The sequence below is a fragment of the Convolutriloba macropyga genome, chromosome 7 (assembly GCF_964194025.1).
Source record: "Convolutriloba macropyga chromosome 7, txConMacr16.3, whole genome shotgun sequence".
NCBI lineage: Eukaryota > Metazoa > Xenacoelomorpha > Acoela > Convolutidae > Convolutriloba > Convolutriloba macropyga.
Window position 1 is genome coordinate 38,912,903 of NC_134474.1, and position 144,179 is coordinate 39,057,081.

Below are 144,179 nucleotides of genomic sequence, written 5' to 3' on the forward strand. Positions count from 1 at the left end.
ATAAGTCTATTATGTAAATGTTTAAATGAAGTAAGATTTTGTCCCTACGGGTCCACAGAAACGTAATGTCCATTTTTCGACAAATAAGTGTCCAATGTGTCTCAATTGACTGAGAAGTTGATATATTCATTATAATGAATTTGTTGTGAGATAGATTAAAAGGGAAGTTGTCAGATGCGAAGACACCCACGAACTTGTGTTTTAAAGGTTGACAACCTTGAACGAAGTTGTTTATTTGGTTTTCATCCATCAGTTTGTAAGAATAAGATTTTTTGAAACTCTTCGGGCAGAATCGATAAAAATTGTGCTCGATTATTCACCAATTATAAAAATTTTAATATTACTGGGCAAATCGGCTGAAAACTTAAGTACAATTGATATTGAACAATTAGTAATTTCAGGGTGAATAAAGTCATGAGACGCCTGCTGAGTGCTGGTGAGATTAAACACCATAAAAAATGGTAAGGGTATTCAGACAAACTTATTCCATGTCCATTGTCAATATAGGCTAAATCTGACATTGTGTTGAAGTACAGGCGTTTTACGTCATTTGTATTTATGGGGCCGTCAGCAATGGGGAGTGCATTTTGGTAAATACAAATTTGCTCCAAGTTAGTTTACGATAGTGAAAAAGATTGAGTTGTTTGCTTCCTAAGAAAGCTTCATTTGTGTTAAGACAAATGACAAGACGTCGAATATGCTCCCTGCTAAATAAATCTTCCTGTTTCAAACTTTGTAAACCAGTGGAAGCCAGGAAAATTTGAGTTATAATTTCCAAGCAAGGATAGGACGCTGGACTTGATAGTGAAGTTTTTCAATGGCAAAAACGTTCACAGACTTCGTCGTTCAATGTCATTTTTCTCACATACAAAATATCTTCTATAATTTTTAATTGGTATCATTTTCCAGCAGCGTCGGAAATAAAAACAAAATCATCTGCTGATCGTCGAAGGAAAAATCGCAGAGTGACTCCACTCAAAAGATGTCGAGCACATGTAAAAAATTTACTGCCACTTTTCCATAAAAAGTACATTTAGCAGGTTGTCTAACCAAAGCTTTTCGTCTGTTAACTTCAGCTGTTGCTATTGCTCCAGGGTTATCCTCGTATGAATTATCCTGGCAAGCCAACAAAGTAGCCTTTGTATCTTTGTTGTGAGAAAACTCGGTTTTAATGAAACCTTTGTGGGCATTATTTCCATTTGCATTTGAAATTTTCAATCCAATGGCCGATACTGTACAGTCAGAAAAGAGTGAATGTATAACTTTATTGCAGAAGTAAGGAGCGCCTATTTTAGTTTTTTCTGCTGCAGGTCCAGCATCAGAATTCAAATCAGCTTCAAAAACCTGAACCATCTGGCATTTGATTTCTAGGAAATTTTTTTGCAGATCAATAATATTATTTCTGTCACCAGCAACCTCAAAAAACAGCTGAAAAAACACAAAATCAGCAATTACAAACTGACTGGTTATCAACTGAAACTCTAAAGACACTTGAAACAATTTGTATGGTCTACATTCTGGTGCTTTTTGACAAAGAATAGATATTTTTGTGAGTGGATATGGGAAATTAGATATTGACAATGATGTTGTTTTGTTGTTTGTGTACGCTTAGTTTTTGAAGAAAAAAAGTTTTGTAAGGAAAAATTTATTCATCAAATTATGTCAGTAGTGTTAGAGCATCATATCAAGCGCAAAGCGAATTAAATCAACATCACTCATCTTTAAAATTTCTTTTCCACCATTAAATGCAAAATAAGCCACACATTATTGAGTTGGTTTTTGAATTGACTGGTTTCTCAGTAATTCATACACAGTTCGAATAATAACAGCAGATGAAATAAGTGTATTATGTAAATGTATATATAAAGTTAGATTTTGTCCCTACGGGTCCACAGAAACGTAAAGTCCATTTTTCGACAAATAAGTGTCCAATGTGTTCCAATTGACTGAGAAGTTGATATATTCATTATAATGAAGTTGTGAGATAGATTAGCAGGGAAGTTGTCAGATGCGATGACACCCACGAACTTGTATTTTAAAGGCTGACAACCTTGAACGAGGTTGTTTATTTGGTTTTCATCCATCAGTTTGTAAGAATAAGATTTTTTGAAACTCTTCGGGCAGAATCGATAAAAATTGTGCTTGATTTTTCACCACTTATAAAAATTTTAATATTACTGGGCAAATCGGCTGAAAACTTAAGTTCAATTGATATTGAACAATTAGTAATTTCAGGGTGAATAAAGTCATGAGACGCCTGCTGAGTGCTGGAGAATTAAACACCATAAAAAATGGTAAGGGTATTCAGACAAACTTATTCCATGTCCATTGTCAATATAGGCTAAATCTGACATTGTGTTGAAGTACAGGCGTTTTACGTCAGTTGTATTTATGGGGCCGTCAGCAATGGGGAGTGCATTTTGGTAAATACAAATTTGCTCCAAGTTAAATTTACGATAGTGAAAAAGATTGATTTGTTTGCTTCCTAAGAAAGCTTCATTTGTGTTAAGACAAATGACAAGACGTCAAATATGCTCCCTGCTAAATAAATCTTCCTGTTTCAAACTTTGTAAACCAGTGGAAGCCAGGAAAGTTTGAGTTATAATTTCCAAGCAAGGATAGGACGCTGGACTTGATAGTGAAGTTTTTCAATGGCAAAAACGTTCACAGACTTCGTCGTTCAATGTCATTTTTCTCACATACAAAATATCTTCTATAATTTTTAATTGGTATCATTTTCCAGCAGCGTCGGAAATAAAAACAAAATCATCTGCTGATCGTCGAAGGAAAAATCGCAGAGTGACTCCACTCAAAAGATGTCGAGCACATGTAAAAATTTTACTGCCACTTTTCCATAAAAAGTACATTTAGCAGGTTGTCTAACCAAAGCTTTTCGTCTGTTAACTTCAGCTGTTGCTATTGCTCCAGGGTTATCCTCGTATGAATTATCCTGGCAAGCCAACAAAGTAGCCTTTGTATCTTTGTTGTGAGAAAACTCGGTTTTAATGAAACCTTTGTGGTCATTATTTCCATTTGCATTTGAAATTTTCAATCCAATGGCCGATACTGTACAGTCAGAAAAGAGTGAATGTATAACTTTATTGCAGAAGTAAGGAGCGCCTATTTTAGTTTTTTCTGCTGCAGGTCCAGCATCATAATTCAAATCAGCTTCAAAAACCTGAACCATCTGGCATTTGATTTCTAGGAAATTTTTTTTGCAGATCAATAATATTATTTCTGTCACCAGCAACCTCAAACTCAAGCATGGGTCCGTTAGGACTGTAAACTGTGCCTAATTTTTGACAAAGGCTACCAACAAAAGTTACAAGGAGCGCTGGTTTTTCAAAAAAAGCAAGAACTATGTGCTGCCTCTGTTGGTAACATTACCGATCATCTTTAACTTTAGCAAAGAAGTCAGACCGACTTCTTTTTGGCTGTGTATTTTGAAATGATTGCCTTTTCTCGCTTTTGAACCCGAACATTTAGATGCTCTCCGATTCATTAGTTTTTGTCTCATTCGAAGTGCCAATGAGCCTCCTGTTTGTTTCTTGACTGTATTTGATATCGTGTTTTTCAGAGCTTGCTTTGGCAATTTTTCTTACTGGCAACGTCCACTAACTCTGGTAAGCTCTGTAACAGAAGTTCTTCTTTGACACATTTTGCCGCTGGTAGAATAAACTTTCTTGCAAGAGGTAGAGCGATTTTTCCAATAACACTTGCTAAAGCTCCAAAGCCACTACCTCTTTGCCTATAGTGTCCCGAGAAAAAAGGCGGGTTGGTTCAAGCTCGCAGACGCTAACGTTTTTCAACCATTGTTTTGAATCAATGACTCGTAATAAAGGTGCTTTTGAATCGCCAACGTATTGATACTCAATAATATTTGCATAAATGAATATCAAATGTTTTCCGGCGCAAAGATCAGCTGGAAAGTCACCCATAAAAGCCTTGGAATCATCTTTTTGGACCAGTTTGTTTAGAAATTGTTTCCATTTTGTACACAATGTGTGTTCCTCGTCCACCAGGGACGCCCTTGAAGCCAATAATTTCTGAAATTTCATCGCTTGCAAACGTAATTATTCCCTCGTATTTTCCCAAGACAATATCTAATTTACCGGAATTTTTAACTTCTCTAAACAAAAATTTTGCTAAACCAACACCTCTTTTAATGGTAGCTAGCAACTGTGGCACAGTATCAAAAGTTCTTGGCATGACACCTAATCGTTCATCGTTTTATGGACGTGATAGGACATTGGCTCCAGAGCTATTCCGTTGGTGATCTTCTAAACAACTTAAACTGTAGGACGTTAGAACACCGTTTGTGATGTGTTCTATTTTAGTTGGAAAAATAATTTCACCTAAGACTACTCTCCAGTCTCCCGAAAGTTGTATTTCATCATTGAAGAAAATCCAGAATGAAGCCAATGTGTTTTGATAGAAGATCTCCACCGAAGCGAAGATTACATGTACCGTAAATTCATCTTCAAAACGTCTACTCAACATTTTGCAGAGGAGATTCTCTCGTACTAATTGCAGCTCGTGTTGATAGAATTTACACTGAATAACTTCCTTATTGGTATTGATAAGAAAACACGTTGAAGGGTTCAATTTGGGGATAGATGAAATTTTAAAAATCTTGTAAAAGACTTTCCCTTTCCAAAACCCTTTCCAAATGTCTCGTCTTTTTCCAGTATTCATACAAGATCACCAACAAAATTTTAGTTTTTGAGAATATGTTGTATTCGCAATCAACAATACAAGCCGCGGGACGTCTTTTTTAGGACTTTGTTTGGAGCCAGTTTGATTGTTCGATTAGCTCTAGAATTGATAGTTTCAACAAATAAATCAAACTCATCTAGATATAAATAGGTCCACTTTTCTTCTAAGTATTTGTATATTATATTCTTGAGGTATCATATTTTTCGTTCAGCAAAAGCAGACTTTTTCCCACTGAATGTACTGGATAAATGAATTCCGCGTTTATTGCAGAGGGCTTTGAAAGCACCGAGGAACTCCGTGCCATCATCAACCCAAACTTTTTAGGTTGCTTTTGTTTGATTTAGGTTGCATTTTTTGAAAGCCTCTGCGATTTCGGTTGCATATTTTGTTTTAAGTGGTTAAACCCTGAGACATCTTGACAGACAGTCATCTGCAACAAGAAGGTACTTTACACCAGGGTTGTACTTTGCAAGTTTATCAACAAATGCTAGATCCACGGACCAGATCTCATTTAGGTCGTAAACAATTACTTTAAGCCTTGGGAATCTGAGGCGACGTGAGCAACATTTGGTGAGGATGGTTTCGTTTTCAAATACATTTTCACTTTTTTCATTGATAATTTACTCAATTTTTGTATTCTTTTTGCGTTTAAAAATGACGCAGGTCATTTTAAATAGAGTTTGTCAAGTTTTTTCAGATCATCTATAGGAAGCTCAGTGTTTTCTAATCGTGTCTTCGTCTGTCTTCTTTTTGCTCTCATCCACTTTGGGTTTTGCATTTTTTCTGTTGTCTTCCTCTTGGTTGTTTTTGTTGTTGCTGCTGTTTTTAGTTTTCAAGGCGGTTGTTCTTCTTCGCTTTAAAGCGCAACTCAACGAGAACTTTTTTGCATGAGTATTGTAAACCAAATTGGCTGCCATATCAAGTTCACTAAATATTTTGGACTACTTTTGCATATCAATTTTTTTAGTAGGTTGCTGTAATTGTACAAAAATTGGTCACCTTCACTCCTTGAGGTTCATTTTCAATATGGAGAACATTGTTCTCTTCACTAATAGAAACAGTATATCAGAATCAAATAGTTTTTTCAGAATCAGATAATTGCAGCTGTTTTTTAATTTCTTCCATTATCTTTAGTTCTAGCGTTCTTGAGTCAAATGCTGCATCTTTCCGTTTTTCACTACGGGCTCAATTCCACTGTCATCACTAACAAATGGTTCTGATTTTACGTCATCGGGATCACTAGTTCCATCGCCGGTACTCTTTGTTCTCGTGATCAGTCTATCAGTGCTTGTGTCAGCGTCTTGTAATATTTTTCCACTGCTTTGCTCAAAATTTGGATTAGATCTTTGTAGGAGTGATAACTGAGTGACTTTTTGTTGATATTTTGGATTAACTAAAATTTATTCTTTGATTGGATTTTTTGAAATGATCTTTCGCTTGGGGAAAAAACAAATTCTTCTGCATGCATTATTTGACTTTTAAGTAAAGATAGCACCAGAACCCTAATGACTTGAGAAATTCTGATTTTCTCCCCAAAATATATCGCTTTTTCTTCAGACTTGTTTCCTTCGATAAAAACTGCTGAAATGAATCCTCCTGGTTTTTAAGTAACTGCTTGTTGACTTGAACATTGCCATTGATTATCTTGAGCAAACACCCACACAGAAAAATGGTAACACTATTTGGTGCTTCTTTGAGGATCTTTCTAAAATTACTCTCAGACAGCTCGAGCATTTTCTTTAGCACACAAAACTCTTTCTCTCTCGTCTGTCAAATTAATTATAATCGCTTTGGAGGAAGGTAGATAACAGATTGTTGGACCTGGTTGTACAATATTTGATCAATAACGCAAGGAGTCTGAACTTTTTGGATCCAAGCAGATGAGTAGGTGTCCAAAGGTAAATTTTGCTCCTAGTTCATAGCTTTCTTTTAAAAAATTTGTGTTGTTTAACCGTTTGCCAATATAGGTGATCTGCTGTATGTCTCCAGGTGATTTGAACAAAATGATGTGGGTTATGTTCAGATCAATTGTTCTTGAACATTTACTCTGTTGGATTAAGTTATGCTGAACATAAATGACGCTAATATTTCTACGACGTCCAGAAGTTGCAAGTTTAGAAAAATCTTAATTATTCAAAATTTCCTCACAAGAATTGTTAAAAACAAGCAGACAGTTTTCCAGCTGTGAACTGAATTCAAATCCAGAAAACTTTGTGAAAAACAAGTTCAAGTTACGCTCCTTAGAGCTAAATTTTGGTTGCTCATTTTGATAGAATTACAAAATGGATTTAAATTTTGGGTAAAGTATTTCTCAATAATATTTGGAATATGAGCTCATTTTCACCGCAGCATGACAGCCCACAAACAGCCATAAATAGTCTATCGCTTGTTGAAATTATATTGTTCTTAGCCTCGGATTAGAAAGCGCGTAGTCAACTGTGCATGAAAGCAATGAAAATCAAAATGTTGACTCTTCACAATCAAGATGAAAAAACACAAGTTTGATCAATGAAAGAACGATTAAAAACAATAAAATTACATTTTGAGTAAAATAGACAACATCCGATCGTGGTATTCTAGAATTACAAAAATTCCAGGACCGTCGCTCATGATTCTCTTCATCAAAAACTAAGCCATTCAAACCTACTAAACCAGCGGAATCTATCTCATGTTCATGACTGATTTGAACATAAACTTTTACCAAAAATGAATGAAAACTTCAATTCTTGTGTTAGCTCATTATTTTGTTAGCAACGCTCTCAACCATAAAAAAATTTATGTAGTTTATCTGAAGTCTTTGTCTTCCTTCTTGTAAGTCACATTGTAGTTCGCTTTCATACCATAATCATTTGCATAGTAGACATTTGACTCCACGTTTCCTTTGCTGACTATCTGTTTGATTTCATCAGGCAGACTTTTGTCGTCCAGCGTTACTTGAAACTGTGCTGGCGACTGGTGAATAGGTAAAGGGGTTATCTTCAGTCTTTTCATTTCACTCTTGTAAAAACATGGTACATTTGAGAATATTCGACCAGTAAAAAATATTTCCTCAGCATCTCAACCTCGGTTATGTTGCAAATAATTTGCTGCTTCCTCAGAATGGATTGCCCTCGTGATTCTATTTTCTCTTCTTTGATCAATGATAAAGTGAGCTGATTGTCAATCGTTATGCACCTGCATACTATCACACTCGGCGATAAGTTCACTTGAAGAACTGAAGTAGCTACCTACACTCGAAGGCTCATTTTTGGGCAGTGTTAGCCAACAGAAATACAAGTGCGCATTTCTTTTAGCACAATGTTTCTTTTGTTTCTCGGGTAAATTGAACGAGTGCAAAGCAAAAGTAAAATGTTTAATCGGAAGAGAAATTTCTTCAACTTTGAGGCATAAAATAGCGTCCAAATCTACTACTTCCTTCTGCAATAGGGTTTGCAGTGATTCCGATTTCTTTTCCTTTTGCGTAGAATTTTCCGGATAGGAAACTAAGTTTAATTGCGATAAAGATTTGGGATAGAAACCAGTAGGGATAACTGCCAGTGCCCCAAGATAAACGGTGTGAGAGCCTACTAACCCACTGATGAGATTTCATATCAGTACCGGAAAGTGAATTGTATGGCACTGGTGGTAGGAGAACGATTGTGTAAGAACAATTATTTGAATAAATCGATAAATCTTTAATTATGAAACCGATCTTTTTGTGACGAAAACCTTCGAAATCTAAGACAACAACTTCGCAATACAACATTCCAGCAAATTAAACGAATTCCTTTCAAACGTTTTCACAAACAAGCAAAACGTTAGACCAGTCAGATGATCAATATAAGCGTTTGTGATTGGACAAGGCAAAACAAATTAATATCCAGGGCCTTTCTGACTGTTCTGCGATATTCCCTGAAGCGTCAAAAAGTATTGCATGAAATTTTAGGAATTTATAAGACTTAATGTAAGTGTCTAACGAAGAATTGTCTTTACCTATTAAGACACCATATGGTCTTAGCTTGGGAACTGTTTCCAAGTTAACGTCTGGGTCCAAAAAGGCATGTTGCCAAAAAATATATATAAACCGTTCACTATTCCGGATGGTCACTTTTTATTTGTTCATAAGTTTCATGAGTGCTCTTCAAATCTACGGTCGCAGTGGTATTCATGCTGATTCTCAAATGGAAAAAAAATCAATGAACAAAACTAGCTTTTTATGTATGAAAAATGCAAGTCAACAAAATGACTATTTTCAAGGAAATTTTTCTATATTTTATGACCTTATCTGAAAAAATTTTCAAGTCAACGATAAATTACTTCTGAGTGCTCTTTTATAGCGCAAAATCCATTTCAGACCATTTTAAGACTTCAAAAACTTTTTGAAAATTTTTCGCGAAAATATTTGAAAATGTTTGAAATTGTTGACTGGAACATTGTCATTGATTTTCTTGAGCAAATACCCACACAGAAAAATGATAAAAACTATTTGGTGCTTCTTTGAGGATCTTTCTAAAATTACTCTCAGACAGCTCGAGCATTTGCTTTAGCACACAAAATTTTCTCTCATCTGTCAAATTATTTATAACCCATTTGGAGGAGGGTAGATAACAAATTGTTGGACCTGGTTGTACAATATTTGAACAATAACGCAAGGAGTCTAAAGTTTTTGGATCCAAGTCGATGAGTAGGTGTCCAAAGGTAAATTTCGCTGCTAGTTCATAGCTTTCTTTTAAAAAACTTGAGTTCTTTAACCGTTTGCCAATATAGGTGATCTGCTGTATGTCTCTAGGTGATTTGAACAAAATGATGTGGGTTATGTTCAGATCAATTGTTCTTGAACATTTACTCTGTTGGATTAAGTTATGCTGAACGTAAATGACGCTAATATTTCTATGACGTCCAGAAGTTGCAAGTTTAGAAAATTCTTAATTATTGAAAATTTCCTCAAAAGAATCGTTAAAAACAAGCAGACAGTTTTCCAGCTGTGAAGTGAATTCAAATCCAGAAAACTTTGTGAAAAACATGTTCAAGTTACGCTCTTTAGAGCTAAAATTTGGTTGCTCATGTTGATAGAATTACAAAATGGATTCAAATTTTGGGTAAAAAGTATTTCTCAGTAATAATTGGAATATGAAATCAGTTTTACCGCAGCATGACGGCCCACAAACAGCCATAAATAGTCTATCGCTTGTTTAAATTATCTTGTTCTTAGCCTCGGATTAGAAAGCGCGTAGTCAACTGTGCATGAAAGCAATGAAAATCAAAATGTTGACTCTTCACAATCAAGATGAAAAAACACAAGTTTGATCAACGAAAGAACGCTTAAAAACAATAAAATTGCATTTTGAGTAAAATAGACAACATGCGATAGTGGTATTAAAGAATTACAAAAATTCCAGGACCGTCGCTCATGATTTTCTTCATCAAAAACTAAGTCATTCAAACCTACTAAACCAGCGGAATCTATCTCATCTTCATGACTGATTTGAACATAAACTTCTACCAAATATGAATGAAAACTTCAATTCTTGTGTTAGCTCATTATTTTGTTAGCAACGCTCTCAACCACAAAAAAAATTTATGTAGTTTATCTAGAGTCTTGGTCTTCCTTCTTGTAAGTCACATTGTAGTTCGCTTTCATACCATAATCATTTGCATAGTAGACAGTTGACTCCACGTTTCCTTTGCTGACTATCTGTTTGATTTCATCAGGCAGACTTTTGTCGTCCAGCGTTACTTGAACCTGTGCTGGCGACTGGTGAATAGGTAAAGGGGTTAATTTCAGTCTTTTCATTTTACTCTTGTAAAGACATGGTACATTTGAAAATATTCGACCAGTGAAAGATATTTCCTCGGCATCTCAACCTCGGTTATGTTGCAAATAATTTCCTGTTTCCTCAGAATGGATTGCCCTCGTGATTCTTTTTTCTCTTCTTTGATCAATGATAAAGTGAGCTGATTGTCAATCATTATGCACCTGCATACTGTCAAACTTGGCGACAAATTCACTTGAAGAACTGAAGTAGCTACCTACACTCGAAGGCTCATTGGTATGCAGTGTTAGCCAATAGAAATACAAGTGTGCATTTCTTTTAGCACAATGTTTTTTCTTTTGTTTCTCGGGTAAATTGAACGAGTGCAAAGCAAAAGTAAAATGTTTAATCGGATGAGAAATTTCTTCATCTTTGGGGCATAAAATAGCGTCCAAATCTTCCTTCTACTACTTCCTTCTGCAATAGGGTTTGCAGTGATTCCGATTTTTCTTTTCCTTTTGCGTAGAAGTTTCCGGATAGAAAGTTTAATTGCGATAAAAATTTGGGATAGAAACCAGTAGGGATAACTGCCAGTGCTCCAAGATAAACCGCGTGAGAACCTACTAACCCACTGATGAGATTTCCTCTCAGTAGAGGAAAGTGAATCGTATGGCACTGGTGGTAGGAGTAAGATTGTGTAAGAATAATTATTTGAATAAATCGATATCTTTAATTATGAAACCGATCTTTTTGTGACGAAAACCTTCGAAATCTAAGACAACAAATTCGCAATACAACATTCCAGCAAATTAAAGGAATTCCTTTCAAACGTTTTCACAAACAAGCAAAACGTTAGACCAGTCAGATGATCAATATAAGCGTTTGTGATTGGACAAGGCAAAACATATTAATATCCGGGGCCTTTCTGACTGTTCTGCGATATTCCCTGAAGCGTCAAAAAGTATTGCATGAAATTTTAGGAATTTATAAGACTTAACGTAAGTGTCTAACGAAGAATTGTCTTTACCTATTAAGACACCATATTGTCTTAGCTTGGGAACTGTTTCCAAGTTAACGTCTGGGTCCAAAAAGGCATGTTGCCAAAAAAATATATAAAAACCGTTCACTATATTCCGGATGGTCACTTTTTATTTGTTCATAAATTTCATGAGTGCTCTTCAAATCTACGGTCGCAATGGTAGTCATGCTGATTCTCAAATGGAAAAAAAATCAATGAACAAAACTTGCTTTTTATGTATGAAAAATGCAAGTCAACAAAATGACTATTTTCAGGGAAATTTTTCTATATTTTATGACCTTATCTGAGAAAATTTTCAAGTCAACGAAAAATTACTTCTAAGTGCTCTTTTATAGCGCAAAATCCATTTCAGACCATTTTAAGACTTCAAAAACTTTTTGAAATTTTTTCGCGAAAATATTTGAAAATGTTTGAAATTTTTTCCAAGTTTGAGGCCTTATAGGAAAATTTTTAGTTCTATAGAAAATGAGTTTTTGCCGTTGAACAAATGAGTAGCTGCTCTGGGTTGCCTTCACGCCAGCGACGCGTAGCTGCTATATGACTGGAGGGAGGGGGTCCCGGACAACCCCCTCCCCACCCACTGCAACGAACTTTACCACCGAAAAATTGATTTTCTCTCAGTAAAATCAAGTTTGTTTAAGTTTCACCAGTCAACGTAACATATGAAACGTCTCTCAGACTGCTGAAACTTAAACAAAAAACTTGATCTCACTGAGAGAGAATCAGTTTTTCGGTGGTAAAGTTCTTTGCAGGGAGGGGGGGTTCGGACCCCCCCCCCCCCTCCAGTTATATGGCAGATAAGCATACTACTGCCCCAGCTATCGCTGTGCGGCTATTAATAAGAGCAAGCAGTGTGATGTGGGGATTAAGGCAGTTAAAAGGCCTTTAGTGTGCTAATGCGACCCTGATAACGATCTGAGCCCACCGTTAACAATTCACGCAGTTTAGAGAAATTCAAAAATTTCCTATGTTTGAATACTACCCTGTTCTCACTTCAGCGATACACTTACTCTAACTCTTGGCAGCAATAATCTTCCGCTGCATCCCAAGTGATTGCCTAATACGTCCCTGGACTCCAGTTTATCTTTAATTCTCATACTATGAAAAAAAAACTGTTCTTTTAGCTGCTCTCTTAATGCTGGCATTCTAAGCACTTAATCTACTACTTTCTTGCCTGCATTTATCGACAATTTTGAATTACTTACTTGTATAAACTATTGCCATTTTTTCTTGCTATCCGAGGTTGAAATTTGAATTGTTTCTTTTGATGACATTCAAAATTGCAAAATTTGTCGTGCATTTATATATTCATTTAAAACTAAGTATTTCGCTACAAATATTCCATACAAAAATAACGACAAAGGGGCCGATCACTTCAAATTTCTTAATCACATACCTTAACATCGGAACTGTTTTTTTATCATGTAAGGATACAGTTTTCATTTGGCATTCAATCCAGAGAAAGTACTTTGCAATAACATTCTGTGTCCTTTCGTAATCTATCTACATTTTCACACAGGATCGACCTCTTTAAATTTCGCACAGCTTTGGTGCCGCAAATGATATTTTAGTTTAAGCTAAATTCGTTGCATAATTGGTAACAGCAGCAGGGTTTTCAGGTGCATGAGCACAGTGTCGCAATTGCCAGTATTGATTGGTACGAGTGGGATGTAGCGGTGGTCATCCACGGAAGTTGCTCTCTAGAGTCCAGTAGCATGCGGATCTGTCGGCACTCGTGGAGACAAAGGTCAAGTCTGATGGATTCCATCTGCACTGGATCACTTTGTCATCATGTTTGCCAACTATAGCACTTTGGGGAGTAGGTCCTGCAAACAATTCAATCTCACTTACTTGGCCATAGGCGTTACCAATTTGTTCGATTAAACAATGAATGAAAGCCAAAAGTACCTGATTGGCTCAACAAAGCTACCTCTGGCTAATGTTACCATCTGAGGTTCGGCTATGAAGTGTGCTGCGAAGTCAAAGCGGTCTCATTATTAATCAATTCCAACTTAATTTGAATAGTGAAGCAGTGATACAGAACAGTGAACTAGAGCAGTGTTATTACGAAAAATTATGAAAATTTACAGCGCCTTTTTCATCTATCAACCATTCAAAAGCTCTGCTCTAAAGCTTCATTTTTTTCAGATTTAATACTTTCAAAGTGTCCGGTTTTCTTATGGAAACTTGATAGGTACATGCCATTGTGATCGTGTACAAACCTCCGCAATATGTGACAGCCAATTTGGAGTCATATGAGCCAGTGAGCAGATAATTTGGATTGGATGGTGCAAAGCGGACAGCTCTGACATCACTCGAGTGGCAGTCCAGAGTAGCCAAGTGTGGAAATTGGGCTCTGCGTATGTCAAGGAGCACCACTTTGGCATCTTCCGTCCCAAAAGCAAGAAGAGTGCCGGATCCATTGACAGAAACTGCACAAGCAGGAGAGGCAGCCACTGTAAAAGTAATGTGAACAAATAAACACCTTATAAACATATGACGAATTGCTCTAACAACTTGCGAGAGTTGGCTTCGGCAGTCGCAGGTTTAAGCCTAGTGAGTCTATTTCACTGGAGGCAACGGATGAAAAATGGTGTGATAGAAAAAGAGAGAGGTAGAGAGAGGGGGAGGAGTGTTGTAGGGTGTTCAAGCACAAGCTTGATATAGCTTGATTTCCTTATTTTATTTTGATTGATTGATAACTTCTGATTTATTTTGATCTGTATAATTTGCGGGTTTTATGTTTTTACCTACTTTTGCAACCTAGCAATTCATTGTAATCTGGAAATCTATTGTGAATAAGTAGTAAACATTGGTGGGTCGAATTGCGAAAGGCCACAATGGAAAAGACGGACGAGCACGATCCTTTGAAGTGAAGACATCAACTGGAGTACTGAACAGACCCGCAGTCAAGTTAGCTAAAGTTTTGCACAATGATTGAATCAATTATGCACTACAGTTTAAATTTCGAACAAAATAGTAGTTTTTAAATTTCCATAATCAACATTTCCATGTCCAAAGCGTATCAAATGTTCAATTCTACACGAATTCAAACAATCGAGCACATGAAGAAGTCAACAACGTGCGGTGAAACTGCAAAACGAAAAAAGAATTTTAATTTTCCTAAATCATTAAATTCCCTAAAACTGAGCGAATGTAAGCTCAAAGTGTTTCTTGGCCCTCAACGATAACGTTCATCGTCAGGTTTTCACTATTTTTTTTCCTATTCGTCTGTTTCACAAGCTACAGTCTCCGGAATCCAACCCACATAGTTTCGTCGACTGCCTTCGCACAAACAGAGTTTACAGTTTATGCAGCCAACAATTTTCGGTAAAACTTCAACTTTCACAGCCCCCAAGAAGCCTAATAACTACTTTCACACATCCTTGTCATTCAACAACACAGTATTCTAATTACAGAGCATCAATTGAAAACTTCGATGCAAAGGTATGATCACCACTTGTCACCTGTATAGTCGGTGTATATGTCGCCCCGGAGGAGTGTACAACAATTTTATATACACACACAAACACAATCAGGAAGCCACAATTATGACAACAGATGATCTTTATAGCATCGACATTACAAGACAATCTTGAAATTAAGGATCAGCAATAGAAGAATATAGTAAACTTGATTGTCGATATCTCAAATTGTAAAATACAACAAGAGTATTCAGTTTTACCCTCATTCACGCGGCCCGGAGTGTTCAAGCACAAGCCTGATATAGCTTGATTTCCTTATTTTATTTTGATTGATTGATGACTTCTGATTTATTTTGATCTATAAAATTTGCGGGTTTTATGTTTTTACCCACTTTTTCAACCTAGCAATTCATTGTAATCTGGAAATCTCTTGTGAATAAGTAGTAAACATTGGTGGGTCGAATTGCGAAAAGCCACAATGGAAAAGACGGACGAGCACGATCCTTTGAAGTGAAGACATCAACTGGAGTAGTAGTAAACATAGGGTGGTGGTGATGGTGGGGGGGGGGGGGGGGGAGTTGAGGAGTAAATGTGGTTAAACACTGAGTTCATGTGTCCCGAGCAGTTTCGATGACTCGTATATTTAGAGACGATTAATGCTCTACACAAATTTGTCACCAACAACCAAATGCTTTGACTTAAACGTTTTATGCGCTCGCAAGGCGAAGTCAAATGGTCAAACAAAAATGCATTAAAAGACTAACAAGACGAAAATAATAGCTACAAACTTTGTTTGATAGCAATTAACAATTGCATAACTCAGGTTTAAAATCATCAGGGGAGTTGACGGCTCTATAATTTTCATATCACAAAAGTTTGAATTAAAAATCTTTTTTCCTGACTATGAACAAATATTTGCATTTTTTAGTTTAAAAAACTACGAAAAATTGATGCAGACCGACAAATTTGGCCATTTTTTGGAATGAGAGAAATTTAGATACGCAAAAAAACATGTAGAAGTCAAGAATGAAAAGGTCACTCGAAAAGTCAACGCATCTGATGAAAAATAGATCAAGCAAAAAATGGCATACGACCGACAGGACCCAAATAATTGCCAAAAAACTTTGTTTGAGAGCAATTAATGAATTTCATTTAGCAATTAATGAGTATCACCGTATTGACAACATCAAAAAAGAGGTGGTCCAAAACACGAGTCTCCCTTCAAAACACGAATATCAGTCTCCTCAAGCGTTCCTCAGCAGCTTTGCTGAACCACACACTTTAAGCATTATAAAGCTATAAAAGAAATGCTCAGCAACTGTATGCCATGGGACTCCGTGGATTAATTCTCGGAGGATTAAGGATCCAACCAGGTCATCCCGTTTCAATCGGCGAAAATCAAATCACTCAAGCGACTGAAAGAAAAATTAAAAAACAGAAAAGCAAAAATTGAGCACACAAATACGCACAAACACACGCACACACAAACACACACAGAGAGACAGGTTTACGACAATTACTTCAAACTTCGTTCAAGAACAAATGGATAAATTTCTTTACTGTGAAACAGCATTATTAAACCAATGGCAGGCCCATTTCCGAGTTTCCCATCAACAAAAAGTTTTAAGTCAAATCTAGCAGATTGTCAGGAGGTAGCACCAATCATTTCGTAGACTAGCAGTATCTGAACAAAACCGATACAACCTGAACTGCCGGACAACAGACGCCAAATAGACCGCTGAGACATCATTGTTAAGAAAATCACTAGGGCAAAGAAAAAAACTACAGTTGAAAATATGATTTAATTATACTTATTTTCACATTAAATTTCAAAGTGTTGACCCCCAATAAACATAGCTTTATATTTATCGAGCTTGGGTGCCTTCGATCCAATTGAGAATTAACTCTCAATTAAGAGTTAATAATTGAGCGCAGAATTCATTTTATTGAGTTCGATAAGTCTTGTGTGATTAAAAGTTTAGCTCAAAAATTGACCTAAAAAAACTATAAAGAAAGCAGTAACAAAGAGATCACGCACACAAACTCAGTTGCAGAATGGTAGTGAAGCAACGGAAAAGTTTTTACTTTTTCTTGAAGCGTGATAAAGTGGTCGTAACAAAAATAAAGACGCCCGATTAAACGAAAAACGAAGATGACACCAATAGTAGCCTTGCTATCGCTTTGCTATTAATCAAAAGTAAATATTAAAGATTACCTTATGACTTAAAAAATTTCCCTAATTATGAAGTCCTGAGCCGAATTAGAAGTAATCGCGAGAATAAATTTGTGCAAATTGTTTTCCAATAGCAGTGTGATACCTCATGTGTTCATATAACATTTTGAGCAAGGAACTCAATCCAATACACGTGAAAAAGATTTCACCCCCACACCTGACAAAAAATGATTGAAACAAAAAAAAAATCCGGACTTGAAGTGAGCCTGGACAAATGAGTTGTCAAAGTGAGCCTGGACAAATGAGTTGTCAATATTTTCACAAGTCCCGAAATACAATTCAAAGCAATTTCTTTGAAAACAAACAAAAACTAGCATTCGGAAATTTTTTCAGATAATTTGTAGTCCACGGGACAAAAATCAAAATATAGCTGGCATATTGCCAGAAAATAGCCGCAATAGCTTTGTAGATGTGCATTGTTAAAAAGATTTGATGTTATACTTTGATTCAGAATCTGTATAAATTATTCCCGCTTCTATTAGCTGTTCTCAAATAGCCTTCATTAGAGTGACACACAATCACTTGACCGTATCTCTTTGATTTAGATTCATAAAAGTCAATTTCAGAGCGAGGAAGTCATTTTTGAGAGTGAGGTAAGTCACCTCTGACCAAAAACTTAATCACGCGAATGAACAAAAAAAAAACTCGCTCCACTAACAGCTGAAATTGCATGAACAAATTAACAAAAAGAATATTTGAAGTGGTCTTGATGTCATATGGTCTTAACAGAAATCTTGACGACGCAATAAAAAAACACAAGAGAAGGCCAATAATAGCGCCAGCTATCGCTATGCGGCTATTGAAAACAATCAAAACAAACGTAAAATTTTGTGGAAAAAAGCAGGAATAAGAAATTAAACATAATCGACTAACATCGGGAGAATTAATCTTCAAACGCCCATTGGCTCGTTAGTAGCCAGAATTGCGTTCAGTTCAAAGTTATGGCGGTTTCAAATCGCAAGTTGGAGAAGGGTGAACGAGGGGGGGGGGGGGGGGTAGTGTTTCGGTGAATAACAACGGGTTCGGTGAATCGCATACTTAGAGACTAGTCAGATGCAGGGCTCTAAGAGCGCTGTTCAGCCACTTAATTCCCTCTCGGCTTTACCTGTTTATCTCATTTTTGAGGACGAAAAGTTAATCGCGCCAGACGAAAGACGACAGGGCTAATATAATTACTGCAAACATCGTTTGAGAGCAATTAGTATTTTCTCCCCGAAATTTTAGCTAAGGTTTAAATTGTAAAAGTTTTCAGGCTACCTAGAAAAAAATATCAAAAACTATTCACTAGTGACGTGTAGTTTTTAGTGTGATAATTTAAGATTCAAGCCTTCTTTTAATAACAGTTAAGCCTTCTTCTAACAGTAAGTCCAGTTTCATTAAGATTGCTGATATTAAGTCAACCGTCCAGACTTGATTTGCATTCAAGCTACAACAGTGGTTTTCGAAATAAAATTGCAGACCAAACTGAAATGCTACCGAATTCAAAATTAATTAATTTCAATAAGTCGAACCCGCCAGTGTCCTAAAATAAGGTTGTAGTTAATTTGGCTTTTGCTTGGACGTGATTGGCAGAAGATATGAAAGTTGGTTATCTGTAGGGTATTGATGTTAACTGTCGTTGGAGTATTGTGGAAACTAATAACATGTTGAACTAACATGATAGAGAGGGAATGTCGGTGTTGATGACGTGTGTGCACTTGCCACTCCGGATATCCCATAGACGCACTGTCTTGTCCTGCGATCCACTGCACAAATTGTGTGTACCATAGGAAAACAGGCTCAGAATTGGACCTACGTAATAAAACAGCTCAATTTAGTTGAAGTCCTATAGAGGTTTTGCGTTAAAACCCAAGCTGAAAACTTCTCACGGCTAGAGAATAACAACAGACGACAGCTCTTAGCTTCCAAAATTTCGTAGTCCAGTTACAAATTTGGATTCAAAATTTTGTGCACCAAAAATAAACACATTTCGTGAACACTCCCTTTATCATTTCATATCGGAGCAGATAGAAGCAGCACTAAATTTGTAGAGAATACCTTCAATCAATCTTAACGTGACAAGAATTCTGACTCCTGGCATTAAAGTTTAAAAACGTTAGCTTTCAACGTTCCTTTCTGGCTTAATAGTTCCAGCAGTGTTTTAAACATAGCAGACAAATTGCCGAGAAATAGCCGCGGTCGACCCCACTACCCGACTTTCCAATTAAAACATACCCGGCAGATTGCCGGAAAATAGCCGCCGTTGATTCCAATAAGCATGACTGGGATTGAAATAACAGAAGATATTGAAAAAAAAAAGATTTTCGTACAAAAACATTTTTTTAAGTCCGATTTATTTTGATGGCATTTCGTAGTTGAACATACTTTTGTTTCTTAGAGAGAGGCTACAGGGGCTACTATCAATAACAATCAGCATTAGAGAGAGGTAACTAATACTTATAGGACCGACGTTCAAATAGCGGGCATCTAAAATTGGGCTTTATGGGTTTATCCCGTTTCTATTTCTGACTTCAATTTTTTATACTGACTGTTCATTTTGAATTGCTTTGCTGAGTAACTGATGTTCAAAATCACTTTTAGCAGAATGAGAGAAGAGAGAAACTAGCCTAGAGAAGTCAAAAAGATTTCACGCAAAATGTTGAAAAGGCGGCAAAATGAGGTAAAGCGAAACATTTTTTTATTCGACGAAGTAAAAAAAAAAAGGAGCGCTATAATAGCCGGCTGAGAAGATGAGGGCGGCTATTAAAAATTAGCAAACAAAATTGAAGACAGCAGCCTATCCCCCCAGAAGTGTTCTACTTTGTACAGCAGTTTCATTAGATTCCATAAACATGTTGAATTCACCCTTGAATTGGAAGACTATAAGCGTAATACTAAAAATCAGTAGCAGTAAACTATAAGCAAATTTGAGTTCTTAATGAACGGAGAAATTGCCAACACCCCTAATTTAATTCCAAGTGTTAAAAACTGTCCTAAATTGGCCCAGCGTTTCATTAGATTTGATAAACATGGTGAGTTAACCCTCTAAATGGGAGGACTATGAGCGGAATACTAGAAACAATCAGCAGTATACCCTAAGGAACTTAGCTTTCAATGCCTATCAGGTCTTAGTACTCAGGCTTTATTGGTTTATCTTATTTCTATTGATTTCACCTATTGGCCTTCAACGAATTCGCATAAATGAGTTGGATGAATTCTAAATTCCATTCCGGTGAAACAGAGTGAGGAATGTCAGAAACCAAGCGTGAAAGTGGCGACTTAATTGGAACGAAAAAAGGTAAAGCGATCAAAAAACAGAGGGACAAGTACTCAATTACAATCCACAGAAATGAATAATCTAATGACATGGAATTGATAATCAACATCTTGCTGAAAACAGCAAACTGTGACAGTCAACAAGACAATATCCTATATGCTTAAAACAAAAAAATCTTGAAAACAATTACAAATCTTCTTTTCCAGAAACTATAGTTTTAAAGACAATCAATAACAAAAAATTCAAATGAACTTTGACAATATGTGCACTAAGAATGATTACACAACGCAAAAAACTTGAGGAAATCAATAAAAGACGATGCAAAAAGAGACAAAAACAGATAAATTTGGCGAATATCAATCATTTTGAAAATCAGTGGAATCAAGTAATAAAACACAAGAACTACATGCTAAAATCACGAATCAAGAACTAAAACTTTAGAAGTCATAAAACAACTATCAGCATTTCCACTCGGTAAAAAAGGACAAACAAAAAAAGGCAAGATTCGAAAATTCCTAAATAAAAACCTGAGTCATTAAAAAACAATAGCTAAAAGCTGACGCCGATAAACTGACGAAAAACAGGCCATGTTAAAACGTCATCGAGAACTGATATTTTTAGACGAAACGACAAGGCCGCGAGATCTCATGTCATTAATTATATTGATGTATTCCTCATTATCAACTTGTGACACTAGTCAGTAATGAAACTAATTTATTAGGCAACCTAAATTGATTGGTTAAAATGGGTCAAAAATTTGGCTGCTATTTTTTGAACACAATTTGTGTCAAAGTCATGAAATCATATTAATTTGATTAAATCTGTAACAACCCATGAGACCTGTCACAACTACGATCCAGTGAAGAGACGACAAAAAGAACAAATACACGCTATATTAAAATTGATAATTTTGGAACAGACATTGACGAAATCATGAAAAACACTACTAAGAATTTCAATGAATTAGATTCATTTATGCTTCATTAGGAATCGATGAAAACTGTTATTTTTGCGAAAAAGTTAAAATAAAAAGTACTACAAAACTTGACCAGACACAAAAATCGGTAATATTGTTTGACAATATATTGAGACAAAGCAGTTCAAACCTTCAGATATGAATTAAAACCATTGCTTCTATTACGCCCATCAATGTTCTAAGGAGACCATTAATTTTAAAAAAAACTAACAAACAGAACAAAAGAAATACAAAAACGGGCAAAACTAAAAAAAATCACCGGTGTTCGAACACAGACAGTGTCCAAAAGTCATAAAAATCATTAATTGCACTTTGATGACTTCACAAAAAACTATGACCTTTTTAAACTGTTAGTTAGGAAAGTATGTCTCCAAAATAGTTTCGACGAATTGAAATTTAGAGTCCAGCAAGCCGAATGGCTCAAGAGCCCTTAATGTCCTCCGGGTGTTACCTGTTTCTATCCCGTTTTGCGGTCGAAAAGTCAACAGGGTCAGACGAAAAATCGGTCAAGTAAAAAAATTGAATAAAAAAGACCACAGGACTTAAAACACAGCCGGCAAATTGTTGGAAAATAGCCGCCGTTGATGCGCCTGGAACACATCGGGATTGGCATAGAAAAGAAAAAAAGACAAAATTGAGAACTGTTTCCTAAGTTTTAGAAAGTGTTCCAATTCGGCTTGTATCAGTTATACTCTAAAACTTTACTCAATTGATCTTCTAAACCGAAGGCGATTAAGCTTAATACTCATGTCAGCAAGCAATGTCAGCTTTCGACATTGACCGTATTCACTACACCGCATAATTCAATGCGTGAAAGAAAAAAATTCATTCAGTTGAAACAGTGAGTGATGTAAGTCACAAGTCAAACGTGAAAATCGTTACTTATTTAGAACAAAAAACGTGACCGTAAGGTAAAGCAAAACAAATAGCCGGAAGCCTCCGGAACCGACAGGAAGCAGTCCTTCACTAAGGACCTAGCCATCCCCTCACTAAATGAAATGAGCCTATCAAATAACTCAGGAAGTTAAAAACATGCGTGAAGCCAAAACTGATAGCTGGGAAAAAATCTGATAAAAACTCTTCAAAAGTTGCGATTCCAAACAAATATTGACAGAAAATGTTGTAAAACATAGAGACATTATTCGATAAATGACTACCATCTGATAAAAAAACAGCCACGGCAGAACATAGAGAGAAAACCCAGGAAAAGAAAAAAGAACAAAATGTTATAAAATTGCTTTAAAAAAGTTTAGAAGCTACCTCCCGACAATTATTCCATGAACCTTTAATCCATTCTGCTGGTCGATCGATGAACAAGACAAAGCCAAACCGAAAAACGCTAATCAATAATCAAAAAGGTGAACAACAAAAACCCCGATAGAAAACAAAAATTACTTCAGTAAAAAAGTACATGTATAACCTTGAAGTGCTGACTTTGAATATATTAAAAATACAGCATAATACCTATATAATAGCTCTATATTAAATAGTGAACAAGGAAAGCTATTGCGAAAACTTCAATTCAGAAAATACGAAAAATAAACGAAAACGGAGCAAAATTTTATTAAATTTAACCTTTTTTAACAAAAAGAACTCAAGCTAAGTTCAACTAAAAAACTCCACGGATGTCATGAAAAAAAACGAAATTTCCAAAAATCGCTGAAAACGGCCAACGAGGTAAAATTGGAAAAACATATGTGCTTCAAAAGCTCAAAAAAGGATTCCAAAGGCACAATTTCCAGCTATGCTTGAACAAAACCACTCTAACTTCTTTCTCTACTTGATTTTTCAGAAGATTGATCTAAGCAAATCTTTCACGTACAGCATTTCACTTCTTCTAAAACACATCCTCTAAAAATAGAAGTCCCCGATTTAAAAACATAGCCGAACAATTGTCGAAGATTAAAACTAGTCCATCAAATAATTCGTACATAATAACACCACTCATGAGAAGCTATGAGAACATAAGAAACTATTAAAAACAACTTAAAAATCTAGAAAAAACTAACATATTTTTTAATATTACTTAGGTACACAAAGCCAAGGATAGGTTCCTTTGAGCTACGAAGAGTATAGAAAAGCTAGAAAAGCTCGAACAACAAAGAAAAAATGAAAGACTGCAAAAACTAAAATAGTTAAAAATTTCTCTATTTTTGTCATATTTCACAACGAACGATTGTTTGCTACCGACGAAAGTGTAATCACTTGGTATCTAAGCACTCCTGAAGTAATAGGCTTTGAAATCTCACTTAAAGCAGTCAAACAAAACAGTAGGCAAAAATCGCCTAAAAATTAGCAAAGGAGAATTAGCATAAAAAATTAACAACCAAAAACCTTCAAACGTCGATCAAAACGAACCACAAATTAATAAAATTTCATAAGCGAATTTTATCCGAAAAAAATGGAAAAAAAAACTTTTAAAGCCGCGTGTGAACAAAAAAAATCGCTCGTTTAGAAAACTTTTTTCACACCTCAATTTCTCCCTCTCTCCAAAACAGTGGAACAGTGGTGCTCTCCAGAACAAACAACGACTCTCTTTTCGCTCCGTTCTTCAATTTTGCTTAGCAACCTAACGACTCCAAATTTTTTCACGCGTTTCATTTCCTGCTTTGAAATTCAATCCAATAAAATTGATTAAAAAAGGACTTCTTCAACACTTCTCTTCGAGTCGTAAAAATAGATCACCATTACTCCTCTTCGAGTTGTAAAAAGGAGGGCGTCCAAATAATAGCCGTTGAGAGGCTGACGGCGGCTATTAATAATTGTTTGAATTAAAAATGACGACATTCGAGAATTGGATCTTTTCCGTTTGAAAAGATCCCGAGATTTCATGGTCGCATGCCAGCTCTTACTACCACAGTCATATAAGTGACTCCACATTATTTAAATGCTCACCCGAATGTCCAGCAAAAGCGTGCATGGCTTTGGCTTGTTGACAGTCCGTCACGTAAATATTGCAGTCTCCCGCTCCCCCCGACACCAGCAGGGGCGATCCAAGTATGATTCCACTAGCTGACGAAGTAAATACCACATCACGAACAGTCCCGTCATGCATCGCGAGCTCAATTTCAGCACAGCCTCCTAAATAGGCAGATTGTCACATGACTAAATTCACAAAAGAGTTCAAAATTAAGGGTAGAGACCAATCGCAAAAGCTGGTCATTGATAAAATGAGTAAAAACAAAGCCGACTGGATTTCAAATAATAGCTGCGAAATACAATGTTTACACCTGATGGTAATCAACGAGATCATGGACAAGAAAGAGGAACTTATATTTCAGAGCACATTAGGAAGTGAACTCCAATAGTGAATTTTGAGAGTTCAGTATTATGGTTCTTCGAGTATCAAATGGAGTATTTGTATTCTCGTTTAGTATACAAATGAGCGCGCAAAGTAGTTTAATAGCGAGTTGAGTCATATTTGGCACATTTGATCAAAAACGCACAAACAGATCTCATTCACACAAGTTTCAAGCAGAGAGGAAGTAACAAAAGCAAACGGCTGTAGTTTTGAAATTTGATCAAATAATAACAAGAGAAAAACATAGACAGAAAGTTGTCGGAAAGTAGCGGCCATTAATACGCTTGACGCAAATCGGAGTTGAAACAGAAAAAAAGAAGAGTTTTTTTAGTTAGATTCATGTGAGGTGCTATTTAAAATTCCTTGATCTAGTTGGTTTTTCAAATGCCTTTTAAACTAAGCTTGAATATGAATTTACGATTTTATAGGCCAAGGTTTTCCTCCGGAGCAGGGCCGACAATCTAAAACTCACTCTCGAAAGGTTGAAAAGAATGCATAAGAAAAACTGACTTAATTTCAGAGTAGTAATTCGTTCCTCTAAATCTGGTTTTACATTTTGATAAACATATTTTAGCAAATATACAAGAAATTCCAACTAAGGCATTGTTTAAAGAGGTTGTTATATAGATCATGATCAAAGCTACATCAACTTGTATCCGGTTTCTTCTGGTTTGGTTATTGGTTTTATGCAAGTAACAAATATTTATGATGGTAACAAACTTCCTGGTCCAAATATGGTAGTTTAGGCAAATATATATATGATGATGACAAACTTCTCGGTCCAAATATGGTAATAAATATGGTAATATAAGAGTTTCATATATGGAAAGATATAGACTTAAAAGAAAATTATAGCACTAGATATGAATATAAATATATAACGGACTGTTTAGGGACGTTACACTGCCCTCCTTTGGATAAAATTTATGTATATAAATTTAAACGAGATTAATAGGTTTTTTTTCAGTTTTCCTTGGATTTTCTTGTTTTCCTATCTATTGTAAGGAGCCACCCTTAAGTTGTTTTTGAAGTGTTGGTTGGAATTTGTGTTGTTGTCGCATTGGTATGTGGAGGTTGTTGTTGCTGAAGATTCGGGGTAGAGCCATAAATTGAATGTTGGTTATCGTTAGGATTATCATTGGTGTTGAGGGAAAACTGTGATTGAGATAGGATGATCGCTTTTTGGTCTGTGGTGTCTTTTTGCTTCTCTTGTTCGATCAGTAGGAGTGGATGAGAGTAAACCAAAGATTCAACTTTGGTTAATCGCCGGTCTATGTTGGGAATTGTTTCTTCGTCCGTTGTAGATTCATTTATGAACGTCATTTTGTTCTTTAGCTTGTGGTCCATTGATTGTACCAGTGGGAATTGATCCTTAGCTACTGACACAACTTGTTTGATAGGAATTTTGCTCTCAGGGGATTTGAGAAATTTCGGTGTCAGATTCCGTATAAATTGAAATTTATGATAGAGGTACATAACTAGAATGTGGAGGAGGAGATTTCCGATAAAGACAAAGACGGTTAGTGATAGTGAAACTTTTATCGGAACATATGAGTCAAGTTTCTCAATAAGCGTTGGTTTTAGCAGTTGCATTTTGTGGACAATTGGTTCGGCGATTTTGTCGTAGTCTTCTTGTCGAAGGTTGTCGACAGACATCATTGTTAACTCGAGCTTCATTTGTTGGAAGAGGGCTATATTTGCGTCAGCTTTTGATTTATAGTAAGGTAATTGATCTAAATCTGGCACAGTCGAGATTAACTTCTGAAGTGGATCATCTAGTTTCACATCGATTTGAACTGCTGGTATTGTTGAACAACTGGACAAGTCGGAACGTATTTTGATATGCTTGCTTATAAGTTGTTCTCCGCATTGGAGAGTTATAAGGCATATCTTACATCCATCTTTATTCTCTTTTGCTGTGCTTTCTGTTCCACTGATTATATGTTGTCTCCACTTAAAATGTCTTGCGCTTGTAATTAGCCAAATTCCAAATCCGAGATTGGTTGCCTTTTCTGGGATCGGGAGAAGGATTTTTCTTTGTTCGCATACGGCTAATGCAACTATTGGGTCTTGGTAGTAGAGTGTTGCGAGACACGAGGACTGTGACAAATGGGTTTCCATTGTTTCGTGGCATATTCGGTACGTTGATGATCCAATGCAATTGTCTAGTTGTGTCTGTGTGAGTGTTGTAGTTTCCATTGAATCCTGTGAAATTGCTAGGTATGAGCCTTCGATGACCCATTCTAAAGCTTCAGAGGGATCCGGTTGTGGCATTGGGACTAGATGTGCACTGTAGACTGTAAATGTTGTTGTTCGTGACGCTAATGGGATTGCTAAAGTTAGGAGAAGTCCTTGTTTTACTGTTGAGATTTCGATGAGTAATCTCGCATCGTAATAGGACATCAGGTCTTTCATCGGTATCGCTAACGATAGTTTATCAGTTGAATATTTTTGCGCGTCATGTACTGAATCGAGAACTGCAATTAATGATTCGCGAGGTACTAGAGACATTGGGAGTCTTTTATCTAACAAAATTGGAATTGAGTTGAGTAAATTTATGCTATAGGCGTATAAAGCTGAACGGTAACTTTTGACGTCTGCATACAAAATATTCAACAAAGAAGCGGCTGTGTCAAAGTTAAAATTGAGTTGTTGGTTCGAGAACAGCATTTGAGTACAATCTCGTAAAACATGAAAGTTGTTTTGAAAGATTTCAAATTGCTGCTGAACGATTTTCCAGTTTTTGTTTTGATTTTCTTGCATTTCCTTTTGAATTTTCGCTATTTCAGCTATTTCGTTGGAAATTAAAAAGAATTTTTCATTGCTCGATTGTTCAATTTCTAAGACGTAGTCAGTGAGCTGATTTGCGTATTCGCTAAGTTTTTCTATATTTTCTGCGTTTTTCCGTCCTGTATTTTGACAATTTCCAAAAACTCCAAGGAAACCGCATTCACTTGATCCTCCCATAATTATTCCGCTGGCTCCGAACAATGCTATTCCAGCTACTGCAGCTGCTGCTACTACTGGTGCACCTCGTTTCTCGCGGTTGTTGATTTCGGTCGATTGTTGTTGCGATTTTTGGTTCCGTTTTTCGTCGTTTTCATCGTTCGAAAGGAATTTTGCTGTTATGTTTCGCATATGTTCGACTTCTTGTTGTGCTGCATTTGTTTCATTCTGAATTTTGGCCAGCATCCAATTTAGATTGAACGGTTTATGTGAAGAATTGAAAGGTTGAGAAAAATCTAGCGGGCATTCGGCTGATGGCTGGCTCCACATTTCGGCCAATTTAGCTAGCATATCCTCTACTTGAGTCTTCATTGTAAAGTTATACTTCGGAAAAGGAATGAGAAATTGTACATTGACGAATTTTTCGGCAAGCAGGATTTTGGATTCTTTGTGAAATAAGATTCCTTTATTCAAAGCATCATATTCTGTTGTCTCGAAAAGGGAGGTAAACGAGTAAAGAAGAAATAAGCTGTTTAGTCGAGGCGAAAGAATCATACTGATTTAATAAGATGACCTGAACTCCAAGTTTGAAATAACGAAAGTGAAGATTTAAAAGTTGTTTTGGAATTTTGTTAACTTGGTAAATATATAAATATATATATATTTGTCATTCGCCAATTTTGGTATAAGATTCTTGTTGACTATCAATTTTGTGATGTCGAATACCGTTTTGAAGCTTGTGAAGTAGGTGTCCCAATATGGAGGCTGTGTAATGTTAATTGTCCTTTTCGTCGTTTTAGAAAGTTCAAACTCCAAATGGCAGAAAAACTCAACTCGGTCTGATATTATTCGAGTTTTTCAGGTCCAAATGTGTTTCAGCGTTGCTTTCGCAAGGGCAGTGATAATGTGTTGCCCAAATGGTTCTACTGTTGTCGGGACAAACGTTTGGTCAGCACAACGTTCCCGGCTTTGCGGTGTTGAGAATGAGTTGGATATCTCAACCTCAGAAGAGGTGTCAGATTCGGATGGGGACATCATAATGATGTTACCGATTTTGTTCCTGTTCGTTTTGTTGTGCATGTGGGTTGCTTTGTACAATCGAAGTGTACGACAAAATCGATAATTGTCAATGTCGAAGGGAAATCAAGGATTTTATATTTGCAGTTCAGTTTAGATTAGGAGATTCAATTTTTGAAGTTCAGGTCACGTCTCAGTTTTGAATCCGTTTTTCGAGTCTTTAGAAGATCGTAGACTTTCGTAGATGTCAAAAGCGCGTATACAAGTCAGTCAATTCAGTTGAGACAATTGAATTGTCTAGCAGAGACAAGGTTATTTATAATGTGATGTAGATTTTAGAGTTGCTTGTTGATGATAAGTTATTGTTTCGTTTAAGAGGCTAATTTAACACGTGCTTCTGCTCTGTTTTGCTTTCTTCATGTTTACTTAGAACAATTGAGACGACCGTTAAGCTGCATGATGTCTCAAAATGGAGTTATTCATTTCTGTTTGTCTTGTGTTCTTTTAGTGCATGTGTAGTTATATTTCAGCATGTGTGTTTTTCGCTTGATTTATGTCTTCAGCATGAACTTTTTCAGAGCGATAATGAGTTCTAAAGACTATAGTTTGTATCGACCTGCTGACATCCTGGAAATGGCACGTAAAAAGGAGCTGGAAAAATTGGGGTTTGCGCCGTTACCCCAACTAAATGAGTGGGTGTTCAATCAGGAGTTTCCAAGGGAAAGCTTCTTTCTGCGCGGAGCAGCCGCAAATGTTGTGTACCGGTGGAGCCCAAAAGCCATGGAGTTGTACAACGATGGCGATTGCGTGATTGAAGATTTGGTAACGAAGCTGAAATGTGCCGGACTGATGACGAACAATGGAGACGATTTTGGATTTCCAGGATCTCGAACGTTGTCATTCTCATTTGCTGAGGATTCGAAAGACATTGTGTTTCCTGAGCATCCGAACCTTAAGATCACTAGCCGTGGTAGCATTGCAAAGCTGGGAGAATGGGTGACTGTGGGCCACATCGAGTGGGGAGGTGGCGAGTCAATTGCTAAGGTCATTGGAGGGTCCCAGATGTGGATAATTTGTAACAAGATCGAAGCAGGGGTGGAGCTGTTTAAACAAGATAAATGGACGAAACTGCGTGACTTCATCCTTGATGGGGTCATTAGTGATGCGGCTTGTTCGAGTGGTACAAAACGAAAATCCAAAGTCCGGTACTTCTACCACCTCGCTGAACCTGAGGACGTAATCGTGCAGCCAAGTTGTGCAGTTCATGCGGTGTTGACAGAGGCGAAACGTAATAGAAAGAACGAGCTGGTATGGTCGATAGTGTCAGGTTACGAGGCGATTGGAACGATATTTGATGCAGATCGAGGGAGGCATGTGATCAACAGATTGTGTTATGGATTCAACAAAGGATTGGCGGCGAAGGAAATTCGACTTCATGGATTGGATTATTTTTTAAGACTTCTCCTCGTTCGCGATTACCGAAGATCAGTCAAAGAGTGTCAGTCCGTGTTCCCAGTGACCGTCAAGGAGGCCGACATAACAACACATGTCAAAACTTTCGTAACATATGGTTACGATTTAGCAAATAGTCTAGAAGCACCTAAGAGGCCCTTGTCGAAGAAGGAGAAGATACAAGCGAAACTTGGGAAAAGCGATGAGGTGTACAGTACCGTTTTACGTGATGTGTCGGAAGACGAGCTTCAAGTGTGGCCCAAGGAAGTTACCGAGTTCTTCAATCAGTTTGCCAGACGAAAGGCCGAGTTTAGTTGACAAGTAAGTTGAACTCATATTTTCGTGTTTTCATTCAAAAAAGTTCTCTTTGATTGAAAAATGACAGACATTAACCATACTGTGAACAGCATGAATTGTTTATGTAAGGCTTATGTACGCATGCTGTAGAACGTTTAGAGGCCAATAAATGCAAGTGTATCGGTTGCCTGACTTAGTTAAAGAAGCATGTTCATTTTGGCCTTTTTTGTTCAATATCGCCTTTTTTGTTTGAAAAGTCATATCGTCGGAATGAAACCGATATTGGAAATCCATTCTATACAAGTTGTTACTAACAATCATATCGACGATTTGAACCAATTTTTGAGTCGCTCCGATGCCCCGTTCATAAAAAGGTGGTTTTTAAAGATTTTCGTGTTTTCGGTGCTTGAAAATTTTTGAGCTTCTCGTTAATTTTTCTGGGTCTTGCCATCTCGCTAGGGTTGGTTTCAATGCTTCAAAAGTATCACCATAGGTCATCATCAAACATGGTGGAGCTAATTTTTGACAGTCGGTTCGTTAAGTTCGACTTTTGGTGGCAAATATGCCAAAATTTGGCTATTTTTCGAGGTCGATTTTTCGTGACTTCGGGTAGTCAGATCTCGGGCACTTCGCGTATTAGGCTTGTTCTGAGCATCCTAAGATTCAGTTCTGGGTACAAAGACTTGGTGTGCCTAGTTAAACGTCGACAGTTTTTGGTTTGGAGGTTCCAATCACGGAGGCGCGGATCGGTGCCGTCAAAACTCGGAATTTTCAGCATTTTTCGACCTTTTGTGTCATTATCTTCGAAACTATGCATTTTTGAGTAGGGACGAGATTAGTTCATTTTGAAGCACGGTTTGTGGGGACTGTATTGGCCAATTTTTAGACAAATCGGGTCAATGAGTGCGGGACACTTGCTTTTTGCGCAAAGCGAGAGCTGAATTCTGGAATCGTTCTAAAACTTTAGTCCGCTCCGACGGTGACTTGTAGGTATTTTGGGGCTTTCTAGGGGTCAAATTGTCGTTGTAGGGAATGTGAGCAAAGCTTTCAGTAATTGTAAAGGTGGATTTTCATGTTCAGTGGTCCGAAAATCTCATAAAGTTGACGCAAAATGCTTGATTTTTCGAGTTGATTATTGGAGAACTCTAATTTTGGCAAACTTATCGTTCGTATGCCGCATGCTTGGACTGCCTCTCTCAGAGTTGTTAGGGCTTTGTTGATAGCGTAATACGATGGGTGATCGTTTTCCTGCTCCTTGGTTACTATATTGAAAATTAACGATTTGTATAGGAATCGAAATAAGGGATAACTGTTCCCACTGGGAATTTTGGCTGGTTTTTTCCGATTTCTCGCATAGAGGGGTACATTTGAGCAATCATTTTTGCTAGACCTTTACTCATTAGCATATCGGAGGACACGCAGTTCACTATCGAGTTGTACGAATGAAGAATATTCCCTCGAAGTTTGATAAATTGAGCTGTGATTCGTAGTAGCAAAGAATTTAAACTTCCAGGTTTTCCGCTGTTTCTCTGTTTTGTTTGGCTTCTTGTGTTTCGAGCTGGGGGTTCTGGGGTTGATTGTTGATAGCGTTGAATGCTAGCTCGTACTTGGTCAAGTTTTGTTTCTCGTGATGATGTTGGGTCTCTTCTTAATCTCTGTGCTGCTTCAGTAAAAATTTGTCGCTTTTCTGCTCTCGTTAAGATTGATGGCTGAGATGGTGATTCAGGCAATGGTGGGTCTTTGAACATATCGGTCAATCGAGCAGGTGGATGCCAAGTTTCGTAGGTACGTATTTTTCGGGTGTGCGAAAAATTTATTTTCTTTTGACGGCGTTCACTTGGGCCAGGTTCGCTTTCAGGCTGTAATTCTTTTTGTGACTGTGATTGGTGCGCTTCGGCGGGTTCTGGGGGGCTAGGTGGGAGATTAAATTGTTGTGGTGCGTTTAAATCGACTGGACTGTTTTGTTCACTAGAACTCGGAGTGTTGTGGGGCGAGTTTTGAGGTGAAGGGTAATTTATCGGTGGAGGAAGAATTCCTGGTCTTGGAGGGATTATTGGTGCTGGTGGTGGTGCATGGACAGCTGGGGGTGCTGCAATTGGCACAGGGGCTGCTACTGGGACTACTGAGAGTTTTATCATGGCAGGTGGCTTTTGATTTTGTGCTAAGAACGCTGCTCTTTGATTATCTTCAATCAAGTTTGGGATGTAGTCATCGAACAATTCTGGTTCATTTCGTGTTGTTCGTCGTGATGGATCGGCTTCGAAGTTTTCTGGGTTAACGTTCTCCAAATCTTCGGGTGGGTTTTCCAATTTTAGTGGACGTAGGCGTATTCTGTGAACGCACTGAGTATAATTTGTTCCGACTCTACGAATGATATAGTTTGAATTTGTAAGGACTTGTTCTACTCTGTAAAGAGGTAGCCAGGTTTGAACTGATTTCTGGGTGAAGTCCCTTTGTGTTGTCAATCTAGGATTAAGAAGTAGACAATGTGTGTGTTTTCTGAGTGGTTGAGCTGCTGACTTTTGATCGTAATAATTCCTATATCGTTGATAAGAATCCAGGAGTTTTTGTTTGTTTTCTCCAAACTTTTGTAACAAAGCGTCCTGTAGTGCTAGTACGTAATCAGAGTTGACTTCACAGGCTTCCATTCCTTTTCGGGAAAATCGGAGGTCAAGTGGTTTTACGGGTTCACGTCCGTGAAACAGAGTTGTTGGACAACAATTAATTGAAGAGTGGTATGACGTGTTGTGGATGAAAGTTGCTAAAGGAACATATTTGTGCCAATCGTTCCACTGTTCACTGGTGTTAAGCTTCAGAATTCTTTTCAGTGGATCATGCGAGCGTTCTACTACACCGATTGTTTGTGGGTGTTTTAACGTTGCATGTTTTAACTTGACTTCTAAAAGTCTCGCAAGTTCGGCCATGAGTGACGATGTGAAAGTTGTTCCTAAGTCGCTAAGAAGTGTTTTTGGAAGGTAGCTGTGTTGAAAGAAAATTTTGACGAGCTCTCTGGCTACTGTATCTGCACTTCCATTTGTAAGTGGCACTGCGAATAGGTACTTTGTAAACACATCAATTCCACTTAGAACATATTTGAAAATGGGTCCATTTTGTTGCACAAGATCAATTTGCATCATTTCTCCTGGATAAGACTGCAGCGAAGAAACTGGCTGAAGTGGTGGTCTAAGTTGCTTATTTGGATAGCGTTTTAGTTGTAGGCACGTCATGCAATTTTTGATAAAATCGATGAAATGTTCAGTAAATCCTGGGTAGTAGAAACGTTTTCGAAATTCTTGGATTGTGCGAAGTATTCCCAGATGTCCGGCGGTTGGTGAATTATGTAGCCTGTAGATTACTTCTTTCCAAAGGTGCTTTGGAAGGCAAATTTGTTGGTGGAGGATTTTTCCAGTATCATCGTAGAACAGTCTATACAAAACATTGTTTTCTAGTTTCAATCTGTCGAATTGTTTTGCGTATTTCTTCAATCGAGTTGAGGCATACTTCAAATCGCTTGGTAATCCGCTGTTTTTCCATTCAATGACTTGGGAAATATCTTCGTCGCGCGATTGCTCTCTTGTAAGATCCAAACTATCTTGTTTCTGGAGCAAATCACTCAGAACATCTTCTGAACTCGGTAATTGGACTTGGTTAACTTCTGCTCTTGACAGCTTCCAAAGTTCGTTTATATCGTTCTGATTCCTCTGTTTGCGTTCCAAATAGGTTTCGTAGAGACCCAAGGCTTCTAATTTCGAAATCATATATGTATTGTCGGTCTCAGAAGGTAAATCTTCACTTAAAGCGTTGATGTTTGTAATCATTACATCGGGAGATTTTGCTTCGCTTTCAACTTGAATCTCTTTAACTGGTATTTGATTAACGTGCTTAAGAGTTAAACTTGCTGACTTTTCCGTTTGTACTCTTGACAAAAAATCGGCTGCATAATTAGCTTTTCCAGGTATATGTGCAATTACTATGTTAAATGACAGAACTCGATCCAAAAAGTTCCAAATTGAAGGCGGAATTGTTTTTGATTGAAAGAAGTGTGTGAGACTGATATTATCCGTCAGAACTAAAACTGGCTGTGTTGAACTCCAAATGTAATGCGAAAATTCGTCTAATGCATAGTACAGTCCGAGGAATTCTTTGTAATATGTTGAAAATTTCAATTGTGCGGTGTTAAACAACTGAGATCCAAATGCAACTGGCGCGTAAATTTTCTTCTCTTTGTTCTTGTTTCCTTTTACGTAGTCTTCAACCATGAGCACAAATCCGGCTCCATAATAACTTGCATCACATAAAAGTACGTACTGAAGATCTGGTTTTGGTAACCTTAGCGTCATCTCAGTGGCATCGAGTAAGTCTTTCTTCAAAGTATCTAGAGCTTTAATTTGGTCTTGTGTTGTTTCAATTCGACTCCTTTTCTGAGTAATTGGTAAAACGGGAGTAATTTTTCGTTCAAATTTGGGATGAAGTTTCTGAAAAATTGAACAAAACCGATCAGTCTCTTCACTTGTTTCGTTGTCCTCGGCATTGAAATTTTCTTCAGAAATTTTTCTATTTTTTCCGATTTTGGTGAAATTCCTTCTTTTGTGATTGTGTTGCCCAAAAATTTGATTGAACTGGCTGCAATTTCGCATTTTTCTGGTGAGAGCTTGAGTCCAGATTTTCTCACACAGTCAAATATCTTTCTCAAGGATGGAATTAGATCCGAGAAATCTGCTACTGCACTACCAATGTCGTCCATGAATTGAGTACATAATCCGGCTGCTAGACATGGATCAAGGTAGTGGCGGACAAACGCACTGAAGCCGGTTACTGATTTACTGAGTCCTTGAGCCAAACATTTGTAGGCGTATGTTCTTGAGGCGAAATTGAAAGCTAAAAGTTGGACTGAAGTCTCATCTGCCATTTGAACGCAATGGTACGCTTGCGAACAATCCAGCTTTGTAAAGAGCGTTTTTCCTGCAAAATGACTCGTAGCGTCTGTCATATTAGAGATTGGAAAGTTTGCATTTTGATAATCAGTCTTCAAAAGATGATTAACTCGTCGTAAGTCAATCAGAATTCTCAGTTTTCCAGATTCTTTTCTATGGGCAAAAAGTGGACTGCTGTACTTAGATTGCGATAAGGTGGTAATTAGACCGTAGTAGTGCATCAAGGCTAGTTCGACATGAAGCTCATCACGCAGATGGATTGGTGTAGGCGGACCTTGGACATATACTGGTAGCTCGTGTTCTGGTGTCAATTTAATTTTTAGTTCTGTGTTGTATCCGACGTCAAAACGGTGCTTAGCAAATATGTCACTATATTCAACCAAAAGTTTTTCGCATTCGTCGCGTTCTGCTAAAGAAAGGGGTGAATTTTCCCAGGTGAATTTTTTCAAGAAAAAAGCTCGATCTTCCTCGTTTGTCTTCGGATCAGCTTTTTCGAGTTTTTGGAATTTCAGGATTTGGTCGTAAATCTCCTGCTGCAATGGTGGTAGATTGCTTGGATTCTCGCAAGTTTCGGGTGTTGGGAACCACAGATTTTTGTATTCCGGCTCTGGACGGGTATTTTGACCGAAATTTGACTCCGATTCAGTTTGAATTAACTGATTGATTTCTCCAAAAAAGTCTTCCTTGTTTCTTGATTTTGCCAAAGGGATAAGTTGGGGGTCTATTTGTGTAAGTTTTTCTGCCTGCTCGGTAGACAAGGTTGAGAATTTTCCAACCTCTGTCTGACCATTTACGGTGATTGGGTGTTCCGTGATATTAAGGGCAGAGATGTACAAAATGTTGTCTTTGTCAATTGTACTAAGGGAAGAGGTTAGGGCAATTTCGGTATCTTTTTCCAAAATTTCATTGGGAATGACTACTCCACTTTGGTTGGCACAGTCAGGGGCATCCTTATGAAGCGAGCACTCCAAAAGTACCTGTTCGTAGGGTTGAATTGTCTGTTTTTTATTTGTGTAGATCGAGATTTTCTTATGTCGAAAAGTTCGTCGTTTTTCGTCTACTGGCTTTATTTCATTAATTTGGACTGTTAGGTCAGGAAACTGGATCGTTCCTCGCTTTGGGCTAATCGAAATGTCATGTTTGATAAAGAAGGGGTTTCCCAAAATAACTGGGTTTGTTGAGTTTAGGACTAAAAAACTTTCTGTAAATTTCCTGTGGGCAAGTTGAAAGGTGATTTTGGCTTGTTTGTCAATTTTAACTAGCTGTCCACTAGCCATCTTGACTAAATTGAAGTTGGGTGTTTCGTATTCAATTGGCTCTGGGGAGATTTGACAAATTTCCTCGAAGAATTTTTTATTTATGACATTTGAGCATGCTCCAGTGTCGATGAGTGCTCGGCGTGTAAATTTGTTGTTAAATTTAACTTTGACATAAGACAAAGCGGTTTGTTTTGGCTCTTTGGAAATCGAATTGAGTTGGAAGATATTTTTTTGCTGCGTTTTTGGCTCTGAGGGTGTTTTACGACTTTGGGTACTCAAGGGTGGCTTATTTAGTTTTTTGGAAAGCGGGTGAAAGGAAATTACGCTCCTCTGTTATTTGGGCGTCCTCTTTGTTGGGAGCATTGACTTGATTTGTGGTTTGGATATCCACAAGTGTAACAAAAAGTTCAACTAGCTCGGGTAACAGGCATATATGGTCCTCTTGGCATTCTAGGTTGGTATCCTCCTCTTGGGTAGAATGGTTGAGGGCTTGGATTTGTAAATCGTGGTCTCATATTTGGATTTCCTCGGTTCGCGTAGAATCGGCCTCGTGTGTTTTCCGAAAAGCTTCGAAATTTTCGGTACTCGTTGAAATTTGCAGGGTTGTGGAATGCTGATGCAAATTTCGCTGGGTTTTGGGCGATTTGGTGGTAGTCGGGAGTTGCTGGGACTTGGGCTCTTTGGTACCCATAGCTGGATGTCTGAGGTTCTTTTGCTGCCTCAGTTACAGTTATCTTGTTGTCGAGTTGCTCAATCTTCTTCTCAAGAGCGTCCTGGTTCTGATTAATTTTGCTGAGCGCATTGATAAGGTTATCCTGTACTGTATCACTTATTTCATTAAAGCCATCCTCAGGATAATCTTCCTTCCGGCACATATCCCTTATTGTCATTTGTCTTCGGGCAAGTGTGCAAAGATCCTCCACTGGCGTTGCTGGTAATTGTTCCATTAGTTTGGACCTTAGCCAGCCAGGCATTGCCTTTATAAAGATCCTCTTTACTTGCTCGTTTTTGTTAGCCTCGGCTGCTTGGAGGCGAGCGGCGCGGGCTGCGGTTTCTCCGTCAAACCTAGTTTGTTCCGCCGCGTCTCTGGCTCCTCCATCTCCTGGGAGTGCTAAGGGTGCAACTGCTGGCAAGACTGGTGTTGGGTATGCCCGCTGCGCTTTTGTTTGCAAATTAACTAAGAAATTCTCAGGCGTGTCCTTCTTTGGATCGAATCTGAGTTGTTCTAATTTTAGAACATGGACCTCCTGGAGGTCATGGTTGCAAAAGTGGTCTCGTAACGCTGTCAGGCTGAGGTCTACGTCTGCGCGTGTTAGGGCCGGAAGCGTTTGGAAGTATCTAAGAGCGGCATCTCTTAGATATAACTGAAGGAAGTTGGCTTGTTGGCCTGCGGCGATTCCGGCAACTCCGATAAAACCGCGAAAAAGTTGTTCGAATTGTCGAAAGCTCTCTTTCTCGGAGCCACTGTACGGCTCGACCGTTATTTGAGCGTTGGCAGCCATGTTAAAATATGCTTAAAACAATCTAAAGAGAACAACCTACTAGTTTGTTTTTAGTTTCCTCTTGGTGTGTCACTTCTCGGGAGTGTGGCAGTGTGTCAGTTTGATTCGTTTAAATCCAATTTGCTCAATAACTATATCGAATTTCACAATTCGATTCTATACAATCTTTAAGTAAGACAATAAGCTGGCCGTGTGCCAATTTTCACAGTAATCGGACCGGTGTTTTTAAAAAAGGTGGTTTTTAAAGTGTGACCCTAATAACCACTCTAACTGGCTAATAGGTTTCGCTATTCAATAACTTTGTTCAGCACTGTCCACTCAAAACCGAAGTACAACTGCTGTATACTTATAGCAGAGGATATAAAGAGCGAGAGGGTAAATAGCAATTATGCTGGAAAGGATAATAATGACCAGATAAAGAAAATCACGACTTTCGAGGAAATTGTCTATTCTCTGACAGATATTGAGAGACATTTTCAATTTTTGTATAAATAAAGTAATTATAAATCAGTAAGGTAAGTCAATGCTTAAAATTGAAGAGATTTAGAGAAAGGGAAATATAGAAACAAAGTAATTAAAGGTAAGAGGTTAAAGTGGCTTACGAGAAAAACATTTAGATGCACGGGTAAATAGTTACGTCGGCCTGATTACCGATTCGAATTGGCGCGTGTTGGTAACACAAATTAACGAAGTTATTGAAGTCATATCTGTTGTTGGCACTAATCAATGAATTATCAAAACTTACATGTACAATGGCGACGTTACCATTTAGAAAAACGCCTTGAAGGTAAATTTCGGTATCGTTTTTATGAACAAAAAATTTCTTCACCTCTATGGACGTTTCTTTGCAGGACGAATCAAAAAATGATACTAGTCTCGTGGTCATAGGCAATCTAGTGTATACCTCTGTGTTAAGGAGTTTCTGAAAAATCTTATAATAGATCTGCATGCTGAAGAAGTAAATAGTAAAATAATTAAGAAAGTGAATAAAGTAAAGAAAGACAAATAGAATTTTACCCGTGGAGTACAAAAACAACGTTGCCTGTTAGACTAATATATGCGTTGTGTTCGATTTCGAATTGTTCATGAAAATAATCGGTTGGTCCTGAATACTGGACAATTACTAGAATTCTTGAATTGTCGTGTAATCTACCAAAAACAAATAGCGTAAATAAAATATCAAAAATAAATAAGTTCAGGGCCTATTGACGTCCCGTAGTGGTTTGGATTTCCGAAAACAACAATATCCGGCTCATTTGGGAGAGTGTAGAAGAGTACTGAGTCCTGGCAGTAGTTATAAATTGCATCGTAGTGAGTTGGGTTGTACGTAGGGGAAGTCATAGTTAATTAGAGGCATAGTGAAGAAAAATATAAAGTTAAGAATAAAATTGAAGATAAGTGAAAATTGTAGGAATTGAGTGAGTGATTGTCTCCACTCCTGTCACCATGTGAGGTGCTATTTAAAATTCCTTGATCTAGTTGGTTTTTCAAATGCCTTTTAAACTAAGCTTGAATATGAATTTACGATTTTATAGGCCAAGGTTTTCCTCCGGAGCAGGGCCGACAATCTAAAACTCACTCTCGAAAGGTTGAAAAGAATGCATAAGAAAAACTGACTTAATTTCAGAGTAGTAATTCGTTCCTCTAAATCTGGTTTTACATTTTGATAAACATATTTTAGCAAATATACAAGAAATTCCAACTAAGGCATTGTTTAAAGAGGTTGTTATATAGATCATGATCAAAGCTACATCAACTTGTATCCGGTTTCTTCTGGTTTGGTTGTTGGTTTTATGCAAGTAACAAATATTTATGATGGTAACAAACTTCCTGGTCCAAATATGGTAGTTTAGGCAAATATATATATGATGATGACAAACTTCTCGGTCCAAATATGGTAATAAATATGGTAATATAAGAGTTTCATATATGGAAAGATATAGACTTAAAAGAAAATTATAGCACTAGATATGAATATAAATAAATAACGGACTGTTTAGGGACGTTACAATTCACAAATTACACTTAAATCAGCTTCTAAACTAAATGCAATAGAGCTTAACACTAATGCCCCCTAGAAATCGATCTAATGAAAATTGATAACCTAATGCACTATGCCATAATAACCGGGTTTTATCGATTTAGCAGGTTTCTTTTGATTTTGCTCTTTTAACATTGACCGTATTCACTAGATTGCGTAATTCAAGTAGTAAGGAGAAATTAAAATCCGTTCAGTTGAAACAGTGACTACGGTAAGTCAGGAGTCAAATATGATAATTGTTACATCTGTAAAATGAAAAATGTAAACGGAAGGAAAAGCGAAAAAAAATACCAGGACAAAACCTAAAACAATTGAAATAATTTTCATTGCCAAAACCAAAAACTAGACCCTGAAATGAATTGGGCACGACTTCGAAAACCATTTACTAAGAAATTTCGATGAAATAAAACATTAAAAAAAAGAAGTCAAATTGCCGCATATGAATAAAAATTAGCCCTCAAAAACAAAATTTATTCAAATACCGTTTTAATCTCCCCTTCAGCATTGAGTTAAAAAACTTACGGCGAAAAATCAATCGCTCTTGGGCTCAATTTCCTGTTTTTGCCCGACCAAAATCCCCACTCCATTTTGCAAAAATGTGTTAACAGATCATTAGAAAAAAGCCCCCCAGTACAATGCAAATTCTTTTAATTGTAAAAACAGAGCACGACAAGTCCTGAACTACAATAGAAAGCATTGAACTAACTTACGACCTGACAATTAACAGCAACATCAAACAAAGGCAGTCAACAAAGCCCTTGACCCACCGTATATTCACAAAAATGAACAAAAACAACAAAAACAAATAGAAGTATTTGTTTTCCAAGAGTCATCTTTATAATTCCAGGCATCAATGACAAGAAATCAAAAAATAGCAGACAAAAGAAAATGAAACAAAATCAGAATTTTTTTGAAACTCAGTGAGGTCAAAGTAAGAGAACCTCATAAGTACACACCAAAAGTCTCAAAATGTTAGCCGAAAGTTGGAGCCACAAAATTAGTCAAAATTGCGCCGCACTAGAAGGCCAATAAGAACTGGTATATTATAGACTAAGCGATAAGAACACGAGAAAACAAAAAGTGTGCAAAAAATCACTGATGAGAACTCCATCGACTAATTAGATTTACTTATTTACTACTAGCAAGTTATGAAAACTGTCGTTAATGACAGTAAATGATAAGACAACAAAAAAACCCAACTTTCGCATAAACTGAAAAACTCGCGAACAGTTTCTGCTAACAATTAGTGTAAACACCACCAAAACATTACTTTTGGAATCAAAAAATTAATCCAATTAACTGAATCAACCACTGAGGAATGTCATAAATAAGATTAAGCCGTAAGAGCGTAATAACAAATACTAATAAAACTAAAAGAGTGAAAACAAAGAGCTAATAAGTCCTCAAAAGCAATAGCTACAAAAAGAAACATATAATTGATTGATTTACGCATCCCTAGCAACAGTTGATACCTGTTATTAACGAGATTGAGAGATACAACAACAAATTGAACAACAAAAACTCGCAAAACCAAAAAATCAATAAATTTCTTTAAAATGAAAAACCTCAAACTCATAAAAAGCAATAGCTTTGAAATGAAACAATTAAGTCAATTAAAAAGATCATATTAGCAGACCAGGACCACTGTCCTTAATGAGATTAAACGACCAGACGACAAATACTCGTAAAACTCGAAAACTGATCAAAATTTTTTAAAACAAATTGGGTCAAATTCATGAAAACCACTAGCCATGACCCCTAACCATTGATAAGATTTATTTTCGCCTCATTAGTCATCAATGAGACTTGTCATTATTAATGCTAAGTGATAAGACAACAGAAAATTAACTAAAAGCAAAAATTGGAAATTCTACGACAAAAAAAATAGCGTGAAGTAATAAAAAGCATTAGCTGATGAATTGAGCTCAAGCAATTGCATATAGGATCAACGAGAACACACACGTATCATACTAATGGCACTTAGGAGAAAAAACTGAAAACAAATCAAATTGCCGCAGGGGAAAAAATGATTTCAAAACCCAAAATTGGTTCAAATACCAATTTCACTCCACTTTAAAGGTAATTTGACTAAATAAACAAAAAAAAGTGAGAAATATGAGCCAGTTTTGCACGTGAAACGCATTACTCGGCTCCAATAAACACTATTATCATCTACAGCGGGTCACATAGTGATGGAATATAAACTACAAAAACTTCTCTATCTCAGAAAAGATTAGCTCACACAGAAACTTCACTTACTTTTACATTTAGTTAAAAACAACGCTTGAACACATATTACTTCCAGTAAAAAACTCAAGAAAACCAATTCACCTCCTCGAGTCCTAAAGACAATGAAAAGGCCAATAGTAGCTCGCGATCACAGCCATTGTAAAAAAAAACTTCGAGACAAGAGACAATTGATGAATGATGAATTGTATAACAAATATTGTATTTTTGCTTCTGTCAGAAAATATCTTCAAAATTCATGCACCTCTTTTTTGAGGATTTAGACAACATATCGAACATCATACTCAATCAATTGATATGCTTTTGGCAAATAATTAGACATCTGAACAAGCTCAAAATAATGTCTGTAATAACACTAAATTCCAATTTTTGAAGTTGAAAGCTCCATCTTAGGGAGATGTTTGACATCCGCCAATCAAATCTGAGATCATGGCGATAAATTGCTCGAGCACAAGAACTTAATATGTGCAATTTATCTATTTGAACTAATGAAGAAAAGATTAGGTGAGGGCATGATGAGGCATTGTGATTTTTTACAGCCGAACTCAAATACAATTTTACAGCCGGACTCAAAATCAATCAGTCGAATTATTTATTCATTATATCATTTTAACTCCATCACTGAGCACCAAAGAAAAGCGGGGTAGTATTGATATTAGTAAATAGTTTTTAAAGTAGTTTCCACTGTCCCTCTTATGTAACAGTGCCATTAATCCATATTTCCAGCCATTTTGACGAACTTGAGTGCTTAAAAAAATGCCGAGTTCGAAATACAAGCCAGCGTGAACTGCGGTACTTCATCAAATGTGGTTTTAGTAACAGCAACGACTTCAATCAAATTTGAATTACCGTTATCTAACAAGCGATATCAGCAAAAATTTCGGCGTTGTGTTGTCTTGAGGATTATATAATGTAGCTCGTAATTAGACTTATTGGTGTATATAGAGTGCAAAAACTTGATAAACAGATCGGCAGCCTCAAACCATATGCGTTATCCATTTCAGTTAGCAACTCAACATCTACCAATATAATTAAAGGTTTTCGCACTTTTAAAATAAGCTTACCTCTCAACTGTTGAGTGATAGGATCAACTGGAATGATTTTGATCATCTTGTCATTTGATCCGGTAGCAATCAAGTCACCACTGAGACTCCAGTCGACACAATAGATGGAACCCTTGTGCACGTCTTTTTTAGCCCATAGTGGCTTCATGGGTGGCTTGGCTGAATTCTGTTTCTCAGGGTAGTTAGAGTTGAAATTGATGAAGGTGGAATTATTGGGTGAAGGGAAGACACGAAGAACTTTAGTATTGGCACCCACTGCATAACCCACTCCATTGGGGTGAAAGGCCACACTTCGAACTGCTTGCACATCACTTAACACGACGCTTTTAGTGAAGACTAGATTGTCAAGGGTATTACTGCTAGGGTCCATTACATTCTAAAGCAGATAAAGTATTGAATATAGTTTAGAAATGGTAAAAATTCCCTTTCTAATAGTAATAATAATAGCGGTTCCTGCGTTATCGCAGCGGAACAGCATTAGGCCTACAGTATCCCGTTCTCAGCTGTCCTTTTTGCGTTTCTAAATATTGTTGAGATGATAGTGAATATCGGAGATTAATATTTATGTAGTCACGAACGCTACTACTTATAGCTAATATCTCCGTTTGAAAAATTTGCCCACAGTTGTGACCCCAAATTTTCTTGATGATTTGCAGTCTATAGTTTAATGATCGAACAATATGTACATAATATTTTTTAATCCTTGAGAATCATAGCAAGATGCGGCCATTAGGCCGTTCGCAATTTAACATTATTTTTCTATATGTTTGAAAACAACGTGCCTGATTTGTGAACTCTGCGCTGAGCCTTCTCTGAGAGTTGGTTCCACTGTTAGCCACGGATGACTGTGACCTCTGAGGTTCTGTGTTAGACTGTCTCAAAGAGGGCACATTCGAACTCATCCCTGGGACCAATGGTGGCGCCACACTAGGATGTTTCGGCGTACTGATTTGCAAATTGTGACCCGGAAAGAGACTTTGATTCTTCGATGGCGTCACTTGATTTGCCACATCATCAAGTTGTCGTAAGCTATCACGATTACTGCTAGCACTCGATTTTCTACTTCTTGCTCGACCATCAACATCGCGTCTCAGTGAATCTTCAGCTATAGAGTTTCTATCTGCGTTTAAATTCAGACGTTCGAAAGAGCAATCAATCTGTGGATTTTGAGACTGATTGTGGTAGTCGCTTAGGTCCTCTTTTGGCATTGATGAAATAGCAGCGCTGGCTCTGACTTGGAAACTGGACTGACCATTTCTTAACCCACTCTGATAATCGTGAGACTGTCTGTTTCGCGGAGTCTCAAAATTTCCATCTCCAGGCGCTTCTACAAACGCCTGCGCGTGACCAGGAACACCCATCTAAAATAATTCGTATTATGGGTTGCATTAAAAACTTTTGCACAATTCTTCTCTTAGTCGCTTAAAGCAATCAACAAGGTTTAGCAGCATCGTGGTTTAGTTCAATGCCGCTGTTAGTCATCCATCTTTTTAAATTCTGCATACCAAAAATTTGCAAAGATATAGGTTATCTTCCATAAACAGAAATTGATTTCCCTCAGCATGAAGGATAACACCTGAACCGGGATAATTGATTTCCTCAATCTGCAATAGTAATTTCTAACTTCTTCATTTCCCTCCTCAATGGTCGAATGCATTGGCTTGTAGCTGAAATGTGCGTATGACTTTGACACATCCCTACCAGCTGCTCCACTCATTTGAGGTGGCATCAGGTAGGGATTGGCAGACGTTGATGGTGGCATCTGACCAGATCCCGACCGATAGTCCACAGCTCCCATGTTTCCAACATCTAATGACATTGAAAGCTTGTCTGCTGTTTTAGGTCTGGCAGAGGCAAACCTGAAAAAGGACACAAAGTATGACGAAATTATGACACAATTTTGTCGCATTCAGCAATCAACCTTAAAATTGATCAAAGATTGCCTTTCAGCTACAGCTTAATGAAAAATTGGTATAAATTTGTATGCATTTAATTGAACTTGAGATATTTTTTTTTATAAAATATGACCCAGGCGTTAAGAAATTCTAGTTTATATGACAATATTACGTTCTCCTAAAGGCCGCATCGATTAAGGCAAAAAATTAAATTGAAGCAAAAACTCAAAAGCGTAACAGAAAGAATGATAAGACAGAGGTAGATTTCATTATATTGGCGCTGGTTTCCGTTTGGCCACTCCTCGTTAATAAAAACAGAATCGCAGCTATGAGAGATCTATTTACTTACATGGCATTATTAGGGCTTTTATTAGTACCGACATGGTTAATGTTTGTTATAACTGGCGCACAAGGCGAGGATGCGTATTCCTCACCACTCGGGCCAACCGCCGTTGCGACCGAGTCAGTCGATCTACTAGAACCGGGCGATGGCAGACTGAAAGAGGAACACGTCAGGGAGATCAGTTATCACTTACAGAAATATGAGCAAACGTAAAAATTTATCTTAATTTTACTTAAAACAGCTCCCAAAACCAAGTACGTTTAAATCAATTCCTCTGCTAACTTTAGAGAAATTAAAGCATAAATAATAGCTCAATCCAGAAGAAAATATTCGGAAAGTTTAAGCAAAATGACGAAACAGACCACAGAGAACTGTAATATCCTACTGCAATCAAAATGTAAGCATACCCGGCAGATTGCCGGAAAATAGCCGCCGTTGATTCCAATAAGCATGAATGGGATTAAAAGAATAGAAGATATTGAAAAAAAAAAATTTTGTACAAAAACATTTTTTAAGTGCGATTTATTTTGATGGCATTTCGTAGTTGAACATAACGTACTTCTGTTTCTTAGAGAGAGGCTACAGGGGCTACTATCAAAACCAATAAGCATTAGAGATGGTAGCTAAGACTTATAGGAAAGACGTTCAAATAGCGGGCATCTAAAATTGGGCTGTATGGGTTTATCCCGTTTCTACTTCTGACTTCAATTTTTTATACTCACTCTGTTCATTTTGAATTGCTTTGCTGAGCAACTGATGTTCAAAATCACTTTTAGCAGAATGAGAGAAAAGAGAAACTAGCCTAGAGAAGTCAAAAAGATTTCACGCAAAATGTTGAAAAGGCGGCAAAATGAGGTAAAGCGAAACATTTTTTTATTCGACGAAGTAAAAAAACATAGCAGGACAAGTCCTGACGTACAATTCAAAGAATTTTCATTGACTAAACAGAAAAACTAGACCTAGAATGGACTATGAGTGAATTAAGAACCATTTTTTAAAAAAAATCAGATAAAAAATAAGAAAAAACAGAAAATCAATGTCAAAATGCCGCATATGAACCAAAAAACCACCAGCGAGAAACAAAAAACTAGGTCTAGAATGAGCTGTGAATGGATTGGGAAAACAAATTAGAAAAAAATCCGATCCAAAAATTTGAAAAAACAGAAAATATCAGAGTGAAATTGCCGCATGTGAACAAAAAAACCACTAGCGAGAAACCGAATTTTTGTTCAAACACCGTTTTCTCACTCTACTTTAAAATTAGAGAGATAAAATTCACGCCGCAATACCACTTGCTTTTTCGCTCCATTTCCTGTTTCGGCGTGACCAAAATCACTACTCCAATTTGACTTCAAAAATCATGAAACTGTGTGAACAGATCTTTAAGAAAAAGACAGCGCCCCAATACAATTCAAATTCTTTGAAATGTAAAAAAATAGGAGCGCTATAATAGCCGGCTGAGAAGATGAGGGCGGCTATTAAAAACATTTAACTGACCTCGATTTCGATTGAAACGAGCATCAACGAATAGTTTTTAAGAAAACAGATAACAAAAATGATGAAAATATGAGTTATTTTGGTTGCATTTGTTGGGGCTGAAATTATGAATTACAATTCAAAGACTTTATGTTGACAGAAACTGAAATTACGAGTAATGGACGTTAGAAACCAATTAGAAAATCGATTAAAAACTCCAAACAAAATTTAGGGAAAAACGTCAGGAATAAAATAACTGGTGTTATCACTTCCACATTACATTGCAAAAAGCACATTTGCTCGAATATACATATTCGGCAAATCGCTGCTTTACGCATGTATTTTACGCATATGTATTAAGATCAGTAACGTAAGCGAGCGCGAAAAATTGCGATCCAATCAAATTTTGGTATATAGGTCGCTAGTTTTCGCATTTTACAGTGTCCCAATACCAGCGACAAGTCTAATTGATTCTAATCCTCCGATCTCGTCACTCTTTTCCCCACGTTTGATGTCGATGGCTACCACTCTTTATAATTTTTTTTTCAGAAAAGAGTGTGGGATTTTCATGAAATTATAAGTCGGATTAATGAATAACCAAAACGTGACCACTGAGATGACAGTGCTGTTGTCGCTAGAATTTGTTGCCGAAATCAGCAAGAAGAATCGGCAATTTGGCGGGTGTTTTTGCATTTTCGTGGATATTATTCGCTAAAATTACGTAAAACCAACTATACGCAAAACGTGACTTCACATTGGCATCAAAAATATTTAAAGATTGTGAGCACATCTCAAAAAAGTATTACCCCGTAACACCAAATTCTTTAATTGTATGAAGCATTCCCCACTAACGTGAGACGAATTGCTCGAAAAAGGCTGGCGCAGGCTTCGCTTTGGCATTCGCTATCTTTTTCGTCCGGAGCTTACCGTCAGTAGTGAGGTGAAGAGGGCAAGAATGTGGTGTGGGCAAAAACTGGGGAAAGCGGAGGGCACAGATGTGGAGTACTCGAGAACTTCTCAGTGAATTAATGCTATCGTGATTCACCAGTTCATCCCGTTTCTCAAGACAAAATCAAGAAAGTCTAGTGGACAGACAAAAAAAACTATCGACGAAAAAGCTGTAGTTCAGAAAACCGCTTAAAGAAGATCAGGAGGATTGGTATATTTCGTTTGAGAGCCATCTAAAACATCAGGAAAAGTCTAGGTCGACGAGCAAAGTAATTTTAACATACCTGAACTCGTACGCATACCAAAATATGCAAAAAATGCTGATGTCTTAAGTCGCTGTCAAAGAAGAACCTAACGACAAGCTGTGCAGAAGGTGTTACTCTTTAAATTTTAGTGGTCTTCAGCTGCATTTAAATAGCCCATCAAAAATAAGTAAAAATTATTTTGACAGTGAGGTCAGTCATCAGCGCGCTTAAGATCTCCAGCTAATGAAAAATGCCAAAAATGAGAACTAAAATATTCACGCCAGATAAATTTAACTCAATTGAAACAAAAGACATTTACGACTGAACAAAAACGGTTTTGAGGTTTATGGTTGTCAAAATTAGGGGTTGAGACAATTTGTGACTAAATATAACAAACTAAGACAATCAAATTGAAAAGAAAAATCAAACAAAACCCTTTGAGATGTTATCGAATTTCCTGTCAAAATAAACTCGAGTAAATCCGGTCGGTTTTCTGATGGCCACATTTTTGGCGCAATCTTTTCGTGAATTTTAAAAATTTTGCTCGGAAGTAAATCACCAGGACAGAAGAATTATTAAATATTGGGTATTTTATCTACAAAACATTGAGGTCTACAAAGGTTTTTCTTACATAGACAGCAAAGTGAATTATGCTCAGAGTCAAATTGAGTTTTAAAGCTTTAAATCTACTCTACACTTGAAAGTCCATGTTTCGAAACTGATCCACAGAACCTAAAACAGGGATTTGGCAATTTGGTTCGAATATGTCACCTAATATCTGAAAACAAATTGTGACAAAGCAGCATTCTTGTTGCAAATATCAGATTTGCTTAACTTCGTTTCACGGCTTTCATTCAACGTATATGAAAGTTAGGAGCTCTACGTTGATTGGAACATTCAACAACTCAGTATTGTGATGCATTAAATTGCATAGCAAATATGTACCATAGCAGATATACGAACCATCTAAAATGGAAAAGTTCACAACAAACATCTAGACATCAAAAGTCTGCATGCAACTAAGAATGCATGTATCAAAAATAAGGCAGAAAATCTGTCCAAATGATTACATGTGAACGGTTCTGCCCTTTTCTAACCTTTAAATTCGTTAAATTCTCCCACAAGACAATGTTTCTACAGCAGGGCTACACACCAACTTACAAAGACAGCTCCCTGGATTGATATTGATTTGTGATTCAAATGGTAGCAAAAATGACTACCAAATTTAACCTCAAAACTGGATGTCTGTTCTCTTCTCCGCAGAATTACGTACAAGAAAAACTATCCAAATTTCAACAAAAATCGTACCTTGTTATTGGACTGGGAAAACTCTTGGTGAAACCTGGCGTTAACTGGGCAGGTGTAGGCGTGAGCAGTATTTGTTCAAACCAGCTTGCAGAGGGTGGCTTGACTATTTTGCCAACGTTAACAGTGAGGTCTCTCTGTTCGAAGGGTGCACTGAATACCGGGTGTGGTACGCATTCATCCAGCCATGAGATCAAACTGGGGTCTCCTTCCGCATTAAGGCTGCTGCGTAGCACATTCACACCTAAATGAGAAACACTCGTATTTCCGTAGATCAAACACAAAAAATGGCTGCACAAAGAGCTCAAGCATGGCAGTCCATGAATGCTCATTAACATAATAATAATAATAATAATTGTGGTTTCTGCGTAATCGCAGTGGAACAGCATTAGGCCTACAGTAGCCTGTTTTCAGCAGCCCTTTTTCTTATTATTCCCCACATTTCAGACTGTTCTTTTTATGAGCAGCATTGCTCTTTTTTTGGTGACTTGAGCCACTTTTTTTGCGTCTGAAACTTTCACGTGGTACCATCATTGTAGCCAACATTGGTCAGGCTATGGTCAACCTGAAGCCATGGCTAAGTAAGAGCTCATCCTTACACAGACAGCTTCACGGAGGCAGGGGATTGAACTCTCAATCATTGGAGAGTGAACCACACACCTTACCTCTCGGCTATCACGCCACTAGCATTAACATCTGTGAATTGGCAAAAATCGGATAGCTATATCCTGAAAAATGAACAAAGCGCTAATTGATCACAATGCACACACAATTTTGTTGCCTAAACTTTGTGGCTTGAATTACTAAACCATTACAGCTCTGAAGGTAACAGAACGTTAGTACGTTAAGCAGGTACGCAAAACTGAAGATGAAATTCTATAAAATGAACAAGCAAGGACTAATTAGAGTTTTCTCATTGTAGCGAAAAAAATTGTCACTTTAACCACAAAACAGAATCATTAGCCTCGTATAAAAAAAGCTACTCCACACACTACAATAAAACTTCTGTGGTGAAAATATTAACCACAGTTGAAAACAGCTGGCAGATTGCCAGAATATAACCTCGATAGCTTTGTAGATCTACAGTCACAAAAAGATGAACAGACCGAAATGGATATTACTTATGGATATTAGACAAAACAAAGACAACAGAAATTTGGCAAACCATTTTTTTTCTCGAAAAATAGGGACGTGGAAGTTTAAAAAAAATAAGAACACAATTTGACATACAATACAAATTTGGAAATTAAAAAAACAGCAGTTCCTTTTGCGTGAAAAAGGAACAAAAGAACAACAAAAAGGTAAGATTCGACATTCACCAAAAACTTCAAAATAAATACCATAAAACAAATGGTACTTAAGTCAATAAAGGTGATAGCTAAAGCAGAATCCAATGACAAAAGAATGAAAAATCAAGAAAAGCAACCAAAAATCAAACACAGGCGAGATTAAAAAACACTGGATTTTATTCAAAGAAATTGTTCAGAGTTTATGAAAATCTCTGCTATTAACTCAGGATAATAATTTGATTAACTTCTGCACCATTGGCAATCAATGACTTTTGCCATTAATGAGCGAAATATCAGACAATTAAATGAATAATTAAAAGCACTGTCTGTAAACTTAAACAAAAACTTCGATTGATTTAATCGGAGACGTCTTAACAAGTAGACGTACCAAAATGTAGAAATTTCAACGAATGTGATTGGTTGAGAAATTTAAAACAGTACTTTTAAGCGTTCAATTAGCCTAAATTGGACATAGCCTTATGCTAGATTATAATTTTTTACCGCATCTGGCCATGCCTCACGGGCCATGGCCATGCCTCAGCGGCCCGTGGGACTTGATATGAACCTATCACAACAGAACGTGAGACCAGTTTTCCCCCAAAAAGTATAATTTTGCTTATTCGGCTTATCGCAACTTCTGAGCAATTTTACGTTAACGCGCATATCCTATTTTAAAACATGGAGAATTTGTTGAGCTATCAGCCAATTTCTCGACTGCGATCGGCCAGCAAAAAATTTTCTATATTTTGGTACGTCTGCCATTTTCCCTAGCGCCGATTTAATCCTTATTAGCAACCGATTAGAACTGACAGTATTGAGAGTAAAAGATTTAAAAAAATAAAATAAAAACATGAAAAATTTGCTAACAGTTTCTTAGAGTCATAGTCACGAAAAACAGTAACTGTGAACTCATACCTGAAATTAGATTCATTTAATTAGATAAATATCCAAACTGTCACAATGGAGACTAAGCGCTAGGACAAAAAACTACAAAAGTGCGAAAAAATCCTTGATACTTTTTGAAAACAACTTCTGGCAAAATAGTAAAAACCTTTAGATATCAACTGAAAATATTGCATAGCCTTTATTAGGCCTCAAAGATGCCTCAGAGAATGAAACCAGTCACTAGTGAGACCAACAAAATTCACGGATTTTAGTTTGACAAAGTGTCCAGGTCATATAAACCATTTATTGCCTTTTAACAAATTTTTTAAAAAAAATAACCATAGATTATTGGATTATTAGGTGACATTTTGAAACTATTAGTTAGGAATATCAGAAAAAACAGCAAAAAGTCAAATCACAGCATAAGAAAAAAGGGGTTTCCAAAAATCCATTGTTTGTTAAGATGCCTAAAATCCATTGTAATTTGCAAAAAAAAACTTATCCAGGCCACCGCACAAAACTGGACTACGATCACAGCAAACAATGCCTACGCTCACAAATAGTAATCCACAAACAGTATGAATGAACAAAACAAATTGCTTTAAAGCGAGCGTGAACAGCAGATCGTAACAGGAATTTTACCAAAAATATCGAGGCAGTCAATAACTTGCTTAACAATCGCTGCTAATGATAAAACTCAATAGAGGATAACCTGTATGGAAACCGAAAGTATCTCCTAACTATAATTTACATTAACGTTCAAAAACTGAATTACGCAGCCGACTGACGTCGCAAGAATTGCTCAATAAAATTTGTGGCTCTGGCTTTTTTTGGTGCAGCTACCTTAAGATAAGAGGGGAGGGAGTGGGGCTTTACACCTAAAAAGCGGAATTCAGTGGTGTTGCCCGCTGAGCGTGCCCATTTTCAAGGAAAAAAGAAACGCAAACTCGATGGTAAGATTAAACATACCCGGCAGATTGCCGGAAAATAGCCGCCGTTGATTCCAATAAGCATGATTGGGATTGAAATAGACATTGAAAAAAAAAGATTTTTGTACAAAAACAATTTGTCCGATTTCTTTTGCTGGCATTTCGTAGTTGAAGGTATTTCTGTTTCTTAGAGAGAGGCTTAAGGTGCTACTATCAATACCACTAGAGATGGTAACTAAGACTTATAGGAACAACGTTCAAATAGCGGGCATCTAAAATTGGGCTTTATGGGTTTATCCCGTTTCTATTTCTGACTTCAATTTTTTATACTGACTGTTCATTTTGAATTGCTTTGCTGAGTAACTGATGTTCAAAATCACTTTTAGCAGAATGAGAGAAGAGAGAAACTAGCCTAGAGAAGTCAAAAAGATTTCACGCAAAATGTTGAAAAGGCGGCAAAATGAGGTAAAGCGAAACATTTTTTTATTCGACGAAGTAAAAAAAAAGGAGCGCTATAATAGCCGGCTGAGAAGATGAGGGCGGCTATTAAAAATTAGCAAACAAAATTGAAGACAGCAGCCTATCCCCCCAGAAGTGTTCTACTTTGTACAGCAGTTTCATTAGATTCCATAAACATGTTGAATTCACCCTTGAATTGGAAGACTATAAGCGTAATACTAAAAATCAGTAGCAGTAAACTTCAAAATCACTTTTAGCAGAATGAGAGAAGAGAGAAAATAGCCTAGAGAAGTCAAAAAGATTTCACGCAAAATGTTGAAAAAGCGGCAAAATGAGGTAAAGCGAAACATTCTTTGTTCGACGAAGTAAAAAAACATAGCAGGACAAGTCCTGACGTACAATTCAAAGAATTTTCATTGACTAAACAGAAAACTAGACCTAGAACGGACTATGAATTGGGAAAACCATTTAGAAAAAAATCCTATCCAAAAAAGTGAAAAAACAGTAAAAATCGAAGTGAAATTGCCGCATGTGAACAAAAAAACCACTAGCGAGAAAGCGAATTTTTGTTCAAACACCATTTTCTCACTCTACTTTAAATTTAGAGCAAAAAAATTCACGCCGCAAAACCACTCGCTTTTTCGCTCCACTTCCTGTATCGGCGTGACCAAAATCACTACTCCAATTTGACTTCAAAAATCATGAAAATGTGTGAACAGATCTTTAAAAAAAGACAGTGCCCCAATACAATTCAAATTCTTTGAATTGTAAAAAAATAGGAGCGCTATAATAGCCGGCTGAGAAGATGAGGGCGGCTATTTAAAAAAAGAGATAGACAAACAATCGACAAAACAAAAGTTCTATCGATTGACCAACAGGTCTAAAAAGACCAACAGGTCTAAAAATTCTGTTCTCCAAACTCTGTTCCAAACTAACACTCAGCACATGGGCTCCCAGAAAACGCTGAACCCAATGAAACCCTTAGGCGCAGCCTTATGAACTTCACAGAATCAGACCATTTGAAGAGGCCATCTGGACTTTTTACAGATCTACCAACCTGCCAACACGTCAGCAGGTCGTACGACAGGCGACTGTTTCTCAGGCGTCCCTTCAGAATCTCTACTCTGTTTGAGTTGGTCCACTGGTGACGAAATGGCTTTGCTCTGGCAGAAGTCCAAGCAGCATTCGTACAATAGGCCATGCACTACTATTTGCATGAGCCGATCTCTAGAAGCCGTGAAGTCGTCTACTGACAAGTTCGAATCCGCTGGCAGAATTTTTTCAACCACTGGACGAATCTGCAAAAAATTGACGACTAGAAATTCATAGTTGATAACAACAAGCATTAAAGAAGACCAAAAAGTGTTCATTATATTGAAATTTCTCAAATTCTAATTAAGAATTGTTGGTCAACTTCATATATCGCTCAAAATGCTTACCTTGCGTAAATAAGATTCTAAGAAATATGAACAAAAATTCGAAAATAATAAGTGGTGTTATTTCACCTTTCTCACACGACAAATTTTAGATGATCATCTGTGAAGCACGACCGACAAAATATAACAGTTGCAATCAATTGAATAAAATCAATTTATGAATTACAGTTATTCTGAATTCAATTGATGTTCCATCAATGAAATAATCGATGGCTTTCTCTTTTATTGTGAAAACTTCCGGTAGTCCCCACGCTCAGATATTGTGGGTTATTATTGCCACGACCCCTCAGACACCGGGTAGGGAACTATATGCTCAACCGGTTTTTCTTGTTCAGTCAATTTTTGACCGATCGATATAATTGACATAGAAAGCCATGAGTGATATCATTAGTGAGCCCGACGAGTGAACATATCTTGGAGGATTTCTGAAATCCGGCTTTTTCGCGGAGTTATTGAGATTTAAAGTTTCGTGAAAATGATTTCCAATGTTTTTGACTTTTCCGTAATTTTTCTTTTTTGCAGTAATTGTGATAAATCTTGCTTAATATATATCAAAAAGGTTAGATATGCAATAAGTGTTGTTCTTTTGACCTTTAGGAAAATGAGAGGGTTGCTGAAATGTTTGGTCCCACTTTTTCTAAAAATAAGGCCAAATTTTAGAAAATTCTGCCTTTGCAAAGAAAAATGGCAGCAAATCATTCTTAAGTCAATTTTGGCCAACCTTGCGGTTAACCTTCGGTTATTTGTTTAAATATGTTTTTGTCTGCTTGGATTTTAGTGTGCAATTGGGATACTACTGTTCAGGTCATATATATTTTATATTTTCCTATCGAATGTTTTTCAGACATCTCCTGATATGGTTTCAAGATTTCACTTTATATGTGCCTGTTTTAATGGTGCACGGATGCTATTGTTGGATTGCAATAATGGGAAACTAATGTTTTTTCACTTTTACAACAAGGCTAAAACTTTTTATAAAATTGTGCATTTGGAGTTTAGCAAATATTTATTGTCATTTATGGTCTTGCCACTTAATCTCAAAACTGGCAGGTCCCATTGATGTTCTACTTGGGCGCAAATTAATCTTTACAAGCTTTCAAATATCAGCTCATTGTTTTTATGGCTTTCACTGTTTCCAAATTGTAGAGACTTTTCAAAAATTTTGCCCCTAAATTTGTTATTTATGTTGTCTTATCACTGAGATTCTTAAATGACAGGCCCATTGACCTTTTCTAGTAGCAATGGACGAACTTTTCAATTGACAATTAATACTTTCTATTTCTATGTTCTAAAGATTTTACGTTTTAAAATAGTTTTTAAATTTCTGGTCATTATTGGTCACTTTTTTGTAGACTTGAAACATAGTCTCATCAATGGCAGTTCCTGTAACTTAGTCTCATTAATGACAGTTCCCATCTGCTTTCAATTGAGATATAAACTACTCTGTTCATCAGTTTTCGTCGAGTTCTGTTCAATTATTGCTATTCATTTGTTTCGTTGTTGTTGTAGCTGTCGCACAGAGCTGCAATTGGCAGGTAATTTTAGCGGAACACAGGCCGTTTTCAACTGGTACCCTATTTGACCCTAGTTGCATTTTTATCATAATAATAAGAGATATATTAGTTAGTTTCACGTAGCTGTTAGTAGTAGTGTTTCACGTAGCTGTTTGCGACGCTTAATGGCTCAGTGGAAACACGAGACGATGTTGGATGGTCTCCAAAATCAACTGGAAGATGCGTGGAAATATTTTATTAAAAGGTTACTTATTTTATTACATTGGCGACGATAATTTTCAACATTGATATCTGCCAAATGTCCTTCTAATTTTTTTTCGTTGCTTTGTGTCTCAATGGTTCTCAACAAACTTGATGTAAGCCTAGTTAAACCCTCAGCATGAAATTATTATACAAGAAATTGATTATCTTAAAACAATTTTCGAAGGTGAGTAGATTATTTTGTTTCTTTCGCGTATGTAGGTTCAAATGTCTACCAAAAGCTTTTTATTCGGTCTAAAGGGTGAGCAACAAAAAATTATATTTTATGGGATAAAAAGATTGTAAAGCGAAATAAAGAGTAGTTTAATGCTATAAATTTTTTCAAACAAAAATGAGAAGTCAACGGACAGCTAATGGTCTTTAACTGCTAAGCTATATGTTTCCACAATACTAAATTTGAGCGTTGTATACATTTGTTTATCTTTTTGCCCTATAACTTGGTCCCATAGTCTCGTTAAAGAAATGTGCGAGTAATTTTCCAGTAAACCTTAAACCTATTTAATGTTTCCTATTGATAGCTTTTGGTTTTTATGACTTGTCATTATGTATTTTTGAGTCTTGCCCTTATTTGCTTATCTTTTTACTGTTTTCTCACTTAATCTCAATAAGAACACGTTCCAATGGTTTTTCAAAAAAGACAAATAAACCTATTTAAGGTTTACACTTGATAGCTTTTCGTTTCTATGACTTAATCACTGTGTATCACTCATAAATATTAATAAATTTAAGTGCTGTTTTTGTTTTCTCATGCTATAATTTCAATAATGACAAGCCTATTGACTCTGTAAAAATTCGTAAACAACCTTTTTTGATTATTTCCAATCATATCTAAAGCTGCTAGCGGTTTTGACACCACTTGATTTCAAGAATGTCAGTGATTCATTGGTTTTTGGTTCTAATTGCCACTATTTATTTTTTAAAAAAAATCAATGATTATGTAAAAAGGGGGAAAATCTCTTTTTGTCTGAGGTCTTCAAGGCCTTCAATTAAGGTAAAATTGAAATTTCTGTTGGCTCAAACTCATTTCTGTTTTTCTCTTAGTCTCGGTATGTCTCATCGACCTTTTAGTTAATGTATAATAAAAAGCTATTTGGTGTCTAAATAACAATAGTCTGAACGCTCATGGACCACGTTTTTGGATATAATGACTCAGGCATCAATAGCTCTCGAAACAATGGGAAAAGAGCATTTTTAAGATCTTTTTATGTTTATCTTTGTGTGTTTTGTTGTAACTATTGTTGACTATCAAAGACTACTGCTCTAATGATCAAATGAGGCTGATAGCGAAGCCTTTGGTTTGTCAAGTGACTGTTTTGATTACTTCTACCGATCATCAGCTGAATTTTTCTGCTGGCAAAATCAAGTATCTCTATCTGTTTTTTTAAGATGGTATTGTATTACAGTTTATTACATTTTTTGAACCAAACATTCGAATTTGTTATCTTTGTCCATTTTAGTTTTTAAATAACAAGGAGGCGCGGTAATATGCGATCGGAGCTAAGGTTCCGACCCCGCTCATCCACAATTTTGGCATAATTGTCTACCAAATGAGGAACAGATAGAAAAACCCAAAAATTCACGAATTTCTCAAAAAAAGTATGAACGAAAAGGTAACCTTCAAAGCAAATAACTTAGTTGAATACAAAATAATACAATAGGCAGATGAGCAATGCTAATATTAAAAAGCAAGTAAAGACGAACAGCAAAATCAAACAACAACATTAATTAAATCAAAATTTTAATGTCCGTTTTAAAAAAAGAAAAAAAATTAAGAACAAAGTCAACATAGCTTCAGATAACACTGAAACTAAACAAAACAATTTGTTATTCACCAGAAAAGATATGGGATCAGTCCATAAGAAGGCTTGGTAACAATTAGACAAAAAGAACAAAAACAAACAAGTTAATAAATTCGCTTATTTCTTTTAAAAACAATTAATTTCAAATTACTGAAAACTACTAGAAGTCAACTAACATATCCCATAGACTTACGATTTCAAATGTTTCTATAGAAGGGCATTAAGACCTGTACTTAATCAATTTTTTATGCGGTTAAAAGAACAACAAAAAAATAACAAAACTTGCCAGAAAACGCTGTCGAAGCCTAAAGACATATTTTGGCGCTCAAAAATGTACAATGGCGCCTTCATCGAATATCAATTATGTAATATGTGACCTCTAATTAATGAGACAAGGTAACAAGTAGACAAAAAGGAAAAAAGGGCAATATTAAGTAATACTTTTTTCCGAACAAAATTACTTCCAAAGTCATGGAAGCCATTAATTACAGTACGAAATATTTCAATAGGTTCGTTTGTTCAAAGGAAGACCTTTAGACCTGCAATTATCCAAAATAAGTCTCAAATCTACAAAAACAACGTCAAATATGACAAAAATCAAAAATTATTTCACTTTTTTATGAAAAAGCCGTGTCGAAGCCAGTAAAGTCATAACGAATTCTTTAAAAAATGAGATTTTGCGACACCAATTCATTATGGCACCTTCAACCAAAACCATGACTGTCATATTTGACCTGTAATTAACTAGACTGGGTAACAAATAGACAAAAAAGCACAAAAATTTGAATTTAAAAAAGTTTTTGTTTTTGAAAACAATTGTTTTCTAAGTCATGAAAGCCAGCATGTCTCTACTAAAATTAAAACATAGGCTCATTTTTTCCTTTATGAAAAGCCACTGAAACATTTCATTATACAGGAAATTTCAACCGACTAAAACCACAAAGTAAAAATACAGTTAAAGACGAAATTAAAAAATTCAGTTAAATTCTTCAAGAAAGTAGTGTCAAAGCCGTTAAAACCATAATCGTTTCCTTTAAATTTTTAATATGTTTAATTGTGTCTTAATTTTAACGCCAATAATGTGATATGTGAACGGTCAATAATTTGATAATATGACAAAAGTAGAAATTGTGAAAAAAGGAAATATCTAAAAATAAGAAAAAATGTGAAATCTAGCAGTATCAAAGCCAGAAAACTATAACTTGAGACTATAAACCGCAATAGATATTAAAAATTCAATCTACAAAGAGAAAAAGCATTCTTTCTTTGCTGACACTTAGCTACAAGTGGTTCAAATTAAGAAAACAAGCGAGGCAAATTTCAAGAAAGCTTTTTTTAAAAACGCTTAATATTTTTAAAAGTCACAACGACCATAAGCTTATAATTTTTAAACATCAACCAGATGCATCAATTTGGAGCTGCATAGGAAGCCAAACGGATCTATCATTGTTGAGCTTTGATTAGAAATGTTCTAAAAGATAGAATTTTTTTCTAAAAAGACCGACTGATTACAATCCGAACTCTTTCTGGATTGTAACAGTTCAAGACTGATCAGAAACTAGCCCTGCTGATACTGTTCGTCCATTAGTGACACTTAATTTTTTATTGCTATAGATATAGATAATTTGTCAGTTAAAAAAACCAAAATGCTGCGTTTTTGATAAACAAAGAGTAAAGTTAGCAAAAAACGGCAAAAATAGGCCCCTGTTAAGTCTAAAAAGAATGTGTTAGTGTTGTTTGGGTGTGTACTTCCGGCAAATTCAATCAAAGTGGACTGAAGAAGCTTTAGTGCTGATTTTGATGAAAAAGGCTAAATTTCGAAATATTTAGCCAGAATTTTTGACAAAAAATATAAATGATAACAGTCGACAATATTTTTATTGTCTTGAAAAGTAAAATAAAGAACACTATTCTTCAAAATTGACAAAAATTCCGGAAAATGTGAATAAAAACAACAGAATTCACTTTTCTCAGAAATTCAAACCCGGATAACCCTGTAAAAAACGAAAATAAAAAAATCTTTTTAATTCCATATTCTACGCTGGGCGAGCTTTCTAATGATACCAGTCTCAACTCTCTATGATGAATATATCGATCGGCCAAAATTGTCTGAACAAAAAAACCCATTTGAGTATATAGTCCCCCCCCCTCAAGAGGGGTCGGAACAATAACGTCATTAAAATCAATGGCATTAAAATCAATAGTATACAAGTCTGTCTTTATTTTAGAATCCATCAAGTTTCATATTACAAAGCAGGAACTACTCTTTAATAATTTGAAAGATCCCTGTCTCTTCTTCATTTGGTACACAATTAAGCTAAGAATTAGGATGAACGGGGTCGGAACATTATGTGCCAACGCACAATACCGAGCCTCCTTGTTGCTAATTAACAATATATCACATAATGGAAGCAGCAGCCCATTTTTGAAACAACCTCGGCGCAATGATGTTTAAAAATATGAATAGCCTCTAGCCCCGAAGCAGAATAAAAACAATTTTTGTTTATGATTACCTTCAGAGTGATGAATCTGAAAAAAAATAATCTCCATTTAATGGATATTTTACAAGTTTAGTCAAAATTTTCAATTCAAAATTAGCGACGTTAATAACATCTTTATAGAACAATCTAACATCAAAGCAGCAACCAAAACTATAATACAAGCAAAAGTACGTAAGGAAATCACTAACCATTTCAAAGCACTGCAATCTGGCTGAGCTGGGGTTCCAGCTTTTGAAATCCGGATGATCGGATAATTTCTGGACCGTGAGCAACAAACACAAGGAATTGTACTCCTCCCTCGATGGGCATATCCGTTCCATGCTGTGCAAACATGCAACCACCTCGTCAATGTTGAATTCCTCCAGTATCGAGGCAGTTCCAGTCGAACCTCCTCCAGCTCCGCCTCCGACACCGAGAAGGTCCTTTTCGTTTTTCATGCAAAGCATCTCCAGATACTTCTCTCTCAAGATGACAAATCGGCAAAAATTGTAGCGCTCTTGACTGGCTGTCTCAAGCGGCTAAAATTGAAATTGCACTATACACCAGTTCAGAAGGGGTAAGGATTGCAGGGGTAAGGAGTTTTTTTTACAGTTATCAGAAAACCAAATAGTAGGGGGACGAATTTCATTCTGAATGAAAATATTCCACGAAAAGTTTTTTGGGACCAAAAATAGGGGTTACATCGTACTCTTCTAGGAGGAAAAGGAGGACAGTAACAATTTTTGCAAGTTCTGCCCCCAAAAATTAGTTATATTGCATTTTTTGCAGGCGGGAGCTAGCTAATCACACGAGGAGCTGATTCAAAATATTCCGCGCACCATATATTCAAATTTCAACCCTCTTTTCCAAAAACCTTTGAAAAATGTATACTTTTGCAAAAACAACAACCCTAAAGCCAGTATAGGATGACAACTTTTTAACCGAGTCATACGTAGACTATTGGAAAAGAGGTAAGAAAAAAGGCTCCCTCTATTGGCCAGTGAAAAAGAAAACAATCAAATTAAGCAAAACTTATAATTCCTGTTGTCTTTTTCAAACCAAATGGTTTTCTTATTTTCTACGCATACCTATGCGTAATGTTCAGTTCACTGTTCGACCCTAGGTTATCGCCGTTTTCGAGTTGAATATTGCAACGAATAATTTTAAAACGTTGGATGCAAATCTCCATTTTAAAAATGTTTCACAAAAACTTAACAGAATCGTCTAGTGGCTAACAGAAATTCAGTTACTCAGACAGTTTTCAGTACCTCTTTACGGCTAAAAAACAAAAAGATCAAACTTTTATAGCTGACAAAACCTTTCAGCTGACGGTTCTGGATAAATTCAGCTATGTTGTGTTCAGATTAACCATATTAAAAAAACCGCCGACAAGCCAGCGGTTTTCAGAAAATTAAAATATGGCGGTGTATAACGAAGAACGAATTTTCATTAAAGCTCCCGCTATTAAATCTTCAATTCAATGTTTCTCAGTCAAACTGACGTCCAACAGCTCTCATATTAAAATAAAATGAATTTCTATCCTCAATAGGTGAGCAGTGCTTCACTAAGATAGAACCAAATTAGCTCTTTTCCGGTCTAAATTATCGACGATTATCGTCAAATTAGCACGATCAGGCTGTACAGCCTGTTTATGTATCACAGCAGAGCCTTTCAACTACGACAGTTGTCTCTAAATCAAGAGAAATGATAGACATCCCCACGGAAAATATGAGTTCTGAATGTGATCAGTAAAAAGAAACTGAAAATGGGTCAGAACTCTGGCAGTCTACCTCAAAAAAATTGGTCGGACTCCTTAAGGTTTTGAAAAACTAAAACTAAAAAAAACGAATTGAGGCTATATTGAGAAAAATAGTGTTGCGAACTTTCCAAGTTACCATTTGGTTGTCTACTGATCGTACTAAGGTCTTAACAGAAAAAACTTTGCTCAGAAATGCGCAAGTTCGGCCGCAAAAGAAACAAAAACGTTGGACGAATTACTCTCGAACATCTGTATGGTGCCTCCACTATATTGCCGCTTTTATTAGGGGGAAATAGCGGGACACCAACAATAGCTGAACGAATTTGAAATATGTCAGTAGAGCTTAGATAAGGCACTAGGACAATTTGAATTTGAAAAAAGGAAAACAATTTTGGCGCGCTCTGCATTTGTCTAAAAATAAGAAACTGCCACTGTTCGAAATTGTGAATGAGCGAGCAATTTAGATCACAAAAATCACGAACTTCAGCGTGACAAAAATTCACTCGAGAAGTCAACATGGTCAATCAAAGATGTAAAATACAAATAAATATCAGGTCACATTTCAAGCCCATTGAAAGCTGCGAATTTGCCTTAGTTACTTGCATTTTGAGCAATTTTATAACATTCAAAAACCCATTTCCTCGCCCGCTAATGAGGCAATGAGAGGACTAAGTAAGCACGTAAAAAGCACACCTGTATAAACTGAAGTACATCTTCCCACTGACCATCTAGAATCAAGTGTCTCAAAAAGAGAACATCGTCTGAAAATAGTCCATTCACCAAGCCGCTCTCCCTCTCCAATGCGCGCATCGAAATATGGAATCCTCTCATATTTAGAAATTCGAGCATTATTTTGACAACCTCCGCTTCTTTCAAATTGAGAATAGTTCGATCCTGTGGATCTGTAGTGTCGCCCAAAGCAGCTGATATTTGTTTTTCGGGCATTTTGACTGATGATAAGCGTTTGTTCAATCCCTGACTTGTCGTAAAGCAAACTTATAATTCCGATAGTGTCTGAGTGGTTTTGACGGGTTTATAACGTTAATAATCAACCATTTTAGCACCAAATTCTACTGCTTTTGTAACCGATTGTGCATTAAACTATCTAAAATTAGAATGCTTTCCTAATCGAAGCAGCTGAAAGGTTTTTTCACCTTCCTCTTCAGAAGCAAGCACTTTATTGAAATGTCAAATATAAACAAATGATTCCATCTTCATTGATGGATGCACTTGGTAAAAACGCACATTTCGTGTTTAATAACTAAATTATTAGCAAGAACAAAGGAATCAACAAAATGAGTCATTTCATTGCACTAAAGGACTATGTATATACTTTATCATATTTAACATTACTCTTGTCTTCATGCATTATGGATCGAAGAGCCTTTGCTAGCAACATTTTGGAGTGTAGAACATTCGGACACATTCCATTAGGAAGATCGAATACAGAAACATGACCCAAATCAGAGCTAAGTTTCTATACAAATTGAGTTGAGAGCTATTTCAAAGCTTCGTCAAAACAATAAATCTAAACGTTTAAGAGCTTTAATGCGGCAGCTGCCTCATAAGTTTAAGGGGCCGTAGTTTTTTCTCACAAGTTTTTCAAAGATATCGCCTACACTGGAACCCATAGCAATGTTGACATCGTAAGAAAGCGACTGATACATATCTTTAGGTCTCTCCTCTGCAACTTCAAAATGTCCAATAAAATTCATCCTCACTTTTCTGTTGAGCACCATTTTCTTGAAAATATTCTTAGCACTAACTGGCCATTGATGTTCTACATGGCGTACTTGCTTAGAAGAATTGCTTGCTTGTGTTTTATCCTGTAAGCAACACTGAATAGCCGCAGCTGGTAAGTTGGAAAACTTTTGAGGCATGACATAGCAACAATCCAATGCTACAAAAGAGGTGTTTCCCCAATCCAGGAAATACACTTCGACCTGAAACATTGCGAGCAGAATCAAAAATGATCAGAATCATAGAACAGTTAAATTTCAACCAACAATTCTTCAAAAACTATTAAACCTTGTTCGGATCATTTTGCGTGAACGGTTCATAAGTAATCACCTCCAAATAGTTTAACAATATACGAAATAAATTCATTACAAAAAATTCTCTGCGCAACTAACTAAACTCAAATGCCAAAAGTTCTGAACGCTGGAACGCAAATATAACACGACGATCTAATAGCATTTGTGACATACCGTGGAGTCTGAAGCAAGTTGCCGTCTCGTCCACGCCCGGAAGAAATTTTGATACTCATGATAATAGACAATCGCTGGACCTCCTATCATGCTTCTTTCCAAACGTGATAGAGCCTTATCCTTTATCATCATCTCATTCGTCACGTTGACCTCTAACTCAGTCAGTTGATTTCTAAGATCTTGGATCTGGACATAAAATCTATCAGGACCATCAACATGTGTGACGGCAACCTGACACTCATTGGGACAGCTTACTCGGTACACAGGAGGAGGCTTTGCACATGTAGTTCTGTGATAATGATGTTCAGATGCTGAGGTCAATCCAGAGAAGACCCCTGAAGATCCAGCACTTTCTTCCGCTTCTAAATAGCAAATAAGACAACTCGTTGAAACCTGTACGTGTCACAGAAATTTCCAACAAAGTCATGGCCATCTTTGTACATGATTTGAACAAAGAGAATTTAATGAGAGATCGCACTATTTTCCAACGGTCAAATAATTCAATTTTCTAACTTTTAGAAATTTGTTTGACCTAGACTAGCCTCCTCAGTTGTTAAATACTGAAATACGTCACAAGAAAGAATAAATGCCCTTGCTCCGTGAAAAAAAACTGATGACAGTTGGAAAATGGATCGATAGCAAAACATTCTTATTATTTAAAAAATCAAAAAGAATTAACTTGTTCAAATTTTCAGAATTTCATTTCCTTTTTCTTGAATTCTCTAGCAAGAATTCAAACGACAAGTTGTTTTGGCGCGTTCAGCATGCAGAGATTGTTTGTTGGCGACAAAATAAGCAAATTTGAAAGGCTATTCAATAAAGAAGACTGTTTTCAAGTGTCGCAAACGGATCTTATTACAATGACTGCTAAACATCTTAAGTCATAGTGCAAAAATGGCGAGGAGACAATAATAACTAAGTAGATTTGTTAGTGAATTCATTTTCACATCTTCACTAAACAAAGCCGGCATATTGTTGGATACGAGCCGAGAAGTAGACTGCTGAGACCCTTTGCACTATTGACTTTCACTTACAGATTCTATCTTCAAAAATTGAAGTTCCAGTGTTTAGAAATAATTTCCAGCAAATTTTTGTGGCACGTTAAGTAACTTATGATCAAAAAACGAATCAAGCTTTTGTCCTGAAAACTGAATAAAACAGTGAGAAATGACTTTACGCACACAAATTTAGTTGCAAAGCGATAGACGTCATCAAAAATGAAATCAAATGTTTGCTGTAGCTGTGATGCATACTAGGGACCAGAGAGACTGGGCTTGCCTGATCCCACAGCGAAAAGCCGGTTATCGCAGTCTGTGTACAGAGTGAATGGATCCTGGCGCGGTTGCCGTAGTTCTGTCGCGTAGATGCGCCCACACTTGAGAACCATTTGATATCGCCACTCACTATACTATACAAACTATTTGCTTCCTTAAATTGATCAATTTGAAAAAAAACGGAGAATTTCTTTTAAAAAATTCTCCTAATAAACGAAAGTGAAAGACATTAAATACAGAAATACGTTAAGTTTTAAGCACAACAGAAAATAAATGCCCGTTCTCAGTCACAAAAACTGATGACAGTTCGCAAATGCACTTGTAGTTCTTGTTATTAAAACACAATCAAAGAGAATTAAAATTAATTCGAGATCTGAAGTGATCGTGACGTCATATCACAATTTGTGAGTAACAAAAATCACTACATCCTACTAAAAAAGAGAAAAGGCCAATAATAGCCTCACCCATCGCTCTGCGGCTACTAAACAATTAGCAGAAAAATAAAAAGAATAGAAAATAGGCTAAAAAATGAATATAGCATGCAGATTGCCAGAAAATAGCCGCCGTTAACGTGCTTGACGCACACTGGGATTGAAACACAAAAAGAAGAGATAAAGTACCGATTTTTTTTCAGTGTCAAAAAGTTTTCTAATTTGGTGTGCAGTTTCAATTGGATTCAAAAACCATACTTAATTCAGCTTCTAAACTGAAATCAAATAAGCTTAATACCAATGTCAGCTAGCAAACACTCTAATGAACTTTGATAACCTAATTCTCAATGACTTAATGACCGGGCGTTATCGGTTTACATTCACATTGCCTAATTAAATGCGTGCAAGAATTTAAGTTGAAACAGTGAATGAAGTAAGTCAGAAGTCAAACGTGAAAATCGTGACTTATGTAAAACGAAAAACGTGATCAAAAGGTAAAGCAAATTGAAAAAAGGAGAGCGCCTAAATAATAGCCGTTGACGACGGCGGCTGTTAATAACTTGAGTCACTCTTTGGCAAAAACGATTGAAAAACGGACCAAAAGGTCTAGCTACACCCAAAAAAAAACACTGTAGACAAAATAGAAGCAACAGACAGAAAACTAAAAACATAAGACCAGTTTTCCTCAAATTTAAAATTGATACCAATTCATTAAAAATTAATGTCACCAAACCCATTATAAATACTAGCCAGAATTCCGTAAAACGTAAAAATCAGAAAACCAAAATAGGTGAAATAACCTATATTTCTATATATTAAATAATGTCTAACTACAAAATTGCATCTAGTAGTTCCCTTACTTTCTTTCAACAGATGCGAGATAAAGATTGCTTGCTTAGTAAAACTTTTTTCGCGCCTACTTTTCTTGCTCTCAGAATAATATATGAACAAAAACCGCTCTTTGTCTCTCCACTTTTGACTTCTGTCCAGCGAATTGACTTAAACACTTGTTTTCACGTGCGGAATAGACCTTTACATCCTGCTTCAGCAACATTTGACCAATTAAAAACCAAATATCCCCATTACTCCTCTCCGAGTTTAAAATTACGATGAGATCAATAAGAGCCTCGCTATCGCTTCGCAGCTATTCAAAGCAGGTTATAGAAAACACTTGAATGAAAATTAAATTCACTTTATACTAGCATCAACAACAGTTTACCTGTTGGCGAATGTAGAATATGCTTTTTCTTCCTTCTGGAACAAACTATTGGATGCCCCTGAGCTGATTTTGATTGTACCTCAGTAGGCAAACTCTTTACAGCTGTTCCGAAAGAAGCTCCACTTGAGGGCGGACTTTCGGATGAAGCTAATAAGTTCAGGAAATCGAGACTTTCCTGCATGTCTAAGTCTGCCAGAGACGGGAGACTATCAATTCCCTGAGGCATCGCGGGGTTCACTTTACTTAAATCGGAGTCAAAAATGTCTCGCTCGTAGAATTCCTGACAGTGAAGGGGGAGCTCAGATAAAAAGTTATTCATTCGAGTCAGCTTGTTATCTAACTCCTGGGACAGTTCTCGCACTGCTTCGAAATCTGTTAGAGATTGTAACTTATCGTTGTCGTCAAGACACACTTGAAGAAAACCTGAACAAATACTATCGATATCTTCGAGTGTCTTTATCTTTAATGTCTCCAAGGCGGACAATTTTGAGGTAGCATCACTCTTCATTTTCGACACAATAGCGTTTTTCCGTTCAGCGGCTGTCATATTTCAACTTTCTCAGAGATGCAACTAAACCGAACATGAAAACCTAAAGCATACGCTCAATGAGTTTAATTATTTCAACAGCTCCCCAGACAATTATAAGGTCAAAATTTTCATCAGATTGCGTAATTTGAAGTATATCTGTAAATGAAAGTGTATGTGACCCATCAAATTTCACCGACGTTTGTAGAGTATTTTTTGCAACTCTAAAAGCCCAAGAAACGAAGTGCAGCGAAGCGCTAATGGTTCTTTTCTGGTCTTTTCTGTCATCAAAGCTTTTCGTCATATCAAAAGTTAAAAAACAAAAAAAAGTTGTGAAAGACACCCAATTTCCCTCACCTTGTTGAAATTTCCCGCCTAGTCGCTTTTTACAAAACATCAAAACCAACGGTCAGGATACAAATATTTTGACGATATTTTGAAAACATGGTTCTATGAGCTAAAGAATAGAGAGCATCGCACTTGTATAGCAAAATACAAATTTGGCAAGTTTACACCCCCAACCCCCGAAAAGTTGGTTCTCGTGTTGAAAAATAGCGACAAAACCGACCCAAGAAGAGTAGCTTTGCGAAGGTTTTTGTCGATTTCGTCGGTTTTTTATATACGAACTGCCGATTATTGTCGATTTCGTCGGTATTTTATAAAAGTCTTTATTTGAAGTATTCTACTTAAGTTTCAAATATTGTCATTTTCGTCGTTTCATTGTTTTTTGACATTTGCTTATGTAATTTATGAAGGAAGGATCTCGACTATTGTCGTTTTCGTCGGTTACACGGGCATTTGTCGTGTTAACTTACGCTTTTAAACTGACAGAAACAGACGATTCTTACATTTCAAAATTGACAAAAACCGATGCTTCTTGTGTTTGAAATCACGAAAAATGAAGAATTAAACATAAGGGCTTTGATCGGTTTTGGCCGACGAAAACCGACGATTGATTGTTTAATTCTACCAAAACTCTCAACACGGGTTCCCTGAAAAACGCAATTTCGTTCTCAAACTATTAGAAACTTAGAAGCTTGACAATTTGTCGAAAAAATGAATGCTAAGGCCAGGCAAGAAAACAATGTCCTGATCAAGCCAGAGACCAGTCGATCAGAACAGTTGTTCAAATCTTTCATTTCAAATACTCACTCCACTCAGATCTGAGGGTAACCATATTGGTTACCGCGTGTCCTGTCTCCAAGAAACATTTTGCAGAAAATAACACCCCAAAAAATCTTCAAGCTGAGTTGATCGCTTGAAAACCACAAACTTTTCAGCACTGGAAAACAGCCATTACATTGGCATTAACAAAACAAGTTTTTAACGATCTTCACCAATTAGTCAAATTCGCAAGCAGAACGCAAAATGCAGAAAAATATGGAATCTCTGGGTTTTAAATTATTCGAAGGCAGGCTTTTGGCCTTGGATTTAAGCCTTCCTATCAAATTCACCAAACATAACTCATTCTAATTATTCATTTAAAAACAATTTAAAAATACATTTATTATCTCCAAAACTTTTTCAACAAATTCCGAAAACTTTGAAATAGTTTAAAAATGCAATTTGTATTGAAAAGTCGCTAAAATAGCAAATTTTACTTCGAAGTCTTTATTTCATGACATTTATTTTTATATCTTCAAAACCAATTCTTTGTCTCTAAAAAGTAGTCAAAAATCATCCTCAAGCCACGAAAAAAGTTTTGTTTTCCCCAAAATATCGAAAATTCAAAAGACAAACTTTCAAAAAACTCAAAAACAGCAAAAATTACCTTAGTAGTATAAGTAAATGACAAGTAGCATACCACGGGGGGGGGGGGGGGGGGGGTCACGCACTGTAAAAAAACGACCCCCTCATTTTTGGCCGAAAATTCAAAATTTCGAAAATTTTTAGAATCGATCCCCATTCAAAGGGAGGGTAAAAATATTCATATTTATACCACGGGGGGGTCACGCACGGTAAAAAAACGACACCCTCTAAATCTTTACATTTCGCCACTAAATTTCTTCAGAAAAGCCCTTGGGCGCGATGAGACAATAAGTAAATGACTAGTAGCATACCACGGGGGGGTCACGCACGGTAAAAAAACGACCCCCTCCAAATCTTTACATTTCGCCACTAAATTTCTTCAGAAAAGCCCTTGGGCGCGATGGGACAATATATGAAGACAAAATCAGAACATGAGCTTGGAAAAATTGTCTAGCAAGATCATTTTTCAAATTACAGTTCCAGAAAACAGACGTTAGGTAAAAATCGATAAAACTGTTTCAATGAGTACCCGAGTTACGAGAGACGAAATTGATGGGGGTATTACAAACTTGGTTTTTGATGATGGAAACCGAGAGAGACCTCCATGGCGTTGCTGTTCCAATACCGTAGTCCCTCGATAAGAGATTATATTTTTCGTTTAAGTGAGTAATATAGTGCTCATGATTAGTCTCTGTTTTGCCATGCTATTCTTGATATCGGAGAGTTGCGAAGAGAAATCAATTTGGATTGCACTGCTTTCGAGTCTAGTTGGTTATATCTTACCAAATCCTAAATTATGAATAAAGTCATTCTCACAAACGATAGGATCTTCATGGCGGTTGTAGGTCCAAGTGGTTCTCGGAAAACTGACCTCATATTCAACATGCTGCAAGGTAGGTCCTTCTACCCAGCATTTCTCAAATTTATTACTTCTACAAAAATTTCCAGGACATATTTACAGCTATGCAACAAAAAATACCGCACATTGAGTTCATCAAGTATTCCGGATTGGATATAACGAAAAAGCTTTCGGACTGTCTGCTCGTTTATGATGACTCATGCGAGGAAATCTTTAACGATAAGGAGTTTGTAAAAATAGCAACGTCAGGAAGACACAGAAAACTTCATGTGATCTACGTCAAACACAACTTATTCCAACAGAGTAAATGGTCGAGGACAATTGATCTAAACACAACTCATATAGTTTTATTCAAATCATTGCGTGACATTCAGCAAAAAGAATACCTCGGAAAACAGTTAAACTGTCTCCAATTACTCAAGGACGCATACAAATTAGCAACAGCTCAACCCTATGGACATTTAATCATTGACCTGGATCCTAAAACAAGTCAAGGCTTACGATTTTCTTCTCAACTCATTGGTCCCGAACCATCAATATTCTATATTCCTTCGGAGGAAGCTGTTATTACACCAATTACGAATGAAAAAGAGACATTTGCTTATGCTGAAGCGTTGGTGCGTTAACAGCAACCCCAAATCGAAAAGCAAGAGAATTTTTCTAGCCCAAGATATTGAAATCGTTTGGTTCCTAAGCGATTGTGTAATGAACGTGCTCTCTGGTGTTGTCCCATTCAACAAGAAAGAACTATAACAATTTGAACCTCAACTACGACAACTTTCTGAAAAATATTTTAGTGCGCTAGAAAGAAGTAAATTATTCCAGACAACGAGAGGGCATTCTCTGATTCAACTAATTGCCAGACCTTGTCTAGAGTATCTACAGAAAAATGCCAACTGAGGAATTTGTGCTCATTCCTCGCAACATCTTTACAACTGAACAACCCCAAGTTTCGCAAATATTAAACAATCCACTAACAAAAAACAAGTCGAAACAACTATCCCTTCTACAGAGAACTTCAAAACAAGAGCCACCAGAAGCGGTCATACAGCAGAACACAGAGCAACAGACAGATGACGTCATGGTTTCGGATGAAGAAGAAAAGCAACAAAGCATCCCAGACGACACTAAACGAAAAGAGTTTGATGAAATTAGTCAGAGTGTGATCGATGATATAGATTTTCTCGAAAAAGACAAATTTGGAAAAGCAAAAATAATTTTGAAGAAAATCAACGGATCACGCAACATTTCAATGGACGTTGAAGGTAAAATCCTAATTAATGGAAGGAACACCGACATTCCAGCATCAACTTTCCTCTACGCATTACAACAAACATCATCAAAACTTTTGCCTGACGATTATCAAGTATTGAATTATTTGAACCTTGCACCACATCTCACTTGTAATACTTACGCAAAGAAGTTCATTAAAATTCCGAAAGAGCAAAAACTACGTCAGTTTCCAGATGGAGCAGCCAGTGAACAGAAACCTGCTATCGAGAGAGCAGAAAAACAGAGACTGCTAGCTTTGATGAGGAAGGCTTCGCAGACGCAGAAGAAGAAATTAAAGATCCAACAGGCTGGAAAACTCTATTCAGCGGAAATCAAAACACTAAATAAAGTTTACACGAAAGGAAAAGCAGCATTTAGAAGTGTTGCTAACATAAAAGAGGAAAGCGGCTTTTGCCACAAAAAAATTGAAAAATTCCTTCAATCGAAGAACTCATACACTAAATGTCGTCAATTCCGGAAAAGTTTTCCACGATTGAAGGTAGTTGCTTACAGAATAAACGAAATCTGGTCCATGGATGTAGCCTATATGGACAAAATAGCCAAGCACAACAATGGGGTCAAATACCTATTGATTGCAGTTGACGTTTTATCACGCTATTTACGTGTTCAACCACTCAGAACGATGTATTCATAGGATTGCGTTGAAGCCTTCAAACAAATGATAAAGACGAAACAACCAGAGAAAGTGTGGACAGACAAAGGCACCGAATTCAAGGGCGAGTTCAAAACATTCTGTGAAAACAAGAAGATTCATTTGTATACAACCGAAAACGAAACCAAATCTGCGTTTGCGGAAAGAAATATTCGCTCACTTAAAAACATTATAGACAGATACTTGGAAGAAAAATGGACTTGGAACTATACAAAGGAGCTTCCCAATTTCGTAAATATCATTAACAGTCGTGTTAACCGCGTTGCAAAGTTAGCCCCAAATAAAGTATTCAAAAAACATGAAAAATTTTTAATTTCGATTGCTTTGAACAACAATAAATATAAACCACGATTTGAAGAGGGGGACCTGGTACGAATAGCGAAACCAGACGATACCTTCAGAAAAGGTTATACTCAGAATTATACAGACGAAATTTTCATAGTACTAAGATTGGCTACAACAAGTCCACCTACCTACAATCTGATTGACGCAAACAACGTTAAAATCCTTGGGAAGTTTTACGAACCGGAATTAGTACAAGTTGATGCGTTAAACACTGAAGAGGAGCAATGATTTCTAACAGCAATGAGTTTACAACTGACTTGTTATCAAATGCATCAATGGACGTTTTTAATGGAAATACTATGGCATCATTTCGGAACCAATTATCACAACCGATACACTTACAGGGAGAATGGCAAGTAGCATTGACATCTCTATCTTTTCCATCAAACATCAATAACGTAAACTCTGGAGAAATAGTTGTATACAAGAATTCAATGACCAATCCAAATGAGTCGAGTAATCGATCAGGACAACTCAGAAAAATTCGGACTGGTATTTACAACAGCTGGGAAGATCTAGTCTCGGAGATTGTTCGCATTGCAAAACTAAAACAGTTCGATCGAAAGTTTGACATAACGCAAAAGCTTGTGTTAACATTTGGGGAAAATGAGGGATTGTCGTTTCAAGACGATGAAATTCCCAGCATTCTTGGTTTCAAGGGGACCCCGGACCCTGCACACAATGGTTTTGTTCACATTGGTTACAAGACAAACTTCGAAAATGGGACCCCGAGCACTCCTAACAGACATTTTGGTATTTTCCCTGTTGATATAACATGTTGGTCACAGCTTTTTTTGTGTACCTTGATATTATTGAGAATCAACATGTGGGTGACTCACGTGCACCCATTCTCAAAAGCATTGAATCGGAGAGACGTCTGAGAAACGGTAGCCTCAACACAGTAGCACCTATTCACCATAGAACTTATACAAACTTGGACTACAAGCGTTTACTTTGAAACAATATCCAGAGCATCAAAGTTGAGCTGAGAAGTGAAACTGGGAAACTGATCCCTTTCACTGGAATTGGTAAAGTTGTTATAAGTCTCAAATTCCAGAGAACAAGCTAACTGATGGAAGCTTATTATAATAATCAAGCATCCAATTCAATGCCCCCTTTCTCAGGACATTATAGACAAAGAGGAAGTGGATTCGGCGCATTAGCTGCTGGCATTGGACGTGTTGCATTACCCCTAGCCCGACGACTTATTTGGCCAGCAGCAAAAACAATTGGAAGAGAATTGCTAGTGCAAGGTGCACCAGAGTTATTAGAATTTGCAACAAAAAAGAAATCAGCGAAGCAAGCTCTGAAAAGTAGTTGCAAAAACAGCGAGAAAACAAATCGGAGGAGCACTTCAACGAGGACGAAAAGCAATCTATCGAAGAAGGTCGAAGAAAGCATACAAAAAGCAGTCTCCACCAAAGAAAAAGATCATTTCGCGAAAAACGAAGCCACAAAGGAGTCGATCAGATTTCTTCTCAAAAGTAAAAAATGCGTACTAACATTGTTATTCCCACAGAGGCAACACATAGCTCATTAGACTTGTTCGAGAAACCTCCCCTTCTTGTACCATTTGATCAATCGTTCGAGCAAAAAACAGGACCTTTGTACTCGCCCACTGGATCTTCGTTAGAGTTTGAAATAGTCGGTGAGAAATAACTTCATCGACCTACAGAAAATTTATCTGGAAATCAAATTTCGAGTTGTTCGAAATAATTGAAACGATTTACGCTTCACCACGGGAGATGCCAACAACAGTGACACGCCACATCTAGCCAATAATGTCTTACATTCCCTTTTCGCCGATTGCATAGTGTCAGCAAACGGCATCAAAATTTCTTCCGCCAATGGGCACTACGCACACAAAAGTTTCATAGAAACAGAATTTTCTCATGGATCGGATGCGAAAAAAACCTGGCTGAAATGTCAAGGATATGATTATGAAGCAGACCCAACAGGCGTCCCAGCCGCTACAATCACAGCTCGACAAGAAACTGAGAAGATCTGCTCAACTCACTATGTATGGAAAAATAGCTAACGATTTCTTTTCATGCGAGAAGCATCTAACGAGTGGAGTAACGCTGCGAATTTCTTTCCGACGATCACAGGCTGACTTTGCGATTGTGAGTGAAGACGGGGCTAAACACTATAAAAGCAAAATCGATGAAGCAAATTTGTTCGTGCGAAAAATGACAGTCTCCGATATCGTCCTTGGTGCAATCGAGAAAACACTTCTCAAGACACCTGCAATGTACCGATATAATGAAGTTATTTCGAAATCTTTTCTAGCAACAGCTGGGCAACAGAGCTGGAAGCAGGAGGATATTTTCACAAAAGAACCTATTCGTAGACTAATAGTCACCATGTGCCGCAGCGATGCGTTCATCGGTACTAATATGCTCAATCCATTTTCATACCAGAAGTTTGATTTGAATGAGATAATAATTTACCGAAATGGGTTCGCCACAGTTGGTACACCAATATCAACAACTGATAATAAACGACTATACTACAACTCGATGGCTGCACTAGCTTATGTAGAAAATGGTCACGGGATATCTCTATCTGATTTTCCTAACCATTACATTATGGTGTTTGATCTCACCAGCACTCAAGAAGCCACGCATGATTTTATTCATCCCGAGCTAACAAACTCTTCATTATCTGTGGAACTCAAGTTCGGTGCAGCGTTGCCCCGCAACATTGAAATTTTATTTCTCGGGGAGAAATGTTTAACAGTTTATATCGATTCTTCGAGAAACGTTTCCAAAAACGATCTTCCTATAATCTAATGGATGAAGATAAAATATTCAAATTGATTCTACAATCCGCTCATTTGATGTTTAAATTCAACGGGGTTTATGCAGCTGACAATTTCCCCTTGCACATGCCAACCAACTCATTTGCTATCGTTAACGCTTCACCAGCCTCTTCACCTGGATCTCATTGGATTGTGCTTGCAAAGAGATATGCCTACCCAATAACATACTTTGCCGACCCGCTGGCATTACCTCTCTATTAATATAAACACATATCAGACCGATTTCGACAAAGCACTAATGATAGCATTATAGTGGACCTCATGGAAGACAGACGTGACTCAAATAAACCCCTACAAAGTGCAGACTCTCAAATGTGTGGACTTTATTGCATTTATATAGCTCATTGTGTTCTCAATGATAACTTTCCATTCATTCTCGATATCAATGAAATTCAGCTGTTGTCTTTTATAAAACATATGAAGTAAACAATTATACACGCTTTCTTTTTTAGTTAGGTTTATGACTCACTAACCAAAGATTCACCTTCATAAAGAACTAAATTCCCCCTCCCCTGGAAAAACAAACTAAATCTTTAAACTAAAACAAACGTTGATGGCTTGTAAACAAATTCAGTTCTTCAGACTTGGATTGATGGCTTGTAAACAAATTCTTGTCTGGACCCGAGTGCACTATGTAAAAAAAAAATAACGCTACCAGGTTGAATTGCGTCACTGTAACGCGATGGCCCCTCGACAAAAACAAACAAAAAAGAGACAGCTTGCTTGCATCCGATTGGCCAATCAAATTGTTGAAAGCGGGGTTCCCCGGACTGAAAAATTACTCATTGCTTTTTGCCTTACACTTTGCGTTCAGTTGATTCAAACTTGATACATTTTTGTCACTTCTAAACTTTTTAATTAATCGTTCCTTTCACCGTTACTCTCTTACAGCAACAATCAATTTTGTGGGATGGGGCAAGCCAAGTAAGAAATTTGTCATAAACTACTGGCAAATAGAAGAAGCGTTCGTCGACATCGGAAAGAAGTGCATAAGATCTATCCTCAAGCAAACTCATTCGAGTGCACTGAATGTGGCTTCACCACGAGAAGCCTGTATGAGCTAACAGCACACATGACTGTGCAGCATGAGTCGACCAGTCCACGATACTGCATATACTGTCAAAAATGTTTTCCACGTGACGCTGATTATCTTGAGCACATGAACAATTTCCACGGTCTACCAGCTTGGAGTGTAGATGCAAACAACCTACAGGACTCAGGCATCATACCAAGCGAACGCGCTTTCGGCGATACACTGAAAGTCTATGAGATTATTGTCGGGTCAAGAGACGTTGATCTATTACACGTTATGCAGCTAAAACGCCGAGAGATTGAAAACATTATCAACATTAGTGTTCAGCAACACTCACAAAAAGTTCAGTTCAACTCAGTTATCGATCTCGTCAAACCCATGAAAACCGATGATGATCTATCATCAAGCCATTCCGATAGAATTTCGATTCATGTTGCATCAAAAATGGAACGAGTGGATTTCGGTGGTCTTGCAGATAAAACCTTCCATGCAATGGTAGAATAGATGCTCCTAGCGCTCAACAATTTTGCTTCCCATGGTAGCGGTTGGACTCTCAACCAAATTGTCAATATTGAAATCCGATCAGCAAAAGCTAAACCGATAAGGGCATCGTCATATTTGGCGCTTCCAGGCAATCTAGCGCGCACATGCTCTCTACTGAACATCAGAAACAGAGAAGACGAGAATTGTTTTCTGTATTGCTATACTGCCGCCTACCATTTGAAGTTTGGCCCTCGACTTCTTCCTCCTGGTGCACCGGCACGCAGGATAACCAGCCCAGTATCATATGGACCAGACAACCCGCTTGCAAAACAAGCAGATGGTGTGTTTGACATGCCTATGGGCTTCCACCAGATGACTCGCTTTGAAGAGCTAAACAATGTCTGCGTCAACGTTTTTCGGTAAGTGAAAAATCTTTCTTTTCGAAAAACTTTAAAACTAAAAAGAAGATTATGGCACACAAGCAAATGAGGGGAAAAAAGATGAAAAAAACAAAAAAGGTTGAATATTTTAGCTACGCTGAGAACGGTCTGATACCATTCCGAGTTTCTAAAAAACAAAATTGTGAACTCAACATGGACCTTCTTCTTTTTAGCGACGGTCAAATGCATTACTACGTTTTAATCAGAAACTTGCGATCTCTTATTCATAAAGTCAAGGAACGAGTAGTGAGAGCAGATAATCATATTTGTAGAAACTGTTTTCATGTTTGCACCTCAAAAGAACGATACGAAAAACATTTAGAACTTTGCTTGAAGAACAAACCAGCAATCGTGCGAATGCCAAAAAACACAACGGTTTACTACAAAAAGTTTCAGTCCCGTTGGTTTGCTCCAATTGTTGGCTTTTTTGACTTGGAGTCAATAATTGAACCTGTCTCAGGATGTCAAAACAACCCAACCAAATCAGAAACAAGAACAATAGAAGTACATAAACCGTGTAGCTATGCAATGTTGATTGTGGCTCAAAACCAAACTGAACCGTTTCATTTTGAATGTTTGACAGGACCGAAGGTCATGGAACAATTTGTTCAGTCTTTGGAAACCATAGCAAAACGAGTTTACAGTGTTAAACAGCAACACAAATATTTCTCTGGCCAGACTCTCATCGCGAAAGAAGAAGCCGCTAATTGTTGGATATGTGAAGAACCATTGGAACACAATTTTAATAACCCGACAGTTCTAGATCATTGTCACTTCACTGGAGAATTCCTCGGATGGGCGCATAACACTTGTAACATTAACAGGAGGTTTCTTAACTATACTCCGCTATTTGCACACAATCTCTCAAACTACGATCTTCACCATGTAATTCTTGCTCTCCAGGGTAGCAACATGAGGAATACTGTATCAATTGTTCCGAATACAGATGGTAAAGATATAGCTCTGGAAATTGGGGTTCTAGTCTACAACCGTCAGGACAAGAATGGAGTGATCAAACCGGTGTTTGAGTATATCAGGCTACTAGACTCATTTCGTTTCATGGCCTCGTCATTAGATTCTCTAGCACAAAACTTACCCTCCGATCAGTTTATTTTGCTTGAATATCACTTTAGTATCACTTTAAGGATTGGCCAGAAAGTTCAGTGCAGATGTTGAAACGGAAGGGATTTTCCCCCTATTGTTACATTGATAATTTCAATAAGCTGAAAGAGACCACACTCCCACCACGAGAAAAGTGGATGAATAGTCTCCAACAGTATCAAGTGAGTGTTACAGAAGACGAGTACAAACATGCTAGAAGTTTTCGAGAAGTTTCAATGTGAAACAATTGAAGATTACAATAGTTTGTATCTCAAAACTGATGTGTTTCTACCAGCTGCAGTTATGCTCTGCTTCCGCAAGGTGTGTTACGAAACATACGGACTTGATTGCTGTCAGTACTATACCGCTTCCAATCTCTCTGGTGATGCTATGCTAAAGTTATGTAAAGCGCCCTTGAGACTCCTAAAAGAGAGGGAACAATTGGATATGGTAGAAGGATTGATTCGTGGTGGCGTAAGCTCGATATACAATAAGCGGTTGGCGGTTGCGAACAACAAATATTTACCAACTTTCAACCCCAAAGCACCCTCAACCTTCATAGTAATGATTGATGCAAACAATTTGTATGGGGGCATAATGGAAAAGTTTCCATTGCCATTGAACAATTTTGAGTACACTGACGGAAACTGGGATTCTGAAATTCAAAAAGCGTTCATCCAAAGCGTGTTGGAGACACCTGACGATAGCGATATTGGCTACGTATTAGAAGTGGATTTGTCGTACCCAGATGAACTTCATGATCTTCATTCAGATTTTCCCTTGGCCCCAACAAAACAGAAAGTTGACGCATGCTGGTTGGGTGACTATCAGGAAGAGCTTTTGAATGATATGCAGATGAATGCGCCGCCTTCGAGTAACAAATTGATCCAGACCTTGTTCCCCAAAAAGAACTACATTTTGCACTATCAAACATTGAAGCTCTACGTGCAGTTGGGGTTGAAAGTTGAAAAACTACATCGATCACTCGCTTTTAACCAGTCGAAATGGCTGGCGCCATATGTAAAGTTGGACACTCAGAAGCGAAAGCAAGCCAAGAACAAGTTTGAGGAGAACTTCTATAAATTAATGGTGAACAGCACATTTGGGAAAACGTGTGAGGGGAAACGCAATCGCATAAAAGTAAAACTGGCTCGAAGTGAAGAAGAGACACTGAAATGGACCAGCGCTCTACAGATGAAGTCGTTCAAAATCATTGATGAGAACTTGGCAACGATAAGCTTGAATCAGACTGAAATAGAGTGGGACAAACCAACTATCGTAGGTGCTTGCATCTTAGATCTTTCGAAGAAATTCATGTACGACTTCCACTACAATACAATGAAGAAACACTTCAATTGTAAACTACTGTACTCGGACACGGACTCGTTTGTCTATGAAATTTTCTCAAACGACTTTTTCGCAGACTTGAAGCGGAAGACCACAGTGAAGGACCTTTTCGATTTCTCAAACTTTCCAACTAATCACGAGATGTACGATCAAAGCAACGCAAGGGTGACACTAAAATTTAAAGATGAGATGGGAGGCAAGATGATTTCTGAGTTTGTGGGGTTGAAGCCAAAACTGGATTCCATCAAACTGGCAGATGGTTAGTCAACTTTTTTTTCTAAACCTAAAAAAGCCAAGAAAATAAAAAAGCAGAATGAGTAAAAACCAGATAAAAAGTAAGAAAAAAGCGACTTAGCATTAAATTTCCAAGAAACAAAAGAAAAAAAGTGAAAAACAAAAACTAGAAAGCACGAACTTCTATTTTAGGTCTTGCAAAGCAGTCAGCGAAAGGTGTGACGCAAGACGCCAGGCGCATGATGACACATGAATTATACAAACAGGTTCTCACAGGAGGAGAAACTGTTCGACTTATCAACACCAGAATTGTGTCACAACTCTACCAAGATCACAACTCTACCATTTGGCCACCACGGTCTGCGCGAGGAAATGTTCATGCGTAACGTAGTACAGGATCCAGATTGGGGTTCGAGTGACGAGGAAGAAACTGTTGTACACGTTGCCGAGTCATTAACGCCAGAAAGTCAACTACCAACTCAATACACAGGTCCCCAAATGTAAGCAGAAGTCTGGTCTCCGCCTGATCCCGGTCTCAACCAGCGTGTTTACAGTGACGATGAGCTTGAAGCGGACATTGCAGATTTTGCAAATCTGACTCAACAAGTGATTGACGACGAAATTGAAAGATGTTCCTTTATAGACGATCAGGCTGCTGAATCAGGTTCGTCGCCTAGTCTTCTAGACCCAAGACCCGTATCCCCCATTCATGTTTCTACTAACTCTTCAACAGAAGAGCAACCCATCAACCATCCCGGACCCTCAAAAAGTATGAAAAAGTGCGCAAAACGAACGCTGGAGCTGATATCAGACAAAGAATCTATCAAGGTAGATAGAATAAAGAAATGGAGAGTAGTACACATTGACTCTGATAGTGACGACAATTAAACTCTGTGAAAGAACCCTGCTTTAGTTTTTGTGACTTGTGTTTTGCTTTCCCCGTTTGATGGAAACAAAAAAATCTTTTCAACTCGAGTTGCAGAAAAATTGTACTGCATAAGTCTTTTAAAGGTCCCACATAGGCAGTTTCAGTTTATAAATTCAGTTTATATCTAAGTCATTTTCATCCTCAGTGCCTTCAATCCATAGTATAAGTCTTTTAAAAGCTCCCTTATAAGCAGTTGATCAATTGATATTTATGTCATTTTTGTTCTCAGTACCTTCAATCCATAGTATAAGTCTTTTAAAAGCTCCCATATAAGCAGTTGATCAATTTATATCTAAGTCATTTTTGTCTTCGATACCTTCAATCCATAGTATAAGTCTTTTAAAAGCTCCCATATAAGCAGTTGATCAATTTATATCTAAGTCTTTTTTATCCTCAGTACCTTCAATCCATAGTATAAGTCTTTTAAAAAGTCACATAGAAGCAGTTGATCAATTTACATCTAAGTCATTTTCATCCTCAGTACCTTCAATCCATAGTATAAGTCTTTTAAAAAATCACATAGAAGCAGTTAATCAATTTATATCAAAGTCATTTTCATCCTCAGTACCTTCAATCCATAGTATAAGTCTTTTAAAAGCTACCATATAAGCAGTTGATCAATTTATATCTAAGTCTTTTTTGTCCTCAGTACCTTCAATCCATAGTAAACGTCTTTTAAAAGCTCCCATATAAGCAGTTGATCAATTTATATCTAAGCCTTTTTTATCCTCAGTACCTTCAATCCATAGTATAAGTCTTTTAAAAGCTCCCATACTAGTAGCTGATCAATTATTAACTAAGTCTTTTTTGTCCTCAGTACCTTCAATCCATAGTATAAGTCTTTTAAAAGCTCGTATATAAGCAGTTGATCAATTTATATCTAAGTTTTTTTGAACCTCAGTACCTTCAATCCATAGTATAAGTCTTTTAAAAGCTCCCATATAAGCAGTTGATCAATTTATATCTAAGTCTTTTTTGTCCTCAGTACCTTCAATCCATGGTATAAGACTTTTAAAAGCTCCCATTTAAGCAGTTGATCAATTTATATCTAAGTCATTTTTGTCCTCAGTACTTTCAATTCATAGTTTAAGTCTTTTAAAAGCTCCCATATAAGCAGTTGATCAATTAATATCTAAGTCTTTTTTATCCTCAGTACCTTCAATCCATAGTATAAGTCTTTTAAAAGCTCCCATACTAGTAGCTGATCAATTAATAACTAAGTCTTTTTTGTCCTCAGTACCTTCAATCCATAGTATAAATCTTTTAAAAGCTCCCATATAAGCAGTTGATCAATTTATATCTAAGTCATTTTTATCCTCAGTACCTTCAATCCATTGTATAAGTCTTTTAAAAGCTCCCATACTAGTAGCTGATCAATTTATATCTAAGTCATTTTTGTCCTCAGTACCTTCAATCCATAGTATAAGTCTTTTAAAAGCTCCCATATAAGCAGTTGATCAATTTATATCTAAGTCTTTTTTATCCTCAGTACCTTCAATCCATAGTATAAGTCTTTTAAAAGCTCCCATACTAGTAGCTGATCAATTAATAACTAAGTCTTTTTTGTCCTCAGTACCTTCAATCCATAGTATAAGTCTTTTAAAAGCTCCCATATAAGCAGTTGATCAATTTATATCTAAGTCATTTTTATCCTCAGTACCTTCAATCCATTGTATAAGTCTTTCAAAAGCTCCTATACTAGTAGCTGATCAATTATTAACTAAGTCATTTTTGTCCTCAGTACCTTCAATCCATAGTATAGGTCTTTTAAAAGCTCCCATATAAGCAGTTGATCAATTTATATCTAAGTCTTTTTTGTCCTCAGTACCTTCAATCCATAGTATAAGTCTTTTAAAAGCTCCCAAATAAGCAGTTGATCAATTTATATGTAAGTCATTTTTATCCTCAGTACCTTCAATCCATTGTATAAGTCTTTTTAAAGCTCCCATACTAGTAGCTGATCAATTTATATCTAAGTCATTTTTGTCCTCAGTACCTTCAATCCATAGTATAAGTCTTTTAAAAGCTCCCATATAAGCAGTTGATCAATTTATATCTAAGTCTTTTTTATCCTCAGTACCTTCAATCCACAGTATAAGTCTTTTAAAAGCTCCCATACTAGTAGCTGATCAATTAATAACTAAGTCATTTTTATCCTCAGTACCTTCAATCCATTGTATAAGTCTTTCAAAAGCTCCCATACTAGTAGCTGATCAATTAATAACTAAGTCTTTTTTAACCTCAGTACATTCAATCCATAGTATAAGTCTTTTAAAAGCTCCCATATAAGCAGTTGATCAATTTATATCTAAGTCTTTTTTGTCCTCAGTACCTTCAATCCATAGTATAAGTCTTTTAAAAGCTCCCATATAAGCAGTTGATCAATTTATATCTAAGTCATTTTTATCCTCAGTACCTTCAATCCATTGTATAAGTCTTTTAAAAGCTCCCATATAAGCAGTTGATCAATTTTTATCTAAGTCATTTTTATCCTCAGTACCTTCAATCCATTGTATAAGTCTTTTAAAAGCTCCCATACTAGTAGCTGATCAATTAATAACTAAGTCTTTTTTAACCTCAGTACCTTCAATCCATAGTATAAGTCTTTTAAAAGTTCCCATATAAGCAGTTGATCAATTATTAACTGAGTCATTTTTGTCCTCAGTACCTTCTATCCATAGTATAGGTCTTTTAAAAGCTCCCATATAAGCAGTTGATCAATTTATATCTAAGTCTTTTTTGACCTCAGTACCTTCAATCCATAGTATAAGTCTTTTAAAAGCTCCCATATAAGCAGTTGATCAATTTATATCTAAGTCATTTTTATCCTCAGTACCTTCAATCCATTGCATAAGTCTTTTAAAAGCTCCCATATAAGCAGTTGATCAATTAATAACTAAGTCTTTTTTAACCTCAGTACCTTCAATCCATAGTATAAGTCTTTTAAAAGTTCCCATATAAGCAGTTGATTAATTATTAACTAAGTCATTTTTGTCCTCAGTACTTTCAATCCATAGTATAAGTCTTTTAAAAGCGCCCATATAAGCAGTTGATCAATTTATATCTAAGTCTTTTTTGTCCTCAGTACCTTCAATCCATAGTATAAGTCTTTTAAAAAAGTTCCCATATAAGCAGTTGATCAATTATTAACTAAGTCATTTTTGTCCTCAGTACCTTCAATTCATAGTATAAGTCTTTTAAAAGCTCACATATAAGCAGTTGATCAATTTATATCGAAGTCATTTTTATCCTCAGTGCCCTCAATCCATAGTATAAGCGTTTAAAAAGCTTCCGCGCTATCAGATGGAAATGAAAAAAGTAGCTGATGTTTATTGCCAAACAAAAATTCCTTTTTGTCTCGAAAAAATTAGGAACATGTTCATAGTTACCTCCGTAGATCATCTGTGTCGATTGTAGCAATCTGTCATAATCTACCCTACAACTGATCTAAGTGTCTAAGTGAACTCAGTGAGTGTTTGTGAATGGTGGTGCGTGTTAAAAGTTTGTGAACTGGTGCCGTCTAATTTTCGCAATGGGTTTTCTCTAAACCAGCAAGGTCCGCTTCTCAATCATTGGGGTTGCCAAAGTCAAGAAGGCAAGGAGTTTACTGGCGTCAAGCGAGTACAGTTCCTGCTACTCTTCAGACTGTTTATCTCAAGACTTTGTACTCCAGACAAGATATTAAAATTAATTCCCAATATATATAGAAATTATCAACAAAGAAAAATATAAAGGTGAGCAACATCAGAAATTGGTGATAAACTAAAATGCCATGAGACAAAGAGGAGAGTTTTGAAATAAAAAACCCAAAAAACTAGTCAAGAAGATGTAAAACTCAAAAGGACTAACTGAATTATTCCTTTTTTGCAGTCCGTTTCCAACTTGCTCTCCTCGTTGCTCTCCACCTTGCTCTCCGCTTTGCACTCCCTTTTGCTCTCCACACTACTTCGTTCGGCCACAAAAATGTCACCAATACCCCTATTATGTACAAGTTAAAACTCGCTTAGGTATCCACTAGGTAGCTTACGATCCAATACACAAGTTATTTTTCACCAATACTTTTGATATGTACAAGTTAAAACTCGGTTAGGTATCCACTAGGTAGCTTAAGATCCAACACACAAGTTATTTTTCACCATTTCTCTTGATATGTACAAGTTAAAACTCGCTTAGGTATCCACTAGATAGCTTAGGATCCAATACACAAGTTATTTTTCACCAATACCCTTGATATGTACAAGTTAAAACTCGCTTAGGTAACCAGCAGGTAGCTTAAGATCCAATACACAAGTTATTTTTCACCAATACTCTTGATATGTACAAGTTAAAACTCGCTTAGGTAACCAGCAGGTAGCTTAAGATCCAATACACAAGTTATTTTTCACCAATACCCTTGATATTTACAAGTTAAAACTCGCTTAGGTAACCAGCAGGTAGCTTAAGATCCAATACACAAGTTATTTTTCACCAATACTCTTGATATGTACAAGTTAAAACTCGGTTAGGTAACCAGCAGGTAGCTTAAGATCCAATACACAAGTTATTTTTCACCAATACTCTTGATATGTACAAGTTAGAACTCGTGAAGTTACGAAAGGTCTCCTAATTGTTTCCTATTGGCGTGTACAGAATGATAAATTTTGTCATTTATGAAAACTAGAGTTATCCATCCACCTCACAAACCTTGGAAACGCGTTAAAGAAAGCACTGGGAAAATTAGAATTGATAGTTATTTTCTCAACATCACATAGTTTTACAAAACTTATATGTATGAAAACAATTTTCCCAACAATAATTGCTTTATTAGCAAGCAAACAGTCACTGTTTGTAGTATTTAACAAGAAACCTGCCGAAAGTTTTCGACAACCTTGGATGTTGAACTCGAGTTTTTTTTTATCATGGCACCTTTTTGCTTTTCTTTGCTTGCTTTAACCTTCACGCTTGGAAACTTCGGCTTTTCCCCCTCGTCAGTTGACTCGCGGATTTGAGAACGCTTCTTACAACTCGACTGTGAATTTTTCGGTTCCAGATCCAAGAAAATTTTTTCCCGAGAAGAATGTACGTCGCTTTCGTTTCGACTTTGACCATCAATTTTTCTGAGTATTGGGGTTTCGGGCTGTGCTTGAATAATCTCGGTTTCGATCTGTGTTGCGTTTTCTGCGCTGCACTGGTCATAGTGTTCGTCTGGCGAAAAGGTCAGATCAATTACTACCACCCCTCTACAACCCGAACATGTGTAGCAAACCTCTAGGTCGTTTATTCCTGAAGCCAAACAACGTTGCATTCCTAAACACAGACTTCTTTTTAAAACTTTAAAAGTAAGAAGCTGGGGATGTGCTACCTGGTGGAGAAATGAGAACTAGGGATAAACAAAACCAGTCAATCCGGTTTACCTTGTAGAGCATCAAACATTCGTACGCTAATCTTAAACCGAATCTTTATCAAGTGGGGGTAGGATACCTTGTCTTCATTAGAGTAGAGCAATTAACTGTTATGGAAAAGTGAAACGAACTAATCACTCTCAGAGTCTTGATAGAATATTTCAAATTTATAAAACGGATTTATAAACTCACCGAAGTTGTTTTGGATAACTATCGTTCGTCACTGAAGGGCTTGATTATTTGTCTGCCTCCTGGGATATCCTCCGCTTATAGGTATGTCTCAAAATTGGCAAGTTTTAAAATAGCATAAGTTAACTTTCGTGGTTTATAAACCTGGATAACTAAAGCTGATCAACTGAAAGTCTTAACAATATAATTTGTTTACATGAGTAATAATCCCAATTAGTTTTAACATTCTTGATTGTCTAGACAAATGTTACCGCTCGTAAAAATCACGAGGATACTGAGTTATAAAACGATAAAGTTACTCACGAAGCAAAGAACTCGTTTATTTTAGACAAATCAACTTAGCACGCGCATAGATTACAATTATTCAAAAGCGGGCTAATTGATTACGTATTCCAGTTATGAGTAAGCTATGTCTGTGTTAACACAAAAGCTGTCTATTTGTACATGTATTCAGTTATAAACTAAAACAATTAAACTCCATAGTTCAGACAGCCGAAAGTGTACAAATCTGTCTATTTGTACATGTAGTTGTCTGAATACGACGCGTGTTCAACCGCAGAAGGAACTTGAACTTTGTCCAAATAACCAAAGGTCAAAAAGCCGAAAAAATTATAAAATTATCTCAAATATGAATATTTATACCCTCCCTTTGAATGGGGATCGATTCTAAAAATTTTCGAAATTTTGAATTTTCGGCCAAAAATGATGGGGTCGTTTTTTTACAGTGCGTGCCCCCCCCCCCTGTGGTATGCTACTAGTCATTTACTTATACTACTAAGGTAATTTTTGCTGTTTTTGAGTTTTTTGAAAGTTTGTCTTTTGAATTTTCGATAGTTTGGGGAAAACAAAACTTTTTTCGTGGCTTGAGGATGATTTTTGGCTACTTTTTAGAGACAAAGAATTGGTTTTGAAGATATAAAAATAAATGTCATGAACTAAACCGTGCGTGACCCCCCCCCCCCCCCCCCCGTGGTATGCTACTAGTCATTTACTTATACTACTTACCTTCTTTTTGATTGTTTGTTTGCAATACAAAAACAAATAGCTCAACAAATAGACATAAGAAATAATATTGGCTCGGGAAAGTTGATGAAAATTGAAAAACGTCAATTTCAGATCCATCCAACAGAGAACTTAAGAAATGACGAAAACTGTAAAAAAAACAATTGAACCAATTTTGGCCTCAAAACATTTTCAACTCTAATTTAGGCCTTCCCAGCAGTTTCAGCTCTAAAGACTCGAAAAACTACTAAAACAAGCTGAGGGCATCTAATAAAACGTAATGCCTATCGGGTTGCGCCTGTTCATCCAGTTCCGAAAGCTCAAAGTGATGGAAAAATTTGTGAAAAAATTTTACAAAAGAGCGCCCATAAAATCCAGATTCTTTGGATTCTCAAAACCAAGAGCATACAGTTAGGCTCATCTGAGAGCTATTAAAACTTAGTAACACGTAAGCTCAAGGAATGCTTAATTAAAGATTACTTTTTAATGATCAATTATTCCACAATCGTTAGTTTAACTTTGCCTTATCTACAAAAAATTTTGGATGTTTATTTATAGAGCTAACCGTGCTTTTTGCACACAACTCTGGGGTTAAAAAATTTCTGTTTGTTTTGACGGTGCAGAACGCTCTCAAATTCATTAATGAAAAAAATATCCTTATAATCATGTTGAATAATAAATTTCACCCTCCGCTGTTGTTCCGTAACTCAAAACCTCATATAATTCACCAGTTTGAGCATATACTTTGTAAGCTCTAAATAAATTTGTGAGCAGCAATTTTGTAATCTGTAGAAAATGGAAGTTATAAATTTAGTCTCAACTTTTGTTACACTCTCTTTACAGCTCATTTATCATCAACTCGGATACCCAAATATCCAAAACATAGCTGGCAGATTGCCAGAAAATAGCCTCAAAAGCTTCGTAGACCTGTAATCTCAAAAAGCAGTAAAAAAACAGACCAAAAAAATTCGTCTTTTCATGAAAGGCTGATGTTATATTTTGATTAAAAATCTGTATGCATTTTTGCTGCCTCTAATAGCTGCTCTCAAATAACCTTCATTTAGAGTGACACACATTCACTTGACCTTATCTCTTTGAATTGAAGTAAAAAGTCAATTTCATAGTGAAGAAGCCATTTTTAAGAGTGAGGTAAGTCAAGTGTGATCAAAAATTTAATCACGCGAAAGAACAAAAAACTCGCTCCACTAAGAGCAAAAAATGACGTCACCACGCACTCTAGTTGAAATTGCATGAACAAAAAGCAGATCTGAAGTGGTTGTGACGTCATATGGTCGTAACAAAAATCGCGACGACGAAATAAAAAAAAACATAGCAGGACAAGTCTTGACGTACAATTCAAAGAATTTTCATTGACTAAACAAAAACTAGACCTAAAACAGACAATGAGTGAATTGGGAAATACATTTCCAATAAAATCAGTTAAAACAATTTAAATAAAAGAGAAAATCAATGTAAAAATCCGCATGTGAACAAAAACCACTAGGGAGAAATGGAAACCTGGTTAAAACAAAAAAAACTAGGCCGAGAATGAACAATGAATGGATTGGGAAAACCACTTAGAAAAAAATCCGATCCAAAAAATCGAAAAAACAGTAAAAATCGAAAAGAAATTGCTGCATGTGTACAAAAAATCACTAGCGAAAATGCGAATTTTTGTTCAAACATCTTTTTCTCACTCGACTTTAAAGTTAGAACGAAAAAATTTCATGCCACAAAACCACTCGCTTTTTCGCTCCATCTATTTCGGCGTGACCAAAATCACTACTCCAATTTGACTTTAAAAATCATGAAAATGTGTGAACAGATCTTAAAAAAAAGACAGCGCCCCAGTACAATTCAAATTCTTTGAATTGTCAAAACCCAAGAGAAGGCCAATAATAGCCCCAGCTATCGCTGTGCGGATATTTAAAAAAGTTCCATCTAAAAACTCTAAAAAAATTCTCTTTGCTGCATTTTCAAACAGTCTGATGTTTTTTGGACCTGCAGAAGACCATGATCTTTGTTTTCAACGTATTGAGTGTCAATCTGTTGTCATTCGGCCAATTTGACCTAGTACTTCTAAGTTTTTAATGCTTTGATATGATTAAAAACTGTTTTTTCTCTTATTAAAGGTCTCATCTGTATAAAAACATGAGAGCCATTCTGACCCCTATTCAGATCAATTATTAATGATAAGTAGGGGGCCCAATATAGAGCCTTGTGCTACACTGCATTTGAGATTTTATTACAGAAAGCCATCTCAAGTCTGCTATATACTGCACACGTTATCTAAAAAGAATAGCAAGACAAATGACACTGATCTATGACATTTGCTTTATAAGGAAAACCTCTAACGGAGCTTTTTCAAAATTAATATTCGAAATCAAAACTCAAGACACTAATACTCAAGAATTAGAGTATATACGTTTGGCACTACTTAGATGCACACTATTGACCTTTAACTAGTAAATGTTCATAAAATTTGAAGTTCATTAAGCGGGTTTAGAAGTCAATTTTTTGAGTGAGGTAAGTCACGCAATTGACGTAAAAGCAGAACAAATGACGTCAGACGCACAAATTTTAACTGCAAAGCAGTAGAAGTCACTGAAGTCATTGAAAAAGTCAATTCCAAGAAATCAGGTCTCAAGAATCATCGATGGAGACGACGAATAAAAAAACCGGCTATTAATAAATTTATTAAGAAGTAGTATTGCCTGTCGAGGATGTCTTTAAAAAAATTTACTTCGTACTGGCGAGAGACATTGATCTAGTCTGATGGATAACTTTTGTTCTCTTTAAAAACTGACATAACTTGAGCAATTTATGAGATTATCCGGGAAAATATTATTGGAAGCACCAGTTGAGAACTGGAGTTAAAATTGGCACTACATTGATTACAGTTTTGATAAAAGCAAAGTTCGAATAAAAACTTGTTGATGAAAAATTAACTTTGTGCTTATATTAATAAGTATTTGCGCACAATTTACAATCGACGGGATTGGATTACGCGAGCGAACGCGTGCCTTATTGCTCAGTTACATGCACATTTCTTCAAATGTCAAAAGGTGATTTTCCATTAACTTAATAGACACATTTTAACCGAAATAATATTATTCAGTAAAACAGCATGCAATACAATTTTCTTTCTGAGTAAATTTTCCCATTGTTGAACAAAAATAAACGAAACTTTTACATAGCACTGAATTAAATTAACTAATATGTTTTTATAAGTAACTGATAACTTATGACAGTAGCCACTATGAATTATATTGAGAGCTTGGCTATCAATCACATCCGATTTATGATAAATTCTTCAAATGCCAACCATTGGCGCTTCTTGAAGTGCTACAAATAACTCCAGCTTTCTGAATTGCTTGCGTTTCTTGATTATTCGAGTTCAGGCATAACCAAATACTTCACGACGAAATTTCTTGCATTCGTTGATCAGATCCCGATCAGTTATTGGTTTCGTGACCTGTTGGGGGTTGCGACAAACCCTATTATCAGACGTCAAAATCTTCCTCTTCGTGAGAGTTCGCCGTTTGTTGAGGTAGACTAGACATGAAGGCAGACGTCGCGACGGCAGATTGCATGCTGTTAGTCATTTCTGTCTGATATGTGGCAAGTTCTGCAGCGTCTAATTCCATCTCTTTGCGGGCCTGGAAAAACAATCAAATATAGGCGGCAGATTAGCTGAAAATAACAGCAATTGAGGCCAACCTAGATTGATACAGGAAAAGATACATATTGAAAGTCTATTTTCTAAGTGTCAAAAGTGTTATAATTTGGGGAGTTAGATTACTCAACTATACTTTTTGTGATGGTTTCAAAGAAACATCAAGAAACTTAGAAGTTTTCTTTATTAAAGTTTCAAAGAACGAAAGAAGAACTTACCTGACGAACTTTATTGCTGTGTCGATAAGTAATGGCCACAAAACTAAACTCAATTCTAATTTTGTTTTGGCGCTATCATTATCTTATTGACCTATCAATCATATGTCAGAAGCAAATTCTCCCACCAACAGAAACCTGATTCTAACATCCACCGACCTCCAACTAATGAACTCGATTGTACCCAAGCCATATATGATTCTCATGAAATGTTGATGAAAATAGAAAATCACCTCCGGGATTCGGAGTTAAGATCTATTCACATGCCAATCATGTAAAATATTTTTAGTTAATCTAATTTTCTCTGAATTTTTTCGCATAGATAACTACTAAAAATGCAAGCTAATTTTTGTATATTTTCAGTTCAAAAATTTAATTTAAAATTCAACTTATTGAATTCTTTGACCCGTGTTATCGACCACGACAATTGTGTCCAGACCAGCTACAGACAGACAAATTTTGAATCTACAGAATGCAGAATCAGCTACTGCGTAGATTATGTCTTTTGTGGCGAAATGTCGCGCAGAGAAGAAAGAGGACAAGGTCAACAACGATGGTACTGTACAGGACCTACAGGTAACCAATCTCTTCCTTAGTATGTTCGGGCAAGATGCAATAATTAAACTTAGGAGCCTATTGAGTCCTAGGAATTTGATAGACACTCCGTATAAAGACATCAGATTAGCGATTCAAAATTATATTTCTCCTAAAGAGAGAGTAGTAACGGCAGAAAGGGCTAAATTTGTCCGTAATACATGGTGTAGGGGAGTCAGACGACGACTTCCTAGCACGTCTTAGAGAAGAAGCACGCTATTGTGACTTCGAAAAACTGAAAACAGCGGCCAACCCCGAAGAGGAGTTGGTAAAATAAAGTTTATCTAAGGTTTGAGGGACCCTGAAGCAAAACTTCGACTACTAGACGGCATTAAAGCAAAACCAGCAATGTCGGTTACTGAAATGACCGATAGCTTACAGTTCAGAAGTCAAGCAATGGCTTTTGCAAGTTCTTCATCAGGTAATATGCCCTTTAATGTGAAAGAAGAAGTTCAACTTCAAAAAGACCTTTTGAAAACCAAATGAAAAAATTGCGGCTAATAAAACCAACAACATGTTCACTAGGTGTGGAGTTAAGCCACACTCTAGTACACCCTGTCCAGCGCTAAGTAAAAAATGCAACCTGTGAAAAGGTGGGACAATTCTCAAAAATGTGTAGAAGCAAACCCCAACCAAATTCAGATAAGTACAATAAACAGAATAACTTTTGCGAAGAAGAAAATGTTTTGTCAGGGCAAGCAGCTCCAGCATCGGAGATGGGAATGTTTTATACTAAAGAATAAATCTTTAGCATGTCTGTGACATGGGAATATATCTCAATAAATAACTGCAAGTAAAAATGCAGGTAGACACAGGTGCAGATAGCACAGTGATATCATCAAAAATATGGACTGAGCTTAGTAAACCTCAGTTGGATGGTAAGATAAGACATCTCGAAGCTTATGATGGTAATCAATTAACGCTTCTGGGATCACTCACTTGTGACGTTGAGTGGAACCGAAGCAAGCTCAAGCAAAAACAACTAGCAGTTGTGCAGTCTGATAAAGAATTTGGACTACTTGGTAGAGACCTTCTACCCAAGCACGGTGTGAACAACATCACAGCCGAGCACCTACTTGCTGTGAAGGGTTACAAAGCTCATGTAAAGTTGATACCATGAACACAGCCAACGTTCTGCAAAGCCAGAAAAATACCTCTACCTCTTCAAGACAAGGTCACAGAGAAGCTGGAACAAATGGTCAGACAAGGCATCCTTGAACCGGTACAGCCAGGAGGAGTCACTAATGCATCTCTAGTGGTGTGGCAGAGAAAGAAGAGTGGAGAACTGAGACTTTGCGTGGACTTGAAAGTGCACATCAATGCCAAGGTCATGGATGAGGACTACCCAATACCAGACATGGAGACAATCTTCCACAATCTAGATGGGGCCTCATACTTTGGCAAAATTGACCTCTCAGATGCCTACTATCAAATTGAACTTGACGAAGAAGCAAAAGATATATGCGCAATCAACACATCTCAGGGATTGTTCAAGATGTGCCGACTACCTCAGGGATTGAAAAACTCTTCTTCAATCTTCCAGAATTGCATCGAATCAACACTCAAAGGAATGAAAGGTGTTGTGACCTTTCAAGACGATGTATTGGTGTATGAAACTACCAAGGAGCAGTTCGATAAAAGAATGCTTGCAGTCAAGAGTCGACTACGTGAGAAAATTTTTACTATTAATGAGAAAAGATCTAACTCAAAATCAGTCGATAGCGTTAGTTTTTTTTGGGATACTCCATTTCAAAGGAGGGAATAGCACCAAATCCCAAACACGTTGAAAAAACAAAAAATGCAAAAGCACCAACTAACAATAAACAACTCGAATCGTCTATTGGGTTAGCTAATTTTAACGGAAGAATGATTCCTGATATTGCCACAAAATGCTACCGTTAAATAACATGAGAAATAGCGATTTCTCATGGGGGCAAAATGCAACAAAAAGCCTTTGAAGACATAAAAAATGAATTATGTGCTAACCCACCAGTACAGCCACTTAGTCTGCAAAAAAAACAACAATTATTACTGACGCCTCTGAAAAAGCCATTGGCGGGGTTCTTTCGCAAGAAAGACATCCAGTAATATATGTATCGAGAAAATTGACTCCAGCGGAGCAAAACTACTCGAACATAGAGCAGGAAGCACTGGCAATTGTGTTTGTGGTCACAAAACAAACAATTCCTTGTTGGAAGACGATTTACCCTGCAGACTGACCACAAACCACTCAAATATCTCTTTGCACCAGACGAGATCCCGAGGACAGCATTAGCGAGAATCACAAGATGGGCAATTGCTCTAATGGGTTTTGACTATGAGTTGAAGTACACGCCAGGAGAGCAGATACCCCATGCAGATGCTTTGAGCAGAATGGATTTTGACGAAGACGAATCGGACAACGATCGACTGTGCTTTGCAATCAATAACATCTACTTCGCCCAGAGTGATTTGGTGACCCAAGCGAAAATCAAAACTGAACTTGGAACAAACAGGCTCTCCCAGGACATAATGAAACGAATCAAAAGCGGCAATTGGAAACAATGTTCAGAAGCGGAAAAATGATTCGAACAACAGAAAGATGCACTTACTTTACATAATGGAAACATCTTCAGAGGTGTTGTTCCTTTCATTCCACCCAAACTACGACACTTGGTTTTGGCAAAAGTGCATGAGACACATCCCGGGAAGAATGCACCTGACGCGTCAGTCAGAATGGTGACCTGGCATCACCCAAGACGTTCAATACTTTGTTAGTAAATGTAAGAATTGTCAATTGAACAGGCCTAGCCTGGGAAAAACAGTCTCTACGTGGCCAGAAGCCGACGTTTGGGAACAGTTCCACATGGACTGGGGTTATGTTAAGGACCAAAGCAATATCTTAGTAATTGTTGACGCAGGTTCTGGTTGGATAGAAGCCTTCCCCGCGGGAAATAGAACATCAGAAACAGTTAAAATATATCTGAGTCAAATCTTTGCAAGATTCGGAATACCAAAAACTTTAGTATCTGATAATGGTCCTGAGTTTGTAAGTGGTGACCTTAAACAGTGGTGTGAATCACTGGGAATTAAGAAAATGGAATCACCCGGCTATCATCCAAGAGCTAAAGGACAAGCTGAAAGAGCAGTTCAGACAGTGAAGCAGGCACTTCAAGCGTGGAGTCCCAACCTTAATGTGTCATTTGGAGCATTCCTGCAAAGGGCATTGATGACACATCGCAAAACTTCAAAGACGAGAAGAAAAACTCCAGTTGAACTCTTGTTGAGACGCAGAGTGAGAAAAGACAAAGACAGTTCCTGCTACCTTCATCATCAGGAAGGGCTTGAAAACATATTTCATACAGCCCAAAAACTCAGCACGGACTATTCTAGTGAGCGACAACCAAATTGTGAGACTAGACGAGGACAATGTGAAAACTGAACCAGCAGTGGAGGAGACCATATCTCAATCAGAACAACAACTTCAGAGCACAGATGTGACCTTCACTTCAAGATGAAGCTTCTGCAGCCACATCATCTGCAGAGCACCAACAACCCGAAACCTCAGAGCCTTCACGAACATCAACAAGAAACAGAATACAACCCGGCAGATTTGGAGAACCTATATCCACCAACTTGCTTAAAAAAGGAGGGAGGATGTGATGGTTTCAAAGAAACATCAAGAAACTTAGAAGTTTTCTTTACTAAAATTTCAAAGAACGAAAGAAGAACTTACCTGACGAACTTTATTGCTGTGTCGATAAGTAATGGCCACAAAACTAAACTCAATTCTAATTTTGTTTTGGCGCTATCATTGTCTTATTGACTTATCAACCATATGTCAGAAGCAAATTCTCTATTGGGTTAGCTAATTTTTACGGAAGAATGATACCTGATAATGCAACAAAAATGCTACCCTTTAATAACATGAGAAATAGCGATTTCTCATGGGGCAAAATGCAACAAAATGCCTTTGAAGACATAAAAAACGAATAATGTGCTAAACCACTAGTACATCCACTTAGTCTGCAAAAAAAACAACAATTACTACTGACGCCTCTGAAAAAGCCATTGGCGGGGTTCTTTCGCAAGAAGGACATCCAGTCATATATGTATCGAGAAAATTGACTCCAGCGGAGCAAAACTACTCGAACATAGAGCAGGAAGCACTGGCAATTGTGTTGGTGGTCACAAAACTAAAACAATTCCTTGTTGGAAGACGATTTACCCTACAGACTGACCACAAACCACTCAAATATCTCTTTGCACCAGACGAGGAGATCCCGAGGACAGCATTAGCGAGAATCACAAGATGGGCAATTGCTCTAATGGGTTTTGACTATGAGTTGAAGTACACGCCAGGAGAGCAGATACCCCATGCAGATGCTTTGAGCAGAATGGATTTTGACGAAGACGAATCGGACAACGATCGACTGTGCTTCACAATCAATAACATCTACTTCGCCCAGAGTGATTTGGTGACCCAAGCGGAAATCAAAACTGAACTTGGAACAAACAAGCTCTCCCAGGACATAATGAAACGAATCAAAAGCGGCAATTGGAAACAATGTTCAGAAGCGGAAAAAGGATTCGAACAACAGAAAGATGCACTTACTTTACATAATGGAATCATCTTCAGAGGTGTTGTTCCTTTCATTCCACCCAAACTACGACACCTGGTTTTGGCAAAAGCGCATGAGACACATCCCGGGAAGAATGCACCTGATGCATCAGTCAGAAAGATAGCATGGTGACCTGGCATCACCCAAGACGTTCAACACTTTGTTAGTAAATGTAAGAATTGTCAATTGAACAGGCCTAGCCTGGGAAAAACAGTCTTTACGTGGCCAGAAGCCGACGTTTGGGAACGGTTCCACATGGACTGGGGTTATGTTAAGGACCAAAGCAATATCTTAGTAATTGTTGACGCAGGTTCTGGTTGGATAGAAGCCTTCCCCGCGGGAAATAGAACATCAGAAACAGTTAAAATATATCTGAGTCAAATCTTTGCAAGATTCGGAATACCAAAAACTTGAGTATCTGAAAATGGTCCTGAGTTTGTAAGTGGTGACCTTAAACAGTGGTGTGAATCACTGGGAATTAAGAAAATGGAATTACCCGTCTATCATCCAAGAGCTAATGGACTAGCTGAAAGATCAGTTCAGACAGTGAAGCGGGCACTTCAAGCGTGGAGTCCCAACCTTAATGTGTCATTTGGAGCATTCCTGCAAAGGGCATTGATGACACATCGCAAAACTTCAAAGACGAGGAGCAAAACTCCAGTTGCACTCTTGTTGAGACGCAGAGTGAGACTACCAGCAATAGCAGATTTCGGCTTGTGCGAACCCATTCTATTCAAGGCCATCGAAAAGACAAAGACAGTTCCTGCTACCTTCATCATCAGGAAGGGCTTGAACACATATTTCATACAGCCCAAAAACTCAGCACGGACTATTCTAGTGAGCGACAACCAAATTGTGAGACTAGACGAGGACAATGTGAAAACTGAACCAGCAGTGGAGGAGACCATATCTCAATCAGAACAACAACTTCAGAGCACAGATGTGACCTTCACTTCAAGATGAAGCTTCTGCAGCCACATCATCTGCAGAGCACCAACAACCCGAAACCTCAGAGCCTTCACGAACATCAACAAGAAACAGAATACAACCCGGCAGATTTGGAGAACCTATATCCACAAACTTGCTCAAAAAAGGAGGGAGGATGTGATGGTTTTAAAGAAACATCAAGAAACTTAGAAGTTTTCTTTATTAAAGTTTCAAAGAACGAAAGAAGAACTTACCTGACGAACTTTATTGCTGTGTGGATAAGTAATGGCCACAAAACTAAACTCAATTCTAATTTTGTTTTGGCGCTATCATTGTCTTATTGACCTATCAATCATGTCAGAAGCAATTTCTCCCACCAATAGAAACCTGATTCTAACATCCACCGACCTCCAACTAATGAACTCGATTGTACCCAAGCCATATATGATTCTCATGAAATGTTGATAAAAATAGAAAATCAACTCCGGGATTCGGAGTTAAGATCTATTCACATGCCAATCATGTAAAATATTTTTAGTTAATCTAAATTTTCTCTGTATTTTTTCGCATAGATAACTACTATAAATACAAGCTAATTTTTGTATATTTTCAGTTCAAAAATTTAATTTAAAATTCAACTTATTGAATTGTTCGACCCGTGTTATCGACCACGACACTTTTATTAGCATTCGCAACTGAGGGCTTTTCAGCAAAAATACTGAACGTCAAAAGTAAGTTAGCACCAACTGGTTTTACGGAGCAAAAATTCAATTTTTGACGCAACATTTCATCATATTGCAATTAAAATTTGGAAAAATTATACCATCGATTTCCTTGGCTAGTGGTCTCGCCTACTAAAGAAAAAGGCGTAAGTTACCAGATACCCCAAAGTAAAGTTCACTCCATCCAAGTCTCACAAACAGAACATTGTCCCGAAATTTTATTCACATCTTTTCTCTCTTTAATGTTTAACGCAAATGCAAACTCAATTATAGTTGAACAGACAACTCTTTTAACAACGAAATTTGGAGGGAGATCCTCAACATTCTATTGGGGTATTGGAAATTTACCGTTACGTATAATCTGAATTTCACAAGTAGACAAGACCACTAGCCAAGGGAATCAATGTTTTTAGAAACTTTTTCTAGAAAATTTTAGAAATTTGATTGCAAGATGGAGTAATATTTCGACAATATTTGAAAGTTTGCTTCGTGGAACAAGGGGTGCTAACTTACTTTTGACGTTGTATACTAATGCCAGCTACGAATTGATCTATAAACTTTGATAACCTAATAAACTATTACTTATTACCGGGCTTCATCGTCTCGTTTCTTTTAATTTTGCCCTCGACGGCATACAATTTCTTAACTTTATTTGAACATCTTCGAAAATCAGGAAAATAAGCTACAACTAAAACTAATAGCAAATTACACAAAGGAACTTTGATAAATCAATGCAGTCTTTCAACGTTGTCTTTGTCCTCGATCTTTATCGCCTTTTTCCGTTTTCTTTGAATTTGCATGTTTGACCTTGCCCTTATTCATTACATAGCAAAATTCAATGAAGGAAATCAATCAAAATTAATTTCGTCGAAACAATTAGAGATCAGTCAAAAGTCACGCATGGAATTTGTGAATTGTGTAAAACGAAAAACGCGATTGAAAGGACTTCTTCTATATCAGCGCAGCACAGTTCAAAGAATTTTCAATCGCCTAACAAACGACAAGTTAATAACTAGGAAATGATTCAGAAAAGCATTATAAACTAAAAAAATAAAAAAACAAAACTATAACTGAAAGAATTCAAATTATCTCAGTGAAAAAACCACAAATGAGAAAGCGAACTTTTGTTCAGACACGTATCATAGGTGCAGAACTTGCAACTGATAAAAATTGTATCAAGCACGAAATTATTATCGTAACCTATAAAGCCTCTTAACCCGAAGAAAAAACCTAAACAAAAACCTGCTTGGACGCATGTGAGCAAAAATTTTTGCTAGCTTAAAGAAAACGATTTCCTTACACCACTTTCTCGCCAACAGCGATATGGAGCAAAAAACCGCTCTTTTAGTTCTACTCTACAATCTTATTCAACAATTAAACAAATCAATTTCAAAGCATTTCATTTCATGTTTCTAAGTTCAATCCACAAAACTTGAAAATATAGCCAGAAGAACCCGGGAAGCGAGTCAAATTCTTCGCTAAAAACAAGGCTCTCAATTAACTTAAATCTATAGGAAGAAAAACAAGAAAAGATAAAGTACAAAACAGTAAATTAGGATATAAAATAAATTACGTTTTAACATACGTACAGTAAACCTGCAAGCAATTCTTTTCAGGTAATTGAAATTTTCAAACGGCCCACACAAAAACAGTCCAGCAATAACAAAAAATAAAAACCTAACTTTGAAAGAAACTAAGAAATTGAGAAAAATTGTAAACAATTTTACACTTTTAAATTAGCATCAAACCCCCTTAACTATCAAAACGTTTCAAAAATATCAAAATCCTCCGGAAAAAAGCCGGAAAACATCCGCCGTTGACCCAATTGGCCAATGTTTGACATTAAACAGCGTAAAAAATGAAGGCCGTATCAAAAAGTCACTCGAAAGCAATTGTACTTCTTTTCTGGTAGTGTCAAAAAGTCACTCCTTTCGCTTATTTTACTACTCCAGCGTCATTAAAAATCAGCACTCTAATTTGACTTTTATTTGACTTCCAAAAGTAAAAAAAGCACCCGAATTTTTCTTAAAAAAAGGACACCGCAACAATGCAATCCAAAACATGAGTCATTGAGAGGCTGACTGTGGCTATTAACATTCACTTCGGTTTTTGCTCAATCACTTACCGAAAAACATAACTGGAAGAATTCCGAGAACGACCTGAATTCAACTTTGCCGGAAAGAAGCTTTTTCCGGCTATATTTCACACTTCGCTTTCAAAAGAGGTTTGGAGCAAAAACTACACTATCTCTCTCTCTCCTCTCTCTCTCGTTTCTTCGCCCTTTAAAATTGTTCAAAAACAACTATCCAATATTTTATTGAGTCCCTGACCTTCCGGTTTTTCGCACGCTTCACAGAAAAACTCAACATTGACATGACTACCTTCTAATAAAATTGCATAAAACTAGAAAAAAGCAATTTGACGTCAAGTAAAAAAGAAAAAAACATAGCCGGCAGATTGCCGGAATAGCTGCGAAAGAATAGACTTGCGTGCCGTATGAGAGAGATACAAACAGATACCGATATAAGTTGAAAAAGTTATCGACGACGCTCAAAAAGCTATGCAAAAAAATTCAGCAATAAATTAAAAAAGCTTGTTTAAAATCATTGCGCAGAAGCCTTTTTATTAGGGAACTTTATTACACATATGAGTTCCTTTGACCTTAAACTAATTCAAATAAACTTAAATTTTAAAGTGCAGAAGTCATTTTATTGGGTGAGGTAAGTCACATATGATCAACATCTTATCACGCACAAAACTTTCGCTAGAGAGAGTGAGAGATAACACACGCGCGCCAATGCCGTTAGTGAGAGGAAGAACTCATTTTGAAACACAAAAATTGACTTTTTCAGCTCTGCTGTGTGCAATGTAAAACGAAAAAAGAGCGTCAAACGACAAAACCAAAAAACCAAGAGCAGCGCAATATAGCTCCGCTCAGCTTACAGCTAAAAAAAAACAAAACAGACCAACGTCGAACACATTGCTCTCGAATGACAGGCGGGCTAATTCAATTCAGAGTGCAGTAGCAAAGATACGCTTTTCTTAATGGCTTTGAGAACTAGTAAACTATCATTCCCAGCAAAAAAAACTGTTCAGAATTTATGTGGCGTTGATATTTGGGAGTGTAATCTTCAAAGCACCAGTTCAGGAAAACCAAACGAAAAAAAAGTTCTGCTAGCTTATTCAAAACCGCACGCCTTTCCTAATGGATTTGGAAAAAAGTAAAACTACCATTCAAGCAATAAAAAAACCAATCAAAATTTATATGCCGTTGATATCTGTGAGCTTAAGCTTCAAAGCTCCAGTTTAAGAAACCAAACAAAAGTGCTTTGCTAGCTTATTCAATACGTTAATGGCGCAATTGTAAACAATGCAAAAATTCCGAGGCAAACGTTCTCACATTTATAACTTTAGGACCCGACTAGAGACAAGTATAGTGTGCGGCTCTAGGCGAAATCCAATGCTACTTAATGCCCTCCTGACTTTACCTGTTTATCAAGTTTTTGAGGACCAAAAGTCAAGTGGTCAGTTAAATGCGTCAAACCAAAAGTAAGTAGTACGATAATTCACAACTTAAAAGACAGGCAGGACGAATATAATTGCTAAACCTTGTTTCAGATCAACTAAAAACCAGCAATGACATAAAGACATTTCAATTTAATCTCACTGCGTGTACTAATCAGGTTTCCGAAAAAAAACAAAAGAATCGGACGTCCGCTTGCACAAAACACATGGAGTCAGAATCAATCTATGACGGTTAAAAATGGGGTCTAAAAACGATTAAAAAGTTGAAGAAGCACAGAAATTCTTATGGTTGATTTTTCTTCTTGCCAAATCTTCTAAAAATTCTTCTGAAAGGAAAAAAGAAGACAGTTAAGATTAAACATCCATTAATATACCCGGCAGATTGCGGAAAAATAGCTACCATTGATTTCCACAACCCGATTGGGATTGAAAGAAAGAAAATGAAAAGCATTGATTACGGTTAATTATATATTTTTTTAAATGAGAGGATACAGGGCTAGTATCAAAAACAAACATAGCTAGATTGCCAGAAAATAGCCGCAATAGCTTCGTACATATGCAGTCTCAAAAAACAGTAAAGACAGACCAAAAAAATTCGTCTTTTCATTGAAGGCCGCTATGTTATATTTTGATTAAAAATCTGCATAACTTATTGCTGCTTCTATTAGCTGCTCTCATATAACCTTAATTTAGAGTGATACACACCCATTTGACCTTATCTCTTCGAATTAAATGAAAAAAGTATTTAAAAGTCAGGAAATCATTTTTGACAGTGAGGCAAGTCAAGTGTGACCAAAAATCACGCGAATGAACAAAAAACTCGCTCCACTAAGAACAAAAAATGACGTCACACACGCAGTTCAGTTGAAATTGCATGAACGAATGAACAAAAAGCATATTTGAAGTGGTTGTGACGTCATATGGTTGTAACAAAAATTGCGACGACGAAATAAAAAAATCAAGAGAAGGACAATAATAGTCCCAGCTATCGCTGTGCGGCTATTAATAAGAAATAGTTGATACGACCTAATATAGCCAACAAGTGCCGCCGTCGACCCCCCAGTGATCAGCAGTAGAACTTCAAAGTTGAAAGAATAGTGGAAAAATAAAAAGCAGAAAGATTAAAAATGACGACTCCTTTTTTCTAGGTAACAAACGATCCAATGTCTGCTGCAGTTTCTTTAAATTGGTCAAATTTGATCAAATCACGCGAAATAGCTCCACTCAGCTTACAGCTTTTCAGCTTTAAAAATAAAACCGACCAACGTCGAACACATTGCTCTCGAACGACAGGCGGGCTAATTTAATTCAGAGGGTGCAGTAGCAAAGATACGCTTTTCCTAATGGCTTTGGAAAATAGTAAAACTATCATTCAAGCAAAAAAAACTGTTCAAAACTTATGTGGCGTTGATATTTGGGAGTGTAATCTTCAAAGCGCAAGTTCAGGAAAACCAAACGGAAAAAAAGTTCTGCTAGCTTATTCAAAACCGTACGCTTTTCCTAATGGCATTAAATGCGTCAAACCAAAAGTAAGTAGTACGATAATTCGCAACTTAAAAGACAGGCAGGACGAATATAATTTCTAAACCTTGTTTCAGATCAACTAAAAACCAGCAATGACATAAAGACATTTCAATTTAATCGCACTGCGTGTACTTATCAGGTTTCCGAAAAAAACAAAAGAATCGGACGTCCGCTTGCACAAAACACTTGGAGTCAGAATCAATGGATGACGGTTAAAAATGGGGTCTAAATACAATTTAAAATTTAAAGAAGCACAGAAGTCTTATTGTTGATTTTTTTCTTACCAATTTTTCTAAAAATTCTTAAAGGAAAAAAGAGGACAGTTAAGATTAAACATCCATCAATATAACCGGCAGATTGCGGTAAAATAGCTACCATTAATTTCCACAAACCGATTGGGATTGAAAGAAAGAAAATGAAAAGTATTGATTACGGTTAATTATATATTTTTTGAAATGAGAGGATACAGGGCCAGTATCAAAAACAAACATAGCAAGATTGCCAGAAAATAGCCGCAATAGCTTCGTAGATATGCAGTCTCAAAAAACAGTAAAAGAGACAGACCAAAAAAATTCGTCTTTTCATTGAAGGCTGATATGTTATTTTGATTAAAAATCTGTATAAGTTATTGCTGCCTCTATTAGCTGATCTCAAATAACTTTCATTAAGAGTGACACACACCCATTTGACCTTATCTCTTTGAAGTAAAGTAAATAAAAGTCAATTTCAAATTGAGGAAGTCATTTTTGACAGTGAGGCAAGTCAAGTGTGACCAAAAACTTAATCACGCGAATGAACAAAAAACTCGCTCCACTAAGAACGAAAAATGACGTCACAGATTGCATGAACGAATGAACAAAAAGCATATTTGAAGTGGTCGTGACGTCATATGGTCGTAACAAAAATTGCGAAGACGAAATAAACTCAAGAGAATGCCAATAATAGTCCCAGATATCGCTGTGCGGCTATTAATAAGAAATAGTTGATACGACCTAATATAGCCAACAAGTGCCGCCGTCGAACCCCTCACCAGCAGTAGAATTCCAAAGTTGAAAGAATAGTGGAAAAATAAAAAGCAGAAAGAATAAAATTGACTACTCCTTTTTTCTAGGTGACAACAAACGATCCAATGTCTGCTGCAGTTTCATTAAATTGGGCAAATATAATCAAATCACGCAAAATAGATGCGCTCGCAACTTAAAAGACCAGCATGACGAATATAATTGCTAAACCTTGTTTCAGATCAATTAAAAACAGCAATGACAAAAAAAGATATTTCAATTTAATCGCACTGCGTGTACTTATTCAAAACCGTAATGAAACAATTGTAAACAATGCGAAAAAACTGTTCAAAATTTATGTGGCGTTGATATTTTTTGTGAGCTTCAGCCTCAAAGCTAGTTTAGGAATCCAAACAAAAATGTTTTCCTAGCTTATTCAATACGTTACTGGCGCAATTGTACACAATGCGAAAATTCCGAGTCGACCGTTCTCACATTTAAAACTTTTAAGACCTGACTTCTAGACGAGTAAACTATGCACAGACATGCAAACGCGCAGACACAAACATGAGAACTCACCTCACTCATGAGAATCTCCCTTCAAACTACCATAACCTCCCTTCATACAATGAAAATACGCCTTAAAGGTTTTGATGAATAGTTTACTTAGAGATAAGTATAGGGTGAGGCTCTAGGCGAACTGCAATAATACAATTTAAAATTTAAAGAAGCACAGAAGTCTTTATTGTTGATTTTTTTCTTACCAATTTTTCTAAAAATTCTTAAAGGAAAAAAGAAGACAGTTAAGATTAAACATCCATTAATATAACCGGCAGATTGCGGTAAAATAGCTACCATTGATTTCCACAAACCGATTGGGATTGAAAGAAAATGAAAAGTATTGATTACGGTTAATTATATATTTTTTTAAATGAGAGGATACAGGGCCAGTATCAAAAACAAACATAGCAAGATTGCCAGAAAATAGCCGCAATAGCTTCGTAGATATGCAGTCTCAAAAAACAGTAAAAAAGACAGACCAAAAAAAATCGTCTTTTCATTGAAGGCTGATATGTTATATTTTGATTGAAAATCTGCACAAGTTATTGCTGCTTCTATTAGCTGCTCTCAAATAACCTTAACTTAGTGTGATACACACCCATTTGACCTTATCTCTTCGAATTAAATGAAAAAAGTCCAATTAAAAGTCAGGAAGTCATTTTTGACAGTGAGGCAAGTCAAGTGTGACCAAAAACTTAATCACGCGAATGAACAAAAAACTCGCTCCACTAAGAACGAAAAATGACGTCACAGATTGCATGAACGAATGAACAAAAAGCATATTTGAAGTGGTCGTGACGTCATATGGTCGTAACAAAAATTGCGAAGACGAAATAAACTCAAGAGAATGCCAATAATAGTCCCAGATATCGCTGTGCGGCTATTAATAAGAAATAGTTGATACGACCTAATATAGCCAACAAGTGCCGCCGTCGAACCCCTCACCAGCAGTAGAATTCCAAAGTTGAAAGAATAGTGGAAAAATAAAAAGCAGAAAGAATAAAATTGACTACTCCTTTTTTCTAGGTGACAACAAACGATCCAATGTCTGCTGCAGTTTCATTAAATTGGGCAAATATAATCAAATCACGCAAAATAGATGCGCTCGCAACTTAAAAGACCAGCATGACGAATATAATTGCTAAACCTTGTTTCAGATCAATTAAAAACAGCAATGACAAAAAAAGATATTTCAATTTAATCGCACTGCGTGTACTTATTCAAAACCGTAATGAAACAATTGTAAACAATGCGAAAAAACTGTTCAAAATTTATGTGGCGTTATATTTTTTGTGAGCTTCAGCCTCAAAGCTACAGTTTAGGAATCCAAACAAAAATGTTTTGCTAGCTTATTCAATACGTTAATGGCGCAATTGTAAACAATGCGAAAATTCCGAGTCGACCGTTCTCACATTTAAAACTTTTAAGACCTGACTTCTAGACGCGTAAACTATACACAGACATGCAAACGCGCAGACACAAACATGAGAACTCACCTCACTCATGAGAATCTCCCTTCAAACTACCATAACCTCCCTTCATACAATGAAAATACGCCTTAAAGGTTTTGATGAATAGTTTACTTAGAGACAAGTATAGGGTGAGGCTCTAGGCGAACTGCAATAATACTCAATGCCCTCTGGACTTTACCTGTTTATCCAGTTTTTGAGGACCAAAAATCAAATGGTCAGTTAAATGCGTCAAACCAAAAGTAAGTAGTACGATAAATCGCAACTTAAAAGACCAGCAGGACGAATATAATTGCTAAACCTTGTTTCAGATCAATTAAAAACCAGCAATGACGTAAAAAAGACACTTCTTTTTAATCGCACTGCGTGTACTTATCAGGTTTCTGAAAAAAACAAAAGAATCGGACGTCCGCATGCACAAAACCCATGGAGTCAGAATCAATCGATGACGGTTAAAAATGGGGTCTAAATACAATTTAAAATTTAAAGAAACAGAAATCTTTATTGATTTTTTTCTTACCAATTTTTCTAAAAATTCTTAAAGGAAAAAAGAGGACAGTTAAGATTAAACATCCATTAATATACCCGGCAGATTGCGGTAAAATAGCTACCATTGATTTCCACAACCCGATTGGGATTGAAAGAAAATGAAAAGTATTGATTACGGTTAATTATATGTTTTTTAAATGAGAGGATACAGGGCTAGTATCAAAAACAAACATAGCTAGATTGTCAGAAAATAGCCGCAATAGCTTTGTAGATATGCAGTCTCAAAAAACAGTAAAAAAGACAGACCAAAAAAATTCGTCTTTTCATTGAAGGCTGATATGTTATATTTTGATTGAAAATCTGCACAAGTTATTGCCGCTTCTATTAGCTGCTCTCATATAACCTTAACTTAGTGTGATACACACCCATTTGACCTTATCTCTTCGAATTAAATGAAAAAAAGTCCATTTAAAAGTCAGGAAGTCATTTTTGACAGTGAGGCAAGTCAAGTGTGACCAAAAACTTAATCACGCGAATGAACAAAAAACTCGCTCCACTAAGAACGAAAAATAACGTCACAGATTGCATGAACGAATGAACAAAAAGCATATTTGAAGTGGTCAAGACGTCATATGGTCGTAACAAAAATTGCGATGACGAAATAAAAAAATCAAGAGAAGGCCAATAATAGTCCCAGCTATCGCTGTGCGGCTATTAATAAGAAATAGTTGATACGACCTAATATAGCCAACAAGTGCCGCCGTCGAACCCCTCACCAGCAGTAGAATTCCAAAGTTGAAAGAATAGTGGAAAAATAAAAAGCAGAAAGAATAAAATTGACTACTCCTTTTTTCTAGGTGACAACAAACGATCCAATGTCTGCTGCAGTTTCATAAAATTGGGCAAATATTATCAAATCACGCAAAATAGATGCGCTCGCAACTTAAAAGACCAGCATGACGAATATAATTGCTAAACCTTGTTTCAGATCAATTAAAAACAGCAATGACAAAAAAAGATATTTCAATTTAATCGCACTGCGTGTACTTATTCAAAACCGTAATGAAACAATTGTAAACAATGCGAAAAATCTGTTCAAAATTTATGTGGCGTTGATATTTTTTGTGAGCTTAAGCCTCAAAGCTACAGCTTAGGAATCCAAACAAAAATGTTTTGCTAGCTTATTCAATACGTTAATGGCGCAATTGTAAACAATGCGAAAATTCCGAGTCGACCGTTCTCACATTTAAAACTTTTAAGACCTGACTTCTAGACGAGTAAACTATGCACAGACATGCAAACGCGCAGACACAAACATGAGAACTCACCTCACTCATGAGAATCTCCCTTCAAACTACCATAACCTCCCTTCATACCATGAAAAAACGCCTTAAAGGTTTAGCTGAATAGTTTACTTAGAGACAAGTATAGGGTGAGGCTCTAGGCGAACTGCAATAATACTCAATGCCCTCTGGACTTTACCTGTTTATCCAGTTTCTGAGGACCAAAAATCAAATGGTCAGATAAATGCGTCAAACCAAAAGTAAGTAGTACGACAAATCGCAACTTAAAAGACCAGCAGGACGAATATAATTGCTAAACCTTGTTTCAGATCAATTAAAAACCAGCAATGACGTAAAAAAGACACTTCATTTTAATGGCATTGCGTGTACTAATCAGGTTTCCGAAAAAAAACAAAAGAATCGGACGTCCGCATGCGCAAAACCCATGGAGTCAGAATCAATCGATGACGGTTAAAAATGGGGTCTAAATACAATTTAAAATTTAAAGAAACACAGAAATCTTTATTGTTGATTTTTTTCTTACCAATTTTTCTAAAAATTCTTGAAGGAAAAAAGAGGACAGTTAAGATTAAACATCCATTAATATACCCGGCAGATTGCGGTAAAATAGCTACCATTGATTTCCACAACCCGATTGGGATTGAAAGAAAATGAAAAGTATTGATTACGGTTAATTATATATTTTTTTAATGAGAGGATACAGTGCTAGTATCAAAAACAAACATAGCTAGATTGCCAGAAAATAGCCGCAATAGCTTCGTAGATATGCATTCTCAAAAAACAGTAAAAAAGACAGACCAAAAAAATTCGTCTTTTCATTGAAGGCTGATATGTTATATTTTGATTAAAAATCTGCACAAGTTATTGCTGCTTCTATTAGCTGCTCTCATATAAACTTAACTTAGTGTGATACACACCCACTTGACCTTATCTCTTCGAATTAAATGAAAAAAAGTCCATTTAAAAGTCAGGAAGTCTTTTTGACAGTGAGGCAAGTCAAGTGTGACCAAAAACTTAATCACGCGAATGAACAAAAAACTCGCTCCACTACGAACGAAAAATAACGTCACAGATTGCATGAACGAATGAACGAAAAGCATATTTGAAGTGGTCAAGACGTCATATGGTCGTAACAAAAATTGCGACGACGAAATAAAAAAATCAAGAGAAGGCCAATAATAGTCCCAGCTATCGCTGTGCGGCTATTAATAAGAAATAGTAGATACGACCTAATATAGCCAACAAGTGCCGCCGTCAAATCCCTCACCAGCAGTAGAATTCCAAAGTTGAAAGAATAGTGGAAAAATAAAAAGCAGAAAGAATAAAAATGACTACTCCTTTTTCTAGGTGACAACAAACGATCCAATGTCTGCTGCAGTTTCATTAAATTGGGCAAATATAATCAAATCACGCAAAATAGCTGCGCTCGCAACTTAAAAGACCAGCATGACGAATATAATTGCTAAACCTTGTTTCAGATCAATTAAAAACAGCAATGACAAAAAAGATATTTCAATTTAATCGCACTGCGTGTACTTATTCAAAACCGTAATGAAACAATTGTAAAAAATGCGAAAAAACTGTTCAAAATTTATGTGGCGTTGATATTTTTTGTGAGCTTAAGCCTCAAAGCTATAGTTTAGGAATCCAAACAAAAATGTTTTGCTAGCTTATTCAATACGTTAATGGCGCAATTGTAAACAATGCGCAAATTCAGAGCCGACCGTTCGCACATTTAAAACTTTAAGACCTGACTTCTAGACGAGTAAACTATGCACAGACATGCAAACGCGCAGACAAAAACATGAGAACTCACCTCACTCATGAGAATCTCCCTTCAAACTACCATAACCTCCCTTCACACCATGAAATTACGCCTTAAAGGTTTTGCTGAATAGTTTACTTAGAGACAAGTATAGGGTGAGGCTCTAGGCGAACTGCAATAATACTCAATGCCCTCTGGACTTTACCTGTTTATCCAGTTTTTGAGGACCAAAAATCAAATGGTCAGTTAAATGCGTCAAACCAAAAGTAAGAAGTACGATAAATCGCAACTTAAAAGACCAGCAGGACGAATATAATTGCTAAACATTGTTTCAGATCAATTAAAAACCAACAATGACGTAAAAAAGTCACTTCAATTTAATCGCACTGCGTGTACTAATCAGGTTTCCGAAAAAAAACAAAAGAATCGGACGTCCGCATGCGCAAAACCCATGGAGTCAGAATCAATCGATGACGGTTAAAAATGGGGTCTAAATACAATTTAAAATTTAAAGAAACACAGAAATCTTGATGGTTGATTTTTTCTTACCAAATCTTCTAAAAATTCTTAAAGGAAAAAAGAGGACAGTTAAGATTAAACATCCATGAATATAACCGTCAGATAGCGGTAAAATAGCTACCATTAATTTCCACAACCCGATTGGGATTGAAAGGAAAATGAAAAGTATAGATTACGGTTACTTACTTTAAAAAAATGAGAGGATACAGTGCTAGTATCAAAAACAATAAGAAATAGTTAATACGACCTAATATAGTCAACCAGTGCTGCCGTCTCTCCCCCCCCCCCGTGACCAGCAGTAGAATTTCAAAGTTAAAATAATAGTGGAAAAATAAACAGCAGAAAGAATAAAATTGTCTACTCCTTTTTTTCTATGTGTCAAGAAACGATCCAACGTCTGCTGCAGTTTCATTAAATTGCGCAAATATGATCAAACCACGCAAAATAGCTCCGCTTGGCTTACAGCTTTGCAGCTCTAAAAATAAAACCGACCAACGTCAAACACATTGCTCTCGAACGACAGGCGGGCTAATTTAATTCAGAGGGTGCAGTAGCAAAGATACGCTTTTCCTAATGGCTTTGGAAAATAGTAAAACTATCATTCAAGAAATAAAAAAATTAATCAAAATGTATACGGCATTGATAATTGTGAGCTTAAGCTTCAAAGCTCCTGTTTAGGAAACCAAACAAAAATGTTTTGCTAGCTTATTAAAAACGTTAATGGCGCAATTGTAAACAATGCAAAAACTCCGAGGCCAACGTTCTCACATTTATAACTTTAAAACCTGACTTCTAGACGATTAAACTATGCACACACACACACACAACAAACGCGCAGACACAAACATGAGAACTCACCTCACTCAGGAGGACCTCCCTTCAAACCACCATAACCTCCCTTCATACCATAAAAATACGCCTTAAAGGTTTTGATGAATAGTTTTCTTAGAGACAAGTATAGCGTGAGGCTCTAGGCGAACTGCAATAATACTTCACGCCCTCTGGACTTTACCTTTTTATCCAGTTTTTGAGGACCAAAAATCAAATGGTCAGTTAAATGCGTCAAAACAAAAGTAAGTAGTACGATAGATCGCAACGTAAAAGACCAGCAGGACGAGTATAATTGCTAAACCTTGTTTCAGATCAATTAAAAACCAGCAATGACGTAAAAAAGACACTTCATTTTAATAGCACTGCGTGTACTAATCAGGTTTCCGAAAAAAAAACAAAAGAATCGGATGTCCGCATGCACAAAACACATGGAGTCAGAATCAATCGATGACGGTTAAAAATGGGGTCTGAATACAATTTAAAAATTAAAGAAACGCAGAAATCTTGATGGTTGATTTTTTTCTTACCAAATCTTCTAAAAATTCTTAAAGGAAAAAAGAGGACAGTTAAGATTAAACATCCATGAATATAACCGTCAGATAGCGGTAAAATAGCTACCATTGATTTCCACAACCCGATTGGGATTGAAAGAAGGAAAATGAAAAGTATAGATTACGGTTACTTACTTTAAAAAATGAGAGGATACAGGGCTAGTATCAAAAACAATAAGAAATAGTTAATACGACCTAATATAGTCAATAAGTGCCGCCGTCTCTCCCCCCCCCCCCCCCCCGTGACCAGCAGTAGAATTTCAAAGTTGAAATAATAGTGGAAAAATAAACAGCAGAAAGAATAAAATTGTCTACTCCTTTTTTTCTATGTGTCAAGAAACGATCCAAAGTCTGCTGCAGTTTCATTAAATTGCGCAAAAATGATCAAACCACGGAAAATAGCTCCGCTTGGCTTACAGCTTTGCAGCTCTAAAAATAAAACCGACCAACGTCAAACACATTGCTCCCGAACGACAGGCGGGCTAATTTATTTCAGAGGGTGCCGTAGCAAAGATACGCTTTTCCTAATGGCTTTGGAAAATAGTAAAACTATCATTCAAGAAATAAAAAAACTAATCAAAATTTATACGGCATTGATAATTGTGAGCTTAAGCTTCAAAGCTCCTGTTTAGGAAACCAAACAAAAATGTTTTGCTAGCTTATTAAAACCGTTAATGGCGCAATTGTAAACAATGCAAAAATTCCTAGGCCAACGTTCTCACATTTATAACTTTAAAACCTGACTTCTAGACGATTAAACTATGCACACGCACACACAACACACGCGCAGACACAAACATGAGAACTCACCTCACTCAGGAGGACCTCCCTTCAAACCACCATAACCTCCCTTCATACCATAAAAATACGCCTTAAAGGTTTTGCTGATTAGTTTTCTTAGAGACAAGTATAGCGTGAGGCTCTAGGCGAACTGCAATAATACTTCACGCCCTCTGGACTTTACCTTTTTATCCAGTTTTTGAGGACCAAAAATCAAATGGTCAGTTAAATGCGTCAAAACAAAAGTAAGTAGTACGATAGATCGCAACGTAAAAGACCAGCAGGACGAGTATAATTGCTAAACCTTGTTTCAGATCAATTAAAAACCAGCAATGACGTAAAAAAGACACTTCATTTTAATAGCACTGCGTGTACTAATCAGGTTTCCGAAAAAAAACAAAAGAATCGGATGTCCGCATGCACAAAACACATGGAGTCAGAATCAATCGATGACGGTTAAAAATGGGGTCTGAATACAATTTAAAAATTAAAGAAACACAGAAATCTTGATGGTTGATTTTTTTCTTACCAAATCTTCTAAAAATTCTTAAAGGAAAAAAGAGGACAGTTAAGATTAAACATCCATGAATATAACCGTCAGATAGCGGTAAAATAGCTACCATTGATTTCCACAACCCGATTGGGATTGAAAGAAGGAAAATGAAAAGTATAGATTACGGTTACTTACTTTAAAAAATGAGAGGATACAGGGCAAGTATCAAAAACAATAAGAAATAGTTAATACGACCTAATATAGTCAATAAGTGCCGCCGTCTCTCCCCCCCCCCGTGACCAGCAGTAGAATTTCAAAGTTGAAATAATAGTGGAAAAATAAACAGCAGAAAGAATAAAATTGTCTACTCCTTTTTTTCTATGTGTCAAGAAACGATCCAAAGTCTGCTGCAGTTTCATTAAATTGCGCAAAAATGATCAAACCACGGAAAATAGCTCCGCTTGGCTTACAGCTTTGCAGCTCAAAAATAAAACCGACCAACGTCAAACACATTGCTCCCGAACGACAGGCGGGCTAATTTATTTCAGAGGGTGCCGTAGCAAAGATACGCTTTTCCTAATGGCTTTGGAAAATAGTAAAACTATCATTCAAGAAATAAAAAAACTAATCAAAATTTATACGGCATTGATAATTGTGAGCTTAAGCTTCAAAGCTCCTGTTTAGGAAACCAAACAAAAATGTTTTGCTAGCTTATTAAAACCGTTAATGGCGCAATTGTAAACAATGCAAAAATTCCTAGGCCAACGTTCTCACATTTATAACTTTAAAACCTGACTTCTAGACGATTAAACTATGCACACGCACACACAACACACGCGCAGACACAAACATGAGAACTCACCTCACTCATGAGGACCTCCCTTCAAACCACCATAACCTCCCTTCATACCATGAAAATACGCCTTAAAGGTTTTGCTGATTAGTTTTCTTAGAGACAAGTATAGCGTGAGGCTCTAGGCGAACTGCAATAATACTTAACGCCCTCTGGACTTTACCTGTTTATCCAGTTTTTGAGGACCAATAGTCAAATGCTCATTAAATGAGTCAAACCAAAAGCAAGTAGTACGATAGCTCGCAACTTAAAAGACCAGCAGGACGAATATAATTGCTAAACCTTGTTTCAGATCAATTAAAAACCAGCAATGACGTAAAAAAGACACTTCATTTTAATGGCACTGCGTGAACTAATCAGGTTTCCGAAAAAAAAACAAAAGAATCGGACGTCCGCATGCACAAAACACATGGAGTCAGAATCAATCGATGACGGTTAAAAATGGGGCCTAAATACAATTTAAAATTTAAAGAAGCACAGAAATCTTTACGGTTGATTTTTTTCTTGCCAAATCTTCTAAAAATTATGAAAGGAAAAAAGAGGACAGTTAAGATTAAATATCCATGAATATACCCAGCAGATTGCGGTAAAATAGCTACCATTGATTTCCACAACCCGATTGGGATTGAAAGAAAATGAAAAGTATTGATTACGGTTAATTATATATTTTTTTTAATGAGAGGATACAGGGCTAGTATCAAAAACAAACATAGCTAGATTGCCAGAAAATAGCCGCAATAGCTTCGTAGATATGCAGTCTCAAAAAACAGTAAAAAAGACAGACCAAAAAAATTCGTCTTTGCATTGAAGGTTAATACGACCTAATATAGTCAACAAGTGCCGCCGCCTACTCCCCCCCCCCGTGACCAGCAAGAGAATTTCAAAGTTGAAAGAATAGTGGAAAAATAAGAAGCAAAAAGATGTGTCAAGAAACGATCCAATGTCTGCTGCAGTTTCATTTAAATGCGCAAATATGATCAAATCACGCAAAATAGCTCCGCTCGGCTTACAGCTTTGCAGCTCAAAAAATAAAACCGACCAACGTCGAACACATTGCTCTCGAACGACAGGCGGGCTAATTTAATTCAGAGGGTTCAGTAGCAAAGATACGCTTTTCTTAATGGCTTTGGAAAATAGTAAAACTATCATTCAAGAAATAAAAAAACTAATCAAAATTTATACGGCATTGATAATTGTGAGCTTAAGCTTCAAAGCTCCTGTTTATGAAACCAAACAAAAATGTTTTGCTAGAAAAAGTTAATGGCGCAATTGTAAACAATGCAAAAATTCCGAGGCCAACGTTCTCACATTTATAACTTTAAAACCTGACTTCTAGACGATTAAACTATGCACACGCACACACAACACGCGCGCAGACACAAACATGAGAACTCACCTCACTCATGTGGACCTCCCTTCAAACCACCATAACCTCCCATCATACCATGAAAATACGCCTTAAAAGGTTTTGCTGATTAGTTTTCTTAGAGACAAGTATAGCGTGAGGCTCTAGGCGACCTGCAATAATACTTAACGCCCTCTGGACTTTACCTGTTTATCCAATTTTTGAGGACCAATAGTCAAATGGTCAATTAAATGCGTCAAACCAAAAGTAAGTAGTACGACAGATCGCAACTTAAAAGACCAGCAGGACAAATATAATTGATAAACCTTGTTTCAGATCATATAGAAATCAGCAATGACGTAAAAAAAGACGCACTGCGTGTACTAATCAGGTTTCCGAAAAAAAAACAAAAGAATCGGACGTCCGCATGCAAAAAACAAATGGAGTCAGAATCAATCGATGACGGTTAAAAATGGGGTCTAAATACAATTTAAAATTTAAAGAAGCACAGAAATCTTTATGGTTGATTTTTCTCTTACCAAATCTTCTAAAAATTCTTAAAGGAAAAAAGAGGACAGTTAAGATTAAACATCCATGAATATACCCAGCAGATTGCGGTAAAAAGAGCTACCATTGATCTCCAAAACCCGATTGGGATTGAAAGAAGGAAACTGGAAAGTATAGATTACGGTTAATTATTTTTAAAAAACGAGAGGATACAGGGCTAGGATCAAAAACAACAAGAAATAGTTAATACGACCTAATTTAGTCAACAAGTGCCGCCGTCGACCCCCCCCCCCAGCGACCAGCAATAGAGTTTCAAAGTTGAAGGAATAGTGGAAAAATAAAAACCAAAAAGAATAAAACTGACGCCTCCTTTTTTTCTATGTGTCAAGAAACGATCCAATGTCTGCTTCAGTTTCATTTAATTGCGCAAATATGATCAAATCACGCAAAATAGCTCCGCTCGGCTTACAGCTTTGCAGCTCAAAAAATAAAACCGACCAACGTCGAACACATAGCTCTCGAACGACAGGCGGGCTAATTTAATTCAGAGGGTTCAGTAGCAAAGATACGCTTTTCTTAATGGCTTTGGAAAATAGTAAAACTATCATTCAAGAAATAAAAAACTAATCAAAATTTATACGGCATTGATAATTGTGAGCTTAGCTTCAAAGCTCCTGTTTATGAAACCAAACAAAAATGTTTGCTAGCTTATTAAAAAAGTTAATGGCGCAATTGTAAACAATGCAAAAATTCCGAGGCCAACGTTCTCACATTTATAACTTTAAAACCTGACTTCTAGACGATTAAACTATGCACACGCACACACAACACACGCGCAGACACAAACATGAGAACTCACCTCACTCATGAGGACCTCCCTTCAAACCACCATAACCTCCCTTCATACCATGAAAATACGCCTTAAAGGTGTTACTGATTAGTTTTCTTAGAGACAAGTATAGCGTGAGGCTCTAGGCGAACTGCAATAACACTTAACGCCCTCTGGACTTTACCTTTTTATCCAGTTTTTGAGGACCAATAGTCAAATGCTCATTAAATGCGTCAAACCAGAAGTAAGTAGTACGATAGATCGCAACTTAAAAGACCAGCAGGACGAATATAATTGCTAAACCTTGTTTCAGATCAATTAAAAACCAGCAATGACGTAAAAAAGACACTTCATTTTAATCGCACTGCGTGTACTAATCAGGTTTCCGGAAAAAAACAAAAGAATCGGACGTCCGCATGCACAAAACACATGGAGTCAGAATCAATCGATGACGGTTAAAAATGGGGTCTAAATACAATTTGAAATTTAAAGAAGCACAGAAATCTTCACGGTTGATTTTTTTCTTGCCAAATCTTCTAAAAATTATGAAAGGAAAAAAGAGGACAGTTAAGATTAAACATCCATGAATATAACCGTCAGATAGCGGTTAAATAGCTACCATTGATTTCCACAACCCGATTGGGATTGAAAGAAGGAAAATAAAAAGTATAGATTACGGTTACTCACTTTAAAAAAATGAGAGGATACCGGGCTAGTTTCAAAAACAACAAGAAATAGTTAATACGGCCTAATATAGTCAACAAGTGCCGCCGTCTACCCCCCCCCCCCCGTGACCAGCAGTAGAATTTCAAAGTTGAAAAAATAGTGGAAAAAACGCAGAAAGAATAAAATTGACGCTACCTTTTTTTCTATGTGTCAAGAAACGATCCAATCTCTGCTGAAGTTTCATTTAATTGCGCAAATATGATCAAATCACGCAAAATAGCTCCGCTCGGCTTACAGCTTTGCAGCTCTAAAAATAAAACCGACTAGCGTCGAACACATTGCTCTCGAACGACAGGCGCGCTAATTTAATTCAGAGTGTTAGTAGAAAAGATACGCTTTTCTTAATGGCTTTGGAAAATAGTAAAACTATCATTCAAGCAATAAAATAATAATCAAAATTTATACGGCGTTGATATTTGTGAGCTTAAGCTTCAAAGCTCCAGTTTAGGAAACCAAACAAAAATGTTTTGCTAGCTTATTCAAAACGTTAATGGCGCAATTGTAAACAATGCAAAAATTCCGAGGCAAACGGTCTCACATTTACAACTTTAGGACCCGACTAGAGACAAGTATAGTGTGCGGCTCTAGGCGAAATCCAATGCTACTTAATGCCCTCCTGACTTTACCTTTTTATCCAGTTTTTGAGGACCAATAGTCAAATGCTCATTAAATGCGTCAAACCAGAAGTAAGTAGTACGATAGATCGCAACTTAAAAGACCAGCAGGACGAATATAATTGCTAAACCTTGTTTCAGATCAATTAAAAACCAGCAATGACGTAAAAAAGACACCTCATTTTAATCGCACTGCGTGTACTAATCAGGTTTCCGGAAAAAAACAAAAGAATCGGACGTCCGCATGCACAAAACACATGGAGTCAGAATCAATCGATGACGGTTAAAAATGGGGTCTAAATACAATTTAAAATTTAAAGAAGAACAGAAATCTTCACGGTTGATTTTTTTCTTGCCAAATCTTCTAAAAATTATGAAAGGAAAAAGAGGACAGTTAAGATTAAACATCCATGAATATAACCGTCAGATAGCGGTAAAAGAGCTACCATTGATTTCCACAACCCGATTGGGATTGAAAGAAGGAAAATGAAAAGTATAGATTACGGTTACTCACTTTAAAAAAATGAGAGGATACCGGGCTAGTATCAAAAACAACAAGAAATAGTTAATACGGCCTAATCAACAAGTGCCGCCGTCTGTCCCCCCCCCCCGTGACCAGCAGTAGAATTTCAAAGTTGAAAAAATAGTAGAAAAAACGCAGAAAGAATAAAATTGACGCGCCCTTTTTTTCTATGTGTCAAGAAACGATCCAATCTCTGCTGAAGTTTCATTTAATTGCGCAAATATGATTAAATCACGCAAAATAGCTCCGCTCGGCTTACAGCTTTGCAGCTCTAAAAACAAAACCGACTAACGTCGAACACATTGCTCTCGAACGACAGGCGGGCTAATTTAATTCAGAGTGTTAGTAGAAAAGATACGCTTTTCTTAATGGCTTTGGAAAATAGTAAACTATCATTCAAGCAATAAAATAATAATCAAAATTTATACGGCGTTGATATTTGTGAGCTTAAGCTTCAAAGCTCCAGCTTAGGAAACCAAACAAAAATGTTTTGCTAGCTTATTCAAAACGTTAATGGCGCAATTGTAAACAATGCAAAAATTCCGAGGCAAACGGTCTCACATTTATAACTTTAGGACCCGACTAGAGACAAGTATAGTGTGCGGCTCTAGGCGAAATCCAATGCTACTTAATGCCCTCCTGACTTTACCTTTTTATCCAGTTTTTGAGGACCAATAGTCAAATGCTCATTAAATGCGTCAAACCAGAAGTAAGTAGTACGATAGATCGCAACTTAAAAGACCAGCAGGACGAATATAATTGCTGAACCTTGTTTCAGATCAATTAAAAACCAGCAATGACGTAAAAAAGACACTTCATTTTAATCGCACTGCGTGTACTAATCAGGTTTCCGGAAAAAAAACAAAAGAATCGGACGTTCGCATGCACAAAACACATGGAGTCAGAATCAATCGATGACGGTTAAAAATGGGGTCTAAATACAATTTAAAATTTAGAGAAGCACAGAAATCTTCACGGCTGATTTTTTTCTTGCACAATCTTCTAAAAATTATGAAAGGAAAAAAGAGGACAGTTAAGATTAAACATCCATGAATATAACCGTCAGATAGCGGTAAAATAGCTACCATTGATTTCCACAACCCGATTGGGATTGAAAGAAGGAAAATGAAAAGTATAGATTACGGTTACACTTTAAAAAAAGAGAGGATACAGGGCTAGTATCAAAAACAACAAGAAATAGTTATTACGGCCTAATATAGTCAACAAGTGCCGCCGTCTACCCCCCCCCCCCCGTGACCAGCAGTAGAATTTCAAAGCTGAAAAAATAGTGGAAAAAACGCAGAGAATAAAATTGACGCGCCCTTTTTCCTATGTGTCAAGAAACGATCCAATCTCTGCTGAAGTTTCATTTAATTGCGCAAGTATGATCAAATCATGCAAAATAGCTCCGCTCGGCTTACAGCTTTGCAGCTCTAAAAATAAAACCGACTAACGTCGAACACATTGCTCTCGAACGACAGGCGGGCTAATTTAATATCATTCAAGCAATAAAATACTAATCAAAATTTATACGGCGTTGATATTTGTGAGCTTAAGCTTCAAAGCTCCAGTTTAGGAAACCAAACAAAAATGTTTTGATAGCTTATTCAAACGTTAATGGCGCAATTGTAAACAATGCAAAAATTCCGAGGCCAACGTTCTCACATTTATAACTTTAAGACCTGACTTCTAGACGATTAAACTATGCACACACATGCACACGCACACACAACACACGCGCAAACACAAACATGAGAACTCACCTCACTCATGAGAACCTTCTTACAAACAACGATAACATCCCTTCATACCATGAACATCCGCCTTAAAGGTTTTGCTGATTAGTTTACTTAGAGACAAGTATGGTGTAAGGCTGTAGGCGAACTGAAAATGCTACTTATTGCCTCCGGGCTTTATCTGTTTATCCAGTTTTTGAGGACCGAAAACAGCAGCACTCATATAATTGCTAAACCTTGTTTCAGATCAATTAAAAACCAGCAATGACGTACAAAAAGACATTTTAGAAAAGAATTTAATCGCACTGCGTGAGCTTAACAGGTTACCAAATAATACAAAAAGAATCGGACAATCGCATGCACAAAACAAAAAATAGCCGGCAGATTGCCAGAAAATAGCTGCGATAGACGCTTGTGGCCTTCCATGAGTTGAAAAAACTAAAGAAATAAGATAACCAGAGTGAGCAACAGTCCTTTAATAGACCACTAGACTTTTTGGTTAGATTTGGACTGTCATTTTTATGAGACATATACGATCTATAAGGAAAAAACCCTAATGGAGTTTTTCAAAATTAATACTCGGAATCAAAACTAGAGACTCTAATACTCAAGATTTAGGGCATATACGTTTGGCACTACTTTGATGCACATTATTGGCCTTTAACTAGTAAATGTTCATAAAATTTAAAGTTCATTAAGCGGGTTCAAAAGTCAAATTCTTGAGAAAGATAAGTCACGCAATTGACGTAAAACCAGAACAAATGACGTCAGGAAGGCAACTTTTAACAGCAACGCAGGTTAAGACGAAACGAAAATCAGCTAGCCGAAGTAGAAAAAAATTGGGACCGCAATAATAGTCGCCTGGAAGTGCTGACGCGGCTATTAGTGAAAAGAATTGATTACGGTTAATTATATTTTAAAAAATCGGAGGATACAGAGCTAGTATCAAAAACAATAAGAAATAGTAAAAACGACCTAATATAGCCAACAAGTGACCGGCAGTAGAATTTCAAAGCAGAAAGAATAGTGGAAAAATAAAAAGCAGAAAATAAAATTGAGAGCTCCTATATTTTTGTAGGTGTCAAGAAACGATCCAATGTCTGTTGCAGTTTCATTAAATTGGGCAAATGTGATTAAATCACCTTTTAAATTGGAGGAAAAAACAGCTTAATACTAATAACAGCTAGCAGTACACTTTAAGGAGCTTTGATAACATAACGCACTAAATATATAACGCACTAAATACCATTCAGTCTTATTGCACGGGAGGAAATCGAACCTGAAAAATGTGACTAAAGTAAATCGAACAACGTGATAAAAAAGTAAAACAAATTTTAAGAAAGGAGAACACCGAAATAGCGCCTTTGATAAGCTAACGGCTACTAATAATTATATTAGTCCGCCTGGTCCTTTAATTTGCGAATTATCGTACTACTTACTTTTGGTTTGACGCATTTAACTGACCATTTGACTTTTGGTCCTCAAAAACTGGATAACCAGGTAAAGCCAGGAAGGAAAAAAGTAGCATTGTATTTCGCTTAGAGCCTTAAGCCATACTTGTCTCGATAAAAAAAAGCTCAACCAATACTTCTCCGAGTCGTAATAAAAACAGAAAACCGTAACGCTTCTTCAAGTCGTAAAAACAGAAATCCACAACTCCTCTTCGAGTAGCAAAAAAATTCGCGCCTATACAATTGTTTGAACTGCAAAAAAACGGACCCGCTATAATTGGCCGGCTGTAAAGATGAGGGTGTCCATTAAAAAGACCAACATGACCTAAAAAAATGCTAACTCAGATTGAGAGCAATTAAATACCAATTTCCTCTTTTCCAGTCACTAACTTGCGCAGATCTTCTAGCTGTCTAAAATTAACAGATGCGAAGAATAATTTTCTGGACGTATCGTGCAGAAAATCAAACAAAAATTTCGTCAAAAGCACTAGCAAGCTGAAAAAAGTGAAGCGATAATAAGCAATTTGAAGCCCACGGTAAACACAAACGTGATCGCTTACGCGTTGCTTATGACAAACCTATAAAACTTTACTCACCTGTTCAAATAATGCCTCCTGTTGCTTCAACAGCTCCTCTTCAGATATGCCTTTGGATTCCAGTTTCTGTTGCTTTTTTCGGCTCCTATTAGCAGCTCTGGAAGCTTTATTCTGCTCAGCAATGGGCAAACATTTTTCAGCGATGCTATCAAATCCGAATTCTTTCAAACCAGCAGCTACATCTTCATGGCTCATCGTTTTCTTCTTACTGTGACTCAATGCAGCGTCTGTGACTTTTCGAATGAACGCAGATCCAAAGTATGCCAATGATAATTTAGCTTCAGCTGATATACGAGTTGGCACTCTTTGATCTGAAGCTGATAACAGTTTCCTTTCAAAATATTCTAGAGCTTCCAGAATATGAATTGGTTTTATTTGATATCACTCTACCTCAAGCAAGCATGTCTTACATATAATTATGCCTCCACTAGGTCATGTTATAAATTCTCCAAAAGGTAGAAGCCTATTTCAGAACACGGAATCCAATTATTTCAAAATTTTGTTCATTGACTCCACTCGTATAACATCAATAGCAAAAGTTGGTGAATCAGATCAACGATCTGATGTAAAGGCCTAAAAGATTTCGCAGATCAATTTGCAGTTCCCTCATTATAATTACCATCAAAACCCTCAAACGATCAAAACCTGTCAAACCGTTTTTATTTTCGTTCATTCGTGCCACGTCAAAAAAGGCCTATTATGCGTGCAAACAAATGAAAAGCCTTTATAACCAAACTCATATGAAAAAGCGACAAATTTGTTCTGAAAAGCGAAGAACTTTCTAATTTTTGTCAACAATATACACGCTCAATTGAGATTACCTTCAAATTAATAATAGTTGTCAAGAGAGGTCTAGACAAAAATTCATGGAAATACATTAGAAAAAGAGGCACATTGGTTTTAAACTGAAAAATGAAAACCAGCCCGAAAACGGCCTGAAATTTGAATTCAATTGAGTAATTTAAAAAAGCAAAAGCAAAAAAACTTCTGGATAACAAAACATTAATGTGAGCTACTTCGGGATCCTGGAAAGGAAACGGCTACCAATATTTTCAGACGCGTAATTGTCAAGGGCAGCTTTGACTATATTGTTGATAGAGGATTTGGAAATGAGGTTGTCATCGTCCTGTGACGTCATTCGCTGAAACTTGGCTTCCGATGGTCCTTCATCACCGCTGTCTGAGTCTTCGCTCATGACACGTCTGAAAAAGACGATGCTCTCTGACCTTCCGAGAAAACAATTAAATTCACAATACTGAATAGCTGTTGGAGAATATATTACCCCTCTCTTCGAAAAGATCGATACTTTATAGCCGGCTCATCAACTAATACTAATAACTTCTTAAAAATTCGCGCATTCTTACAGTATTTTGTTTTAATTAGATGTAAATAAGGGTATTTTGTTAAAGGTCAGCTTTGCACTCGTTTTCTCTCGGAAAAGCTGAGAATTCAAAAGGATGAGAAAGCAATTACAAAGATTCAAAACGTTCATAAATGCTTTTGCTCATAAATTCAGCTTACAGTGTCCAAACATACTCTGTTTTAACTAAAATCTTATAGTTCAAGGATCACTCGAGGTTATTAGCCATCCACAAAATCTATTTCAACGCTCAATCTGCTATTACACAATTTAAAACAGTATTGTCAATAAAAATTTAACTAAATAATGACACATTTGATAATACAGCAAGCAATTCAGCACCAATGGATTCAATCAAATCACTTTTAATCCAATATCAATAATAGAAAATCAAGTATAGCTTTGTTCAACTTTCCGTTCATGCAATGACGTAAATTCAACGTGAATCACCAAACCAGAACCAATGGAGCTAGGCCGCAAAAATAAAATAACTGTTAAATAACATGTTTTTTTAAAAAAAATTAAACAGTCGTTTTCTCCTTGTCCGAACCAGTTGACTTCGAGTTGAATTCGTGTGTGGCATTTAAAACTACAGAAACAAACGTCAGGACGGGCTTATTATTTTAAGTCGAGAACACTTTATATATTCTACAAATCTAATCAATTCTGTTTCGCAACTTTAATGTAGCCGAAAATTTATCATTTATTTACTTTAGCAACCAAGTAAATGATTTGGTTGCTTAATGGTTGCTAAAGACGAAGAGTATAAATTGGTGTGACCAGTAAGGCAGGCTCAAGGTTATTAACGTAAATGATAACTTCAGCAACCAAATAAATGATAAAAATTCGGCTACATAAAAGTTGTATTACAGAGTTGATAGTCCATTTATAATGGTCAGCGGAACAAATCAATGACCGATAAATTGTTGAGATCCTAAAATAATGATATAGTGACCCTGCATCCAGAAGAGGATTGCCATAGGGCATTTAAAATATAGAGAATAGAATTATTTGTTTGTGAGTAGAGGGGGATGACGGAGGAAGATACATCAATATGTACTAAAGCAAATAAAAAAATAAAAAAAGAATCTTTTGTCCCAGAATGAAATTGGGAACATTTGTCACAAAAAAAATAGGAGCATTTACGCCAAATTCAAAACGGGAGGTTTTCTCCCACAATGGGATCTTACATCCCACTTGTATAAAAAAGGGCAAATTATCCCACTTTGACGCCTATATGTAGGAGGCGGTTATTTATCCTCTCAGTATCCCAAAATATCAATCTTAAACCTATACACCCATAACTTTTCTTCCACGTGCTAATCTTCATGATATCCATTATATTGAAAACTTTTATTGTATTATATCCCTCAGCTCCTTGTTATAATAGAACATTAAATTCCGCAACTTTTACCTTTAGAACAACAAAGCTAAATACTTTCTGTGTACTTCCGACAAGACGGAGAGTATAAAATGGTGTGAACAGTGAGGCACGCTCAATGTTAATAAACACTATGTTCCAAAGACTGTCTTCGAAAATAAAATGTCCTCAGGAGGCAAAAAAATTAGAAAATATTCCAAGTTTCCTGATGCTTATGCTCTGACTTAGATCAGTCGTTCTTAAAAAATTGCCTTAAAAATTGTATCAGCTATTTTTACAAAATCTATCTTTCGTCATTTATCTGACTTGAACAAAGACTTCAAAGTTCGAAGTTTTCGAATTAGAAAAGCTGCACCTAGAAGAAGTAACTCTTAGACTATATAAAGTCTCCGCTTCTTCGAAAAAATTTAACATATAATAAATTTATACAAAGGAAAATTGGCAGAGCCCAAGCTGTTTAAAAAGAAATGGCTGATGCTCCTATCTCTTTGCTAATGTATCTATAACATTTCCGGGTAAGGATCCAAATCAAAATGCAATCGACTTCCGGAACTCAGTTAACCAAACGTTTAAGTTTTCACTAGGAGTAGTTCCTACTGATCCTGCTAAGAAAAAGATATGAATAGAGACACACCACTTCTTGGTTCCCATTTAACTGCTACTGCATTATAATCGTTTAACGCTGTCGACGGGGCTAAAGTTTGAAATGACATAAAAGATGACTTCCTTGATAGATTCACTGACGGTTGTGATAAAATCAAACAGATTAGAAGTAGAATGCTTCTAGACAGCGAAATCATTTAACAATTAATTTCATGTACACTTATTTAACGATTATTTTCATGTAATTATTTTCATGTATGAGTCAAGCACGCTGTTGATAGAGGTTGGACAGAGGACTTAAAAAACTTAACTAATTCTGCGTGATAAGACAATCCAGACAAAGAGAAAAATATATTGATTTTGTTATAAGGTGACTACAATCCCCTCGCTCAAACGAAAGGCCCACGAACGACGCATTAAGAAACTGGAACAAAGTTGGGACGAGTTAAAGACATTAAATAACACAAGACTTAACTTGTATAGCTATCAAGGAAAATTAAGCTACAACACTCCGATAAAATAACGTCCATGGAAAGCCAAATTAAGGAACTTACAACTTAATACATTAACCGACTAAATGTCGGAGGAATTGCTCTCGAAGGACTAGTGGGAGCTCTTAATCAATTGCAGCCTGCTTCCATCGTGCGGGGGGGGGCAAGCCTAAATGGGACTAAGAAGTTCAAAAGTGGGCTTCAAATAACCACAGAGGTTAACATATACTATTATTAAGATTTAAAGTGAAAAATGGCACCAGTTTCGGCGCTTTTTCCATTTGCCTTATTTTATTAAATTGCCGTCAAATGAGTGCAGCTGCTTGAAATTGTGATTGAGAAAGAAATTTAGATCACGCGGAAAGCAGAACAAAACGGGCGTAGAAGTCACTCGAAAAGTCAAAACGGTCAAGCGAAAATTTTGCATAAAAAAGACACACATTTACAATAATTGTTTCTCTACGAGAGCAAATAAAAAAGTAACGAAGTTAGTGCTATACAGCGTGCAAGCAACTTTACTAGAAACCCGAATATAACGGGACGAGCAAATATTACTAGATTCTAATAGTATTGTAGAAATCCCTGACACTTTCTACTTGTAGTAAAGAAGTTGGACGTCGAAGTACAAAAGATTAGAAAGGAACTATTAGAAAAGAGTAAGGTAGCCTACAATAAGTTCTAACTTTAGACGGGGAGCTTGGAATAATATTCAATACACTAATAGACATAGAAACTACAACAACTGAGCTCAAAAACCAAAGTGTTTCCATAATAACCCGAATAATTATAATACTGGAAATATTTATAACTAAGGAAAAAGATTTAGTCAAAACAGACAAAACTACCAGAAATTTCTTCGATCAAATTAATTTCGACAAATGAGTATGCCACCAAACAATACTATGCGCGTGAGAATAAGCAGTTCAGCAGAAATCAAGCAAATAATAAAAGGCCTTACAATACGCAAAAGGAGAACAATGTTCGGTGGATTCAACAACAAAAAAAAGTTGACTACTGTAATGCTATCTCGGATTCCTTTCCTCTAAACTTATAAAAACCTGCCAAAAACAAAACCTTTGCTAACGGAGACAAAAAAAACAGTCGCCTAAAAATGGAAATTAAGATAGAACCAGGATCAACGTGCCCTATTATTATCTATCTAACATTTATTGAGCTTAATAACATTCAAACATCAGGCAATAAAGCAAGAACTTATAACGGCTCTCAAATACCCATGATAGGTTACGCTATTCAAATATCGTACTTGGACACGACGGGACATAATAAAGCAAACTAGAGTCTTGTTCACTGAGAAATCTCAATTATTAGGAGTACACATTTGTCAAACATTCCTTAAAGCATTATACCCCGATATTCCAGCAGTAGAACAGAAAACCAGTGATAAGAGAGCGCTTACTTATGACTCACTGAATAAGAAAAGGAAAATCGGTATCAAAAACATGCAGCTTTAATACATCAGCCGCTGTATATTCCACATCAATTTACATTTCTTCACAATCATAGGTGTAATGACAAGCTATCTTTGCGAAAGGCACTTCTTTTGTACCGAATACGTGTACAGTAAAAACTGAGTTGTGATTCATAAATACTATTTGCACTAAGAGAGAAAACCAATTTCTTTTATTGAAAACCACAAAAATCATTAAGTTACACAAAATAAAGGAATACGCGATTTACTATATATGATATTTCAAACACTGCACAAAAGTATAGTATCAGTGACTATAGCGAGTTCACCCATTCAATTATCAATAGATACGAAGAGATCGATAAATTTTTAATGCTGAATACAACTACAAAAACTATATCCGAATCCACTGACTTAACAACTGAGTGTATAAGGTACATTATTATTGACGAGCATTTAAAGTTCGCGGACAATATGCCTGTAAACAATACTATCTCAAGAGACTTTGTATTAGACACAGACTGTGCTATCTCTTTAAATAAAAGGTACCCCAACTTGAAGGATAATATTCTACAATCTTAAAAATTGAGCAAATAAGCTTACGAGCCAAAACATAATCAAGATGAGTATAGTGAGCAAATAATATAGTCTTAAACGGAAAGAGTACTATAAATCTCACCCATAAGAGGCACGCAAAACCTGTTGTTTTTTTGCGAATTGCAGAAGACATTTATGCTAGACGTCAAAAGATTTGTTGCTATGCCAAAGATTACATGTGGCGGCAACCCCAGACTATAGAAAATAGCCCAAGAGCTAGTGCAACATTTCATACAGGAATAACAATTTACGTATACTAGTGGCAAGGGGTTAGAATTAATAAATACCAGAAAACCACCCCTCCCCCACTGCCGAACATATTGCCGGGATAATGGAGCTATTCGCTGGAGAATTAGAAAAATGTAAAAACAAGAATGAAATGGCAACCAACTTTTCTAAAGAGGCTAAAAATACGTGCCAAGCTAAATCGAAAGAACAATTTCCAATATTTCGCTCGTCTAATTAAGTAAAAGAATTAATAGATAAATTCACTACGAGTTTCTACAAAACCTCAATTTAACACAAATAGACTTAACTGAGAACGAGCTCTTCCGACTTGCAGATATACTACTCACAGATAACCATGTGTGTTCACTTCATAAATACGACAGCGGTTGTACTAAAAAACAATTTAATATACCTCTTATTACAAATCCCGAATTCTGAAAACAAAGACCTAGTAAATTACCCATCAATTTGAGGGACAAACTCGAATTACTAGGGACTCAACTAATACGAGCAGGAATTATCAGAGTTAGATGAGCATGACGACATGAGAAGCTGGTTCGTCAACCCAATCATAATTTTTCCCAAGGAGGATTACGTCAAACCAGTAGATGCCGCTATCTAAACTCTATTACTGACACTAGTATTTCAAGTTGGCCGTTAGAACCACTACATGTTTTAATAACCCGGGTAAAGGCCTCATATTTTACATGTAGCGATCTTTCGTGTGCATATCATCAATTACCATTTACTTCAGAAACCCAAACATTAACAGGATTTACAATAGGAGGAAGACAATATACTTATCAAGTCGGCTTTTACGGATTAAAACCACTACCCAACTTCTTTAGTAAGTTAATGCTTTACACATTCGGACCTCTAATAAAAGAAAAGAAGCTATCACATATATAGACGATACATTACTACAATCTAATACAAAGAAATGTTCAATATAAAAAAGAATATCACGAAGTCCTTACAATACGCAAAAGCAGAACAATGTTCGGTGGATCCCACAATGAAATAAAGTTGACTATTGTAATGCTATCTCGGATTCATTTCCTTTAAACTTATCAAAAAATCTCCCAAAAACAAAACCTTTGCTACCGGAGACAATAAAAAACAGTGGCCTAAAAATGGAATTTAAGATAGACCCAGGATCAACGTGCCCTATTATTATCTATCTAACATTTATTGAGCTTAATAACATTCAAACATCAGGCAATAAAGCAAGAACTTATAACGGCTCTCAAAGACCCATGATAGGTTACGCTATTCAAATATCGTACTTGGACACGACGGGACATATAAAGCAAACTAGAGTCTTGTTCACTGAGAAATCTCAATTATTAGGAGTACACATTTGTCAAACATTCCTTAAAGCATTATACCTCGATATACCAGCAGTAGAACAGAAAACCAGTGATAAGAGAGCGCTTACTTATGACTCACTGAATAAGAAAAGGAAAATCGGTATCAAAAACATGCAGCTATAATACATCAGCCGCTGTATATTCCACATCAATTTACATTTCTTCACAATCATAGGTGTAATGACAAGCTATCTTTGCGAAAGGCACTTCTTTTGTACCGAATACATGTACAGTAAAAACTGAGTTGTGCTTCATAAATACTATTTGCACTAAGAGAGAAAACCAATTTCTTTTATTGAAAACCACAAAAATCATTAAGTTACACAAAATAAAGGAATACGCGATTTACTATATATGATATTTCAAACACTGCACAAAAGTATAGTATCAGTGACTATAGCGAGTTCACCCATTCAATTATCAATAGATACGAAGAGATCGATAAATTTTTAATGCTGAATACAACTACAAAAACTATATCCGAATCCACTGACTTAACAACTGAGTGTATAAGGTACATTATTATTGACGAGCATTTAAAGTTCGCGGACAATATGCCTGTAAACAATACTATCTCAAGAGACTTTGTATTAGACACAGACTGTGCTATCTCTTTAAATAAAAGGTACCCCAACTTGAAGGATAATATTCTACAATCTTAAAAATTGAGCAAATAAGCTTACGAGCCAAAACATAATCAAGATGAGTATAGTGAGCAAATAATATAGTCTTAAAAGGAAAGAGTACTATAAATCTCACCCTTAAGAAGCACGCAAAACCTGTTGTTTTTTTGCGAATTGCAGAAGACATTTATGCTAGACGTCAAAAGATTTGTTGCTATGCCTAAGATTACATGTGGCGGCAACCCCAGACTATAGAAAATAGCCCAAGAGCTAGCGGAACATTTCATACAGGAATAACAATTTACGTATACTAGTGGCAAGGGGTTAGAATTAATAAATACCAGAAAACCACCCCTCCCCCACTGCCGAACATATTGCCGGGATAATGGAGCTATTCGCTGGAGAATTAGAAAAATGTAAAAACAAGAATGAAATGGCAACCAACTTTTCTAAAGAGGCTAAAAATACGTGCCAAGCTAAATCGAAAGAACAATTTCCAATATTTCGCTCGTCTTATTAAGTAAAAGAATTAATAGATAAATTCACTACGAGTTTCTACAAAACCTCAATTTAACACAAATAGACTTAACTGAGAACGAGCTCTTCCGACTTGCAGATATACTACTCACAGATAACCATGTGTGTTCACTTCATAAACACGACAGCGGTTGTACTAAAAAAAATTTAATATACCTCTTATTACAAATCCCGAATTCTGAAAACAAAGACCTAGTAAATTACCCATCATTTTGAGGGACAAACTCGAATTACTAGGGACGGAACTAATACGAGCAGGAATTATCAGAGTTAGAAGAGCATGACGACATGAATAACTGGTTCGTCAAACCAATCATAATTTTTCCCAAGGAGGATTACGTCAAACCAGTAAGTCAAACCAGTAGATGCCGCTATCTACACTCTATTACTTACACTAGTATTTCAAGTTGGCCGTTAGAACCACTACATGTTTTAATAACCCGAGTAAATGCCTTATATTTTACATGTAGCGATTTCTCGTGTGCATATCATTAATTACCATTTACTTCCGAAACCCAAACACTAACAGGGTTTATAATAGGAGGAAGACAAAATACTTATCAAGTCGGCTTTTACGGATTAAAACCACTACCCAACTTCTTTAGTAACTAATGCTTTATACAATCGGACCTCTAAAGAAAAGAAAAGAAAAGAAGCCTATCACATATATTGACGACACATTACTACAATCTAATACAAAGAAGAAATGTTCACAAAAAAGAATATCACGTTCTATTAAGAAAGGCTACACTTTCCACTGTTATATCGCATATTGTTGCAGAAAAATTTAGGAACTCCCGAGTCAAACACTGAAGTTTTTAGCGTATTGGGGGCGCATTGGCAATTAACTGACTGTATAATTATACATCAATTCCCCCACAAAGAGAAATGTATCAGCCAATTCCCGTGTATTTGAATAAGCCAAACAGAAAATGCCCCCCCCAGCATAGAGAACTTTGTGGAAAAATACCCCATTACAAACATACGAATTCTTTCTAATAGGCTCCACGTTCCCTTATATATACATACAAAATATAAGTTCAAAGACACGATTTAAATGAAGTACCTTTACAGCAAAGAGGCGAATTAGAAACAAATCACTTCTTCCATACTACACATCGACCATTAGTGGAACTTTCGAGCTTGTAATTACACTAGGGCCACGGGCAGCATATTCACATTGGACTAATGGGAAGGTAGAAATTCAAAATAAACATTTTACAAACCATCTTAGCCATTTTCTAAAAGATACTGAAAACAATTGGGCAAAACTCGATTTCAAATTTGCATTTGCGCATAATATAGAAATTATAGTACAGGTCACACGGTATGAAATTATATTCGAAACACAGCCACAAATATTTATCTCCCCTGGGTTAGGATTGCAAGAAGCCTACTTATATCCAAAAAAATCACTTCGGCCCTGTCCCTACACTGTTACAAAACTAACAGAACACATGAAACACAAGGAGACGGGAATAAAAAAATGAGCAGTGCATAGAAATATAGCATAATATTTTCCGATAGAGCAAAAAATACAACCCTTAATTGCTGATTATACTACTGTATATGCCGAACCTGAACAATTCCAGACCTACAAAAGACACCCCATAAACAAATTTAATAAAACTCAGCCTCTTAAAAAATGCATTATATGCCTTGGCCAGTATTCAACATTGTTGAAATGCCGCCACCGCAACTTCCAAACAATATACATACTACCCCTACTACTAAATGTAGTAAAAACAATTCCGATTTGCATATCAATCGGTAGAAACGTTTTTAGTAAAACATACTTCACAGCAATTCGCTGTTTTGATATTCGCTTTTGAACATAAAATCAAATCTAATATTCACACTTTTACTGATATTATTGATTAAGAAACACAAAATCCTAGAGATAAATTGTGAAAAAGCAAACGAACTAACCAGCATTGAGTTTCCAGAGCCATATCCGGAAGTATTGGACGAGATAAATGAAGTAATCAAAAAAATAATCCTTCACTTTCAACTAATTTCTATCCCTTTGATCTAAGAGTTCGTATAATTAAACCCCTAATTAATTCTACATTGTTTTCAATAACTGGAGCAACCGCAGACACCAAATTTACATAAAGAAGCCGAAAAAATGAAAGTAAAGCGACTGCTACTATGCAGCAGAATTATTAGAAGACTAAATTAGAAGCTAAAGTGGTACTATGATACTTTCGACGATAGTGGATTCTCCGCTAAGTAAGCAAAAATAAGCTCAGATATGAAATTGACCAATGAACAATTCACGCTAGGAAGACACGCTTTGCAACTATCAACACACACAAAAAGTTCCATTTAACAAAAATGTAAAGAAACAAAAATTTATGAACAAAGGTGACGTTAGTGACAAACATAGTAAGGATTTCAGAAACAGAATGGTTTTAACAAAATACTTATGAGACATGCAAGACTTTAAACCACCAGTAAACATAGAAGATGGAACTGAATAATCATTATAACATCCCCTGCCTTGTAGTCTACAAAAATGGCTAAAATAATGAATCGACTGACCCTTATGCATACACATGAGAAAACTGTTCAATGGAAGAAATACATTCAGCTCCAGCGAAATTAATACAATTAAAAATAATATATTGCAAGAGATCACTCGATTCACAGGAAACTCATTAAATACACGCAACCATCAGATTTACAATAACCGCAGACAATTGGAGACTCAAACAAAATTGATTATCCCACTCGTTATAGTTCCCTATACATATATTATGATGGAGGGCTTGATATGGATTAAGGAAAAGCAAAGAAACCAGTACCAGACGTATATAAAACGACATATAAAGACAGCAAAATGCTTGTAAAACAGATTTCATATATAAATGGAGACCCAAAAATTGATATGCAATCAGGAATTAATTATGAGCTCATATGGGAACAAAACTGGAATAATGCGAAAACACTAATGTAAGTAGACTTCGGCATTATTATTTACAAAAGATAAAAATTGACTGTGCGTTAGAACGTGCAATTAAAAGAAAAAATTTAGTTTACCCGCATAGTAATCCACGCATGGCTGGATTCTTATTATCAAATAATTGTTCAAAGTTCTTAGAGACAAATGATAACGTCGCTTGGCTATGATATCATTGCCCAGTATTTTTCACCATTACAATTAATGGATAATTTTTAACAGAATTCCAATTATCTATCAAAAAAGATACTATTTGTTGATCCAATTACTAGAAAACACATAATCACTCCGAAGAACGATCATGTGTAGAAAAACACGATAACTTAATCCAATTGGAAAGTGAAGATGAAAATTCCTGGGTTGAACTAACACCAGGTATAATTAGAGTAAAAGAACCTGATATTTTTGAGCCTAATACTGCACCACAAAGATTAACAAAAAACATTTAAAAAAGTGATGGACTAAAGCAACTCTGGCGCGAAATTGAATTTAATAACGACATGAAACAGGGTAAACAAACTTTCTATAAAGAACTTGTTGTTTCACAAGATAGTTTTCAAAGGGAGGATAGACCTTATCTAAGTTATCCAATGAGAACAGTCTATTAATACTCTTTTATTTCTCCTAATTTCTTTGACAACCGTTATATAGAAATGTCGGCAATGCAAAATTTATTGTAGAGCAATGCGGAATCCATTTTTCCGCTTTTTTCTTGAAATTTATTATTCAAATTCTAACAATTATAAAAGCCCTACAAATACAAAATAACTGGAGCTTCTGCTAACTTTGGCGGGAACTTTATTTGACACTTACAAAAATGTATTCACTTCTATGAGGATTTCTTTCTTTAAAAAAAATAGTCAGACGAAGCTGAACATTTAGTAACTGAATTTTAAAAAAAACACAATTTAATCTATATCCGCATATTCCGCAACCAATGTATAGTTCAATTAGGAAGAAAACAATGCCGCAGTAGATGAGAATGGAGATAATCCAAAGTCCGATGTATAAAAATGTATCAAAAAGAAAAATACCAATAATTAGTTTGTTTTAAAAAAACCCTATCCAGAACAGACACTAATGTTGTTTCTATCTTTAGAATTTAGGTTACGAAGGCGATGACATGACAGCCTTTGACGCATTCATACAACTTGAGACGTTAGAGGAGTTAATTCCGACAACAACGGAACATCGACAGCAAACACCCCCGGGAAAGGGAAGAACATCGAAAAAACAATTATTCCAACTACTTCAGTAAAGCAGATTGAAAACCTTGTCGAAAAAACAATCGCGCCTACGTCAACACATTTAGCCAAACAGACAGCAAGGGCTCAGCCGATTCAACCGCGCATCTTAACTATGAATTAACTACTGGAACGGCAAAAATTTAGTGATGAAAAGACGAGAAGTACAAAACTCCTTGGACACCATAATTAGAGGACTGGGGACAAACACATTTCTACCCGAAGGGAACGTATAAGATTCAATCTCATATTTCAAAGCTGAAGACGTATCGTCTGAAAAATATGGCGTTGGACCAACAAAATTTGATAGTGCCCTATCAGTTTGCAACAGCTGATTTACACAATGAATGCACCACTCATACATTGGAACAGAACTTTCTCATAGAAAAACAGAAAACGCAATTTTAAAAAATCGAATGAATTTTTTTTTTACAAAAGGTGATCGATGAAATGGAGGGAAACCAAAACTGACAACTCATGAATTTCGTTCTGCCTTTAAATTTGACTCCTGCCCCTCACCAACATTGCAGTATATTAGTATCTACGAAAGATTTATTTACAAGAGTTATTTATTAAAGTTGCCTAAAATCATAAATCATGTATAAATTTTATGTCACTTGTTAGTCAAACTTGCAAAAACACTATTTGGTCAGTCACAATGAAAATACCTTAGCCGCGGGATGAGATGTACTAAGGCAAATAAATAATAAAAATGGAAACTTTTGTCTAAAAATAAAAATGGGAAAATGTGTCCTAAAATAAAAATGGGAGGTTTTACGCAAATTCAAAAGGGGAGGTTTTCTCCCACAATAGGATCTTTTATCCCACTTTTATGAAATGGGAAATTAATATCCCATTTTGACGCCTATAAACAACTATACACACATTGCTTCTCTTCAACTTGGTAATCTTCAAGATATCCATTTTATTGAAATCTTTTATTGTATAATCTTCACCTTTTTACTATAACAAAATCTCAAATTCCGCACCTTCTCTTATCTTTCAGAACATCAAGGCTAAACTCTCTTTCTATACTCCCAACTAGAGGGAGAATGTACATAGAAAGGGTGCAAAATAAATACTAATACTAAGTGTACGTTCGCGAAGGCTGTTTCCTATATAAATAAAGAATTGAATTAAATATTGAACTGAATGGCTTTTGAATCAAGGGAACTTAGCAGCTAAAGAAATCGGCTGAATTTTTATGCGAGAAATTATGCGTGTGTTTACACAACTTAACAAAGATCAGACTTAATGAATAAAGCAGAACTCATTACATGCGTTCTTGAGTAATTATATGCTTATACATTGCCGCCCCCGTTGATGTATGGCATCAAAAAGGCAAAAAATTACTTCAGATTATATGTCAGTTTTTGATAGCATAAACAGCGCTGGCTGTTTACTATGCAAATAAAGAATTGAATTAAATACTGAATTGAATGGCTTCTGAATCCAGAGAAAATAGCAGCTAAAGAAATCGACTGAATTTTTTATGCAGGAAATTATGCGTGTGTTTACACAACTTAACAAAGATCAGTCTTAACGAATAAATCAGAAGTCATTACATGCGTTGTTGAGTAATTATATGTGTATACATTGCCGCTCCCGTTGATGTATGGCATCGAAAAGGTAGAAGTTACTTCAGATCATATGTCAGTTTTTGAAAGCATCAACCGCTATTCAATCCTGTACCGTAAAAAAATCATATTTGGACCAAGTTTAAACCTTGCGAAGTGCGGCTTGTGGGAGTCCAACTGCCAGTGACCAAGGCTTCTCGTGTCCGTGTACACAGGTACCGGAAGTGTGTTCGTGGAAAGGACGGCAGGCGAGATCGAGATGGCTCCTTTCAGCAGGACCATTTTTCAGAGCTTCTGGATTGAGGTTAGCTTGTGTTGATTTGCATCTTTGAGTTTTACTAATGGTGTTTAGGAATTTGCCATTTACTGTTTGACTTTGGCTACTCCGACCAAATTGTCACTTCCTGTATATGTTTCGTGCACAATTCTCAGAGGAAATGACCAGGAAGGACTGTTGTCATCTGTAATGTAAACAAAAAGGGGAGGTTTTCTCCCACAATAGGATCTTATATCCCAACTTTATGAAATGGCAAAATATTACATTTTGACGCCTATAAACAACTATACACTCATTGCTTCTCTTCAACTTTTTAGTCTTCAAGGTATCAATTTCATGAAATCTTTTATGGTATGATTTACTTCGCCTTTTTACTATAACAAAAACTCAAATTCCGCACCTTCTCTTATCTTTCAGATTATCAGAGCTAAACTCTCTTTGTATACTCCCAACTAGACGGACAAAGGACATAGAAAGGGTGCAAAATAAATACTCTAATACAAGGTGTACGTTCGCGATGACTGTTTACTATGTAAATCAAGAAATAAATTAAATACTGAATTGAATGGCTTCTGAATAAAGAGAAATTAGCAGCTAAATATATCGACTAAATTTTTATGCGAGAAACTGTGCGTGTGTTTACACAACTTAACAAAGATCAGTCTTATTAAATCAGAAGTCATTACATAAGTTGTTGAGTAATTATATGTGTATACATTGCCGCCCCCGTTGATGTATGGCATCAAAAAGTAAAAATTACTTCAGTTAAATGTCAGTTTTTGATAGCATCAACCGCTAATCAATCCTGTACCATAAGAAAAATCATATTTGGACCAAGTTTAAACCTTGCGAAGTGCGGCTTGTGGGAGTCTAACTGCCAGTGACCAAGGCTTCTCGTGTCCGTGTACACAGGTACGGGAAGTGTGTTCGTGGAAAGGACGTCAGGCGAGATCGAGATGGCTCCTTTCAGCAGGACCATTTTTCAGAACTTCTGGATTGAGGTTCGCTTGTGTTGATTGGCATCTTTGAGTTTTACTAATGGTGTTTGGGAATTTGCCATTTACTGTTTGATTTTGGCTACTCCGACCAAATTGTCACTTCCTGTATACGTTTCATAAACAATTCTCAGAGGCCATGACAAGGGAGGACTGTTGTCATCTGTGATGTAAACTAAAAGGGGAGGTTTTCTCCCACAATAGGGTCTTATATCCCACTTCTATGAAACGGGAAAATAATATCCCATTTTGACGCCTATAAACAACTATACACACATTGCTTCTCTTCAACTTGTTAGTCTTCAAGGTATCAATTTTATGAAATCTTTTATGGTATGATTTACTTCGCCTTTTTACTATAACAAAAACTCAAATTCCGCACCTTCTCTTATCTTTCAGATTATCAGAGCTAAACTCTCTTTGTATACTCCCAACTAGACGGAGAATGGATATAGAAAGGGTGCAAAATAAATACTCTAACACAATGTGTACGTTCGCGATGACTGTTTACTATGTGAACAAAGAAATAAATTAAATACTGAATTGAATGGCTTCTGAATAAAGAAAAATTAGCAGCTAAAGATATCGACTGAATTTTTATGCGGGAAACTGTGCGTGTGTTTACACTACTTAACAAAGATCAGTCTTAATGAATAAATCAGAAGTCATTACATGCGTTGTTGAGTAATTATATGTGTATACATTGCCGCCCCCGTTGATGTATGGCATCAAAAAGGTAAAAATTACTTCAAATCATATGTCAGTTTTTGATAGCATCAACCGCTATTCAATCCTGTACCATAAGAAAAATCATATTTGGACCAAGTTTAGTCATTGCGACGTGCGGCTTGTGGGAGCCCAACTGCCAGTGGCCAGGGCTTCTCGTGTCCGTGTACACAGGTACCAGAAGTGTGTTCTTTGAAAGGATGGCAGGCGAGATCGAGTTGGCCTCTTCCAACAGGGCCATTTTCCAGAGCTTCTGGATTGAGGTTAGCTTGTGTTGATTGGCATCTTTGAGTTTTACTAATGGTGTTTGGAAATTTGCCATTTACTGTTTGACTTTGGCTACTCCGACCAAGTTGTCACTTCCTGTATATGTTTCATGCACAATTCTCAGAGGCCATGACAAGGGAGGACTGTTGTCATCTGTGATGTAAACTAAAAGGGGAGGTTTTCTCCCACAATAGGGTCTTATATCCCACTTCTATGAAATGGGAAAATAATATCCCATTTTGACGCCTATAAACAACTATACACACATTGCTTCTCTTCAACTTGTTAGTCTTCAAGGTATCAATTTTATGAAATCTTTTATGGTATGATTTACTTCGCCTTTTTACTATAACAAAAACTCAAATTCCGCACCTTCTCTTATCTTTCAGATTATCAGAGCTAAACTCTCTCTGTATACTCCCAACTAGACTGAGAATGGACATAGAAAGGGTGCAAAATAAATACTCTAATACAATGTGTACGCTCGCGATGACTGTTTACTATGTAGACAAAGAAATAAATTAAATACTGAATTGAATGGCTTCTGAATAAAGAGAAATTAGCAGCAAAAGATATCGACTGAATTTTTATGCGGGAAACTGTGCGTGTGTTTACACAACTTAACAAAGATCAGTCTTAATGAATAATTCAGAAGTCATTACATGCGTTGTTGAGTAAATATATGTGTATACATTGCCGCCCCCGTTGATGTATGGCATCAAAAAGGTAAAAATTACTTCAGATAATATGTCAGTTTTTGATAGCATCACCCGCTATTCAATCCTGTACCATAAGAAAAACCATATTTGGACCAAGTTTAAACCTTGCGAAGTGCGGCTTGTGGGAGTCCAACTGCCAGTGACCAAGGCTTCTCGTGTCCGTGTACACAGGTACCGGAAGTGTGTTCGTGGAAAGGACGGCAGGCGAGATCGAGATGGCTCCTTTCAGCAGGACCATTTTTCAGAGCTTCTGGATTGAGGTTAGCTTGTGTTGATTTGCATCTTTGAGTTTTACTAATGGTGTTTAGGAATTTGCCATTTACTGTTTGATTTTGGCTACTCCGACCAAACTGTCACTTCCTGTATATGTTTCATGCACAATTCTCAGAGGCCATGACAAGGGAGGACTGTTGTCATCTGTGATGTAAACTAAAAGGGGAGCTTTTCTCCCATAATAGGGTCTTATATCCCATTTCTATGAAACGGGAAAATAATATCCCATTTTGACGCCTATAAACAACTATACACACATTGCTTCTCTTCAACTTGTTAGTCTTCAAGGTATCAATTTTATGAAATCTTTTATGGTATGATTTACTTCGCCTTTTTACTATAACAAAAACTCAAATTCCGCACCTTCTCTTATCTTTCAGATTATCAGAGCTAAACTCTCTCTGTATACTCCTAACTAGACTGAGAATGGACATAGAAAGGGTGCAAAATAAATACTCTAATACAATGTGTACGCTCGCGATGACTGTTTACTATGTAGACAAAGAAATAAATTAAATACTGAATTGAATGGCTTCTGAATAAAGAAAAATTAGCAGCTAAAGATATCGACTGAATTTTTATGCGGGAAACTGTGCGTGTGTTTACACTACTTAACAAAGATCAGTCTTAATGAATAAATCAGAAGTCATTACATGCGTTGTTGAGTAATTATATGTGTATACATTGCCGACCCCGTTGATGTATGGCATCAAAAAGGTAGAAGTTACTTCAGATCATATGTCAGTTTTTGAAAGCATCAACCGCTATTCAATCCTGTACCGTAAAAAATCATATTTGGACCAAGTTTAAACCTTGCGAAGTGCGGCTTGTGGGAGTCCAACTGCCAGTGACCAAGGCTTCTCGTGTCCGTGTACACAGGTACCGGAAGTGTGTTCGTGGAAAGGACGGCAGGCGAGATCGAGATGGCTCCTTTCAGCAGGACCATTTTTCAGAGCTTCTGGATTGAGGTTAGCTTGTGTTGATTTGCATCTTTGAGTTTTACTAATGGTGTTTGGGAATTTGCCATTTACTGTTTGATTTTGGCTACTCCGACCAAATTGTCACTTCCTGTATATGTTTCATGCACAATTCTCAGAGGCCATGACAAGGGAGGACTGTTGTCATCTTTGATGTAAACTAAAAGGGGAGCTTTTCTCCCATAATAGGGTCTTATATCCCATTTCTATGAAACGGGAAAATAATATCCCATTTTGACGCCTATAAACAACTATACACACATTGCTTCTCTTCAACTTGTTAGTCTTCAAGGTATCAATTTTATGAAATCTTTTATGGTATGATTTACTTCGCCTTTTTACTATAACAAAAACTCAAATTCAGCACCTTCTCTTATCTTTCAGATTATCAGAGCTAAACTCTCTTTGTATCTCCCAACTAGACGGAGAATGGACATAAAGGGTGCAAAATAAATACTCTTATACAAGGTGTACGTTCGCGAAGACTGTTTACTATGTAAATAAAGAAATAAATTAAATACTGAATTGAATGGCTTCTGAATAAAGAGAAATTAGCAGCTTAAGATATCGACTGAATTTTTATGCGGGAAACTGTGCGTTTGTTTACACAACTTAACAAAGATCAGTCTTAATGAATAAATCAGAAGTCATTACATACGTTGTTGAGTAATTATATGTGTATACATTGCCGCCCCCGTTGATGTATGGCATCAAAAAGGTAAAAATTACTTCAGATAATATGTCAGTTTTTGATAGCATCAACCGCTATTCAATCCTGTACCATAAGAAAAACCATATTTGGACCAAGTTTAAACCTTGCGAAGTGCGGCTTGTGGGAGTCCAACTGCCAGTGACCAAGGCTTCTCGTGTCCGTGTACACAGGTACCGGAAGTGTGTTCGTGGAAAGGACGGCAGGCGAGATCGAGATGGCTCCTTTCAGCAGGACCATTTTTCAGAGCTTCTGGATTGAGGTTAGCTTGTGTTGATTTGCATCTTTGAGTTTTACTAATGGTGTTTGGGAATTTGCCATTTACTGTTTGATTTTGGCTACTCCGACCAAACTGTCACTTCCTGTATATGTTTCATGCACAATTCTCAGAGGCCATGACAAGGGAGGACTGTTGTCATCTGTGATGTAAACTAAAAGGGGAGCTTTTCTCCCATAATAGGGTCTTAAATCCCATTTCTATGAAACGGGAAAATAATATCCAATTTTGACGCCTATAAACAACTATACACACATTGCTTCTCTTCAACTTGTTAGTCTTCAAGGTATCAAATTTATGAAATCCTTTATGGTATGATTTACTTCGCCTTTTTACTATAACAAAAACTCAAATTCAGCACCTTCTCTTATCTTTCAGATTATCAGAGCTAAACTCTCTTTGTATCTCCCAACTAGACGGAGAATGGACATAAAGGGTGCAAAATAAATACTCTTATACAAGGTGTACGTTCGCGATGATTGTTTACTATGTAAATAAAGAAATAAATTAAATACTGAATTTAATGGCTTCTGAATAAAGAGAAATTAGCAGCTAAAGATATCGACTGAATTTTTATGCGGGAAACTGTGCGTGTGTTTACACAACTTAACAAAGATCAGTCTTAATGAATAAATCAGAAGTCATTACATACGTTGTTGAGTAATTATATGTGTATACATTGCCGCCCCCGTTGATGTATGGCATCAAAAATGTAAAAATTACTTCAGATAATATGTCAGTTTTTGATAGCATCAACCGCTATTCAATCCTGTACCATAAGAAAAATCATATTTGGACCAAGTTTATACCTTGCGAAGTGCGGCTTGTGGGAGTCCCTGCCAGTGACCAAGGCTTCTCGTGTCCCGGTACACAGGTACCGGAAGTGTGTTCGTGGAGAGGACGGCAGGAGAGATCGAGTTGCCTCATTTAAGCATGACCATTTTCCAGAGCTTCTGGATTCAGGTTAGCTTGTGTTGATTGGCATCTTTGAGTTTTACTAATGGTGTTTGGGAATTTGCCACTTACTGTTTGATTTTGGCTACTCTAACCAAATTGTCACTTCCTGCATATGTTTCATGCAAAATTCTCAGAGTTCATGACCAGGGAGGACTGTTGTCATCTGTGATGTAAAAAAAAGGGGAGATTTTCTCCCACAACAGGATCCTATATCCCAATTTTATGAAATGGGAAACTAATATCACATTTTGACGCCTACAAACAACAATACATATATTGCTTCTCTTCAACTTGGTAATTTTCAAGATATCCATTTTAATTAAATCTTTTATTGTATCTTATCATTGACCTTTTTAATATAACAAAAACTCAAATTCCGCACCTTTTCTTATCTTTCAGAACATCAAAGTTAGATTCTCTTTCTATACTCCCAACTAGACGGAGAATGTAAATAGAAAGAGTGCATAGGTGTACGTTCGCGATGGCTGTTTCCTGTGTAAATAAAAAAAATAATTAAATATTGAATTCAATGGCTTTTGAATCAAGAGAAAATAGCAGCTAAAGAAAGCGACTGAATTTTTATGCAAAAAAAGGCGTGTGTTTACACAAGTTAACAAAGATCAGTCTTAATGAATAAATCAGAAGTCATTACATGCGTTGTTGAGTAATTATATGTTTATACATTGCCACCCCCGCTGATGTATGGCATCAAAAAGGTAAAAATTACTTCAGATCATATGTCAGTTTTTGATAGCATCAACCGCTATTCAAACCTGTACCATAAGAAGAATCATATTTGGACCAAGTTTAAACCTTGCGAAGTGCGGCTTGTGGGAGTCCAACTGTCAGTGGCCAATGCTTCTCGTGTCCGGGTACACAGGTACCAGAAGTGTGTTCGT

At 36.6% G+C, this 144,179-nt stretch overlaps 5 protein-coding genes across 8 annotated transcripts in view; 1 reads left to right on the plus strand and 4 right to left on the minus strand.

Moving 5' to 3' along the window:
- Nucleotides 1-12,979: 12,979 nt before the first annotated feature.
- LOC142342849 (WD repeat-containing protein 47-like) lies at nt 12,980-63,577 on the minus strand. Of its 3 annotated transcripts, none has more exons than XM_075394472.1 (12): nt 63,154-63,577; nt 60,911-61,240; nt 54,269-54,509; nt 49,653-49,893; nt 45,682-45,828; nt 45,062-45,296; nt 44,220-44,798; nt 43,438-43,813; nt 24,273-24,458; nt 18,802-18,936; nt 13,710-13,943; nt 12,980-13,313 (listed from the first exon to the last, which is right to left on the minus strand). In XM_075394472.1, exons 1-12 carry the CDS (start codon nt 63,403-63,405, stop codon nt 13,168-13,170), a joined length of 3,102 nt encoding a protein of 1,033 aa, XP_075250587.1. In that variant the 5' UTR covers nt 63,406-63,577; the 3' UTR covers nt 12,980-13,167. The 3 variants fall into 3 exon arrangements, with proteins under 3 accessions (XP_075250587.1, XP_075250589.1, XP_075250588.1); XM_075394474.1 differs by lacking the exon at nt 63,154-63,577 and adding an exon at nt 60,735-60,750 and having other exon boundaries at nt 60,911-61,023; XM_075394473.1 differs by lacking the exon at nt 45,682-45,828.
- A 129-nt stretch (nt 63,578-63,706) lies between these two features.
- Nucleotides 63,707-68,203, minus strand: LOC142342271 (uncharacterized). Its single transcript, XM_075393551.1, has 3 exons — nt 67,592-68,203; nt 64,668-65,029; nt 63,707-64,403 (listed from the first exon to the last, which is right to left on the minus strand). Exons 1-3 carry the CDS (start codon nt 68,136-68,138, stop codon nt 64,023-64,025), a joined length of 1,290 nt encoding a protein of 429 aa, XP_075249666.1. The 5' UTR covers nt 68,139-68,203; the 3' UTR covers nt 63,707-64,022.
- A 9,546-nt stretch (nt 68,204-77,749) lies between these two features.
- On the plus strand, nt 77,750-80,504 carry LOC142343026 (uncharacterized). Its single transcript, XM_075394711.1, has 3 exons — nt 77,750-77,771; nt 78,376-78,812; nt 79,089-80,504. The coding sequence occupies exons 1-3, from the start codon at nt 77,750-77,752 to the stop codon at nt 80,502-80,504; spliced, it is 1,875 nt and encodes a 624-aa protein (XP_075250826.1).
- A 10,593-nt stretch (nt 80,505-91,097) lies between these two features.
- LOC142342273 (protein Dr1-like) overlaps nt 91,098-144,179 on the minus strand; it is a 514,279-nt gene continuing 461,197 nt past the window's right edge. The window contains exons 2-4 of one of the 2 annotated variants that reach the window (XM_075393554.1): nt 123,746-123,903; nt 122,702-123,012; nt 91,098-91,633 (exon numbers count right to left, since the gene is read on the minus strand). In XM_075393554.1, the coding sequence (XP_075249669.1) occupies nt 91,478-91,633; nt 122,702-123,012; nt 123,746-123,896 (618 nt within the window). In that variant the 5' untranslated portion in view covers nt 123,897-123,903 and the 3' untranslated portion in view covers nt 91,098-91,477. Of the gene's footprint in view, nt 91,634-122,701; nt 123,019-123,745; nt 123,904-144,179 lie in introns of both variants that reach the window. The other variant, XM_075393553.1, reaches the window with a different exon arrangement.
- LOC142342272 (type 1 phosphatidylinositol 4,5-bisphosphate 4-phosphatase-like) overlaps nt 124,343-144,179 on the minus strand; it is a 42,340-nt gene continuing 22,503 nt past the window's right edge. The window contains exon 4 of the transcript XR_012759163.1: nt 124,343-124,650. The gene's annotated coding sequence lies outside the window, so the exon portion shown is untranslated. The remainder of the gene's footprint in view (nt 124,651-144,179) is intronic.

Excerpts from the sequence above, each read along its gene's own strand:
- LOC142343026 (XM_075394711.1), top strand. The coding sequence starts at position 77,750 with ATGTCTGCGTCAACGTTTTTCG. Across the intron at positions 77,772-78,375 it reads GTCTGCGTCAACGTTTTTCG|GACCGAAGGTCATGGAACAA; the intron begins GTAAGTGAAAAA and ends AATGTTTGACAG. Across the intron at positions 78,813-79,088 it reads AGAATGGAGTGATCAAACCG|AAGACGAGTACAAACATGCT; the intron begins GTGTTTGAGTAT and ends TGAGTGTTACAG.
- LOC142342271 (XM_075393551.1), bottom strand. The coding sequence starts at position 68,138 with ATGACAGCCGCTGAACGGAAAAACGCTATTGTGTCGAAAATGAAGAGT. Across the intron at positions 65,030-67,591 it reads TATTCTACATTCGCCAACAG|AAGCGGAAGAAAGTGCTGGA; the intron begins GTAAACTGTTGT and ends TTTGCTATTTAG. Across the intron at positions 64,404-64,667 it reads AACTTGCTTCAGACTCCACG|GTCGAAGTGTATTTCCTGGA; the intron begins GTATGTCACAAA and ends GCAATGTTTCAG.
- LOC142342849 (XM_075394472.1), bottom strand. The coding sequence starts at position 63,405 with ATGCCCGAAAAACAAATATCAGCTGCTTTGGGCGACACTACAGATCCA. Across the intron at positions 49,894-54,268 it reads ACCTGCTGACGTGTTGGCAG|GTGTGAATGTGCTACGCAGC; the intron begins GTTGGTAGATCT and ends TTTCTCATTTAG. Across the intron at positions 43,814-44,219 it reads GCGCAGAGTTCACAAATCAG|AATGTAATGGACCCTAGCAG; the intron begins GCACGTTGTTTT and ends TATCTGCTTTAG.